The sequence below is a fragment of the Sciurus vulgaris genome (assembly GCF_902686455.1).
Source record: "Sciurus vulgaris genome assembly, chromosome: 4".
Lineage (NCBI taxonomy): Eukaryota > Metazoa > Chordata > Mammalia > Rodentia > Sciuridae > Sciurus > Sciurus vulgaris.
Genome location: NC_136464.1, coordinates 52,477,046 through 52,619,638, shown reverse-complemented (window position 1 = coordinate 52,619,638; position 142,593 = coordinate 52,477,046). Strand labels below are relative to the sequence as shown.

Sequence of the window (142,593 nt, the reverse complement as noted above, 5' to 3'; positions counted from 1 at the left end):
TTTCATTTTAAAAAGAACAGTCTGGTGGGTGGAGAATGGAATATAGTGAACCAAAGTAGAACCTGGGAGACCCCTGTGGAGGCTATTCTGGATATCCAGGCAAGAGATGCTGGCTGCCTTGGTCAAGGGTGGTAGCAGCAGGGGTCATGAGAAGGGGGTCAGATTGTAAAGGATTCTAAAGATGATAGATTATGAAGGATTAGCTGATGAATTTGACTTTGAGGGTTTGTCTGTTCAGGAATAAATGAAATAAGACAAATTACTTAACAGGCCTTACTTAGCATGTCACTCTTGTTGCTTTTTTGAAATAATTTTTTAGTTGTTGATGGACCTTTATTTTGTTGACTTATACGTGGTGCTGATAATCGAACCCAGTGCCTCACACATGCTAGGCAAGAGCTCTGACACTGAGCCGCAACTCCAGCCCCACTATTGTTGTTTTAATAAAGGTTTCCTGATTCTGACCTTCATAAGATGCCGGTGGATTGGGTTAGGAAAGCAACTCACTACATGTCTTTGGACATGGTCTCATACTGTCCCCAAGGCCAGTCTCGAGAGAGGGATGTCAGTGAGCATGGCCTCAGACCACAAGAGACACTCACTGCTACATTCAGTCAGGCTTGGATCAGGTCAAAAATCCACCGATTCTACCCATTTCTGTATGTCAAATAATGGTCGAGCACCTAGTACATCCTGGGAAGTATTCTAGAAACAGAGGGGGAAGTACCAGCAAGACATGTGATGCCATTGCACTCATCTTCTGTTTTTATTTGCACTGGGAGGTATGAAGAAAATGAGGCACTTATTTTTATCCTTCTAACTTTCCATACATGCCCCCTGTCACCTTTCTGGGAATTGAGGACACTTAATGGCTAAATAACAGGACCGTGGTCTCTTCCCAGTTAAAAGCTCAGGCTCTCTGAATCCCCTCTCTTGCTCAAGATGGATTTTGCTGTACCTTGGGGCTGACTGCAGGAGGCAATGTGGGGAAGGACCACGAAGACCTGTAGCTGCTCACCCATGTGAATGCACCATAATCTCCTTCCAGAAACCTAAATGGGTCAAGAGCAAAACCCCAACCCCACTCTCCTTTTCAGTTTTCCCTCAGTCTGTCTAGTACCCCACCTCTATTTGGGACATTATCTTAGAGAAGGGGCTCACTACCCATAGGGTTTTTTTTGCCAGCTGCTGCTTCCTCTATTTCCATCTTCTTCAACCAACCTCTGCTGTAGTTTGGATCTAAAATGTCCCCTGAAGGCCCCTGAGTTAAAAGCTTGATCCCTTGCCAATGGCACTGTTGGGAAGTTGTTGAACCTTTAAGAGGTAAGGCCGAGTTGAGGAAGTTGGGTCTTCGGGGCTGTGTCCTTGAAAAGGATATTGGTACCTGACCCCTCTCTCTCTTTGCCTCCTGACTACCATGAGATGAGAGCTTCCTCTGCCATATGCCCTTGCCATGATGCCCTGCCTCATCACTGACCCAAAAACAATTGACTGACTGACCATGGATGGAAACCTCCCAAACTGTGAGCCAACACAAACTTTTCCTCCTTTTAAGTTATCTCAGGTATTTGTTGCGTGTCCATTTTCTTTTCCTTTCTTACCAGCACATCTTCTTGGCCTCCTCCTACTTGATTTGACCTCCTTTTCTCATTTCTCTGGGATCATAATGGTGAAATGACTTCCAGGTAAGGTTGACTGATTTATAAATACTCATTTTTAGTGTATGTCTCTTGAAACATGCAGGCCATATTTATTTTAAAAAGTATTTATTGTGTCAGAAGTGGTAGTGTATGTCTGTAATGACAGCAACTTGAGAGGCAGGGCAGGAATCACAAATTCAAGGACAGCCTCAGCAACTTAGCAAGATTCTGTCTCCTAAATAAATAAATAAATTGAAAACATTTTTTTTTTTTTTCTTATCTAAAATTCAAATTGAACTGGTTGTCTTGAATTTTCTTTGCCAATCCTACTGCTGGGGAACTTGTCTATAGGGGAGAGGAATGAAAAAACATAGCCATTAAGTATTTTCAAAATATTATACCTGATAGAGAGCCTACCAACTTCTGGCCTCTTGGCTAGACACACATAGGCTGCAGAAAGAAGGAACTCCCTGGATACCGTGTTCTCAGGTCTTTAGAGGAGCCCATTGTGTGTGTTACACGTGAAGGCGGGAGTGAGACTGGGGCCAGGGGGGATGGTGAAGGAACCGACTTTGGCTTCCTGCCCTTCCTCCCCTAATCACACCAAGCACGCTTCCCTGGGATGTGGGTAGCCTCATCCTGCTGGCAAAGCAATTGCTTACCTAGGACTTTTATGAGGACATTTTTACTGAGCTGTAATTGAAAAAAAAAAAAAGCTCCAGGACATTCCAGATTTTTCTCATAAGCCTGCCTTAGGCATGTGTGTGTGTGTGTGTGTGTGTGTGTGTGTGTGCACGCACATGCACATATGTGTGCATACGTATGTGTTTGAAAGCTTCTATACTTTGGCCAGACCACACCAAGGTTTTCATGGAAAAAGTGAGGAGGTTTTTGTGTAAGGACCAGGGTAAAGATCAGCTGGGAGTCTGGAGTGCCTATAAGACCCTTTTCATTAAAGTAAATATTCTAGTAGTTGGAGAATCAGGCTTTTATGGAAGAGGGCTGCATTTGTCATTATAGCCTAATATCCTAATTTAAGTTTACAACCATATTTAAGAAATCTGTGACAGAATACAGAGTCAGTTTCTGTATGTAAAAGTGCTTGGCAAAAGTTTATAAATCATGTACATATATTTAAAAGAATGTGAAAGTAAATCCAGATGATGACCTTTTGGAAACAGGCTGATTATGATTGCCCTGTTGTGCCCTACTGCTGTTCTGAGAAGTGGCAGGAAAAGATTGCACCTATTTTGGGGTCTTTGTGACCAGCTTTCCTTCCCCCAACTCAGGACAGACAACAATAAAGATTCTCCTTCCAAGTTCTGATTGTCTTGGCAGGAATAAAAGACACTCAAGCTTTTATTGAGCATCTACTATGTGCCAGGCATTGGGCTGCTTCCTCATTGCCATTCGCACAGCAGACCTGAACAATGCAGGTAATCTTTCCTATTTTGTTTTTTTCCCCTTGTTTTATTTATTTATTTATTTACTTATTTATTTATTTTTATGTGGTGCTGAGGATCAAACCAGTGCTTCATGTGTGCTAGGCAAGCACTGTACCACTGAGCCACAACCACAGTCCAGTCTTTCCTATTTTGACCCTTAAGGAACTTGAGGTTCAAGGGAGTTAAAAATCTGTGCAGGTTCCTTCACCTGGTTAAAGGGTGGAGTTGGAATGAAAACCTGCATCCTTGTGCACCAAGGTTTCTTCTCTTCATGCTGCTTCATTCCCAACCCAGGAAGCAGCTCAGTTCTGTGGCACTGATTGTGATGGTGGTATATTGGTGAGCAGTATATAATCATCTCTTTGGCTAGAGACGTTGCCACTTCTCTGGAGGGACAAAGCTGGATGAAGAATGAGATAGGCCATCCCACGTACCCTGCGTGGTGGCCATTTGTGGAACTGAACTGAATCATCCTCTAAAAGGTGCTCATTCTTGTCATGTGGTGGGCTCTGTTTGAAGTTCAAGACGAGAATGGACAAGATTCTTTCATGGGCCAAAAGATAAACTCCTGAGGCTAGGGAGATAGCTCAGTTGATAAAGTGCTTGCTTATAAGCACAGGCCCCGGGTTCGATCCCCAGCACTGCAAAAAAAAAAAAAAAAAAAAAAAAAAAATAGACTCCCACTCAGGGACTTGAGAGATCCATTGTGAGAATCTCATTTGAGGAAAACAAAGACCGTCCCAGAGAATGTGAATGTCTGAAGATTTGATGTCTCTGGTGACCAGATTATTGTGGGTTCTCAGTTGCAGGTTGCTGCACATTCCAGGGCTCTGACTTTCAGGGGACTCAGCTCCTCCCTGCTTTGCTTCTGATATTGCCATTGTCACCACCTGACTCCCTCTGGTTGTTCACTTCTGACTTCTGCTGCCTCATGGCTCCTGCTTCCCCACTTGACTCCAAGTACCCTCCTCCATCCTGTTACCTCTGGCTCTGTCTCCCTTTCACGTTCTCCGAGGCCCTCACTGGGCCAGGATCCCCTTTCACGAAAGAGCCTCCCCACCCCACCATGGCAGCCCATTCATCAGATGACCTCACAGGCCTCTGCTTTCTGTGGGTCTGGAGACAGAACACTTAAGATCACATTCAGTGACAAGTAACGGAGACTTGGAAATAGGAACTTAAATGAGATAGCTTTTTCCCCTTTCTTATGTAAAAATGTGGCCACCTAGGCTGCCCATGACAATCAGAGAGCCCCAGCAATCCCTGCTGCAGGTGGCACCAGGAAGGCAGGACCCAAAGGACACATGGCTCTCTTGTAGAGCAGATTCTCAAGTTCCACATCAGAATTCCACTTCCATCTCAATATTCATTATGTAGTCACTTGGCCACATTTACCTGAGTCAAAGAGGAGGATAGATATTGGGATGGATATTGGGAGCTGCTGACAAAGATTCTCTCAGAGCTTGACCAAACTCTAGCCAGCTCTAGACTTTCTCCTAGGCCCAACTGTGCACTTGATTGTATAATCCAGTTTCAGCAAGGACTCTGCTATATCAGCGTGGCAAGACCTCCTTCCCAAACATGATATCTGATCACACTCAATATCCCATCAGGTTCTTCATCTTCCATCATCTCCCAGGTGATGTCTGATCACCTTACCTGTTCCAGCAAGGATCCTGTTAGGTCAGTTTAGCCAGGATCCCCCTTACTGCTGATGCTTCCTCTTAAGAACTTCCCATCCACTCACCCCCTACGCTGCTCTTTGGGTATAAATTTCCACTGCCCATGCTATATTTAGAGTTGAACTCAATCTTTCCCCCACTGCAAAATCCTCTTGCATGAGTCCTGAATAAAGTATTCTTTCTAGTTCTTTAATGACAAGTGAGCCATGGGTTAAAGACTTGGTCCCCAGAGAGGTAATAATAGGAGATGAGGGCACCTTTAGAAGGTGGGGCCTAGCCAGGCGCAGTGGTGCACGCCTGTGATCCCAGTGACTTGGGAGGCTGAGGCAGGAGGATGGAAAGTTAAAGCCAGCCTCAGCAACCAAGCAAGACCCTAAGCAACTTCATGAGATCCTATCTTAAAATACAAAAAAAGGACTGGGGAAGTGGCTCAGTGATTAAGTACCCCTGGTACAAAAAAAAAAAAGAAAAGAAAAGAAAAGGAGGAGGTGGGAGGAGAAGGAAGAGGAGAGGAGAAGAAGAAGGAGGAGGAGGAGGAGGAGGAGAAGACGAAGACAAAGAAGATGAAAGACAAGGAAGATGAGGAAGAAGAGGAAGAGGAAGAAGAGGAAGAGGAGGAGATGAGGAAGAAGAAGGGGAAGGGGAAGGAGAAGAAAATGGGGCCTCGTGAGGGTCTTAAGGTCATAGGGAGCCTGCCCTCAGGGAGATTGAGGGGCTCTGGTCCCTTCCTCTTCCTCTCTTTTGCTTTCTAGCCACGAGATAAGCGGTTTTGTTCTGCCACATGCTCCCCACCCTTGACTTCCAGCACCCTCCCCAGAGGGTAATAGAGTCACCTGATCATGGGCTGGGCCCTCTCAAACTGTTAACCAAAAGAAACCTTTTCTCTTTATAAGTTGATTATATCAGGTATGTGTTATAATAACACAGTGCACATCCTGATGCAGCCATCTATGGATAGGACAACTGGTCCAAATGGTAAAGAATTGGTGACCCTAAAAACCCTTCAGGGGGCTGGGGTTGTAGCTCAGTGGTAGAGCACTTGCCTAACCCGTGAGAGGCACTGGGTTCTATCCTGAGCACCACATAAAAATAAATAAATAAAATAAAGGTATTGTGTTCATCTACAACTAAAAAAATATTAAAAAAAACAATCCCTCAGAAATGGGCGCTGGTGTCATGGGTGCTTTGTATGGACTGTACAGAGTGCTTGTTTATATCTATGTGGCATTGTTTAAAAGAAACCAAAAGAGCCCCTTTGCTCTTTCCCCTAGTTTTACCCTTGATAGTCCTACCTACAAATGCACCATCCAGGTGACACAGTACCTTTCCCAGCACTCTTTTTAAACTGTACACCTGATCCTGGGAAAATTAACCTGTCCTCAGTTTATTATCCTTGTATTTTCTCATTTCTGCTTCGTAAGCAACCTTCCTCCCCAATTAATCCCAAAGTCAATATCACTAAACTAGAACCCCAGAAAGCTGGTCTGACAGGGTTGCAGTTGTGGGTCACGGGAGCCCCATCAAAGGCTCAGAAGGCACAAGAGCAGGGCCAGAATACTGGCACTGGTCTGTGAAAGAAGGGGATTTTCCGGAGAGAGGCAGGTGGAGGGCTGACGGAAGGCTCAGTAGCAGCTAGGGTGCAGGGAATCCAGGGAGGGGTAATGCTAGTAGCTCCAAAGGAGAGAGGACCAGCTGACCTGGCATCAGATGGGTCAGGAAGCCTGGATGAACAGGGTAATGCAGAAACCAGGAGGAATGATCCAGGCAGAACAGAGGGAGCTTAGGTGGAGGAGGATATGGGTAGCTGGTTCTGCTTGCTTGGTAGGGAGGTCAGTCCCTGGGTAGATAGGAGCAGGGTGGGATGATTCTCTTGGAGGATTCTTCAAGTTTTCCCAAGGCCTGCCTGTGGAGTCTATACTGTAGATGCCCTTCTCACCCTGGGGGGTGGGATAGAGGAGGCAGCTGTCAAAGCCATGCTGTGACCTAGAGGCCAGCAGACTCCCAGGAGTCCTTACCATGGCGAGGCAGATCTCTGAGCAAGGGTCTGTAGGCCTGGAAGGAAGGTAGGGTGGCTGAAGTTTGGGACAGAGCCAGGGGTGGGGCTGACAGGGGTAGATGTTCCCTTCTGGGCAGTCTCTCCCCTAGTCTTAGTCTGTTTTCTGTTGCTAATAACACAACACCATAGACTGAGTATGTGATAAAGAAAAGAGGTTTATTTTGGCTCATAATTCTGGTCCAAAATCAAGAGCTACATCTAGTCATGACCCTCTTGCTGGCAGAGTTCTGAGGTGTCACATCAAACACAGAGATACAGGAAGCACACATCCTTTTTCTCATCTTATAAAACCACCAGTATTGAATTATGAGGCACTGCCTAATGACTTACCTGATCCTAAAGCCCCACCTCTAAACACCATCATCAGATTTAATTTCTACTCTTTTAATACCTCATAATGGGGATTATACTCCAACATGAGTTTTGGAGGAGACAAGCCATAACCAAGTCATAGTGCCACCCTGCCCACCTCAAGGCCTTTGTCACCTATACCCTTTGGGCCCCTATCTCTTCTGATCCCCTGTGGGACTGTGAGCAGATATAGGGCCCTGTTGACACCTGTATCACTCTGTAGATGTGCAGCTTCATCTTCATGAACCTGGTGTCGGGGAGGATGGATGTGACTGCTCTGTCCTTTCGTGATTCACATCTTCCTCCAGAAGCTAATTTAGTGGTCAAAAGCCAGTGTTGCTGGTCTAAAATGGCTCTGCCCCTGTGCTGGTTATCTACTGATGCATGACAAACTAACCCAAGACATAGTGACTCAAAACAAGGGCATTTTCTTATCTCATTTATGGGTCAGTGATTCAGGCAGGCTGAGATGATGATTCATCTCTTCCACATGGTATGGCAGAGGTCTCTGTGGGGTATTAGCTGGCAGATGTGATTTAGAAGGTCCATGAAGGTGTCACTCAAATTGTCTGAGCTCAGCTGGGGCAGTTGACCAACATGTCTTCTTGTAACTGCTGCAGCATTGTGGTCTTGGGGTGATCAAACTTCTTGGTTGTGGCTGGGGGATTCCCAGAAAGAGTATCCCAAGTGACCCAGGCAGAAGTTCCAAGTTATCTTATAATCCAGCCTCTGAAGCCACAGCATGTCATTTCTGCAGCGTTTTCTTGGTACCTATGTTACCATGGCCAACTCAGAGTGAAGACTAAGGACATGTTTAAGAACAGGCTCGCTGAGTTGGTAGTGTGATTTTTGCCACTGCAAAGCTAAGAGGCCTGGAGAGAGTTTGCTTAGGCTTTTTGAATCTGAGTTTTCTTAATCTATAAAATGGGATAACTTATTACCTCTTATGGCTTATAAGTATTAAAATACATAATATTTTATTTGTATATATTTCAGTGTCTTTTGTGAAAAGCCTGCTCATGTTCACTAGTATCTATAGTTTCTTTTCTTCCTGGGTGTCATCCTAGACCATTTCCCATCCTCTTCTAAAGTTAGTTATGACCATGTGACTGAGTTATGCCCCTTGGAACTTGAGGGGAAGTGATATATCTGCTCTCTACATCCTCCATGTTTATTCTCCTGGCCCTCCATTCACCTGTGTTGGAAATGAAAAATAAAACTTTGTTGAGTTTAGGTCACTGAGGCTTTGTTTGCCAGAGCCATTAGCCTAGCCTGTTAATGCCCTGGCACATAATAAGCTCTCAATTAATGTTAGCAGCTAAACTGACCTAATCTCTCTGCACCTGTGTTCTTGTCTGTGAAAGAGTGATACTAGGACCTACTCACAGGGTTGTGAGTAGTAACAGAAATGATGGATTGTTTAACTTACTGACTTAACTTCTCTTCAACCACAGTTATTTCATCTAAATACTATAAACTGGGTCTTCATTACCTTTTTTCTTAAAGCAAAATTATCCATAATAAAGCCTCTTGCCGGTTTTAAAAGGATAACTTATGAATTTGAAGTATTTTAGGCCTGAAGCCAGTAATAATTATAGTTTTAATTCAGAAGACCAGCCTGGCCAACTTAGCAAGACCCTGTCTCAAAATAAAAATAAAAAGGACTAGGGATGTGTAGCTCAGTAAAATAGCATCCCTGGGTTCAATTCCCAGTAATACAAAAGAAAAAAAAAATACAAAAAAATTCAACAACATCTTCATTTCTATAACTCAGTATGGTCAAATCAGTATGATCAAATCAAACATTTGATCCATGTTTTTTCTAAAGAAATAAATATAGAAAAGAAAGTGTGCCTTTAAAGCACTTAGCACAGTGCCTGGCTATATAAATTATGCATCAGTAACTGTCAGGAGCCACTATGTGCTATGATTATCATCAAAGCTATCATTTTTTTAATATATATTTTTTCTTTTTTTTTTATGGTGCTGGAGATTTAACCAGGTTCTCTCACATGTTAAGCACGTGTACTACCACTGAGTTACACCCCAGCTATCATTTCTGAGAACTTACCAAATATTGTGCAAAGCACTTTCTATATTGTTAGCACTCAATCCTAACAAAAATCCTATATAGTGATTATTAATCCCGTGTTATGGTTAGGGAATTGAAATATGGAGAGATTAACTGAGGTCACATATCTGGTGAGGGGCAGAGGTAGGATTTGAACCTAGGGAGTCTGACCCAAAGTCATGTTTTTATATACCACTTCTTTCACAAGGTTGCTCTAGAGAAGAAGAGAGAGTGGCCATTGTCACAGACTTCTCCAGTGAGTGTGGCAGGAAGGAAGGCATCCATGGGAGGTGCCCACCTGGAGCTAGCATCTTTTTCTCAGAGGCTTGGGAAATGTTTGACTTTACTGCTGTTCACAAAGCCCTGAGAAGGTGAGATGCTGAAACCCAGGCCCCAGGCCCAGGATGAGGCTCTGTCCTTGCCTCTAGGCACCCCAGCCAGCAGGGGGGGATGATGATTTAGAGACTGCCTTCTGGGGTCACTATTCTGGGTCTTGCTGACGATGCATGAGCAAGAAATAGCACCAGGACTGAGCTGTCAGGTGCAGGGGAATCCGAGGGAATCGGGGTAGGGTAGGTTGGGCTGTTGAGCTGGGACTACTTTTATCTGTTCTGGAGAATTACAGGCCCCAACAACCTAAGGACATCTTAAGAATAGTTTTCCATCCCTCGAGTAGAGAGGAGCCCTGTCTGGTTGAGGCTGGACCCTATGACTCTCCTTCTGCTCTCCTCCAGCTGGGACATATATACCCTCTGGAAAAGGTGCAGAGAGCACTTGAGGCAGTCAGTACCTAGCTGGAATTGGGACTAAGTGCCACAGAGAAGTGAGCAGAAGAGCTGGATGGGCAGTACCCGTCCCGAGCCAAGGTCCCGAGGTCCTGGAGCCAGGAGGAAGCATTCCAGCCTGCCTCATTTGGCAAGCCCTTGCCAGTCCTGCCATCTTTGCCTGTACTTTTTCACTCTGGGCATTCCCCTGAGCCTGTTTGTTGCTCTGTAAAATGGAGATATACATCTCCCCCAACCAAGGCAGTACACATTTACATATGTAGATTATGTATTTCAAAGGGGTGAATAGAAGCTAAAACCTGGCCAGAGGTTGACTCACTCAGTTGGGCACCCTGACTTGGAGCTCTGTCTTATTGGGAGAAGGGAATACATTTTTCTTTACCAAATGGGTTGCTCAGGAGTGCTTCTGTCTGAAAGTTTGGTTTATTCAGAGGGGGCATCTTTTCTAAATTTGTACAAAGGAAAAGTACTTGCCCTCCAGGAATTGAATAGATAGGAGATTAGAGCAAAAGCCCCTTAGTCCCCTAGGAGAGGACAGAGTTGGCCTCACAGAACCTTGGTGAGGAGTGAGGGGAAGGATCAAAGGGGCCACACGAGTGATAAAATATGGTGGAAACAGGATGTTGGGCTGGTGAGATGCTGCAGGTAGGTAGAGCTGGGAGTAGAGGAGGTACCTTCTGGAGGCAGACCCAGTCCTGGGGCCTGTTAGGATCCACTTCCCTTCATGGCCTCTGCAGAGATGGACAAATGGCTATGACTGCTTGTCTAGGGACCCACAGAGCTGTACTTAAGTGTAGAATCATAACCAGAGGGTGTGGGAACTGTGGGGACATTGAATTTAGGAAAGGCATTAGACAATTGTCCGTGGGAGTGATAGGTGATGTGACAAGGGGTGTATGGGCATTTTGGTAACCTACAGAAGCGCTACCAAACTTAGTTCCAGGAGGGATTCCCAGAAGTGACATCCAAACAGATCTCAAGGAGAAACTGAAGTTAGCCTAGTAAAACCGGGCGAGGGTGGTGCACTTAGGTTGTGCAGCCAAGGTAAGAGAGTGAGGTGTGTTTTGGGAACTTCACTGTTTCTTATTTGCATAGTATGTATGGGAACAGAGTTTCAATGTGGTTGGAGATATGAGAAGGTCTTAGGTGATGAAGCAGCTTTATAATTTGTCAAGGTGTTTGCACTTTGGGGGTTTTAAGTGGAAAGGTGATGTGATTAGATTTTTATTTCCGTAAGATGCCTGCCTTGGAGGGGCAAGGCTGGAGCCAGAGAAACCCTGTTCATGCAGGGAGGTGCTGGAACTTAGGTAGTCACAAGGAAGATGGAGCTAAGCAGCAAATCCAGGGAGTATTTAGAAGTCCAGAATGACATCTGTCACCTACTTGGGAATAGTGGCTATGGGAACCTTTCTCTGAAATAGGAATGTAGGAAGAGATGTGGGTCTTGCTGCAGGGTGAGGGAAAGTCAGCTGAGTTGAAAGTTCAGGTGTAATAGTCAAATGTGTGTGGTCATTGGGATGCAGAGGGTTTGACTCAGGAAAGAGAATTGGGCCATATTTGTCTGGGATCAGTAGTCTAGAGATGCTCACTGAGCTCACAGGAGCAGAGGATCCCCACCCCCAGGCGATCAGAAACACCAAGGGAGACAAGAGGCAGAGGATAACATCCTGAGAAACCTTGACATTTGGGAGGTCAGTCAGAACAAGCAAGGTCTAAATAGAAGCAACCAGAGAGGAAGAAGGAAAGCCAGCCCATTTAAACCTCATAAGTATCTGAGTGTGTATCATTTATAGGTCGGAAGCTGGAGGGGGCTTTCCATACTGTCTTACTTTATTGTAGCATGAGAACTAACAAACTCAGAGCTAAATGTTTTATTCTATTATACTTCTGTCCCTCACCTAGAATTTCTGGAGTGTCTTCTTCCCAACCCCATCTTCCTCTTGTTTAATGCCTTCATTCTTTAGGTGTCTATAAGGCTAAGCAGTCCTTTTTAAAGTGGAGTGTAATTGACTTGGTTTCAAAAGATGTTATTTGTGCTCAGCAAGTATTTGGGGGATTTTGTTTTGTTTTGTTTTGTTTTGTGGTGCTGGGAATCTATCCCAGGACCTTGCATGTGCTAGACACACACTGTACCACTGAGCTGTATCACCAGCCCTAACAGCATGTTTCTATTGTTGGCTTTGGGTAGGGTGGGCCAACAGGAAGTGACACATGGAGCATGTGAACACATGGAACTTTGGTCTTGATCAGACAACCCAACCCTAGGGTGACGGTATGAGAAGAACAAGATAAGAAAGAAGTACTCTAAGCCTCAGCACTTGTACTCTGACTCCTCTGCATTGCAACCAGGGCCAATGTCACCAGCCAGTCCTCACCGGCCCTCCGCCTTCAATAAACCTTGGCATGGACTCACACTCTTTTCTTCTCTAGGCTGCCATCATGCTGAATCACAGTTAGTAAGTTCTCTGGAACCTCATGGCCCTTGCAGAGTAAGCCATTCTCTCACAAACCACCAGAAGATCTCTTGTCTTTATTATGATGAACCTTTTATTATAGAGACAGACTGAATTCTCTTTTGCATAAAGAATCTCTGATTGGGTTGGGGAATCCACCTGCTAAAGGTCACCACCCAGCTCTCCCTGCCCCTGCCTCAGCTAAGCCCCTACTGGCTGTTTACACCTCAGGGTCTCTGGAAACAGCAGAGGCTGCTATCCCCAGGTCCAGGCTTGTCAGGTTGGGCCATGCTGGATGGAGAGCCAGGGCTCTGGGCTGCTTGTCAGGTCATTAGCCGCCCCGTCTCCCGCCCTAGCCGGTTGTCCAGAACCTGGAGTTGCCGGAGGAAGCCTGAGTTGGGGCAGATATCTCGGTGGGCCTGCACCGTCTGGATGGCCTCTACCAGTGTCATGTTCTCGCAGATCATGAGGAAGGCCAGGACAAGTGTGGCAGAGCGGCTTACCCCCATGGCACAGTGGACCAGCACGCGGCCTGTGGGGAGACCCAACCCGGGTGTCAGACGCCTACCCTGTATCGCTTACCACCTTAGAAAGAAGACACCCCTGGCCATCCTTCAGCCCATCTACCCACCACAGCATCCAGGAACACTGTAAGATGGGACACCTGAGGCCCAACAAGGGAAGAAGACTGGCTCAAAGTCAAATAGCAAGTAGTGGCAGGGCTAAGGTTAGCAACTGGGATTTCTTTCTGACCCAGGGTGCTTCCTCTGACATCTTTGCAACTCAGTGGAGGTGGAGGTTACTGGACTCCTGGCGTCCCCTGAATTTGTGTCAGATTGCGGGGGAATGTCTACCCACTTCCACCCTCCACAGTTCTGCCCTCTCCCCTGCCCCTGCAGCTCTGTGCCAAAGCCTCATCTTGGAGGGGCCTTTACTAGGTCTTGTGCCTTTTGCCTAATGTCTTGTCTCTTACTGAGGTATGTGGTTATGCCAATGACCACAGCAGATTGTAGTTACGTCTGACACCGTTGGTTTCCAGAGTGCCTCTGAAAGGCACACTAAGTGGTAGCAGCTATTTGCCCCACAGTGTGGGAGGATTGTTGATGGGGATTGTGCTCTGAACTCCCCACCCATCAGTGCTACTGGAGAAATGGATAGCTTAACTCCCAACCCCACCCAACTCCTTCCCAGAAGCTCACCTCGGGGAGTGTTGAGGGCAGTTCGGATATATTGAGCAACAGGCAGAAAGTAGACACTGAGGTCAAAGAAGGGGTTGTCATCAGCCTCGATGCCATAGTACTCCAAGGGCATCCCGTGGTAGAACTTGGCACCTGTGTCCACTTGAAACTTGCCTGCAGCAACATTCACAACATGGGTGATGCCCAGCTGGATCAGCTGGCTCTTATCCCGGGCAGCATACCTGGAGTGGGGCACAAGGGGATGAATCTCACTGGGTTAGCTCTCGCTGGGTTGGAACTTGCTGTTTCCCTCCAAGAACAGAGATGTGAACTGCTGAACTGCCCTAGTGAAGGGACATCTGTAGTTGAAAATGAAGACTCCTTTTCATTCAGGGTAACTTTTCTGAAGGACAACTGGCTACACACATCAAAAACCTTAGAAATGTACATATACTTGTCCCCAGCAATTCTCCTTCTAGGGACATAATATAAGGAAGAATTCAGAATGTGCCCCCAAATATATGTAAATGGAATCTGGTGATATTTAAGATAGTGAAAAATTAGGGGAAAAAACTATTAAGAATCCTATAGTAGGATATTAAGTATGGTATAGTCCTCTCTTATCTGAGGTTTTGCTTCCCATAGTTTCATTTACTACAGTCAACCATGGTCCCAAAACATTAAATTGTCAATTCTAGAAGTAGACAATTCATAAATTTTAAATTTTGTACTGTTCTGAGTAGTGTATGAAATCTTGCAGTACCCTGCCCAGTACATGAATCATTCTTTTGTCCAGTGTATCCACACTGTATATGCTATCCACCCTCTAGTCACTAAGTAGCTGTCTAGGCTATTAGATTAACTGTCATTGTATTGTAGTACTTGTGTTCATGAAACTGTACTTTAGTTAATATAGTAACTTTTCTATCTTATTAATTGTTACTCTCTTACTATTTCTAATTTGTAAATGAAACTTTCCCTAGGTATTTATAAATAGGTAAAACAAAACAGAAGATACATAGTGTTTGATACTATCTTCAGTGTCAGATATCCACTGGGGGTCTTGGAATATATCTCCCACCACAGAAAAGAGGGACTACTGTGTATCAAAATGATGAAATACTACATAACTACTAAAATGTGGTAGATGAAGGTAAATAAAGAAAGTTGTCTACACTATATCAAGAACCTCTGAAAATACAGGGTACAAAGCAGAATGTTAACATTTAAAAAATATGTAGTATGATTTCATTTTAAAAGCTTTCTGTGTAAAGCAGATCACAAAGCCATACTATAAAGTATATAAGCATTTTTATAAGAAAGAACTGTGAAAAAGCATGTATATGTGTATGCATTTTTAAAGTCTACAAGAATTATATCTGTGTGGGAGAAGGAATACTATATTAGTCATATTGTTACAAGATGTTAATCCACATTTTCCAAATATTAAGGAAAATTTCTAAATATACATATTTGGTTCATATTTTCAAAAGTTTAAGAAACCTTTTAGAAAAAATAACTCAATTCTGTTCTCTCCTACACAACCTAGAGAAAGTCATGTGTTCTCCCAGGATTCATGTCACTTAAATATTCCTAGGATCATTGTTTTTAATTGCCAAAAAGTGGAAACAATTCAAATGTCCACATATTATAGAATATCCATTGTGTTATAATCACACAATGGAATATTGCACAGCAATAAAAAATGAATGAACTTCAGCTACTCATAACAACATAAGTGTCTTTCACAGTTTTAAGCAAATCATTGCCAACCACAAAATACGCACAATATGATTCCATTCATGTAACTTTAAAAGACAAACTCATGTTGTTTAGGTACATAGGTGGTCAAATCTTGAAAGAAAAACAAGGACATAATGATTTTGACACTTAGAGAGTGGTTATTCCCTGGGAAAGATAAAAGTTAGATGGATTCAGTAGGGGCTTCTGGGGCACAAGAAATGTCCAGTTTCTTGGCCTGGGAGATGAAACTGTTCATATGTGCTCTGTGCACTTTTCTTATGTTCTATTTCCACAGTTAAGAGTAAAATCATGTAAGAAGAAAGAAAAACGTGGAAAGAGATGGTGGGTGGCAGAGGGTGCCACCTCTGCCCCTGGAGCACTCTGGGAGAAGCTTGTTTTCCATTCGTATGTGAACCTCACACCCACTTGCCACCTCCACCGGCCATGTAGGTAGGTCTTACTCACGCATCTCCCAAGAAAAGGTTGGGCCAGACCTCGTTGATGTGGTTCAACATGGTGGCCCGACGGACCCACAGCAAGCGCTGCAGCGAGGCCAGTGTGGGTGGCTGATAGGGAGACGCCCGGACTGCCCCGTGGATCTTGGGCCTCCGGAGATCCTGCTTCTGCAGCGAGTTCATCCTGAAATAGAGTAGAACACCCCAGTGCTGGAGACAGGCTCCCCCAGGTGGATCCAGCTGACAGGGAGGTCTGTGGTGCAGTGCCAGGTGCCTTTGGGGTGCCTTTGGGGTGTTGTGGGCAGGGCCTGTGGGAAGGGTTATTTCGAATGAGGTTACTAACCAGCTCAGCTGGGCTGGGACCTAGACCCTTTTCCTCAGGCACAAGGGGCAGCAGAACTCCCTGATCACTGCTGGGGTGCTGAGCAGACCTCTCTCCTGCCCTTTTCTGAGGCTATGGGTGTTAGAAGCTTTGGCCTTTGGGCCTTCAGTTTCCCTTTTTATGACACCAGTCAGTGCCAATCCCACCCCGTAAGTGTCCTGTAAGTTTGAACCTTGTAGGGATGGAAACTCTGGAAGGCTACAGTTTTCAGAGGGCACCCAAAGTGGGTGGCTCATCTCAACCCCCTACCCCAGAACTTGCAGGGCTGGTCCCACTTCCAGGTCCTTGAGATCAGAGTCTCTCTCCAGTGTGAGAGTCAGCGCCTGTGGACTGATAATCGTTGGCATTTCCATATTGAATGAGCTGATGCCTCTTCTAAGTCTAATGCCTCCCTTATGGTATGTCCCTGTTTCTCCTAGAAGGACACCAAAGCTCAGAGTATTTTTTTTAAGTGGCACCCACAGCTATGTGGCTGATGAGCAGCAAGACCGGGGTTTCAGTCCAGGTCTGTGCACCTTCAGTTCCATCCCCAAACCTTTCAGTTGCCACCTTTGGGAATTCCAGAGTGGTCACTAACCCATGGGTCTCCTCAGAGGAGCCTGGGTGTGGCTGAGCTACACATCTGCCTGCAGGCACCGGGCTTTTCCTCCTTACCCCCATGGCTCAGGCCAGTGCAGCTCGGCAGGCCTCACCCGAGCGGGGCGGGTTGTGTCAGGAGTCAGCTGGCTCAGGGTGTCTGGGACCCTGCAGAGCTGGGGCATCAGGGGCACCAGAACCTGAGCCTGGTGCTGTGATGGGAAGGAGGGCCTTTCTTGGCCAAGTGTCCCTGATCCTCTCAACCAGTAACTAGGGAAGGTGCAAACTGGGAAGAACACCTTTTCCCTGTTGTAAGTGGTGGCAGGACCAGAGAGAGAAACAGGCACCCAGGAGGCCACTGGCTTGGCCAGGCTCACCCAGCGGGTGGCTGGAGGACATGGCGGAAGTGAAGACCCAGTTTTTCCCCTCATCTCCCACTGTGACCTCTCAGGGCAGGCTGAATGGCCTGCCACCTACCTAGGGCATGGTCTGGGACCGGGAATGGGGGACTGGGTGCAGGGGCAGGACTCAGCATGTGAGCGGAATAGGGCTGGGGTAGGTTCCGTACAGAACACAAACGCTGTGAAGCGGCTAGAATTCCAGACCTGGCCTTGGAGCCCATGGGGGTGGGGCTGAGAACAGAAGTAGGCATTGTGGACGGAAGCAGCAGTCATTCCAAGCCCCAGGCCCCCTCCCTCCGTGACATCTCTGGGAGTGAAGGCTTTTAGCCCCATTATGCCCCTGAAGATGGGAGGCCACCTGAAAGTGGTGGCAAGAGAACTTTAGAGGGAGGGAGGAGAATTGGCCAGGACTGATTCTGTGGCCCTGAGCAGGAACAATTTTTTGCTGGTGCCTGGGCCACACTTTCTCTTTCTCATGCTAAAGATCCTGGTATTGCCTGACTTCTCAGAATTCTCTGGGGTTCTGTCCTGAGCAAGAGAGAGGTCTGTGTATGAAGTAACCACAGGGCAGAGGGTAGTGTAATATGTTGGGGTGGAGGGGGTCCTAGACTCTGGAGGCATCCGACAGCAACACTAGTCTGGAGCCACCAGGTGGGGCTGCTCCAGTGCCTGGCAGGACTAGATGGAGCTTTGGGAAGCTGGCAGGAGCCTATCCAGGCCTGTTGAGTTTGGCGTGGGGTAAGGACGCCCCCCAGTGGCCAGTGGGTGCTGTGCAAGCCCAGCTGTACTAGGGAGCAGGAAGCTAGGCTGGCTGTGAAGAATTGGACCTCTTTCCTTCTGGAGTCTCCAGAGGGTCAGGGATTTAGAGGCTGCTATAGCACAACTCAGGTCTCAAACACTTAAGAGACCCCAACCTAGTTCTTGAGGATGGAGCCTGTCCTTGGACTCCTCTTGGTCAGATCTCTCCTGGCTCCTGATGCTCAGGGTATACCCACCACAGATCCACTGTCCCACTGGGGGGACAAGCCCACCTTGCCAGTCAGAGTCAGGCCAAACTGCCCATCTGACACCTCAGGCTCCCAAAGGAAGAAGAGTTTGGCTTCAGCTCCCCTTGTTTCTGTTGCCTTCAGCCCTGGATGGCAGAGGGTCCTGTCTGGTACTTCCATGTTTCCTCAGCCATAGCAGGGTGAAGCTCAGGAAGTATCCTTGTACTGCCCTGCTGCCCACCCTCTCTGCCTCCTTCTTTTCCCCAGCAGGCACAGGCTGGGTGGGACTAGCGTTCACAGGACAGGGCAGTAAGGGGCTGGGGAAAGAAGCCCCCAGGAGAGTGGCAAGTGGATGCCAGGGGTGGGCTGCTGTGGTCTCTGGGCCCATTGTGCAGCTTGGAGGAGGACAGATCTGGGTAGAATTCTCAGGTCTTCTACTTGTATCTATGTGGCCTTCTCAGAGCCATTTTCTTTCTTGAGGCAGTTGTAAGAATCCCATGAAATCATAAATGAAAAGCATCTTCCATAGGGTCTGCCTCATGGTAGATGGCCAATAAATGGTGCATCGTACTATAATTGTCATTACTATAATTACTCTTACCCATTCAGACCTAAGCTGTATCCTAGGTAGAGGGCAACTTCTCTTTGGGGGCTGAGATTTGGTCTCTATCTCTTCGTGTTTATTTATTCAGGAATAATTACCATATTTACCATTTATTAAGAAAGGGCAAACTATGTACTAGACACAACTAAGAACCTGTGTTTTCTCATTGAATCCTCATAGTGCTCTTATGAAGCAGGTAATAGTATCAGCCCCATTTTACAGATGAGAAAACCAAGGCTTTGAGGTTAAGCAATATCACACAACCAACCGATGAGGGAGTCAGGATTCAAGCCCAGGTCTTTCTGACTCTCTTATCTCCGACACACTTAGTCCCTCAACCCAGCCTCCATCCTCACCTGACACCCACAGGCCCCTGTGCCCTGGCCCCTGTTACCCGGCATGCTCAGGCCCCCCCCTAAATTGAGGGCACTCACCCACCTGAGGGGGTGTCCAGCCCAGGCTGTGGTCTTCTCTGACAGGCAGTTTGTGCTGCCAGCTTCCAGCCGCCTGTCTCTGCACATTTGATGCTGTTTCTATTTTTTGATTTGAGTTTAATTATAAAGAATGCTGTCTGCTCCCCCCTTCCAACCTCCCCCTGCCACTCCCAACTGGTCCACTAGTCTTGTGGCAGGTCAGTGCCAAGCCTAGCCAGGCACCTCCCCCAAGCCTAAGCCTAGGCCTCAGCCCTGGCCCTGCTGGGAGCACAGGCAGCTCAGCCAAGGTCTGCCTGTGTTTGTGTATATGTGCATGAGGATGACTGGGCAGGAAGGGGGAAGATCAAACCAACCATCTTAAAAGCTCCTTTCGGGGACTGGGATTTGGCTCAGTGGAAGATCACTTGCCTAGCATGTGTGAGGCCCTGGGCTTGATCCCCAGGACCACCAAGAAAAGAAGAAAAAGAAGAAGGAAAAAAAAAGGCTCCCTTGGTCTTTATGGTTAGTGTGAAGCAGGGGCAAAAAGTGGGAGCTGGAAGGATCTGTGGAGCAGGACAGAGGCTAGCCACAAGCATGGATAAGCTGGTGGTATTGCCAACATCAGTACCCAGTCCCAGCAGCCCTCAGTTGGGGGCTGGTGAAGGTGAAACTGATCCAGATTAAGCTCTGGCAGACGCAGGCTGAGGGAGGCAGTACTGGCAGTGTAAGTGGGCTACAGAACCCTGTTCTGCCTTCAGAAGCTTTATCCAAAAACTGCTCTCACCCTTTTCCATGTTCTCCCTCCCGTGAAGACTATCCCTGGCCAGTCCCACTGTCCCATGAGGTCTGGGAGATGGTCTTTAAGGTCCCTCCCAAGACTAACTGGTCAGTTAGAGACTTTGGATTTGGGCCTATTAGGAACTTCCCTTGTTATCCAGAGACCCTCATCATATACCCATACCTTAAACTCATTCCTGCTCCCGCTCCCAGAACACACACACACACACATACACACACACACACACACACACACACACACACACACACACAGTTCCTGCTGGTGTTCCCTAAGCCTGGGGAGAGCTGGGGGGAGGGTGGCTGTGGCCAAGGACTATTAGGAACACTTAGAACCCTCTTCCACTGCCCCCTCTCCAGGGAACTTGGGGTCCCTGGCCAAACAACCTCAGGGCTTGGCTGACAAGGCAGCCTACTCCCACCTGTGGGGACTGAAGACAGTGACCGAGAGGGGGTGAGGGATACAGGAGGAAGTAGATGGAGTGGCAGGCTCGAGGATGGATCCCACGCTGGGCTCTTAGCATCTTCTTGGCATCCACCTGGGCCAGAGCCTCCAGAAGCACCAGCAGGGTCAGTGCCAGAGCTGCAAAGTGGCAGAGCCTTGTGGCAGGGAGTAAGGACTGGCTCTGCGAGAGAGAGACATGCTTCATATTACAGGCTGATAAACCAAGGTCCAGGCTGGCTGGAACTTGTTAGGGCAGCGGCAAGAGTCGTCATCTAAACCTGCTCTGTCTCGAGTCCTGGGTGTAAGATCAAGTGGGTGTGGGTGAAAAGGGATGAGGTTGGCTTGGCATTCATGATTTATGGAGAGAGATGACCTCTCTGCAGCCCTGTCACCCTAAGGGGCCCAAATGCCAGAGCTACTGGGTACAGCGCACAGGCTGTGCACTTCACAACTCTAGGGGTTCCAGTAACATCATTTGATAAATGGTACCTCTATAAGTTGTGCAGTGCTGCCCTGCTCAAACAGCTCCCCCAAAACAGCTGCCTGATGAGCAAGATGCTGAAGTTAGAAGTCAGGGTTTCTAAGACTCCAAGACTGAGAAAGTGGGGTGATTGGGCATGATCAGAGATCTGCTGATCTTCCAGGTTCTTGAATCCTGTCTAAGGAGAGAGAGCAGACTGGGAACATGCCATTTCCATGGGCTCATATCCCCTTTTGTTTTCCCAGTCCACAGAGCTTCATGGCTGCACATCTGCCTTGGTGAGATTTGATGATTCCCATAGGCTTAGTCAAGGTGGGACAGGGCAGCCTGGAGCAGGTGGGAAGGCCTCACCTCTTCTACAGAATGCTTACCACCCCCAATTTTTCCTTGACTTTCTCTACCTTCTGGGGTCTGAAGAATCAAGGTCAACTGAGGCAGGGGTCCTACTGGAGGACTGCTTGCCTGGCCCCAGTGAGACCTTCAATGGGCAAGAGGACCCCTATGGGTTGGGGAGCATAGCAGGCCCCCTGTCACCATTTCCAGCCACACACAGCCCCACCAGCCAACTCTTGACATGTTCTTTGCCCTGGCCTTTGCCTGACTTCTCATTGTCATTGGCACCTGTCTTCACTATCGTATATTCCTTACCTGGCTTCTTAGCTCCGACTTGCACCCCGCAGTTGCTTGTCCAGCTGGCAGAGCTGGTGGAGGAAGCCACGGTTGGGGAAGATCCACCGGTGTTCCCTCACAGTGATCACCGCCTGACGCAGGGACAGCTGCTGGTGCAGCATGAGATAGGCCAGGACCAGTGTGGCAGAGCGGCTCACACCCACCACACAGTGCACCAGGACCTTAGCTAAGGGAGACATCCTGGTGAAAGACCCTTTTCCACCAGCCATCCCACCCAGGGCCTGGGGTGGAGACCCAAGTTCCACTCCCTACCCTGCCTCAGGGCACTCTGGAACCCTGGGCAAGTCACTCAGCCTTCATGGATCTCAGTTTCCTGATCTTTTGAATGGGTAGACAATACCTATTTTGTCTGTCCTTGGGATGCAGTCCAAATCCTTAACATGGCTTACAAGACCCTCTGAGAGCTGGCCCTTCCTGACCCTGCAGCCTCATCTCAGGATGAACCCATCTCAATCCTCATCTCTAGGAACTGGGTAAGGATCACAGTTCCTTGAAACTGTCATGGTCTCTGACCTCCAGCCTTAAGCCTGTACTATTCCTACTACCTTGAAAATGTTCCTGTTGATCTTGGTCTGACTAATTTCTACTATTCATCCATTGAGTTTCAGCTGAGACGTGATTTCCTGACCACTCGAGGTATTGCTTGAATCACAGAGCAGCTCATCACTTTTGCATGTGGCTCAGTGGACACTGTTGTAAAGGGAAGTTCCCCACCTCCCTGATCCTCTGGGCTGGCCACCCCTGTCCTGTGTTGCCACACCACTTCACATTTGCCCTCCCACATCAGTAGCACTCACAATACTTTACAATTTAGCAAGTTCCATCAGTGCAGGGGCCCTGCCTTGTTCAAGTCTGGAATCCCTGAATTTAGTTTAGTGTCTGGCACATAGAAGATAATAGCTAATAAATGAATAACAAAAGAGTGTTGAAGTGCCTTGGGCATTTAAAAAAGAGTGATATGAGCTGTAGTTTTGTTATTCCCATCACATAGATGAAGAAACTGAAGCCAGAGAGGGACACTGGCTTGCCTAGGGTCATATAGCTAGAGGCACAGCCGTCTTTCAGGATGAACACAAAGACGGAGCGCCAGCCTCTCCAGGCTTCTTTATTGTACCCTGTGCATACCCACCCCCACATTTGAAAGTACTTTAGGGCAGACATCTAGATACCAAACGGTGATTCCCCAAGGCTGAGTATTGCAGAGAAAGAATTGTTCTGCTGTTTGTGAGACCTGGATTCCAGCCCCAGGGCTCCTTTGAACTTATGGCATGGTCTTATTATTTTGGCCTCAGTTTCCCCATCTGTGAAGCAATGGGTTTAGATAAAGTGTTGGAGCACTAAATGGAGAATTTCTAAAAACTAGGGATGGGAGCAGGAGCATACTGATGATTGAAGGGAAATGGGGCATCCTCCCCATGAACCAGCAGGGTGGGATATGGCTTCTGGTCCCAAGTCCTACCCCCAGGTGTGCTGAGGGCACGGTGGATGAAGTCAGCTGCAGAAGAGAAGTAGGTGCTGATGTCAAAGTCAGGGAGGTCGTGGGCTGGCACCCCCAGGTAGGTCACACTGCTGCCGTAGAAGTCAGGGCTGCCCTGACAGTAGAGGCCCCCATGGGCGGCGTTCAGCACGTGGGTGATGCCCAACTTCCACAGCTCAAAGCGGTTATTTGCCGTGGCCCTGGGAGGGGGGAGCAGGAAGGGGGCTGGATGCTGGCTACGCTGTAGGGTCCAAGGAGGCTTTGCATGGCTCCCTGCTTTGAAGGATGAAGTCCAAAGGGAGCTAGAGCCCAGCCAGCCCCAGCTAGGGTCTGCTGTGCATGCCCCACCCCCAGAGCTTTCTGGTGGAAGAATTGGTACTGTAGACCTCTTTAGACCTCTTTGCTTCCCCAGGCAATCTGCCCCCTGGGCAGGGTGGGAAGAAAGGGACTGCTCTGGCCCTGGGGGCTTGCTGCCTCTCCCTTCTTGCCCCAGTCCTCCCACATACATCCGGTTTTTCTTGATCACTAGCTCATACCTGCCTCTAATCTGCAAAGGTCTAGAGGTGACACCTTCCCTGATTCACCCTCAGTCAGGTTTCTCCACCCACTCTATGTCCAGAGGAAGGAGGCTGGAATCAGAAAGAGGGATCTCTGTCTACCCCATGTTATACTCCAAATATTTTCCCCCAGGCTTCTGGCCACTTGTCCTGGATGTGCCAGAAGACTCCAGAACCTGTGGGAAGTTCCCATCTTGCAGGTAGACAAAATACCTGCTCCCTCTGGTGGCCAAACCTGGTCACTGCATTGTCCCAAACAGATGAGAGTCCTGGAAAAAGTCCTTGGCTTGGCATGCCAAGAACAGAACTTTCGCCCCTTATTTCCACACACATCCATATGGGGTAAAGTGCTTCTCCTTGTCTCCACCCTCACACCCCTCTGCCAGTGGCCACTCACGCATCTCCTATGAAAAGATTGGGCCAAACTTCATCCACACGGCTGCAAGAGGCCTTCCCTGCCCTCAGGAGCTCCTCTAGCTCCAGGACGCTGGGGCAAGGCGTGGCTTCGGCATCTCCCTCCAGCTGTGGGAGCAAGGCCTCAGCCATGGGCCAGCCCGCCTTCCCCTCTGCCTCTGCAATCACTCTTCTGCTTCTCCAGTGTCGCTTCTCCTTCCAGGGACTGGCAGGGACAGGTGGGACAGGAGTGACTCAGCAAGTCCCAGGGGCCTTCAGAGAGGCCTGTTTCTCCCAAGCCAGGCCCCACCCCCACACTCCTTGAGAACATGGAATAAGATATACCTCCTGCAAATCACTACCTCTGTTAACCTCAGTTTCTTCATCTGTAAAATAAGGATAATCATACCTTTTATTGTTGCAAGGGTTACATAAAAAAACAAAGGATGTGCTGTGTCTAACACATAGTAGATGCTTAGAAACATTTGTTGAATTAATAGGTTTAGAGCCCTGTATAAGTCTGATTTGGGTCTAAGTTAAAACAGGTTGGAGAGAAGGTGGTTGGCTCTAAGGATGAATAATAGAAGAAGTTTTGCAGGTCTGGGATGGGAGCTGAATGTCTGTTGGATGAGCCTCTGGATTGTGGAGCTCAGGGCAGTTTTCTGAGTTGTAGTGTCATGAAAAACATGGGGAGGAGACATGGAGGACAGCATCTAAAGGGTACCCATGGTTCACAGGAGGCTTGAACAATGGTCCTGTAATGAAGATGGCCAGTTTACTCTAAAGAGAAGGCTGAAGGAGCCTTGTATATCAAAGAAGAAGTGAACATGGCTCTAGACTTTAAGAGCCAAAGGGCCACTCATCAGACATTTTGAGAGTAGGAAGGAGATTTTTCTGCCTATCAGGGCTTTCAGCCCCAAAGGAGAAACTGAGAAAAGGTGGAGCTGGTTATGGGCAAAAAGGATGTCTTACCCTCCCTCATGTGACTTCATGGGGACCCTGAGGGCCTGGGACAGGTATGAGCTCTGTTGGGCAGGTTCCCAGCTACTTGAGTCCCGCTTGAGGGGAAAGACCATGCCAGGGAATTCCCTGGAAACAGTCTGCACTCCTGTCCACCTAGGACTTGCTCCTATCCTATTCAGAGCCAGCAAAACTGGTCTGGTTCTGTATGGGGAGGCAAGGTCAAGAAGGGGCTAGAGCTCAGGACGCAGCTGGCTTTAGATTTGCTTTCTGCCAATGCTAGGTCTGGGTTGGGAGGGGGCCTTCTCTCAGGGTAGGGTAGAATTGTAGAGTGAGAAGAATTTTGGTTGGTAGGCAGATTTAGATTAGAATACCAGTTTGGGCATAGATTTACTGTGATTTGTCAGGCAATGATATTTTTGGCCTGTGTTGTATGATCTACTTCAGCTCTACTGTAGAGCTGAAACAAGGATTAAGTGAGATATTTATCTGGTATTTGGCATAGACATTGTCAGAGAGTAAAAGGGAAGTATATGATAGCCATGATTATTGGGGGCTGACTCTTGAAAGGGATCTTGCCTCCTGCAAAGGAATCAGGATAACTTCCTCTTGGTCCCCAACCCCATTTGCCAATCCCGCTCTGTCTCCACCAGCCCCCTTCTCCCTCTTAGGCGTCGGGCATGACGCATGCGCTCTCAAGCTATCCTGCAGCGTTTTCCCTACTTTTCTCCGGCGAGCTGGAGTATCGCGTCCCTTCCGGTATTGGCCCCGCCCCTCCTCCGGTAGTGCCCCGCCTTCTGCCGGTAGTGCTCCGCCTCCCGAAGCAGTTCCGGTTCGGCTTGGAGCAGCTGCCGGAGCGGCGGTGACGGAGCCGGAGCGATGCCTGCGCGCAGCCGCCACCGCCCCCGCCTCCACTCCGGCTCCCCGCCCCGGGTTCCGCCCCCGCCGCTCGAAGTGCTCCACTCCGGCGAGGCGCGAAGGGCCCGGGACTCCGACGGCGCCTCGGACGCCGACTCGGAGGTGGGTCCGGGAAGCCCGACTCCCGTCGCGGAGGTGAGCGGGCGCTGAGGCTGAGGAGAGGGGAGACTGGGGGGCGCCTGCAGCCAAGGGTGAGTGGGGAGTCAGGGGTGGAGCTGGGGGCTTCGAGGGGCAGGGAGCCCGAGGGGCCGCGGGGAGACGGTTGAGGGGGCCAGGAGAGTCCGCTCTAGAATGGAATCTGGAGGAAATGGAGGTTGTTGAGCCGACGGCCTGAAGGGGTGACGACGCCGGAGGCTGAGGGGTCAGTAGAGGCTGAGGGGCGAGAAGGACGGGAGGACGCGGAGAGGCTAGGGCTTGGAGCTTTTGAGAGCAGAGTAGTGATGGAAGAAGGTGGAAGGGGTCCCCGGGAATGTGCACCTGGAGGAAGAGATGCGCGGGGCTTTGGTAGTGGGTAGAAGGGATGGCAGAAGCAGGCCTGGCCCGGGGTTAAACCCAGGGCGAGGGCAAGGGAACCGGCTTGGAGTGGTGGCCAATTGACCGGGGTGGGGACGGAGGTATTGGAGGGCAGGAGTTAGGTTTGACTGAAAGAGGCTGTTGGATGGAAAGTCGTCTGACCTACAGGGTTGAGAGAAGGATTGAAAAGGAGAATTGTGGTTAAGAAAGAAAAGGAGCCCTTGGGGATCTAATTTAGGGCTTTGGCATTTTACAAGTAGGTGTCTTTCAAGTCATCAAAGATCCTTAGGGCAGTGTACGGAGCATAGCGCTCTTTTGTGGACAGTGGATCCCTTTAACAGTCTGAGTGTGAGAGGCGTTATTCACTGATTTGTCTGCAGGGCTGGGGGAAGTAGTGCAGAGGAAGTGATGTTTTAAGAAAGCAGTGAAAGGGGTGATTCTGAAAATAAAGGTATCATTTGGATTTCTTTTAACCGTAATGGTGTACTTCTCTTTTTCTTTATATTTCTTAAATGAGTTTAAATACCAGGCAAGTTTAAATCCTAAAAAAGATTTAATACATTAGGTTGACATTTTAAAAATTAAACATGAAAGAGGAATTTGGGTACTTTGAATTTTACAGCCCCTCAGCGTGAGTTGGTACCATTTTCCCAGCTTGAGTTGACATATGTATTTACCACAGGGTAAAAATATGACCAATTTAAGTTCTGCGTTAAGAAGGCACATAAGACTAGAAATGAAATGATCACAGTCCCTGAGCTTACCAGATCTTCCTCTCACTGGTAACTGTAGGACTGAAATTATCTCTTAAAAATTTGAGGTTTACTTTTGACAGATTTGAAGGACTAATAGTCAAGTTCCATTTTGCAGATATATGAATAGTATTTTAATACAGTGATCTAGAAAAATTAAAAATAGAGAATTCTTGTAGTTCGCAGCTAATAGAACTGGGACAGGTGAGCACATGCTTTTTATAGAAGATGTAGTACCAAAACCATAATTGAAAAAAATCAGAAAAATGATCATTGTAAAATTTGTATTCACTTAATGAGAAATAAATTAATTTCCTTTTCTGATTATTAAATTATAACACAACTCCATGGAGTCTTAGTTTGACTTTCTCATGTAATGTTTTAAAACTTTTTATCTGGCCAGGTGTGGTGGCACATACCTGTAATCCCAGCAGCTCAGGAGGCTGAGGCAGGAGGATCACAAATTCAAAGCCAGTCTCAGCAAAAGTGAGGCACTAAGCAACTCAGTGAGACCCTGTCTCAAAATAAAATACAAAATAGGGCTGTGATGTGGTTCAGTGTCCCTGAGTTCAATCCGCAGTACCCAAACCAAATTGAACCGAACCAAACCACCAGCTTTTTATCTGATTATAGATTTTGCAAAGTTGTTGGCCTATTTGAACTTTTGATGAAGTATTTTCTACTCTAAACAAGTATTTGCCGTTTGTCATAAGATGACAATTTACTGATTGCAACAAGCTGTTAAATTAGTTTTGTATGAACTGTATGTCCTGTCTTTAAATGCTCAGTGGAACAATAATTATTTCTTCAAAGGAGAAGCTTTTAGGTTTGTTTTAACTAAGGTTGTCAAAAGATTGACTTCATATGATGATATATTGTTAGTGAAGATTGATCTACTTTTTAAATTTAAAGTTCTATAGTTTTGATCCTTTTTGTACATTTATATGAAATATAAATACAGTTCTGTATTCTGCTAAATTATCTGTGAAAGCTCTTTTGAAAGATTGTGGTATTTGTTGAATAAATAAAATGAGATAATTTCATTCTTTTAATGGATTTTAGATTATTGAAGGGAACTACATCCTTTCATATCCAGAGTAAATGTTTTACTTTTTTGCAAAGTTTTGGGGAAGGGAAACCTGGATTTTTTTCACTTCTTATGTTTTATTTGTTTGTGAGTAAGGTATTACTTGTTTTACAAATGCTGTTATCCTTAATTTTTTGCTTGCATGTGTTTTAGGAACTCTTTTGGAAGCTCGCATTTGTTTTTGTTTTTCTCTCAAGGTCTGATATAACACAGTGGGGGGTATAATATTAGGATAAGAACAGAAAGAACGGTTTGATTTCAAGTATCATTATAGTGATTCCTACTTCATGGCTTGTGCTTAACTAAAAATGAGATCATGGACAGGGTACACATGGAGAAGATCCTATACTTCTCTTGTATAAGCATCACCTGATTTTTTTTTTTTTTCTTTTTTTTTTTTCTGTGCTAGGGGTTGAATCTGGGGCCTTGAGTCATCACCAGATTTTAAGCTGAACCTTTTAGCTTTGTTTAGAGACTTTATGCCTCCATATTGAAATGATCTGTGGCTTCATTATACACTGAACCTTACTTCAGTACTGAATGTAATATGTGAGTCTATTAATAAGAAAACTTGGTCATAATAATTTCACCACAATGTTTGATAATAAAATAGTGCTTTATATACCTCAAAAGAATGTTGTTTTGGGGGGCAGTGAATTATATTGTATTTCTCTTAAATTTTATTGTGGGTTTGTGGGTTTAGCAAAGCTTATGACTTGTGGCGGAGCACTGAGCCACATCCTCAATCCTATTTTGTATTTTATTTAGAGACAGGGTCTCACAGTTGCTTAATGCCTCGCTTTTTTGCTAAGACTGGTTTTGAACTCACTATCCTCCTGCCTCAGCCTCCTGAGCTGCTGGGATTACAGGTGTTTCCTACTGCGCCTGGCCATAGTGTTATCTTGACACTTCTTCTGTTCTTTTGAAATTCTTGAAGATAAGAAATTCTAATAGGTGAGAACCATGGATTCTCCTAATTTAGGATCTTCTGGGTAAATGTGTTACTGAGTTATTGGAAATAACTGCAAATCATTTTTAGCTTGGAACTTTAAGGCTAAATGAAATTGATGTTAGTTTCATCAATGTAATATTGGCATGAAGCAGAGATTGCCATAACTATACATTAAAATTTGAATCCAAATTCAATAAATTTTCATAGTATGTAATAGAGTATGAAGTCTTGAGCCAATATCTCATTTTTTGTTATGCTGATTGGATTTTGGGATGTAGCCTATTTACTTATTGGGGATGAAACACAGGACGTTGTGGTATGCTAGGCAAATGCTTTATCACTGAGCTTCATCCCCAGTTCCCTGCGAAGCACATTTTAAAAGTAAAAATTTTATTAGTCCATGTGTCCAACCACTAGTCTGCCCAAATATTTTATACTGATTAGAGTAAGAATTAGAATGTTACACACTTACCTTTACTGGTATGCTATGTGCCAGGTCAGGAACCCTTCACTAAATTTACCACTAAATTTTGATTGTAGGTTAAAAAATTTTGTATAATCAATGAAATAAAGTGGACAGCGATGTCTTTCAGATTCTTATTCACTAAGCTCAGACTATTCTGGATATGGTACAGATATAGGTACACCCTGAAAGGTGAACTCTTAATTTAAAGGTAAGTGGGAGCCAGAAAAAAAAAAGTATGTTCTTTAATATACACAGCAATTTTTAATTAGTATATAAGAGTGCATGGTCAGGGAAGCCAAAAAATAACTCTGAGCCAGGCATGGTGCTGCAGGCCTGTAATCCCAGTGGCTGGGGAGGCTGAGGCAGGAGGATCACAAGTTCAAAGCCCGCCTCAGCAACTAAGTGAGGCCTTAAGCAACTTAGTGAGACCCTGTTTCAAAATTAAAAAGGGCTGAAGATGTGGCTTAAGCATCCCTGGGTTCAAATCCTAGTACAAAAAAAAATAAATAAATAAATAAAATAAAAACCAGTATTTCATATCTTTTATTTAGTATGTGTAGGCATATGTGAGTTAATAATTGGTTTAATTCGTATCTATTTAAGTGATGTGTTTTGAACAGTGAAAAATAATATTGTTTTCGATTTTTTTTCTCTCTCGCTCTTTTTTTTTTTTGCACTACTGGGGATTGAACCCAGGGGCACTCTACCACTGAGCTACATGTCTAGCCCTTTTCTAAAATTTTGAGACAGCGTCTCACTAAATATTGAGACTGGCCTTAAACTTGTGACTCTTCTCCCTTAATCTCTTGAGTAGCAGGGATTACAAGCATGTGTCTGTGCCTGTCTAGTTTTTATTTTCTTAAAAATTATTTTTCTTTCTGATCACCAAGTATTGCATGCTCATTGTATAAAATACAGAAATTCTAGAAATAATTAATGTAGAAAGAGCCCACCTAAGGAGTAACTATTAATAGTTTTGTATTTTCTTTATTAAAAAGCATATACATGCTACATGTGTTATTTTTAAAGAGCTTTCTCCTTTGAAAAAGTTTTTAAACTTTGTTTTGAAATGTAGATTTACAGGAAGTTGCAAAGATGGTACAGAGAGATCTCATGTGCTTTCACCCAGTTTCCTGCAATAGTTACATCTTACATAATTATAAAACAGTATCAACTCCAGGAAATTGACATTGGTACAGTGTGCTTGTATAGTTCTGTGTTATTTTATCATGCATAGATTTTGTGTAACATTTCCCCAATAAAGATACAGAACTTATATTTCATCACTACAAAGATTTCCCTGTTATTCTATTACAGTTACCCCTAGCCTCAACACACACCATGTCTAACCCCTGGCAACCACCAATCTGTATTCCATTTGTATAGTTTTGTCAATCTGAGAATGTTACATAAATGGAATCATATCATATGTGACCTTTTGAGATTAGCTTTTCCCTCCTCATCCTAATTCCTTTGAGAGTCTTCCAAGTTATTGTGTATATCAATAGTTTATCCACCCCCCCCCCATTTCAGTTTATTCATTTTTATTGCTGAGTAATAGTCCATGGTCAGAGTGCCACAGTTTGGCTATTCATATATTGTAGGATCTTTTTTTAATTTCAACTATTATAAGTAATACTGCTATGAACCTATACACTTATGTGTGTATGTAGACATAGGTTTCATTTATCTGGAGTAAATGCCCAGGAGTACAACTGCTGGGTTGAATAGTAACTCTGTTCAATTTTTAGGGGGGTAGAGTACTAGGTATTGAACCCAGAGTGCTCAACCATCCCCAGCCCTTTTTGTGTTTTATTTAGAAATGGGGTCTCACTGAATTGCTTAGAGCCTCTCTTAAGTTACTTAAGCTGGCTTTGGACTTGAGATCCTTCTGCTTTAGCCTCCTGAGCTGCTGGGATTACAGGTGTTATGGGTCGCAACTTAAGAACAGACCGATCACCAGTGAGTAGTCCAAATTTGAGAGTCTTTATTAAGCCAGCTGACTGACTGTCTCACATAATGCCCCCAAAAATGGCTATTGGGAGAACAGCCCCGACCACAGGGTTGTAGAGGTTCTTATACCAAAAATTACATTAATCATAAGTGTCTGTTGCTGTGATTCGAAATTACACATTAATATCATGAGATTATCAACAGAGGGGGAAGTGGGTCAAAATGACCCTTACCTAGGTACAAACTAAAGAATGGTTACTAACATCCACATAATCATTGTTCACATGGTACATTGTTTAGGAGCAATAGAATCAAAAGAGAGCAATTCTTTACTACATAGGAGTTGCCTTTGTATATTATTAAACATGTCACACCAAGTAACTGATAATGGGTACAGAGGTGGGGTATTCCCATGGGAGAAGCTTATTTCCTACATAACATGGAGTCTCAGAGCAAAATGGAGTCTGTTTAGTCATTTCCCTTAGAGTCTGGCCTATAACATTCTCACAGAGTCAGTTCTGTCAGCCCATCACACAAGCATGTGCCACTGCCCCTGACCTAACTTTAATTTTATAAGAAATTGTTTCATCAGCATGGCTGTTTAATTTTACATTTCCACCCACAGTATAAGAGAGGTCCAGTTTCTTTGCATCCTTAACAGCATTTTATACTGTTAGTTTATTTTAGCTGCTCCAATATGTGTGTAGTAATACCTCATCATAGTTTTTATTTGCATTTCTCTTACAGCTAGTGATGTGGGGCATCTGTTCATGTGCTTATTTGCCATTTGTATATTATCTTTGATGAACATGCCTCTTCATGACTCTCCCATTTTCTAACTGTATTTTTTATTGTTTAATTTTTAGAGTTAGTTATATATTCTAAATATGATTCCTTTCTTACAGATATGGAAGATATATTTTCCCAGTCTGTTGCTTGTCTTTGCATTTTCTCAGTTTCATAAAGTCCATTTTACTGATTATTATTATTTTTTTATTGTGCTTTTAGGTTCACATCTAGGAAGTGATCTGTGCCCTGTGTCCTAAAGGTTTTCCCTTTTTGTCTAAAAGTTCTGTAATTTTAATTCTTTTTTTAATTTTTTTTTTTTTAGTTGTCGATGGGCCTTTATTTAATTAGCTAATTTATATGTGGTGCTGAGAATTGAACCCATTGCCTCGCACACACTAGGTGAGCACTCTTCCACTGAGCCACAACACCAGTCCTGTAGTTTTAATTCTTTACATTTAAACTATAATCTGTTTTGAAATAAATTTTACTGAACATATGAGTCTTGGTAAACTTTTTTTTCTCCCCTTGGATTATGGATGTCCAGTTGCTTTAGTGCAGTTTTTTAACTGTCCACCATTAAGTTGCTTTTCATCTTTGTCAAAAATCAGTGGACCATACTGGTGTGGAGCTATTTCTAAATTCTTTATTTTGTTCCATTGATTTGTATATCTGTATCTATATTTCTATCTATCACCAATGCACAGTTTTGATTGCCATAACTATGTATCTTGAAATTCAGTAGAATGGTTTTCCCCACTTTTGTTCAGAGTTGTTTTAGCTATCTAGTTCCTTTACTTTTCCATGTGAATTTCAAGATACTCTTTTTGTCTATATCTACAAAAATACCTTGCTGGTATTTTCATAGGAATTGTGTTCAACCTTTGTATTTCTTTGAGAATTGACTTCTTTAACATATTGTATCTGCCACCTTATCAGCATGGAACATCTCTTTTTAAAAATATTTTTTAGTTGTAGATGGACATAATATCTTTATTTTATTTATTTATTTATTTTATGTGCTGAGGATTGAACCCAGTGTCTCACATGTGCAAGGCAAACATTCTACCACTGAGCTACAACCCCAGCCCCAGAACATCTGTTATGTAGATATTTTTTTATTTTATAATTTTCATTTATACAGGGCCTATGTTGTTTTGTTAGATTTTTTAAAAAAAGTGATTATAAATGGTTTTATATTTTTTGCGTCCATGTGTTCATAGCCAGTACATAAAAAAATTTGACTTTTTCTTTTTATGTTTGTAGGTTTGCAGTGCTGGGGATTGAATTTAGGGCTTTATACATGCTAGGCAAATGCTTTACCATTGAGCTGTACCCTGTACCCCCACTTTTTTTTTTTTTTTTTTTTTTGAGGGCTACAGTACTAGGGATTGAATTCAGGGCTTCTCTACAGTTAGGTAGATCTCCAGTCCTCTTTTAGTTTTTAATTTGAGACAGGTCTCGTTAAATTGTGTAGGGTGGCCTAAAATTTGCACTTCTCTTAGTCTCAGCTTCCTGAATCTCTGGGATTACAGGTATGCACTACCATGCCCAGCTCCCACAATTTTTTTTTTTTTTTTTCTTTTGAGGTATTGAACCTTGATGCATACTGCCACTGAACTGCATGCCTGGCCCTGTTTTACTTAATTAATTTATTTATTTCGAAACATGGTCTCACTAAATTGCCCAGGCTGGCCTTGAATTTGCAAATCTAGCTAATTTAGTTTCTCTGAGTGACTGGGATTATAGGCACATGCGGCCAAGCCCCACTGCACTTGATTTTTATATATTGATTTTATGTCCTTAAGACCTTTGTGAACTCACTTTCTAGTTAAGCCTTTTTTTTTTTTTTTTGTCTTTTTTGGTAGATTCTTTGGGGTTTTCTATAAAGACTATCATCATTTGCAAATAGGAATATTTTTATTTCTTCTTTCCAATATGTATACTTTTAATTTCCTTTTCTTGTTTCATCGTGCTGGCTAGAACTTCCAGTATTATGTGGACCAGCAGTGTTAAGAATAAACATCTTTGTCATATGATCTGAAGAGGAAAAATTCAGTCTTTTATCATTAAATAAATGTTAACTGTAGTTTGTTTAAGAATGGATGTTCTTTATCACAATTTCTTCTCTATTCCTAGTTTTCTGACAGTTTTCATTACAGTTGGGTGTTTATAATTTTGTCAGATGTGTTTTCTGTATCTATTTCTATGTCCTTAGGTTTTTTCTTTGTTTTCTGGTTAACATGGTAGATAACATTGTTTGATTTTCAAAGACTGAACTAGCCTTGCATCCCTGAAATAAACCCTATTTGGACATAGTGTATAATTCATTTTATACATTGCTGAATTCTGTTTGCTAATATTTTGTTAGGGGTTTTTGTAACAATATTCATGAAGGATATTGGTCCCTTATAATATGGAGTGAGGTTATCTCAAAGATCCCTTATGTTTCCGTAGACATTACCTCTGTAGTGCCAGGTAGTCAGGTTCATGTTTTCTACTATGCTGCTGGAAAGGAGAGGTATACTTCATTATTGTTCCCCTAGTGTAGGGGGCTGGATGGGAGATTGTGGATGGCCTTATTATTTCTTTCTTTCTTTTTTTTTTTTTTTTTTAATATTTTTAGTTGTAGATGGACACAATACTTTTATTTTATTTATTTATTTTTATATGGTGCTGAGGATCAAATCCAGTGCCTCACACATGTGAGGCAAGTGCTCCACCACTGAGTCCTAGCCCCGACCCTGGCCTTGTTATTTCTGAGCAGTGGTATTAGTCCTGATTCTCCACCAGGCCTGCTCTGACAGCACCTCATTGAGGAGGGGGTGGATGTGCTTCATCAGTGTTAAGTGGACAGAAAGTCCAGGTTCCCCATGTTGTTGTCCTCTGATACCGTGTTAGGTGTGGGGGGAGGCAATAACAACAGTCAGGTTCCTTTTTGACCTTTTCTGGTAAGACCCTGGTGTAGGGGGGAAAATATAGACTGGTCACAGTAGCTGACAAGGTTAAACATCTAGGCTCTTGCCAGGTGCAGTGATGTGTGCCTGTAATCCCAGATGACTCAGAAGGCTGGGGCAGGAGGATCAAAAGTTCAGAGCCAACCTGGGTGATTTAGTGAGGCCCCTAAGCAACTTAGTGACATCCTGTCTCAAAATTAAAAAAAATATATAATGACTGGGGATGTGCTCAGTGGTTAAGCACCCCCTGGGTTCAATTCCCAGTACAAAAAAAAATAAAAATTTTCAGGCCATTCCCTTTGACCCTTGCTGAGAGGATAGAAAGGGAGCCATGTTTTTTTCCTGTGGTTTTGGCTGGAATAGAGTGGTTATTGTCTAATATTGTCTAAAAGGTTTTTGTCTTGCTAGGCTGCCTTATTTCTGGTTGTTTGGGTGAGGAAAGAGGCTTTTCTTGGGGCTCTTTTTATCTGCACCTGTTGACTTTTAAAAGTTGCTGATTCTCTCCTATTCAATGTTGGATAAATGTGGCAAAATAACCAACCAACCACAAATACCTGGAGAACTCAGTACTCTGTTTTTCTTAGTTATTCCACTTTCCTCTACATATTTCAGACTCTTATGTTTCTTTTATATAGAATATCATTGGAATAGGCAGAAGTCCTGGAAGCAGTAGTCCACACATGTGTTTTTTTATTTTTAATGAACCCATCAGAAAGTTAAAAGTTCAAGTCCTATTTCTAGTGAGGGTATCTCAAAGATAACTCTCCTCTTTCTGTGCCTCTACTTCTTAGAAGTAGTTTCCATCATTCAGCCCATCACTGTTTTTCATTCTGGCTTCACCCTAATAAACTGTGTTTTACTCCTCCTGGTGATTATTCTTTCTAAAGCACACTTATTATGTCTTGCTTAGAAATCTTCTGTCCTTAATTTGACAATTAATGGTTTCTATGATGTGACCTTAATTTGTAGTTTTTTTATCCTAATACTTCCGTGTGCCTTTTGAATACTAATGGTTCTTAATTGTTTCATCATTTCCTACCTTCACTCATATAATTTTTTTTTTTTTTTTTTTTTTTTTTTTTTGGCAGTGCTGGGGATTGAACCCAGGGCCTTGTGCTTGCGAGGCAGGCACTCTACCAACTGAGCTATATCCCCAGCCCACTCATATAATTTCTAATGTACTTTTATTTCTCCGTCTTTGTCCAGTGTTTTGTCCCTTCTGTGATGCTGAGCTCAAATGTCATTTCTAAGAACTCTTTGTCAATTTAACTAACTGGAAATAACCTTTCTTTTTCCAACTCCCTTGACTCCCCATTTTTTTTAGCAAGTTATCTGAGGTACCACTGTATTCCTGTTGTTTTTAGGTTTGAGTGAGCTAGTTATGTAAAGAACTAGCAATTGGAATTTCTTTTTCCTTTTTTTCTCATGAGTCTTTAATATCCCTTTCTAGACCATCAAATGATTGAGGGCAGAATCTAGGTACTTGCTTATTGCCCAGTATAGTTCTTTTCACATACTGTGTGTATAGTGAGTGTTTAATAGATTAATAAACATAACAACTTAAGATTATATCCCCAGTACCTTAATATCTAGCACTAGTTTAAAGGAAGTGCTTTGAACTGGTGATGTAGCTCAGTGGTAGAGCATGAGCACTTGCCTAGCATATGTGAATCCCCAAGTTCAATTTCTGTCATAGGAAAAGAGCAGGAGGAGTAGAGGGTGGAAAAGAGAAGAAAAAAGGCACTTAATAAATGCAAAATTGGGACAATTTTGGTACAAAACTTGTGGTTTAAAAAGCCTCCATTATTAGGCAGTCTTGTTGTTATAATATTTATCTAATGTAACTGAACATCTTTGATGAATTTCTCTGCTGACAACTAGAAAATATTTAATATGTGTGAGATCTCTATTTCTTGCAGTAGTGCAGAAGCCCTCAGCTCCCATTAGGTTCTGTAGGTAGGTAAGAGCATGAACTTTGAAATGATATTGCCTGGGTTGAAAACTTATTTGTACTCCTTACTAGTAAAAGCTGATCTTGGGTAAGTTGCTTAACCCATTTATATCAGTTATTTCATTTATAAAACGAGGAAATTAATAGCACCTACTTTATATGGTCATTGTAAGGATTATTTGACCATAAAAGTAAAACACTTAGAAGACTTTTTAATATGTTATAAATGCCATAAGTTTTAGCTAATCTAATTGTTACCTGTGGTTATTTCTAAGAATGAAGTGAACACAGTTGAGAATTAAGGAATTTGTGAGTTACAATATACCTTCTTTTTAAGAAATAATAAGCTGGACATGGTGGCATATGCCTACAATCCCAGTTATTGAGGCAGGAGGGTTACAGTTTGAGACCACCCTCAGCAATATAGCAAGATCCTGTCTCAAAAAATAAAAAAAGAAATAGGGGCTTAGCTCAGTGGTAGAGCACTTACCTAGTATGTATGAGGCCGTGGATTCAACCTGAAGTACTATTAAAAAAAAGGAATAACATACTGTTGATATAAAATATTTTGTAACTGCACATTCTACCTACTTCCTAGTAGGCATAGATAGGATAGCTAATAATCTCAGTCACGTCCGCTTGTAGTTATCATACAAACATTAAATGAATAAATCCTCATGGGACTTTCTAGCTCAGGAAGGATTAAGTAATTCATGCCAAGGAGCAATGTATGCTTTTGTCTTCTTCCTTTGAAGGATATGATCTCCCCTTCTCCCTTAATTCTTATGTAACCTCTTTGGGTTGTATCTAGGAACCCAATTAATACAAGAACTGATTAACAAGAGAAAAGGGTTAAAGTAAGTTTTCACAAGAGAGTAAAGTCTGAAGCCACAGCAGCATAATATTTTATATTTTTTAGACAAAATGAATTTGTGAGTGACAGGACAAATAGATATCGGGATATCTAGTGGAAGAGGAGGGATATTTCACAGTTTATTTAGGCTCAACTAAACTATATTGTTTATAGATACAGGTTTAGATGATAAAGAAAAGGGATTGTTACAAAGATGGGTTAGTAGTTACTGTGGGGGAAGAAGAATGTTATTGGGATAATGGTACACACAGGGATATGGTGGACTAGTGACCTGGTGGTGGTTACAAAGTTTAAGGGAAATAAATATTTGCAAGCTTGAAATGGAATGGTTTACTCTTTTAAAAATTTTTTTATTGTTGTAGATGGGCAGAATACCTTTATTTTGTTTATTTTATGCATTGCTAAGGATCAAACCCAGTGCTTCACCCGTGCTAGGCAAGCACTCTGCCACTGAGCTACAGCCCCAGCCCTAAAGTGGAATGGTTTGCTTTTGTATCCAGTTGTTTAATACATGCATATATCTGGATTTGATATTTAATTACCTCAAATTTCTGCCAGTGAGGAGAATATATTGTTTCTATTTGCAACAGAGTCTCAACACATTTTTGTCCCATCATGCCAGATGTGGGCCACCTTATAAAAAATTAAATATGAAACATAATCTATAGTATAATTATACAATTAATAACTATAACATATTGATATTATTAATATACTAACATATAAGCTGTAGATTATGACTTCCAACCTATTTGAATGCACCTATGTCAACTTTGTTGCAATAACAGAATTAAAAACTTGGGGCTTAATGGGTTAACAAAAATTGATATTTTTGGAATACAGAAGCCTTACTTTTACTGCATTCTTCCTTTCTGTATTACAGATCACCTAAAAACACCTAGGTCGTGTTTCTAGTGTATTTTACTTCTCTTACTTGTTTATTTTTGTTTTGCTAGGCACTGAAACCAGGCCCCAGAGCTTGCTAAGCAAGTGTTCTGCCACAAGCTACATCTCTTAACCTTTTCTATTTCGGAAGATAATCATTTTATCCTATTCTGGATTTCTTTATTATTTGTTTACTTATTTTATTGTTTGTTCTATTTAGCTACAAATGACAGCAGAATGCATTTTGATTCATTGTATACAAATGGGAGTACAACTTTTTGTTTTTCTGGTTGTACATGATGTAGTGTCACACCATTCATGTAATCATAAATGTACATAGGGCAATGATGTTTGTCTCATTCCATCATCTTTCCTTCTCCCTGCCCCCTCTCCTCATTTCCCCCTACACAATCCAAAGTTCCTCCATTCTTCTTTACCCCCCCCCTCCCAGTACATATCAGCATCCACTTATCAGAGAAAATATTTGGCCTTTGGTTTTTTGGGACTTACTTATCTCACTTACCATGGTATTTTCCAATTCTATCTATTTACCTGCAAATGCCATGATTTTCTTCTTTATGACTGAGTAATATTCCATTCTGTTACATAGTCCATGGTTTCTTTATCCATTCATCTGTTGAAGGGCATCTAGGTTGGTTCCACAATCTAGCTATTGTGAATTGAACTGCTGTAAACATTGATATGACTGGTCACTGTAGTATGCTGATTTTAAGTCCTTTGGATATAGGCTAAGGAGAGGGTTAGGCTGGGTCAAATCATGGTTTCATTCCAGGTTTTCTAAGGAATCTTCATACTACTTTCCAGAGTGGCTGCACCAATTTGCAATCCCACCAACAATGTGTGAGTGTGCCTTTTTCCCCACATCTTTGCCAACCCCTGTTGCTTGTATTCCTGATAATAGCCATTCTAATTGGAGTGAGATGAAATCTTAGGGTAGTTTTGATTTGTATTTCTCTAATTACTAGAGATGTGGAACATTTTTTTCATATGTTTGTTGATCGAATGTATATCTTCTGTGAAATATCTGCTCAGTTCCTTAGCCCACTTATTGATTGGGTTCTTTGTATTTTTGGTGTTAAGTTTTTTGAGTTATTTATAGATTCTGGAGATTATTGCTCTATCTGAAGTGCATGTGGTGAAGATTTTCTCCACTCTGTAGGCTCTCTCTTCACATTATTGATTGTTTTCTTTACTGAGAAAAAGCTTTTTAGTTTGAATCCTTCCCATTTATTGATTCTTGTTTTTATTTCTTGTGCTTTGGGAGTCTTGTTAAGGAAGTCTAGTACTAAGCTGACATGATGAAGATTTGGGCCTGCTTTTTCCTTCTCTTTGTTGCAGAGTCTCTGTTCTAATTCCTAGATCCTTAATCCATTTTGAGTTGCATTTTGTGCAGGGTGAGAGGTAGGGGTTTAATTTCATTTTGCTGCATATGGACTTCCAGTTTCCCCAGCACCATTGGTTGAAGAAGCTATCTTTTCTCCATTCTATGTTTTTGGCACCTTTGTCTAATATGAGGTAACCGCTATTTATGAGGTTTTGTCTCTGTGTCTTCTATGCTGTACCATGCTGTTTTTGTTACTATTGCTCTGTAGCATAGTTGAAGGTCTGGTATTGTGATATCTCCTGCTTCAACTTCCTGCTAAGCATTGCTTTTTCTATTCTGGGTCTCTTATTTTTCCAAATGAATTTCATGATTGCTTTCTCTATTTCTGTGAGGATTTTATTGGAATTTTAATTGGAATTGCATAGAGTCTGTATAGCGCTTTTGGTAGTATGGCCATTTTGACAGTATTAATTCTGTCTATCCAAGAACACGGGAGATCTTTCCATCTTCTAAGGGTTTCTTTAATTTCTTTCTTTAGTGTTCTGTAGTTCTCATTGTAGAGGTCTTTCACCTCTTTTGTTAGATTGATTCCAAGGGTTTTTTTTTGTTTGTTTGTTTGTTTTTGAGTCTATTGTGAATGGAGTAGTTTTCCTAATTTCTCTTTCAGAGGATTCATCTCTTATGAATAGAAATGCATTAGATTTATGAGTGTTGATTTTATATCCTGCTACTTTGCTGAATTCATTTATGAGTTCTAGAAGCTTTCTGGTGGGATTTTTTAGATCCTCTAAATACAGAGTCATGTCGTGGGCAAATAGCAATAGGTTGAGTTCTCTTTTCCTATCCGTATCCCTTTAATTTCTTTGGTCTGTCTAATTGCTCTGGCTAGAGTTTCAAGGACGATGTTGAATAGAAGTGGTGAAAGAGGGCATCCCTGTCTTGTTCCAGTTTTTTGAAGGAATGCTTTCAGTTTTTCTCCATTTAGAATGATGTTGGTCTTGGACTTAGCATAGATAGCCTTTACAATGTTGAGGAATGTTCCTCCTATCCCTATTTTTTTTTTTTTAGTGTTTTGAGCATGAAGGGGTTCCATATTTTATCAAATGCTTTTTCTGCATCTATTGAAATGATTATGGTTCTCAACACTAAGTCTGTTGATGTGATGAATTACATTTACTGATTTCCAGATGTTGAACCAACCTGGCATCCCTGGCATGAACTCTACTTGATCATGGTGCACTGTCTTTTTAATATGTTTTTGTATGCGATTTGCAAGAATTTTGTTAAGAATTTTTGTATCTGTGTTATCAGGGATATTGGTCTGAAGTGTTCTTTTCTTGATGTGTTTTTGTCTGCTTTGGGTATCAGAGTGATACTAGCTTCATAGAATGAGTTTGAAAGGGTTCCCTTCTTTTCTATTGCATGGAATACTTTGAGGAGTATTGGTATTAGTTCTTCTTTGAGGGTCTTGTAGAACTCGGCTGAGAATCCATCTGGTCCCTTTCTTGGTTGGTAGGGTTTCGATGGCATCTTCTATTTCATTGCTTGAAATTGATCTGTTTAAATTGTGTATGTCCTCCTGATTCAGTTTGGGTGGAACATGTCTCTAGAAATTTGTTGCCGTCTTTGAGATTTTCTGTTTTGTTGGACTATAGATTTTCAAAATAGCTTCTAATTATGTTTTGTATTTCAGTAGTATCTGTTGTGGTATTTCCTTTTTCATCATGAATTTTAGTAATTTGAGTTTTCTCTTCTCTTCATTACATTAGTGTGGCTGAGGGTTTATCGGTTTTTGTTTATTTTTTCAAAGAACCAACTTTTTGTTTTGTCAGTTTTTTGGATTTTTTTTTTTTCAATTTCATTGATTTCAGCTCTGATTTTAATTTTTTCCTGTCTCCTACTACTGTTGGTGTTGATGTTTTCTTCTTTTTCCAGGGCTTTGAGATGTAATGTTAGGTCGTTTATTTGTTGATTTTTCATTCTTTTATTGAATGAGCTCCATGAAATGAATTTTCCTCTAAGTACTGCTTTCATATCGTCCCAGAGATTTTGATACGTTGTGTCTTTGTTCTCGTTTACCTCTAAAAATTTTTTTTATTTCCCTCTGATGTCTTCTGTTATCCATTCATCATTCATTTCATGGAGCTCGTTCAATAACATATGGTCTATTTGATATGAGGATGGGAAATCCCTGCTTTTTTACTCAGTCTGTGGGTGTGATATGTTTTTTCTGATCCTTTCACCTTCAATCTGTGCATGTCTTTTCCTATGAGATGAGTCTCTCGAAGGCAGCATATCATCGGGTCTTTTTTTAAATCCAATCTGCCAGTCTGTGTTTTTTGATTAATGAGTTTAGATCATTAACATTCAGGGTTATTATTGAGATATGATTTATATTCCCAGTCGTTTTGACTTATTTTTGGTTTTTAACTTGTTTCTCCTTTGGTTGGCTTTTCCTTTAGTGTAGTTCCTCCCTTTGCTAGTTTTCATTGTTGTTTTTCATTTCCTCCTCATGGAATATTTTGCTGAGAATGTTCTGTAGTGCAGGCTTTCTATTTGTAAATTCTTTAACATTTGTTTATCATGGAAGGTTTTTATTTCATCATCAAATCTGAAGATGAGTTTTTGCTGAATATAAGATTCTTGGTTGGCATCCATGTTCTTTCAGAGCTTGGTATATTTCAGGCCCTCCTAGCTTAGGGTCTGGACTGAGAAATCTGCTGATATCTGTATTGGTTTCCCCCTATATGTAATCTGATACTTTTCTCTCAAGGCCTTTAAAATTCTATCTTTATTTTGTATGTTGGGCATTTTCATTATAATGTGCCTTCTTGTGGATGTGTTATAATTTTGTACATTTAGTGTCCTGTAAGCCTCTTTTATTTGATTTTTCCATTTCATTCTTCAGATTTGGGAATTTTTAAGATATTTCATTGAATAGATTGTTTATTCCTTTAGTTTGTATCTCAGTGCCTTCCTTAATCCCATTAATTCTTAAATTTGCTCTTTTCATGTTATCCCATAATTCTTGGAGTTTCTGTTGAGTTAATTTGGTTTATTGTTTCCTTCATTTCAAGGATTTTTTTTTTCCAGAATCTCTCTTTATTGAAATGATCTTTTGTTGCCTATATTTGCTCTTTTAACTATTTATTGAAGTGATCTTTTGTTGCCTACATTCATTCTCTTATATCATCCTTTACTTAGCAGATCATTTTAATTATGTATGTTCTGAACTCCTTTTCTGATGCGTCTTCTACCGTGCTGTTAATGGATTCTATTAATATAGCATCTTGGTTTGTTTGGGGTACTTTGTGCTTTTTTTTTTTTTTTTTCCCCACATTGTTCATTTATCTTCCCCTCTAGAAGTGCAGTTCTGAGGTATTACAATTTCTACCCTATAGATTTATAATGTCCCTGCAGGTTTCCAATACCTTCCCTTTAAGGAGGATATCAATATTAACATCACCCAATGCAAACAATATGCAGCCTTAAACCAAATAGCCCCTATTAAGACGTTAGCAGTACTGTATTAAATGGAGATGATATGTTTGATTATTATCTACAGCATAAACAATAGGTTTGCAGTAAGGTCTACAGTTTCTAAAGTTGGACAAAGAGGACAGAGGAGGGGTGTAGGATGTAATGTTAAGGTAAGACGTGAGAATATAGAGGTACTAGATCATAGGAAGTGTGAAAGCGGAATCAAGTTGGTTGTTATCAGGAGAAAAGGGAGAAAGAGACTCCAAGGATAAGATTAAATAAGGGAAAAATGAGCAAGTTAGAAGAAGAAGAAGAAGAAGAAGAAGAAGAAGAATCATCTACAACAAAACTATAATATACTATTCAAACCTCCCAGTCTTCAACAGCCTGATGCATGAAAGGTACTTGATTTCAAAGATGATGGGAATGTGAGAGCAGGAAAGGAAAAAAGAAAAAACAAATGGGGAAAAGAAAAAGGAAAAAGAGTCTTGAAGGAAAATTAAACAAATTGGAGATTTTCTCTGTCTCCCTTCTCTTCTGATAGGCAGGTTGTCTGGAGTGTGCTGGTGACTCCACTCTCAGGATGATGACAGTTACTAAGGTGGGAGGATTAGACTTGTAGGTGGGACTCCTGGAGGCAGGGTATAGCAATTGCCAGTCCCTCTGGAAGACTGCACCCCAGGACTCTCCTTTGGGGTCACTTGTGTGAAACAGGAGCCTGGTTTAAGCCCCTTCCCTCACTTTCGGACCCAATAATTCCTGGTCTATAATATAGTCTCTAAATTGTATCTCTGCTGCCCCTGCCCTTTTGATTTCCCAATCAGGAATCTCTCTTCCCAGAAGTCTTGAGGGCTGAGCACCGGGACCTGTGCGCCTGTTGCGGAAAGCTGTTCTGTATTGGGCAAATCAGGACCAGGTGTTGAAAGCTGAGGGTCAGCCACATAGCTGCAGGCACTGGGCTGGTTGGTGCCCAGGGGATGGTTGGGAGACTGGGGATTGAGAAGCTGGAGGGCCCTGTTGATTACCAAACCAGCAGGACCAGTGCTTGGTGGAGTTGTGGATCAGGCTGATGGTGGGTCCCAACAAGTGCTCCCAGGTTGTCTCTGGTATCCTGGTGGGTGCTGGGCTGGTTGGCTGGACAAGCTGGAATCAAGATACCCTCACACCCTTTTCCCACCTTGCAAGACTCTCTTCTGCCTCTGCAGCAAGATGGTGGCTATTAGTACACCTAGCAGGAATAGCTCAGATACAACCAAACCTGAAGGGCCTTTGGTGATGAACTTTCAGGTCCTGGCTGTTATGCCTGAATAAAAGCGATCATGTCCCAAGTTGGTGACAGCAGCAGTGGCTAACCTGTTGAGGGTACCTTGATGATAAGCTTTTAGTTTCTGGCATGTGTCCCCAGATGGAAGCTACCTCAACTAAAGATGGTGGTACTGATGGTGGGAATAATCCATGATGGCAGCAGAGGAGTCCAAAGGTGTTGGTAGATGGGGAGCCCTAGCAGTGTGGTGCATCTACATGGGTCCGTGCAGATGGGTAGGCCAGCTGGTGCTGGAGTTCTGCCTGAATTTCTTCTCTTTTTTTAATTAGAGGGTTTTTTAAAATATATATTTTTAGCTGTAGGTGGACACAGTATTTTATTTTTATGTGGTGCTGAGGATCGAACCCAGTGACCCAGTGCCTCCTGTGTTCCAGGTGAATGCTCTACCACTGAGCTACAACCCCAGCCTGTAATTAGAGATTTATTTTGTTTATTTATGTTTTGTAGTTGTAGATGGACAGCATGCCTTTATTTTGTTTATTTGTTTTATATGGTGCTGAGGATTGAACCCAGTACCTCACACATGCTAGGCAAGTGCTCTGACACTGACTTACAGCCCCAGCACCCATCTTCTGGATTTCTTTAACATCAAAAGGATTAGCTAGTTCCATTTAACATCTTTTGATTTGAATTTGTCATCCAGGTAGAAAAGAAAATTTTATGGTCTAGAGATAATAAAAAATGACTTCTTTATACAGCCTTAGTTGTGTAGGTAAAGTTTAAAATAAAGCCATTCATAATTTAAGACACACCCCTTCTGAATAGTTACATGAATACTTATTATTGGAGATTTGTGTTAAGATTAGTTGTGGCACATGCCTGTAATCCCAGCAGTTTGGAAGGCTGAGGCAGGAGGATTGCAAGTTCAAAGCCAGCCTCAGCAACTTAATGAGGCTTAGTGATTAAGTGCCCTCATTCAATCCCTGGTATACTGGCCACCCCGGACAAAAATTAGTTATGATCTTGACTGTGGACATCACAGGATCGTGGTTAAGAGTTGAGGAAATAAACAGAACTCAGAAGATAGATTGCTCTACAAAAGAACTCTGCCAAGTTCAAGCCTTTCTATCCTCAGAAGAGAGATAGGGCATGGCTCTATACTAACAGAGTAAAGAGATGTGATAACAGTGTAATTCATAAATTAAATCAAATCCTACTTTGGGGAGGAAAGACATTATTGGGGACAGCTAGGGATGATGCTGTGGTTAATTTTTTTTTTACGGTGGTATTGGCTATTGGGTATTTATAGGAAGTTGTCATTATTATTATAAGATGCATGTTGAAGTATTTATAGTGAATGTCATGTCTTCATCTTAAATGATTGATCAATGTGTATATATGTGTATAAGGCAAATGTGGTAAAATGTTTAAGTTCTGAATTTTAATTCTGGCTCTGTCAATTTCAAATGGGGCCTTGGTCTTAATCACTTAAATTTTTCTGATGCTTTGTGGTCTCATTTATAAAATGAAGTTAATCGTAATATCTACCTCATTAAAACTTGTGATTATTAAATAAGATCATACAGATAAAGTCTCAGAGTGGTGTCTGAGTATTCAATAAATGTTGCTGCTACTGCTATTTTGTATTTATTTTGTTATCTGTTCCTTGGAAAACTGATGAGTGAAAAATATAAAACAGTACTAGCAGGAAAAACCCTCTAAGCAACTAGGCAGACATGAAGCAAAAATTGAGGTGTTGCTGGAGGAGGAGAAGGAGGTGAGAGGAGGGGATTAGAAGAGGGGAGAGGAATGAGGTCACATGTAAGATCACCATGCACTCTGGCTGGCCTACAGTAGATGTTCATAAATGTTAATTTCCTTCTGTTATCAATCTCTTTCCTTCCTCGTTTTATGGCTATAAAGGTATTGAGGTGCTGCAATGTTTAGTTGCCTGGAGTTAATGCTAGTGTTGAAATTAAACTCCAAGAATTTTAACAACAAACTCAGTGCTCTTTTCACCATACCACACAAATTTTCCTTGGAGCTAAAGGACAAGTTGCAAATAAAGCTACTAAATCCTACCAGGGATTTATAGATGGTAAAAGATTTACTGGATGCTTATTTTTTAGCTTTCTTACCATATTTTGAAGACTCATTTATTCATTCCTTTATTCTTATAATTATCAGAAATATGTAAGTTAGAGATAATTTGATCAATTGCTTATAATCAAAATTCTGTTTTCTGTGTTTTAGATTTTGGTATTAAACACAGACTCTAAGCCCCTAATTATTTTTAATGTATTTAAAAATTTTTAGTATTTTAATTTTTTTAGTTGTTGATGGACCTTTATTTTATTTTTAAATTTTTATGTGGTGCTATGACTCGAACCCAGTGACATGCTAGGCAAGCGTTCTACCACTGAGCCACAACCCCAACCCATCCTACCCCTTTTTAAATAAACTTTTGATACAGGAGTCAATTAATTGCCCAGACTTGTGAGCTTCCTGCTTCAGTCCCCCAGTAGCCAGGATTAAGGTGTGAGTCACTGGGTTTGATCCTCAGAACCACATAAAAATAAATAAAGATCCATCAACAACTAAAAAAAAATATATTAAAAAGGGCAAGGCATGTAGCTCAGTGGTAGGGCACTTGCCAAGCATGTGTAAGACTCTGGGTTTGATCCTGTTCTATAATATGATAATAATAATAATAATAATAATAATAATAATAATAAGTTTGATCCTATACTGCAATATAATAATAACAACAACAACAAAAATAGATGAAAAAAGGAAATTCTGATTCAGTTGCCCTTGGATGGACAATGAATACTGGCATAGATGTAAACTTTAGATTATTCTAATGTGTACCAAGATTGAGAACCATTGTATTTATAGTTTCCTTAGAGTTTAGTTGAAGAGGGGTAAAAGAGAATTGACTTTTTATCATGCACTGCTCAGGGCAGGTATGTGGGGGACAGACAGACAGACATTGATTGAAACAAATGTCAGTAAACTTTGCTGTGTGATGCAGATGTTAGTTACATTAGATTTCATAATTGGATTAGATTTTGCTTAAATTTAAGACTTCTGAAATTACTTCCTATACAAATTAACATTCTGGTTATTAAATTAGCTTCTTAAATACTTCAAAATGTAACAGTGTCTGAGATACGGTGCTTGAGCATTCTTTCTAGACAAGAGTGGCTGGAATTAGCATTCTGGTTTATCAATACTTTGTGAGTTTGCTCTTGGTCTCCCTTGGTTGGGTTTAACTCCAGGGGTCTGACAAGATCAAGATTTAAACCTGCGAGGTTGATTACCAGATTGTGATCCTGGTGAATTTACCAAATTTGTGATGCTGTGTTATCTCTTGGCATTTAGACATTCCAAATTTATTGGTATAAAACTGTCTGAAATGGGTGGGGGATGTAGCTCAGTGGTAGAGCTCTTGCCTACCATGTGCAAGGTCCAAGGCCCTGGATTCAGTTCCCAGCACTAACAAAATAAAACACTGTCTGAAAAACACTGAAGAATTTTCCATAAAGTTTTACAGTAAAAATATAAAGGAAATTTAATGATGAAAATTGTCCAGGTATACTCACAAATGAAATAACCAGCTATCTAAAAGGAAGTTTTTTGTTTGTCTTATTTTTGCTTTTTTTGTTTTTGGTACCAGAGATTGAAACTAGGAGACTTTAACCACAGAGTCAGATCCCTGACCCTTTTTATTTTTTATTTTGAGACAGGATGTCACTAAGTTCTTAGGGCCTTAGCCTCCGGAGCCCTTGGGACTACAGACCTGCACCACTACTCCCTGCACTTGTGTTGTTTTTAGTGATCCTTTTTGGAGGGGCATTGGGGAATTTAGTGGTTAAAAAGTTATTTTGGTTGTGGGTTTTTTTTGTTTGTTTGTTACTGGGATTGAACCTAGGGGTACTTTACCACTGAGCTGCATTCCCTGCCCTTTGTTTTTTATTTTGAGACAGGGTCTTGCTGAAGTTGCTGAGGATTTTACTGAGTTGCTGAGTTTGACCTGAACTTTGGATCCTCCCAAGTAGTGGAATTACAGGGGTGTGCTTCCATGCCTGACTGCATTCTTGTTTTGCATTTTCCCCTTTTCTTTAATTTGTAGTGGGGTATTTATCTACATTCTTCTTTATACTATTCAATCTACTTACTAGATCAGTCTTCTTACTGGACACTATATGAAATAGCAAGATGAAAGCTTTTGCTATATTTATTATTAATGAGATATTTTATCACTCAAGTCTTTTTCCACTGACATTAAGAGCTTGGTTGAGAAAAAAAAGTTGTATAGGTAATTGAAACAAAATATGTCATGCATTCCAAAGAATGCTATAGTACATATGTTTAATGAGCAGGGAGGAGAAAACCATATCCTACTTAGTTTCCTAGGTAATTAAGGGAAACAATATGAACTCATTTACCTAGATTTGAACCCAAATGTGGACCCTATGTGAGAACTTGAAGCCTTTAATTTTGGTACTTCACTTGCTCTGGAAGATGACAATTCAAAGGACTGAAGGCTTATATCTTGTATTCCAAAAGGATTCATTTGCAAGAGACAGAAACTTCTCTAGACTCTGGGCTGAGCTGCTAGCAATGACTTATAGAACATGATTTGAACTGGCTTATAGAGGAGTACTACCTTTGCCACAGTCAGAAAGTTGGAGACCAGCATGAAACCATTTAGTTTAAAGAACACACCATCTCAACACCAGAAAAATAAACAACCTGATAACCGTGAAAATGGGCAAAAAGGACTTGAATAGGCATTTATAAAAAAAAAATATATATATATGTATATATACACCAATGTCCAATAAAACCAATAAGCATATCAAAAGATGTTTAGCTTTACTAATCGTTAGGGGAATCAAATCAAAACCATGTGTTATGGTTTGAAAGTGAGGTGTCCCCCAAAAGCTTATGTGTGAGACAATGCAAGAAAGTTCAGAGGAGAAATTATTGGGTTATGAGAGCCTTAATCAGTGAATTAATCTCCTGATAGGGAATGACTCAATGGTAACTGAAGTGGTAGGGTATTGTAGGGCATTGGGGCTGTGGCTTTGGGGTATATGTTTGTATCTGGCAAGCGGAGACCTCTCTCGACTTTCTGATCATCATATGAGCTGCTTCCTTCTGTCACGCTCTTCCACCGTGATGTTCTGCTTTACCTCGAGCCCAGAGGAATGGATCCTGCTCTCTGTTTATTGAGACCTCTGAAACTGTGACCCCCACATAAACTTTCCCTCCTAAAATTATTATGGTCAGATCTTTTAGTCACAGCAGCGAAAAGGCTAGAACACCATGGTAACGACTTCAAACTCATTGGAATAACTGTTATTAAAGCCAACCAACTGGGGCTGGGGTTGTAGAGTGCTTTCCTAACACATGTGTGAGGCACTGGATTTGATCCTCACCACCACATAAAAAAATAAAATAAAATTAAGGTATTGTGTCCATCTACAACTAAAAACAACCAACCAACCAACCAACCAAAAAAAATAAAAATAAAAATAAAAATAAAATTAAGGTACTGTGTCCATCTACAACTAAAAACCAACCAACCAACAAACAAAAACAAACAAACAAACAAACAAACAAAAAACCCAAACCAGAAATAATTGTTGATGAGAATGTGGAGAAATTAGAACCTATTGTGCATATTGCTGGAGAAATGGGAAATGGTACAGCTGCTATGGAAAATGGTATGGTAACTCCAAAAAATGAAGGAGAATTATTGTATAAGCCAGCAGTTTCACTTTTGGGTATATATCCAAAGAAATTAAAAAAGAGATTTGAATAATTTTTTGTACTCCCAAGGTCAGAGTTGCCTTATTCACCATACCCAAAGAGTGAAAGCAACCCAAGTGTCTGTTGATAGGTGAATGGATTAACAAATGTGAAATACACATGTAAAGGAATATTTTTCAGCCTTAAATAGGAAGGAAATCTGACATGTTACATCATAGGTGAGACTTAAAGACATTACCCAGAGTGAAATAAGCCAGACACAAAAGGACAAATATTGTATGATTCTCCTTATATGAAATATCTAGAAAATGTAAATTCATAGCAAAGGGAAGTAGATTAGAGGTTACTATGTGCTTGGAGTGAGGGAAGATGGAAGTAATTGCTTAATGGGTGCAGAATTTCTGCTTGAGATGATGAAAAAGTTCCAGTGGTGGATGGTGGCGATGGTTGCACAACAGTGTAAGTGTACTTAATGGGCAGAACAGTACACTTTAAATGGCTGAAATGATAAACTATATATAGTTTATTGAACATACCCAAGAACACATCGTATCTATGTAGCAGGTGTTAGGAAGCCTGTACTGCTGTTCCACAACTGCAGCTAACTCCTACAAGAAGTTAGTGACTAAAAAATTGGAAATTATGTGCACACACAAGACCAGCATTTCCACAGTTCTCAAACTGGTCCCTACTTCACCTTTTGCTTTCCACATTTTGTGTCAGAGCTTTTGTTGGTTGGACCTAATTGACATTTAGAACCCTAGATACAAGAAAAATGTTTAGCTTTTCAGGCTCTGTAGTAAAAGGAAACAGAGTGAAGAGGATACTGAGTGCCAGTTCATCATATCTACCACAGACATTGAGTCAGTGATGGTTCATAGATGGTAAAGTTCCTTTTATTTAAGTCTGCTTTTCCAGTAGTGACCAGATTGTCATGTAGCTTGTCAGTCACAGAGATAAGGTGGGGTAAAACAACCGGGCAGAAGAGGGAATTGGTTTATTGGGAGTCATCTTTTGCAGTTATATAGACTGTGCTTATTAGTTTGTTAAGCCTATAGATACAATATTTGCAGTTTTAATGTGGTATATTCCAATTGAGATATTTATATTGTGAAGAGATTTGGATCACTTAATTGAATGCAGTGCTCATCGATTAAAGAGTAGCTACACTGATGTTAAGGAATAACAGATTTAAAGTTGTTTTGTTACAAATAATTTGAACTTTTTTTCATTTCATCAAGTGTCTCAGGAAGAACATCATAGAAAAAATACTGAATTCTTTTGCTCTTAGCCTGCTGAAAATTCTGAATAGGAGGAACTAAACTAGTTTAGAGAGAAAAGAAACAAATTTAAAATCATCGACATGCCAAAAATTGCTGTTTTTTTTTTTTTTTTTACAGTTTTCAAAAATTTTTGCCAGAGTCCTTACAAAAGATAAGGTATATTTTGTTCAACGTTGTACAGTCAACTGCTATCTATAACTTGGAATGAAGTTTAATGCCTGCTGATAGATTCTGCAGAAGTGGACCATTTTTTTCAGTGTCTTGATAATATAGTACTAACCTTTGATCCTTAAGTTCTTTCTTAGTTGCTCATGATTTTAGAATATACTTCTTTTTTATTTTTATCTCAAATTGAAATACATACCAATTAACAGTTTAGGATGGGAATGTAGCTCTGTGATGTACTTGCCTAGCATTCGTAAGTCTCTGTATTCTATCCCCAGTACCTCTCATAATCTTTTATAGAAATGAGAACAGTCTTGCCTTGTTCTTGGTATTAGAAGGAAAACATTCAGTCTTAACATTAAACATGATGTTAGCTATAGTTTTTTCAAAGATGCCCTTGATCAAGTTGATGAAATTTCCACATACGTTTGCTGGGAATTTTTAACAAGAATGAATGCTAGATTTTGCCAAATGCTTTTTTCATCTTTTGAGATGATCCTGAGATTTCTCTGATTTAACTTGTTAATATGATGAATTATTTTGATTTTCAAATGTTAAATTAACTTTGCATTCTTGGGATAAATGCCACTTGCTTATGATATATTATTCTTTTGTATATGTTGGATTTGATATGTTAAGATTAGTTTTGAATTTTTGCATCTCTGTGCATTATAGATATCAGTTTGTAGTTTTGTAATTTCTTGCCTGGTTTTGGTATCAGGATAACACTGGCTTCAGAATTAATTCAGAAATATTCCTTCTTTTTCTGGAAGGGTTTGTAAATAATTTGGTATTCTTCTTTAAATGCTTGCTGTCACTTAGCAGTGAAGCCCTCTAGGTCTGAAATTTGTTTTGTTAGAATATTTTTAATTGCATAAGCAATTCCTTTAGTAGATAGAGTTATTCTTCTTGGGTGACATTTGGTAATTTGTATCTTTCCAGGAATTCGTCGATTTCATCTAAAGTACCAAACTTACTTGCGTAAAATTCATCTGTTATCTTTGTTACTGATTTCTGCTGTCATCTATTATTTTCCTTTTACTTTGGGTTTAATTTTCTTTATCTAGATTCTGTGTTTTTTAAAAGCCAAGGCTACTGTTCTGAGACCTTTCTTCATTTTTTTTCTATATAGGTATTTAATTCTAGAAAAATTTTCCAAACACTGGTTTAGCAGCATCCTGTAAATTCTACAGTGTTGTGGTGTTTTCATTTATGTTCAGATCAAATGCTTTTCCATTTGAATTCTTCTTTGACCTGTGTGTATTACTTAGTTCCCAAATATTTGGGAAATTTTCTATACATCTTTCTGTTACTGATTTCTAATTATTTAACTTATTTTTTATTTATTTATTTTTTTTTGGTACAAGTTATTGAACCCAGTGGTGCTTAACTACCGAATCACATCCCCTGCCCATTTTTTATTTTTATTTTTTTTGAGACAGGGCCTTGCAAAGTTGCTGAGGCTGGCTTTGAACTTGTAATTCTCCTGTCTTAGCTTCTCAAGCTTCTAGGATTACAGATGTGCACCACTGTACCCAGCTTCTAATTTAATTGCGTCATGGTCACAGAACATATTTAGTATGATTTGACCTTCTTACATCTACCCCAGCTGACTTTATAGCCTGTAATATATTCTATCTTGGTCATTGTTCCTTCTGCACTTGGATGGGAGTGTATAGTAAAATGGGTAAAATGTTCTGTGAGTGTCAGTTTGCTCAATTATTTGGTAGTATTGTTCAAATCTGTGTTCTTACTGAACTTCTGTCTACTTATTGTTTCAATTATGGAAAAAAGAGAATTGACTACTAAAAGTGTGGAGTTGTCTGTTTCTCCTTGCAGTTCTACCAGCTTTACTTCACATGTTATTTAGTAGTACATATACCCTTAGGATTTCTTTGTCATCATTATAAAATGACCTTTAAAAAATTCCTAATTATAATCTTTACTCTGAAATCTACTTGTTCTAATAGCAATGTAATTACTCAGCTAATTTTATTAGTGTTAGCATGGTATTATTTTTCCCATTCTTTTCACCTCTCTACATTTTTATATTTAAATTATATTTCTCATAGACAACAGTTGCATATTTTTAGATAATCTGACACTCTCTGCCTTCTTCTTCTTTTTTTTTGGTACTGGTGGTTGAACAAGGGCACTTGACCACAGAGCTTCATCCTCAGTCATTTTAGGGCCTTGCTAAATTTCTGAGGCTGACATTGAACTTGACGATCCTTCTGCCTTGCCCTCCCAAGCAGCTGGGATTATTAGGCATATGCCACCATAGCACTGCAGTCGGATTCTCAGCCTTTTAGTTGGGGTACTTAAGGCATTTACTTTTTCTTTTTTCCTCCCCTTCTTGCTCCCACATGTAGGAATCAAACCCAGGGCCTCCTGCATGCTAGGCAAGCTAAGCTACCTCCCCAGTCCAAGACTTTTACATTTAATGTGATTATTGATATTGCTATGTTTATGTAACATCTTCTTTGTTTTTTCTTTTTGTCTTTTCTGTTTTTCCCCCATTTTGTTCTGTTTGTGCCTTCGTTTGAAAACAGTGGAATTTCCCCCCCCCCAACTTTAGCTCCCTTGTTGGCTTATTAACTGTTACTCTTTGTTTTATTTTAGTTGTTGATATTTTTCCATTTCTCCCAATTTTTGTGCTTTGGTTGACGTATTTTTTACTCTGTAATATAATCCCATATTACATTGCCTCCCCGCTTTTTGTAGTGGTGTTGGGACTTGAACCTGGGGCCTCATACGTATTAGGCAAGTGCTGTACTCCTGAACTACACCCGCAGCCCAGTAAATTATCTCTTAAAGAAATACAAACAGTAAGGAAAAAAATTACATGTTTACCTATGTAGTAACTGTTTCTAGTGTTCTTCCTCTGTGTAGAATCATATTTTTATATGGTAACATTTTTTTCTCCTTGCCTGAAGGACTTTAACATTTCTTGTAGTGCAAGCCTATTGCTGATGAAATGGGTCAGTTTTTGTGGGTCTGAAAAAGGTATTTCACCTTTATTTTTATGAAAGACGTTCACTAGGTGTTGAATTACAGATTAACCTTTATTTTTGAATGATATTTCACTGGATATAGAATTACAGGTCGACTTCTTATTTTTCCTTTTAGTGTTTTGAATATATTATTTTATGCTTGACACAGAGGCATATGCCTATAATCTAAGCAACCGGGGAGGCTAAGGAAGGAGGATTGAAAGTTCAAGGCCAGTCTCATCAACCTAGGGAGACCCTGTCTCAAAGAAAAACAACCAACCAACCAAAGATGTAACTTAGTGGTAAAGTTCCCTGACTTGAATCTATAGTACAAAAAAAAAAAGACAGTTTGAGCCAGCCTTGCAATTTAGCAAGGCTCCCAGCAATTTAGCAAGACCATGTCTCAACAACCTAAAAGGGTTGGGGATGTAGTTCAGTGATAGAACGAACATTCCAGGGTTCCATCCTTAGTAACAAAATCAAAACAAAAAAATGTATGTGTATATGTTTACACACACACATATATGTAGTTTATATATATAAAACTACACACACATGTGTAGTTTCATTGTAATCTAGCTTGTTTTGTTCCCAGTGAAAAATAATTTAAAAATTAAAGGTCAGACACCTTGACACACTCTGTAATCCCAGTGGCTCGGGAGACTGAAGCAGGAGGATCACAAGTTCAAGACCAGCCTCAGCAACTTTGAGAGGCCCTAAGCAGCTTAGCTCAGTGATTGAGTGCCTCTGGAATCAGTCCCTGGTACCCGCCTCCCCAGTTTTTTTCCATTGAACACAAGTTCATTTATTACAATCTTAATTTCATATAGATTACAGAAAGACTAGGAAAGGATTAAGACAGCAGAGGGTGGGGTTGCAGACCTGGCGGGTGGGGCGGAAAGAGTAAAGAGCTCAAGCGAACAAGGCAAAGAGCACATACAAATGCAGTCACTGTAGATGGTCAGATAAGATTATGAACCAGCCAGCTGAAGAACTTGTTCAGGGTACAGAACTATCAAAGCTCTGGAACATACTCTTCTAAGCCAAGGTCCAGACAAATGGCAGTTTCACAGTGTTAGCTTGGAATGTCAGCTTGAGACGTCAACTTGGAGCGATCGTCACAGTCAGGAGAAACTGTACTCTGCTAAAGCCCTAGGATGGAGATTTGGAGGTTTTTCACTATGGCGATTTTCTTGGGCAAGGCTCCTGATCAGATGACAGGTCAGAATGCTTCCATGTTCAGTCTCAGCGGCCCTTGAGTTAGGGGTTCCTTCATTTGGTGGTCTGGTGTGTTCAGTAAACTCACAGGTAAATGTCCGTGCATCCATGTGCTTCTGATTAATTCTGATTAGTTCACAGGTGGTCATTTTTATTGGCCCTATTAATTTATTATGGATTTATGCCTTATGGTTGTGCTAGGCAGATGGTGGTTGTTTACTTGTATAAACAAGTTGTAGTGCCATTCCACCTCAGCACTTAAACTCAGAATTGAGTAGCAGAATTGAGTATTTTTTAGTGAACTACTGCTTTACTAAATGAAGGAACACAGGTTTAGTCATAGCCTGAAAACTTCTGTTCTATACATCATGAAGTAACTCAGAGAGGTGCATAGCCTGCTCTCCATCCACACCCCCTCAATATATATAGGTAGAGATATAGATCTACTTATTTACACCAAAATTTACCATCATAACCATTTTTAAAGTGTATAGTTCATTGGAATTAAATACATTAACTTTGTATACAGCTGTTAGCACCACCTATATCCAGAATTTTTTTTTATTTTCTCAAACTGGAACTGTACCCATTAGGCAGTAACTCTCCATTCTCTCTTACCCCAGTTTCTGATAACCAAGAGAGTTCAATCAAGAGAGACAAGTGAAAGTAAGAAAAGACCATTTCACATACTGCGAAGGAATGGGAATAAGGAAGGAATAAGCCCTGTCTTCAGGTACTAAAAGAACTAGTTGATCATTATCTCCGGACAGGTTCTGTGGTGTTCTGATTGGCGCCAGGGAATCATCAATGCTTGAGTGGAGCAATTTGATTCCCTTTATGAGACAATTGTTCCTACCCTGCGGGGTTGGGAAGCATTGGTGCTTGTCATAAGGTGTAGGCCTCCAGAACCCTCTGCTCCTGGAATTGAGATAAGCTTTAAAGAACTCAGAGAGAGAACTTGTCACAGGAGCAAAATGGAGTCAGTTGGGACAATTACTGGGACCTCCTTTAAATCCCCAATTTTAAAGGGTCCCTATTAAAAGATTAGCTCTTTCACTTTTTTTTTTTTTTTTTTTGGCATGGTACTGGGGGATTGAACCCAGGTGACCTCTATCACTAAGCCACATCCCCAACCCTTTTATTTTGAGACAGGCTCTTACTAAGATCCTGCTGAGGCTGGCCTCATTCTTGTAATCCTTCTGCCTCCACCCCCTGAGTCACTGGGATCACAGGAATGCTCCACATGGCCTGGCTATATGATCAGCTCTTAATCTCATCCAGTGTATTGTTCATCATAGATAATGTAATTTCATCTGTAGAAATTCAAATTTGGTCTTTTTTTATGTGTCCCTATCTCTTAACTTTTAAAAATATAATACAGTTATCATAACTGATGATTTTCTTATCTACCTGCTTAATTCTGCTGTCTGTATTAGTTGAGTCAATTTCTGTCTTGATGTATTTTTTTCATAGTTTCGTACTTTGCATGCCTGATAATCTGTTACTGGGTGCCAGATACTGTGAATTTTACCTGTTGAATTCCGAATACTTTTATATTCCTCCTGTTAATATTCCTGAATTTGTGAAATACAGTAAAATTACTTGAAAACAATTTGACCCTTTTGATTCTTTTTAGATCTGTTAGGCTGAACTGTTGCAGTATTCTCACACAGAGACACAGGACACTGGGGCTTTCAGCTGGAAGCAGAGTTTGTTAATGTCAGCACTGGCCCAGCAGATTTGTTTCCAAAGGCTGAGTCCCAAGAGCAGCCTGGTGTTGCTTTATATACTCTGTTAGTCCATCCCCCTCTGCCCTTGCATTTAGCCCCTTTGTCTCCCCAGTATGGTAACATACATTCTGAATGGGTATTCTGTACTATAGAATTGGAACAGTTGCAACAGAGTTGTGCACATAGATACTGGCTCTGCAAAGGTGCCTTACAGTCGCGTTCTCTTTGTTCTAGGAGAACCTTTACCACAGAATCATTCTAGTTTAGTCTAGTCAACCTTTCTCAAGAGATTTGTTACCTGCCTCCCTACCTACCCCCCAGTTCTGGGGTTTGAAGCCAGGGTCATCTGCCACGGAACTGTACCTACACCTACATCCCAGCCCTTTTTATTTTTTATTTTGAGACAGGGTCTAAGTTGCTCAGGTTGTCCTTGAACTTGGAATCCTCCTGCCTCAGCCTTCTAAGTAGCTGGGATTACAGGCATGTGCCACTGTAGCCAGCTCAGCACCAATATATATATATATATTTTTTTCCCGGTACTGGGGATTGAACTCAGGGCCCTGTGCTTGCGAGGCAAGCACTCTACCAGCTGAGCTATCTCCCCAGCCCTTAGCACCAATATTTTGAGCCAAATGATCCATTGGGAGGGAAGGAGTCCTGTACATTATAGAATTTTTCTCCCACATTTTTTATTGGTGCATTATAGTTGTACATATTGATGGGATTTGTTGTTACATATTTGTACATGCACATAGTATACAATATAACAATATAATTTGGCCAATATCACTCCCCAGCATTATAGAATTTTTATCAGCATCCCTGGCCTACTCTAGATGCTAGTAGCACCGCCCCCAAGTTGTGACAATCAAAAATGTCTCTAGATATTGCTAAATATCCCTAAAGAGTGCGAATAGTATTAGTTTGCTTTAGAGTTAATTTTGCCTCACTACTATGGCAAGATCTTTCTATGTAGTGTACCCCAAACCCCATGAATCATGAGGTTTTTTCAGTCTGGTGGTTTGGGATAGGCATTTTTCTTGGCCTTGTGTGAGTTCTGGGTGGTGTTTTTCTGTCTTGGTTAGTTTCCTTCCATGCACACTTTGATCAGGAGTCAGCTCAGTATTCAAAGGAGACTCCCTGCAGATCTCTGGAGTTCTCCATCTATATGTCTTTCTCTTCTTCAGTATTCATCCTGCAAACACTGGCCACCTTGATCACCCCAGACTCAATTTTATTTCCTCAACTCAGCGGTCTGTTAGGCCTCACCTGGCTTTCTCATTCTATGCTCTTCTGGCTTGAAAGCTCTCAAGAAGTAGACTAGGGTGATAGAACCCACCTTATTGGTTTCCTGTCTCAATGGATTTATCTGATGTCCAGTGTCTTGAATCAGTCAGCCCCTGCCCCACATATTTTGTCTGTTTTTTGGTTGTTTCAGATCAGAGGGTAAATTTGGTCCTTGTTACAAAATCTTGTCCACAAGCAGAAGTCCCTTTAATTGATAATTGATTCACACCAGTATTGGTTAAAACTGAAAGCATTCACTAACCTAACTTCTTCATTTTATTGATTTGTATTAAACCTGTATCTCTCATTCTTTGTTCAAAGTCTTCTGTTTCCTGTAATTCCTGTGGCACAACATAAATATTAAATGGACAGGAAAGCTTTTTATCATCATTTAACATATCTCTTTAATGCAGGCTTCCACAAGACAAGCTACATAGTGATTTAGTGTTGGTCTCTAACTATTATGTAGTAGCATACAATTAAAGGACATGCACTGACCTGATGAAACAGAACACTGAAACGTGTCATACTTTAAGGGCATTCCCACAGCAGACTCAAAGACTTCTATGAGGCTTCTATGTATGACAACTCCTATTTTCTAGCAGCTAAAACATCAGCATCAAAGCCTGTAAGCCCATTTGCTTGATGGAGGTTGTAAAGAACTGTGAGCTAAGATAGGAAAAAACAGGAAAGAAAAAAACCTGAAAGAAAAGAATAATAATTTTGAGTAGAGTATGAGATGAAGCTGTACCAAAGAATAATGCTACAAGCATGGGAGTGACTTGGAACCCATTGGTGGTAAGCTGTTAAAGGGGAAAGGCAGCAGAATAGAAATGTAATGAATATAATGAAATCTGGCCTTGTTTTGTATGAGTGAGCTTCTTTCTCAGGTTTGCTACATCATAACTGCTGTTGATTTTGTAGCATAGGCTTGTTGCTATCTAAGGATCAAGTAATTTAGTCAAAGTATACCTAGTAGAAAAGGAGATAAGTAAGTAGGTAAACTATGTAGCTATGTATATGAACCAAAACAGCAAAATCAAAATTTTTATGAAATTTTATATATGCTGTATAATAGAATGAAATATGTATTACATATATGTAAATTCCATGTGTAAAGTGAATAAATCAGAGTTCCTTGATACTTGGGATGGAGATGCTATACTGTAGTTTAAAAGAGTTGAATGATTGTTTTTTTTTGTAATTTTGCAGTAAACTTTTTAGAAAATATGAGGTCCTTTAGATGGATGTGATATTAATTTTTTAAGACTGAAAAACTATGTAGGTTGATGAAACTAAAAATTATATTTGGAAACAAAACATGATTTAAGCATTCCAAAAACTCAGCCTAAGGAACCATAGAAGGTTTTCATAGCACAAAATGCATAAGGCAATGATAAACACTGAAATCAGGAGATAGTGTATCTGGGAAGAGAGGAAGAGAATGTTATCCACGACATTGTGAAGGACATTCATTTATCTTTCAGGATAAATTTGTATTAATGTTTAGTTTTGCTTTCTAAAGTACTGTTTTTAGTAAATTTTAATATATACAGAGAAAAGTGTAGATCGTAAGTATGTATCATGATGACTTTTCATAAAGGAGCATACCTATATAACTACTATCTGTCTAGATTAAGAAACAGAACATTTGTTTTGGAACCCCCCCCCCCCCCCCAAAAGTTGGGTTGTTGTCACATAGATTTTCATTGTGTCATTTAAAAAAAAAAAAATCTAAAGTTTCCCAATCACATTTTTAAAAATCCATCTCAGAAAGAAATAGTCAGTTTTTAGAGATCTAGAAAAACGTCAGGCTTTAGTATTTAAGAAAGTACATTTGAGAGATAATGTGTTATTTTGTTTTTCCTTTTTTTTTTTTTTTTCTTTTACCTCTACGTAGAACTTTGTCTCCCCAGTATCTGATATACTCAATAAACCTGATGTAGTCCAAGGTAACTAAAGGTTTTACAACAGGAAAATTACATAAACATCTGAATAGGATAAAAATAGTAAAATTAATAAGTGCTTTTTAAAGCATAGCACAGTATTGGCCTTTTATAGCTATAAGATGAAGTATGGGTCATCAAATTTATGAGTACATTGAAAAGACCATTTTCTTTTAAAAATTTTATCACTGAAATTCCAAAAATGTCTTATTCCATTCTAAATGAGATATTAAGACCCAAATTTATATCTTAGTTTAAAGGCTGTATATCTGGTAGAGAAATCATTTTATGTATAGTAGAGAGAGATATGTTAATTCTTTAAAGAGTTTCCTGGAATTACAGTTATCTATTTGCTTTTATGGGTTTTTTTTTTTCCCCTGTCAAGTTGGAAAGATACTTTTTCTAAGAACATGGAGATTTCAGAGATTTGATTTTTTTTTAACATATAATAAATCTTTTAGATCTTATTTTATGAAAAGTATTAAAATGAGATTTTTTTCCCATTGTTAACAGTAGTCTTTTTAAGTAAGTTATGACCCATATGCTGTGAATTGTTTGTAAAATCTTTCTCTAAAATGTTGGATCATGGGGCTTAGGATATAACTCAGTAATAGAGCACTTGCTCAGCATGGGTGAGACCCTTGGATGTATCCACAGCACTGACAGAAAACAAAAATGTTAGTTCATTAGCCTTTCTTCTGCTTTTGAGGTTATATGTATAGAATGTTAATCTATTGAAAAGTCATTTAGTATTCAATAATTTTTATTTCTTTGACAGTAGAGGCCAGTCAGGAATGTAGGTAAATGACTGTTTCTGGTATGTTTTAGTGTATTTGGTCTTTGAAGAAGTTGTTAGGATGCACTAAAGTTTTTGTTTTGTTTACCTATTTTACCTTGATAGACAGTGGAGGAAGAAATGGCAGGTCCTAATCAACTCTGTATTCGCCGTTGGACTACCAAGCATGTAGCTGTGTGGCTGAAGGATGAAGGCTTTTTTGAATATGTGGACATTTTATGCAATAAGCACCGACTTGATGGAATCACATTGTTGACATTGACCGAATATGATCTCCGGTCTCCTCCTCTGGAAATCAAAGTCCTAGGGGACATTAAAAGGTTAATGCTCTCTGTCCGAAAATTGCAGAAAATACATATTGATGTTTTAGAAGAAATGGGCTACAATAGTGACAGTCCCATGGGTTCCATGACCCCATTCATCAGTGCTCTTCAAAGTGCAGACTGGCTCTGTAATGGAGAACTTTCACATGACTGTGATGGACCCATCACTGACTTGAATTCTGATGAGTACCAGTATATGAATGGCAAAAACAAACATTCTGTTCGAAGATTGGACCCAGAGTACTGGAAGACCATACTGAGTTGTATATATGTTTTTATAGTATTCGGGTTTACATCTTTCATCATGGTTATAGTCCATGAACGAGTGCCTGACATGCAGACTTATCCACCACTCCCAGATATATTCTTAGACAGGTAAGTATTTTTTCTACACACTTAGTTTGTAGAAGGTTGCTATAGTAACAGCAATGCTAATATGTGTGTTGTGGTTGTGGTTGACATATAATTTCCGTTTGTTTTATATGGTGGTATAAAAGGATATTTTTTGAAATCACTTAGGTAAAAACCTTACCTAAATTTCAAGTTTAAACCTTTAAAATTTAAACCTAGGTTACCACTGCTTAATTTATTTTTCTGTCAATTTAATTCCTGATTTTAAAAGGGTATTCTGGAAGTACATTTGTAATAATTGGAACTTGGTTACCTTTTTTTTTTTTTTTTCTTTCTTTTTTTTAGTTGTAGATGGACACAGTACCTTTATTTTATTTATTTATTTTTATGTGGTGCTGAGGATGGAACCCGGTGCCACACATGTGCCAGGCAAGTACTTTACCACTGAGCTACATCCCCAGCCCCCCATTTTTTTCCTTAATGATGAAAAGGTTCTGCTTTTCTGAAAACACGGGCAGTCTCTTTTATGGCCAGATGAATTGGAGTTACCACAAATAGTACAAATAGATTCAATTGTAATATTGTTTTTTATTAAATATTGAATATAGAAAAAATATAGTATATGTATTGTATGAAAAATAAAAATAAACCGATAAGAACAATTTTTATATTTGTGGTTTAAAAGAAATCTTTAAAAAATTTGTAGTGCCTTGTTTATGTTTATAAAATATTTTGCCCTTGAACTTCTAAAAGTACCTGTTAGTATATGTATTTTTTTTCCCCCCTGTGGTGCTGGGGATTTGAACCCAGGGCCTTGTGCTTGCAAGACAAACACTCTACCAACTGAGCTATATCCCCAGCCCTTAGTATATGTATTTTTAAGATGATATATATTTTTTTATTTTTTTTATTTTTGATGGGTGCTTTGCCCCAGCCCTTTTTATTTTATTTTGAGATAGGGTCTCATTAAATTGCCCAGACTAATCTCAAATGGGATCCTCCTGCCTCAGCCTCCTGAGTCACTGGGGACTAGTGTACTACAACCAGCAAGGTGAAATGATTTTAAAACGTTCACATTACAATGGTGGGGTAGGGTCTGGGAGTTGAGCTCTGTGTTAGAGTGCTTGCCTGGCATGTGTGAGACCCTCAGATCAATCTCCACCACTCCAAAAAAAAAGTAACCAGGTATGGTAGCACACATGCCTATAATGCCAGTTATTTGGGAGGCTTAGACAGGAGGATTTATAAGTTGTAGGCCAGCCTGGGCAACAGAGTGAGACCCTGTCTGAAGAGTTAAAAAAGGCTGGGGATGTAGTTTAGTGGTTACTTTCCTAGCATGAATGAGCCCCTGGCTTCAATGGAGAAAACTGAAAATCAGCCTAATTTATACTGCAAATTTCTCAAAGCTATGGACACTGGAGGTGAGGAGTGATGCTAAAATAAAGAGAATTGATTGAAAACTATTTAAGAAATTGTCAGATTATTCTATCTCCTTTCCTATATAGTTTTCCCAACTATAAACAAAAATCCCTAAGAAAGAAAGTGTGTAGATACCTGGTGAAAATAGCATGTGGATATGTTGAGGAACAGCAGAAGAAAGAGGAACAAAAATTCTAAACTGGGAGTATTCTGGCATGTTTAAGAAACAAGAAGTAAGAAATGGGTAGAGCAGTTGGAGATGAAATCTGAAAGGAGATAGGAATTCAGATTGTGTAGGGATTTTTGAACAATTTAAGGAATTTAGCTTTCATTCTAAGTAAAAAGGGAAGCCATTGAGAAGTATTGAGAATAACAGAGTGCTCTAATTTGCATTTTAAAAAATTGCTCTAGTTGTTGTATTGAGAATAGCGTGGAGAAGCAAAAAATCAGTTTTTACTGAATGCACTTAGACAAAGATTATGTTGGATTGGATAAAGGTTGTAGTAAAGGAGTGGTATACAAAAGAGTCAAATCCTGTATATATTTTGGAAATAGAGTTAGTAGGATTTGTTGGTGGAATTGGATTTGAAGTATAAGAAAAAGATATCAAGGATTTTTCCAAAAATTGTGCCTGAGAATCTGAAAGGATAGATTTTCTATTTATAGAGATAGGAGGACTTTGGAAAGAGTTGACTTGTAGATAAGATTAAGTGTTCAATTTGAGGCACATTAAGTTTGAGATGTCTTTTACAAGTCAGATGTCAAGAGATGGAAATATGAACTGGAGATTGTGTGTGTGTGTGTGTGTGTGTGTGTGTGTATGCACTGAGATTAGGAAGTTAGGGTAAGTAAAGCCATGATGGTAGATAAGGTTTCTTAGGAAATGAGTCTATAAGGGAAGAAAAGAAGATAGAAGATTAGGCAGGCCCAAGAACATTCTGATGTTTAGAAATCCGATAAGTAAGGAGAAACCATTAGAGAAGACAGAAAGAAAGCATGTGCAAGGCAGAGTGACAGGTTATGTCAAATGTTCAGAGAGGTCATGTAAGATAGTAACTGACCTTTGGATTTAGTAACATCAATCATCAGTGACTATGGCAAGTTAATTGATTGTAATGGATTCAAGAGAGAATGTGAAAGATATTACAATTTGCCTGAAGGTAATTCTCCACAAATATGAAAAAAACATTACATTGTGACATTATTTGTAATAATTATAAATATTGGCAGTAATCTAAATGTTTACCCATGGAAAACTGTTGAATATATTATGGGTACATCTACACAATTAATTACTATTTAATCATAAAAAAAGAATGTAGATAATTTCTATGAAATGACGATAAGTGATTTGCAAGAAAAACTCAACAATGAACACTGAACTTATGGATGATCGTGTATAACTACCATTCCCCACCAAAAGGAACTGGACCAGAACTTCTCAGAGAAGTGACTGATTTTAACTCTGGGGAAAGGAAAGTAGAAAATAAGCCAGAAGCAGATCTTGTGCCATAAATCAAGGAAGTGTACAAACCAATGGAAACATATCAAAAGAACATTGGAACTGGTTGAAAGGGGCTCCTGTGGAACAAATTAGGATAATTAGAACATCAAAAAGAGTAATGATGGTAATGGATCATAATATATTGAGTAAGAATAATAATCTTTGAATCTACAGTAATAAACAAAAAATAGTGGGTATGATGGGAAGCCCTTCAAGAATAGTATCAGCAAACAAATGTGGTCAGCATGACTGTTTTGCCACCTCCAGTAAGGTGAAAGACCATTTGGGAGCAGTGAAGTGACATGATCTGAAAGTATCATCTTACATATTATTTAATTACAGAGGGAATTAAGTACCTCTACAATAGCAGAATCTGGCATGTCTCAGCTTAACCAAATGACCAAATGTAGCATCACTCACTAGAGAACAATCAATATTATGTGCATTGGAAGTATGTTCACAGCATCACCTATAATTTTGCTCACCACTAATTTTTTAAAAATGTAAATCTAATCATTAGGAAATAATCAGAAAGATCCAAATCATGGAACATTCTACATGATAAGTAATCTGAAATCTCTGGAAATATTAGTGTCGTCACAAACAAAAATCAGGGAATTATAAGAGAAGTTGAAGAGACATAATCAAGAACAGTACTTTAATTGGATCCTATATCAAGAAAAAATATTTCTATAAGAGCATTTTGGGATAATTAGGAAATTTTGAATTTGGACTGCATATTAAATGATGATAACTAAATCAGTGTTATAATTTCCTGGGTGTAGATTGAGTTATGAAAAGGATATGCTTGTTGTTAGAAATGCCAAAGTATTTAGGGGAAAAGTATTATAATGTCTCTAATTTCTTTTGGGAGACTTAAGTCTTCCCCAAAAGACTATGTGTGTGTGTATGTGTACATAGGTATATATAGAAATAATGAAGTAAATGTGGCAAATTTTTAATTACTATAAATAGTTGAGGGACTTAGGTGAGAAACATAAAGTGCTTATTCTTGTAACTCTTTTTCAGTAGGATCAGAATTTTTCAAAATAAAATTAGTCGAAGAAATGATGAAAGAGAATGGGAACACGGAAATTAGAGATTATCGAATCTGTCTTATAAGGGCAAATTTTCCTGTAAGAACTGCAGAGAAGTGAAGCTACAGTGTGGGAAGGAATAGGGGGAGATATGGAATCAAAAGGTGTTTTTTGTTTTGTTTTGAATAGGCTAAATTATAGCATGTTTTTTGAACTTAAATAGGAATGACCCAGTTTTGCAGGGGATGGGCAATGATGAAAAGAAGGTAAAATTTTTGGAGCCATGTCCTTGTGTAGATAATAAGGAATGGGACCTAGCACTTAGAATAAACATTTGGACTTTTAATTTATAACAGCAAGGAAGGTAGAAAATGTGAAAACAAAGGCAGAAGGCTGCTATACATGCTGATGGAGCACAGGAAGTGTGCTTTTATTTTCTGTGTACAGAAGGTGAGAATGGAGAAAAGAAATGGAGGTTTGAAGAGAAAAGCTGGAGTGTAAAATGATCCTCTACAGAACTGAAGAGTGAAGAGATTTGTTGTCATAGCAGCATTAGGTGCCTGCTTGAGGTGATTACACAGCTCTGTGGTACATGTGTGCATAGCATGACCAGTGCCCTCAGTTTGATTCCCAGAACCATCTCCTCCCACCGCCCCCCCCCCAAAACAAAACAAAACACCTACGGTGTAGGTGTATTAGACAACTAGGATTTATGAAGTTGAGTTTATGAGGAGTAATCTTTTTTTGTTTTTGGTGCTAGGGTTTGAACTCAGGGCCTTGTGCATTCAAGGCAAGCACTCTACCAACTGAGCTCTATCCACAGCCCTGTAAGGAGTAACCTTAATGACAAGTTTTAAATTACAACCATGAGTTGAAATCGCTGTGCTAGGGTAAAGGACAAAATCATAGGAAGAGAAGTAAAAATAGAAGTGAGCAAGAACACAGATTATTACTAGAATTAGAATGATAATGATCCTGAACTTCTGTAAATGACTATAACAAGGAAGAAAGGAGGGAAATGGTTTGGTAGAGCAATGAGGATTTTGAGTTGTATAGCCATCTCCACTAATGCCAAAACATTTTTTTCATCCTCGAAAGAAACTTGTACCCATTAGCAATCATATTCTTTTCCCTCCTTTCTTCAGAACCTGGCAACCATTATTTCCATTAATATGTCTGTTCTGACCATTTCATATAAATGGCACCATACAGTATGTAGCCTTTTTGTGTCTGGCTTCATTCACTTAACATGTTTTCAGGATTCATCCATATTATAGTATGCATCAATACTATTTCTTTTTATTACCCACATATTTCATTGTGTAGATAAGCCATATTTTGTTTACCCATTTATTAGTCAATGGGCTTCGGGTTTGTTTCCTTCTTTTGGCTAGTATTAATAATGCTGCTGTGAACATTGATGTACAAAATTCTATATAGACATTTTCTCAGTGCATAACAGGAATTTGAAACCAAGTTTTTATCTACAGTGTCATTCACTTATAAAGCTTCATGCTCTTAAACATTTAAGCTATTTTCATCAGAGAACAGTAGCAGGTACTGTTAGTGTTCCTCCAGTTTCCCCTCAGATCTCTTCCATTTTCCTGAGCATTAACATGCTCTCAACACCCAATAGCTGTGCCTCTTTGTTGGATGGCTGCCCTTGAGCTGCCAGCATATGCTACCTATTTGAAAAGAGAGCCAGAAATGCTTAGAAATATACATTCCTCTATTAGCTAAGTGCCTGTTGTGAGATTGGGGGTGGAGGTAGGGTGATGATGCCCAACAGGTGCTGTTTGTACAGCAGAGCTCCAGAAAAACTCACAATGCAGGAGGCATCAAAGCAGTACTGAAGGCCAGGCACAGATAACTAAATGTGAAGAATTGACTGAAAATCTAAGAAGCTTTTAGACCTGCTTTATTCTAATAGAAGACTCATGAAGTATATTCTTCAGGGTAGTTGAGTATGGATATACTGTGGACTCAAGGACACCATGAGAACAAAGATGCCATATGTTTTCATAATGTTTCCTGTGTTACATTAGCTAAAAGTTCATGTACTAATCAGTGAGGCTTCTAGCTCCTTTCTTTAAGTAGCAAAGATTTGTATCCTATCCTCATTCCCTTATCTAAGTCCTCTAAGTCCTTAGTCCAGCTCTGCGTCCTCTCAGCGAAATAACAGATTGTTGTTCTTGGAAAAACCTGCATGACAAAGAGCTAAGGTGAGTGTAGTTGGGGTAATATCCTTATTTAATCAACCAGACCTCTGTCCCATTACTTTATGGTGAAACCTACAGTTTGTCAAAGTCCAGTCTACATAATCAGAATATCTAATTATGTAGAATGTCTAATTATCTTTTTTAATACTTCACTGATCCCGCATATCACCGGGATATGCGTCTAAAGCCTGTTTTACAAAATAGGCCATATGAATGGTCAGTCAAGGATAACCAAACATTTGAGGAAAACATACCAATGCAAACAGGAAAAAGAAAATTTGGAAACACAAAGTAGGAAGCAGAAGAATACTTTAAAAAAAAAAAAAAAAAAAAGTGATAGACCACTTTCTTAACATGTGTGAAGCCCTGGATTCATTCTCTAGTATCTAGAAAGAAAGAAAGGAGGAAGGGAACAATGAAGTAAATTTAATACACAGCAGGATAATTAAAACATAGATTTTTAAGAATGCAGCAGGATAAGTGGAACACAAACCTTTTGGGGGATACTAGTGATTGGATCCAGGGGTTCTCTACCCCTGAGCTGTAGCCCCAGCCCTTTGTATTTTTTTATTTTGAGACAGGGTCACTAAGTTGCTGATGCTGGCCTTGAACTTAAGATCCTCCTGTCTCAGCCTCTAAGTAACTGGGATTATAGGCACACCTCATACCACCAAGCAGAGCTTAGATTTTAACCCATCAAGTCCCAAATAGAATGATGGGTCATAATGTTAGTGAAATTGCCCAGCTGATAGGATGAAGAGATGAAAAGTAGAAAGGGGAAGATTAATCAATTTGGCCCAACAATAAACAAATAGAGGAGTTCAGGAACAACACAGAAAATGAAAGTGAAGATAACCATGTAAGATGTCATATAAAGAAATTTCCCAAAACCAAAGGACATGAGTTTCCAGATTAAAGCAGTCTTCTGAGTGTCAAATATAAAATGAAAAATGACTCATGCCAAAGCCCATAGTAGTGAAATTTCAGAAAACTGGGTATAGATAAGAGATCATATAGGTTTCTTAAGAGAAAAAGCAAGTAGCATACAAAAATTGGAAATCCAAATAGCATCAAGCTTTTTAGCAACATTGGAAGCTAGGAAACAGTGAAACAATGCCTTTAACATTCTGTGAAAAAATAATATATGACCTAGAATTGTCAATGTAGGCAAACATCAATTGAATATCAGGCTAGACCAAGGACATTTTATTTTTCTAGACTCAGTTTATTTTACCTATCCCACACCTATTAGAATTGCTAAAATGAAAAGGAGAGAAACAAACAAACCTGAAAATAGCAATCCTGATGAGAATGCAGAACAACTCTTCCTCTCATAAATTGCTAATAGACACGGAAAAATGGTATAACTACTTTGAAAGTGGTTAGTAATTTCTCTTTTTTTGTCGGGGGTGGGGTGGTACTGTGGATTGAACTCAGTGGCATTCAACCACTGAGCCATATCCCCAACTCTTTTTTTGTATCTTATTTAGAGACAGGGTCTCACTGAGTTGCTTAGCACCTCGCTGTTGGTGAGGCTGGCTTTGAACTCACAATTCTCCTGCTTTAGCCTCACGAGTTACTGGGATTACAGAAATTGAGCAACTGGGATTACAGGAGTTGTGCCACTGCTCCTGAGGGTTGGTAATTTCTTAAGAAGTTAAACATACACAGAAGATAGGACCTAACGGTGCCATTTGTATGTATTTACCCAAGAGAAAACAAAACATGTCCCTGCCAAACCCTGTATGTAGTTATTATCAAATGCTGAAAATAACCCCAAATATTCATCAGACAGTGAGGGGATAAAGAATTGTACATGTACTAACATGGATGAATCTCAAATGTATTATGCTGAGTGAAAGTAGCCATATACAAAGGGTATCATGATAAGTACTACACGATTCATTTATGTGCCATTCTAGAAAAGGCAAGCCTTTCAGGGACATCAGTCAGGTCAGTAGTTGCCCCTGGGCTGGAGGTTGGGGGAAAGGACTGACTACAGAGGGGAGTGGGGGAGCTTTCTGGAGTGATTAGGATGAACTTAATCTGCTGGTGTTGTGGCACACTCCTATAATCCCAGCAGCTCAGGAGGCTGAGGCAGGAGCATTGTGAGTTCGGAGGCAGCCTTAGCAATTTAGCAAAGCCCTAAGCAGCTTAGTGAGACCCTATCCAAAATAAAATACAAAAAGTGCCGGGATGTGGTTCAGTGGTTAAGTGCCCCTGGATTCCATCCCCAGTACCCCCAAAGTGTTCTTAATCTTTGTTGTGGTGGAGATTACATTACTATGTTTGTTAAAATTTATTGAACTATACTGCTAAAAGTTGACTTTTCTGTGTTACCTCAGTGAGTCCTAGATTAAAAACTAGTTTGCCCTCTAGATTCTTCCAAAACATTTGAAAGATGGTCACCATCAAAAGGAGTAAATTGAGAATGGTGGACATGAAATTTAGAAACAGAAAATTTGATATAGAAAAAGGAATTCACAAGGTGAGAATTATTTTATTCTAATAAATAACTGTGCAGGAGGAGTAGAATGCAGCCATTCTAATTGGAATAAGAGGAAGAAGAACTCTAGGAGACATTTCCCTTGAGGAAAAAGAGAAATTAATAAAATAGCTGTATGCTGTGGTGCACCTCTGTAATTTTGGCATCTTAGGAGGCCAAGGCAGGATGTATCACAAGTTCAAGGCCAGCCTCAGACATTTAGAGATACCCTGTCTCAAAAAATAAAAAGGGATGAGGGTGTAACTTAGAGGTAATGTGCCCCTGGGATCAATCCCCAGTATTGCCAAATAAAAAAAGTATTTATTAGCTTTGGAGAGTTATACAAGGAATTAATTTAAAGAGTTCTTTGCTGACTCAACTATGAATATTTACAAACTCACATTACATAAAAACCAAAAACTATTTTAAACAAAATTATGAAATATTAAGAGCGTGAGAAAGAGACTGTGTGTGTTAGGAAAGTTTGTGACTAAAAGATTTAATGCCAGATGAAATAGCTAGAAGAGTGACAGTGGTTGCCTCTGGAGAGTAAGAATTAAGTTAAATAAACACCATATAAAATAAATTTTAATTTTACTCTTTTTGTTTTTGCAATACTGGAGATAGAACCCAGTGCCTTGTGTATGCTAGGCAAGTACTCTACCACTGAGCTGCATCCCCAGCTCAGATAAACACTTTTAAATACTTCAAAAAATTTGTGTGTTTATAAACATTTATTTGGATTATATGTTTAAATATTTTACAGTGATAATGGAAATAATTATTTTAAAAAAGAACAATTTCAAGTTCTGATTGTCTGGATTCTGAAGTTAACATACAAGAAGAAATCTTTCTTCTGTTCTTTTTGGGTAGTTGTGTATTCAGGTTAGCCATGCTATATGGTGGGAGAAAAAAGGGTCATTGCTTCCTCAGAGAGAGCCATAACTGGGAATCACAGACAACAAGCAGGTCCTGAGAAGTGGTTCACTTTACACTGGCACTCTCCAAATACCATTTCCTGAGAGAGGTAAAAGTTACATAAGGCAATTTTAATGTCTTTAGTAGAAAAGTAAATATCTTATTGAAAAGGATGGTATCTACTTCTCTCTAGTTCAAACAAATTTTTTTCTGTTCCAGTGTTCCTAGAATCCCATGGGCCTTTGCCATGACAGAAGTATGTGGCATGATTCTGTGCTATATTTGGCTCCTGGTTCTTCTTCTTCACAAGCACAGGTACCTCACTTACACCACTAAAAGACAAAGCGACTCTCTTGTGTTAGGTCATCAAGTCTTGTCCCTCCCTTTGCATTTCCCTGGTTAATTTCCTTCTCTGATACGTGTGATACAGTTAATAACAAGGAAAATGTCTGGGATTTAATCAACAAAAGTGTCAAACTAAATAGCACCTACATAATAATATTGTCAGTGTATTTTGCAGGAAAAGATCAGAATTGGGAATGATCAACTGTGAGTTTAGCCTTATCTTTTTTTTTTTTTTTTTTTTAAACAAATTGGAAATGTAACTCGTCCAGGGATAGTGTTTGGTTCAAATGTTTAAATGGAAGAAAGTGTTCTCTCTTTGGAGGAGGCCCATTTAAAAAATGAGTCTATTGTACATACTGTGCACATCTGTGGTTTACTAGAGATGGTATAGGAAGTTGCTAAATAGGAGAAATGCTTCTTTTGCACATTCACCAAGAAATATAAAGGGAAGAATTTTTTGGTGAAAAAAAGAAGGAATGCATAAGGTTCGAGGGAGGCTCCTTTCCTACTCTAATGGGGAAAATTACTTGATTTAAATAAAAAGAGGAAAAATTTAAAGAAATATAAAATTTGTGGTTATCTGCTGTCCATTGTCTTTGAAATGTGGGAGAGGAATAAGGGCACTTTCTTATAAGTTTCAGTCCTTTACTTGAGATAACCACAACTATGAGCTTTGCGTCCTAAGCAGCAGTTATTTCAGTGCTTTGAAGGTGAAAAGTAAGGTTGATGATTGCTATTCTTGTCACTCTTTGAGGCCACAGTGAATCTTTCTGTCCCATTTTATTCAGTTTTGCAGCGATATTTTTAATTCTGGTTTGCTTTAAACTTAAGGTGTATAAAAATGTGTACCACTGCTTTCTGGTTACCTTTGTCTCATAAGACTCCATGGATTTGAATTTATCCAGTTTTGAAAGCAAAAAAGAGTTTACCTTATAAACTCTTGGTGTAGCAAAGCATGGTAGAGGTCAGTTCAGTGCAAGTTTACTTAGTAAAAGCAGATTATTTCTTAAAATATGGTTTGGAATCATTTTGATTAGGATCATCTGAATGTTTGATAAAATGCAGATTCCTAGACTCCATTCCCAGATATGCACACCAAAGTTTGAAATATACCTAGACTTGTGTTCAAAGCTTTTTAGGAGGGAGAGAGGACTGTTTTGATTTTTTTTCTTTCTGTATTGTTTATATATATATATTTTTATGTTACTGGTGATTGAACCCAGGACCTCATGCATGCTATGCAAGCACTCCACCACTGAGCCACATCCCCAGCCCAAGAGGAGCATTTTGGAAATGTATAAAGCAAAAGTCCCTGTCCCCAAGAATCTTAGTTTGTTTGAATTTAGGACATTTAAAGAAATAATATAACAGTAAAAACGATGTCACAGTGCAGTTCATGATTAAGCAAATTATGGTTTTTCAAAATTTTTATTTCAGATATACTTAATATGAAACTTCATATTTAAATTTTTTTATAACTTAAGTTTAAGTTAGGTGAAGTTAGAATGAATGTCAGCTACTATCATTAGCCAATTTAGTATTACTAATTCACACAAAAAATCTAGAATCTTAGGTGATTAACTTTGCCTCGTGTAAGTAAATAATCTGAACAATTTGTAAGTAATGGGACTAACACTAAACTTATTAGTGTTAATTCAATTTTGTATAATTCTTACTTTTTCTTGGCCATATTTTGTCAAAATGATCCTCCTAGAATCTAATTTAGGTCAGTACTGTTCAGCATGGCAGGTACTAATAACCACATGTGGCTAATAAAATTTAAATAAATTAAAATTAAATAAAATTTAAATTAAGTTCTGCACTTACACTAGCCTCATTTCAAGTGTTCCAAAATCATGTAGGGGCTGGGGTTGTAGCTCAGGGGAAGAGCACGTGTGAAGCACTGGGTTCGTTTTTCGGCATCTCATATAAATAGTAAATAAAGGTTCATTGACAACTAAAAAGAATTTTTAAAAAGAATCATATAAATAGCATATTGGACAATGAATTTATAGAACATTTCTATCATTGCAGACACTTCTATCGGATAGTGATGCTTTAGATGTACTCTAAGATTCCTGTCTTCTTCAAAAAGATTCTAGTGGTTTTTCTGCTTGCTTTCTCTTTAGGTAAACATTTGATACCTGGGGTTTTTTGGATTGTTTTCTTCTGATCTTTCTCCCTCTTTGGTCGCTCTGTTCACAGGTCAATCCTTCTGCGAAGGCTCTGTAGTCTGATGGGCACTGTATTCTTGCTTCGCTGCTTTACCATGTTTGTGACCTCCCTCTCCGTGCCAGGACAGCACCTGCAGTGTACTGGAAAGGTAGCCTGCTACCTTCTTATCATTCTTTCTTTTTGTTCTTATTGGGTTGATGGCACTATATTTGCAATAGGGCTAAGATTTTGCTTTTACTATTAAAATGTGCTTTTTGGTATTCACAATACCTAATAATCTCCTAAAAATAATTCGGTAAAAATCTTAAGCTAGAGTCTCCCTCCCTTTATTTCTATCCATTGATACTAATTCCATGCTCTAGAGCTATAGGAAAAAAGGTTTCTTTGAATTATCTTTTTTCCCCAACTTTGCCTTTTCTATCTTCTTAGCATCTTATGCTCTGGTTCCTTCATTGTCCTCATCACTCCTTTTAAAAAAAATATTGCAGTTTTACTATATCCCATTTAAAATATAGTACTCAGTTAGTAGAGTGCTTGCTTCCTTGCTCAGGGCCCTGGGTTCAATCCCCAGCACCACATACACAAAAAAAAAAAAAAAAAAAAAGGACTCTAAACTCTTTCTGAGATACACAAATAATGGTAAATTTGTTATTTTTTGTTTGCATTTTGTAGCATATTGGTTTTGGTGTACTATAGATACATTATCTCTTCTGGTTAAACAGAGAGCAGAAATTATGCTGATGGGAACAAAAAAGGGTTGTGAGTATGTTGACAAAATGTTTAGAAGTACTTGGAAATCACTTGTCCTTGATATACATAATTTGTTAAATTTGGACAAACGAACTTATTATTCTACTTTTCTAAACCTTCATGCCTTAGTTCTGTGCTCCCAAATATTCAAATGTACATATTGACATCTTTGTTGTTATTTTAGTGTTGTTTGTAAAACAAAATTAGGTGTCAGTTCCTGTACTGTATTAAAAAAATAGCTGACGTGCCAACTAGGGAAGATTAAGCAGCCAAAGGAGATCAAGAGCTAAAAATAATATCATTGAGCTGAAGGGTAACAAACTTTCTCTAGGTTTTAGAAATGCTTACACTGAACAGTAAGAGACTGGGGGGTGAGGACTGGTTGATATGACTTAATAGTTGACATAAAGGAAATACCTTGTTTATTTCTAAGGTAAAAGCTGGGAGATTCTGTGGTTTTTTCAAAAAGGAAGAGTAAATTTTTCTAATTACAAAGTTACATAAGCTTTTTGTAAAAATTCAAATTGTATCGATATGTAAGCACAAAAAGTGAAACCTCACATAAATCCCCATTTTTTTCACCCCAACCCACAAGTAATACTGTTAACAGTTGTATATACAGCTGCACAGACCATTTTTTAAAAATTTATTTTTATTGTAAACAAATGGGATACATATTGTTTCTGTTTGTACATGGAGTAACAGCATACCATTTGCATATTCATAAATTTACATAGAGTAATGATGTTTGATTCATTCCATTATTTTTTCCTTCCCCCCCACCCCTCCCACCTCTCTTTTCCCTCTATATAGTCCCTCCTTCCTCCATTCTTGTCCCACTCCCACCCCCCATTAAGTGTCATCATCCGCTTATCAGTGAGATCATTCCCTTTTGGATTTTTGAGATTGGCTTATCTCACTTAACATGATATTCTCCCATTTCATCCATTTGCCTGCAGATGCCATAATTTTATTATTCTTTATAGCTGAGTAATATTCCATTGTATATATATACCACAGTTTCTTTATCCATTCATCAATTGAAGGGCATCTAGGTTGGTTCCATAGTCTGGCTATTGTGAATTGAGCCGCTGTGAACATTGATGTGGCTGTATCTCTGTAGTATGCTGATTTTAAGTCCTTTGGGTATAGGCCGAGGAGTGGGATAACTGGGTCAAATGGTAGGTCCATTCCAAGTTTTCTAAGGAATCTCCACACTGCTTTCCAGAGTGGCTGCACTAATTTGCAGTCCCACCAGCAATGTATGAGTGTACCTTTTTCCCCACAACCTCTCCAACACCTATTGTTGCTTGTGTTCTTGATAATCGCCATTCTAATTGGGGTGAGATAGAATCTTAGTGTAGTTTTGATTTGCATTTCTCTTATTACTAAAGATGTTGAACATTTTTTCATATGTTTGTTGATTGCTTGTACATCTTCTGTGAAGTGTCTATTCATTTCCTTAGCCCATTTGTTGATTGGGTTATTTGTATTCTTAGTGTAGAGTTTTTTGAGTTCTTTATATATTCTGGAAATTAGTGCTCTATCTGAAGTATGAGAGGCAAAGATATTCTCCCACTCTGTAGGCTCTCTCTTCGCATTGCTGATAGTTTCCTTTGCTGAGAGAAAGCTATTTAGTTTGAATCTATCCCAGTTATTGATTCTTGCTTTTATTTCTTGTGCTATGGAAGTTTTGTGTTAAGTAAGTCTGATCCTAAGCCAACAAGGTGAAGATTTGGACCTACTTTTTCTTCTATAAGATGCAGGGTCTCTGGTCTGCACAGACCATTTTTAAGCAGAGTTCTTACATAGTCACAAGAGTTTATATAGATGGATACTTTAGTTTTTTGGTACTGAGGATTGAACCAAGGATGCTTTACCACTGAGCTACATTCCCAGTTCTTTTATTTACCATTTTTTTTTATTTCGAGACAGGGTCTTGCTATGTTGACAAGGCTGGCTTTGAGCTTGTGATTTTTTGCCTCAGCCTCTCAAGGCATTGGGTTTACAGGTGTATACCACCATGCTGGCTTTAGCTTATTTTTTATTTAATATTATGTTACTTTTTCTGAAGAAATATGTACAGTTATTCACCTTTGTAATAGCTGCCCGGTATTCCATTATATGAATCACCTTAAGATAAATTATTAAACGCAGAATTGTGGAATTAAAGAACTTACACATTAAAAATTGTGATAATTTGATTTTCTTTCTAAAGAATGACATTGAGGATTCATTTATATTTACTTTTGGTTTTCAGATATATTAACAATATCAGGAGGCTGAAGCAGGAGGATCACAAGTTCATAGCCAGTGTGGGTGATTTAGCAAGACTGTCGCAAAATAGAAAGGGCCAGGGGTTTAACTAATTTGCTCATTTTTTAGTTTGATTACTAGTTTTTTGTTAAACTTTTTATTTCTTTATATATAGATTAATAGCTGGAAAATATTTCCTCCCATTCTGTAGATGGTTTCTTTACTCTGTGAATTTGTTACTTTAACTGAACAGAAGCTTATTTGCTTAATGTAGCTTTGTCATTTTTTGCCTTTGTTTCCTGTACTTTTAGAGTCATATTCAGAAAATCATTGCTAATGCAAGTACCTTAAAGTATTTTCCCTTTTTCCTCTAGTAGTTTCAGAATTTCAGGTCTTAAATTAAGGTGTTTAGTTGATTTTTGTGCATGGTGCAAGATAGGGTTCAAGCTTCCTATTACGCACATAGATGCTTAGTTTAAAACACCATTTCTTGAAGAGGCTGACCTTTCTCCAGTGCATATTTCTGGCATCTTTTTTGAGAAGTAGTTGCTGGTAGATGTGTGAATTTATTTCTGAGTTCTCTATTCTGTTCCATTGGCCTCTGTGTGTCTGTGTTTGTGCCAATACTATGATATTTTTATTATTGTGGCTCTGTAGTAATTTCTTGAAATCAGTTGTTATGATGTGTCCAGTTTGCTGCTTCTGCTCAAGATTGCGTTGGCTTTTTGGGGTCTGTTTTGCCTCCATATAAATTTTAGTATTGTTTCCATTCTGTAAAGACTGTCATTGGTATTTTAGTGGGAATTGCATTGAATCTGTACATCATTTTGTATAGTGTGGACATCTTATCAGTATTCTTCCCATCCAAGAACATGAGAGGACTTCCCACTTTTTTTCTTTTAAGTTGTAGGTGGACACAATACCTTTATGTTATTTATTTATTTGTTTTTATGTAGGGGCTGAGGCTCAAACCCAGTGCCTCATATGTGCTAGGCAAGCGCTCTACCACTGAGCCACAATCCCAGCCCAACTTTCCACTTTTAATGTTTTCATTTTCTTTCTTAGTGTTTTGTAATTTTCATTGTAGAAGTCATTCACATTCTTAGTTAAGTTTATTCCTAAGTATTTTGTTTGTTTACTCATTGTGGCTGTTGTGAATGGAATTGCTTTCATGATTTTCCTCGCAAATTCATTATTGTTGTATAGAAAAGCTGCTGATTTTTGTATGTTGGTTTTGTATCCTGCTACTTTTCCTGAATTTATCAGTTCTAATAATCTTTTGCAGAATCTACATATAGAATCATACCTGCTAAACAGGGATAATTAGACTTACTCCTTGTTTATTTACTTTTTCTTTCTTAATTGCCCTACAATTTCTAGTTCTATGCTGAATAAGAGCAGTGAGAATGGACATCTGAAATGCTTTCAATTTTTTCTCATTCAGTATTTTGTTGGCTGTGGGTTTATTATGATCCTCCTTTGCCTAATTTTTTTTATCCTTTATAATGAAGGCATGTTGAATTTTATCATATGTGGTTTCTGCATCTATTGGGATGATCACCTGACATTTATCCTTCATTTTATTTATGTAATATATTACGTTTATTGATTTGCATATGTTGAACCATCCTTGCATTCCTAGAATAAAACTAAAACAGTCTTGGTTATTTTTATGATCTTTTTGATGTGCTGTTAAATTCAATTTGCATGTATTTTGTTGAGGTTTTCTGCGTCTATGTTCATGAGGAACATTGGTCTACTCTGGTGCGTGTGTCCTTCTTAAGTTTTGGTACCTCAGAATGAGTTTGAGAGAGTACTACCTTTCAATTCTATGGAATAGTTAACATTAGTGTCAGCTCCTCCTTCAGGGTTTTATAAAATTCATCAGTGAAGCCATCCAGTTTCTTTGTGAAGAGACTTTTTTTTTTTTAACTGATTCAGTCTCGTTTTTGTTACTGATTTATTCAGGTTTTTTCTATTTTCTTAGTTCAGTTTTGACAGATCTTATATAAGTCCAGAAATTTGTCCATTTCTTCTAGATTTCCTGATCTCTTAGTATATAGTTTCTCAAAATAATTCCTAATGGTCTTTTGAATTTCTGTAGTATAAGTCATAATGTCTCTTTTTTAATCTCTAATTTTATTTTGTTTAGATCTCCTTTCTCAGTCTAGTTAAAGATTTGTCAATTTTGTATAAATTTTCAAAGAACCAATTTGGTGTCATTCTTTTATACTCATTTTTTTTTCCTACTTTGATCTTCTAATTTGGGGTTTATCTTTTTTTTTTAGGATCTTAAGATACACCATTAGGTTGTTCACTTTAAATCTTCCTTCCTTTTTTTTTTTTTTTTTTTTTTAAATATGGGCATTCATTGCTATAAACATTCTTATAGTACTATTCTGAAGGATAGCCTTGCTGGGTATAGTAATCTTGGTTAATAGTAAAGTTATTTTCTTTCAGGACTTCAAATACATCATTCCATGTCCTCTTGGCGATTAGGATTTCTGCTGAGAAATCTCTTAGTCCAATGGAGTTACCTTTAAAAGTGACTTCATACTTTTCTGTTGTAGGTATTAAAATTATTTGTCCTGTTTGTCAATTGGACTATAATATGTCATGGTAAAGATCTTTTCTGATCATGTATATTTGGGGTTCTGTACGCTTCCTATACCTGTGTCCAAGTCTATCCCAAGATTAGGAAGTGTCTGCTTTTATTTCATTGAATGGGTTTTCTATTCTCTAACCTTTATTTCTTCTCCTTCGAAAATGCTGATGATGCAGATATTTGATGTTTTAAAGATCTTGTATCCTCTTTTTTTCTTTCACATCTTTTTATTTCTCTCTGAATGTGGTATTTCAAAAGATCTGTCTTCAAGCTTCAATATTCTTTCTCTGCTTAATCTAGTCTATTATTGAGGTTTTCAACTGAATTATTTTATCTGACCTATGGAGCTTTTCATTTCCAAGATTACTGATTGGTTCTTTTTCAAAATCTCTGTCTAGGCTGAATTTCTCATTCATTTCATGCATTGCCTTCTTACTGTCATTTAACTATCATTCTCTTGAATCTCATTTAACTTTTTAATAAATCATTCTTTTGAAATTTATCAAGAATTTCATTCACTTTGATATCAGGAGGTGTCATATTACCTTGTTTATAAATATTTCTTGGATTCCTATGTTGAGGTTTGTACATCTGGTAAAATGTATATATTCTACTGTTTTTATGGGATAACCTTGTTAATAAGCAACTTTCTCCTAAAGGAGAATCTTGGAGTATCAGTTTGTTATGCAGTTTTGAATTTTCTTTCTAGGTTATAGTGTAATCTCCCTGTATTTTTTTTTTTTTATTTAGTTAATTTGTTTGTTTATTTTGAACTGTGATTAGTGCATTTAGGCACAGCACTTACATATCAGAGTTGAGAGAACCACTGTCTCTGCTGATCATTCAAGAGGTAGAGACACTAGCAGTTTAGACAGGTATGGTGTAGGTAGCAGAGTATGTGAGGTATAATTTCCTATGTAATTTCTGGGTAGAAGCCACTTTCAGGTGATAGGGATTTCCTCAGGCACTGGTAAAGTTGTTTCTGTTACTCAGAAGGGCCTCCGGTACTGGCTGCTCCAGCAGTAATGAGGGACCTGTAGCACTTGTCCTCTGGTCAGGCCCTGGTACAGGTCCAGGTGCTTCACATGGAGAAGTGGGGGCAAGAATCATAGCACCCCACCAGTGGAACTCCCACCCAGTCTTTTCAGCAGTGCATGAGTAGGCAAAGTATGGGGGTGACCAATACAGGAAATCTGCATAGGGGCAGATCCAGAAAGAAAAGTTGTGTTAGTCCTCTCTGCTACTACTCTGGCCATACCAGCCCAGGAACTGGACCTCAGAGACCCCCCTGTAGAGAAGTTGTAATTGTTTCTTTTCCCTCTGAAGTTTTGATAATTTCAATTTTTGAGAAATAAACAGTTAATTAACAGGAGAAAAGACATTTACTATTGTACAGAAATTCAGGAATATACATAAAGTATGAGACTTGGCCAGATGGTTGAAGTTTAAATCTTGCGTTACACAAAGGATTAGGGATTTAGGATTTCCAGAGGGGGTCAGATAGCAACACAACCCATGGGAGGTTCAGGAGAAGAATTACGTAGCCATCAAAAACTGTCTTATGATGTAGACAAAGTTTCCTAGGAACAGCTCTCAAAAACTGCCTGTGGTAATCTTTTTCTGGGCCAGGTGTCAGACCCCTTCAATCTCTTCTTCCTATGCGAAGATCTTTCCTAAGCAGATATGGATATCTTAGAGAAAGCCTCTATTTGCATCTGTGACTTACTTCAGTAATATAAATAGATATAAATTTCTTTTACTACAGGACAGATTTTCAGAACTCTTTCTTCCTGCAGTTCTCTGAATAATGCCAAAGAAGTATATTTGGGGTGAGATATTTTTCTCTCCCACAAAGCTTGTTACATGGATAAGAGAGGTAGCTGAGGAATTTAATTGTGGGACAGCCACCGAAGAGGAGGATAGATTTGTGTGCATAGGGCTGCAACATGTGCTACTGAAATAAGTTAGATGCCATTCCTCCATAATATGGACAGCCCGTTTTCTGTCTTTAATGACTGTTTTCCATTGTCAGTTACTTATATATTGATATATCTATTCAAATCTGTCCTAAATACTGTTAATTGCTTTGAATTATAATATAGCCTACTTATTGACCTGTATTATTTGCAGTAATCATTAAAAATTGAAAGGGAGATTTCTTTATTTTTTATTTGTTCCATAAAGCATTTTAATTAATTGACTGAAATTTTGTTCCCAGAAATAGGTGTTTGTTTTTTTTTTTTTTTTTGTTTTGTTTTTGTTTTTTTTTTTTTTTTGCAGTGCAGGGGATCGAACCCAGGGCCTTGTGCTTGCAAGGCAAGCACTCTACCAACTGAGCTATCTCCCCAGCCCAGGGTATTTATTTTTTAAAGTTAGGATCACTTAATGCAAATTTCTAGTCAGAGCATCCTGTTCATTTTGCTCTGTTGTGTTTTAATTTTTACATTTTTAGAAGAATGTATGAGACCGTTATGCTGGCAAAGCTTGAGTAATTAATTGGTAATTGCTTTCTTTTGACTGGCATCACTTGTTCCTTGTCTTTGAGACATTTTCCTAGAGATCACCACCTTTTCCTCTGTCTTCTCTCTCTTCTCTCTTTTCTCCTCTTCCCACCCCCCACCTTCTTTGTGTGTGTTTGGGGGGATATTGGCAAATAAAACCAGGCGTGTTCTACCACTGAACTTCATCCCTATCCCTTTTTATTTTTTAAGATGGGCTCTCTAAGTTGCTGAGGCTGGTGTCAAACTTGTGATTCTCCTGCCTCAGCCTTTCACGTTGCTATGATTACAGTCATATATCACTGTACCTCATATAAAACCTTTAGATGAGGTTTTACTTTCTTAGGAGTAACATCTCTATTCATCAGAGGTCTTAGAGTTACTAAATCATGTGTATTTGTTGAGTATCTTACTGTTCTTTTCGCCAATAATAAATTTCTCTCCTCTTTTCCTTAACTGAGGCAGAAAGCAAAAGTGTATAATCAGTGGGTGAGCTTTCTAATGAGATTGTGACATCTAATGAAATTGTTTCTTTTGGTCATTAGCCATAGTAGACTCTGTCACTCAAAATGGATTGCTTTTTAAAGTTTAGGTGTGGGAGTTGGAGTTGGTTTTGACTTCTGAAAACAGGAAATTCAAAATGGCTATGATGTAGTAGGGACACAATGATTTATTATCTCTCAGAAGGCTGAAAGTAGGTACTCCAGGCCTGGAATAATAACTTCATAGAGTTATTTAAAACCTATGATTCTTCTATCTTTCTACTTAACTGTCCTAACCCTTGGCTTGCATTTTCAAAGCTACTTTGTGGTCCAACATGGCTGCTGACTCTTCAGGTATCTTGTCTGAGTTGTAGGCTAGAAGGAGGAAAGGTGAAATGGTAAAAAAGATTTCTTTGAGCTCTCATCTCTTTCCTTTATAAATACCCTTCCCAGTAATCCTTTATACTTCTGCTTATATCTTATTGTATACAACTTATATGTCCAATACCCATCTTGAAGGAAGACTGAAAAATACATTGTTCTGGCTAAGTTCATGGCCACATCAGTTATATTTGAGTTTCTGTTGCTGCTGAAGAAGGGGAGAATGGATATTGAATGGTAGCCTTTGATCTCTGCTGTAGCTTATTTTCTTTTTGGGGGTGGGTGGGTACTGGAGATTGAACTTAGGGCATCTCACATGCTGAGCAATTGCCTTACCACTGAGCTACATCCCCAGCCCTGTAACCTATTCCTTAAGGCAAGAATAACCAAGCAAATACTACTGTGATATAGCATTGAAAGTTTGGAGATCAAGCTTGGTGCAACATGATGGCTTACTCTTTTAATTCTACTTAGTCGAGAAGCTGAGGCAGTATGATTGCACGTTTAAGTTCAGCTTCAGTCACTTAGCAAGACTTTGTCTCAGAATAAAAAATAAAAGGCTGACTGGGTGTGGTGGAAAAAATACATCTATAATCCCATTAACTTGGGAGGCTGAACCAGGAGGATTTTGAGTTCAAAGCCAGCTTCAGCAACAGCAAAGTGCTAAGCAACTCAGTGAGACCCTGTCTCTAAATAAAATACAAAATAGGGCTGGGGATGTGGCTCAGTGGTTGAGTGCCCCTGAATTCAATCCCCAGCACCTCCCAAAAATAAAAAATAAATAAAAGGTTGAGATATAGCTTAGTGTTAGACTATCCCTGGTTTCAATCACAGTGGGGGAAAAAATTGGGAGGGCTCTGGGAGGAATAAAAAGCTGGCACGGTAATACATGACTGTAATCCCAGCTAAGGAAGCTGAGACTGAAATATGAGCCTAGCCTAAGCAATATACTAAGACCCCCATCTCAAAATGAAAAAAGAAAAACACCTTGGAGATGTTTTTGTGTTATAGCAACCTTTCTTTATAAAGGAACTGCTGTAAAGGACTTTGAATTACAGTGATTACACTTAATTACCAAAATTTTTCTAAGTACAGTCAAACTTTGACTAAAATTCTTGAGGTCTATCTGGAATTAATTGTACTGGGGCCCTGTTGCTTTTGCTTGGTTCTTATTTCAAAGTTATTCCTCACTTCAGTGTTTTGGTGGGAATGGATGTTGGGAAGCTCTTCCCTTCTTAAGTATTTGGAGCACTAACTCATAGTTTTCTTTGTAGATATATGGCAGTGTATGGGAAAAATTACACCGCGCTTTTGCAATTTGGAGTGGATTTGGTATGACTCTGACTGGCGTTCACACTTGTGGAGATTACATGTTCAGTGGCCACACAGTCGTCCTAACCATGCTGAATTTCTTTGTCACTGAATGTAAGTATCTATTTAGTGCTTCCGTGCATGTTAGACCAGCTGTACAAGGGGCTATCTAAAGTCCTTTGACTTGTAAAGTCCTTTGAAGAAGGAGCGAAGCAGCCTCACCTAAGAAATGTGTGACTAAAAGCGTTGGAGAGAATGCTTTTTAAAAATGATCTTTCTGTCCTTTTCCTAGATACACCAAGAAGCTGGAATTTCTTGCACACTTTATCCTGGGTTCTCAACCTCTTTGGAATCTTCTTCATCTTGGCTGCCCATGAACATTATTCCATTGATGTGTTTATTGCATTTTATATCACAACAAGACTCTTTTTGTACTATCATACTCTGGCCAATACCAGAGCATATCAGCAGAGTAGGAGAGCAAGAATTTGGTTTCCCATGTTTTCTTTTTTTGAATGCAACGTTAATGGCACAGTACCTAATGAATATTGTTGGCCATTTTCAAAACCAGCAATAATGAAAAGACTAATTGGATGAAGACTGTATCTTTGTAATGAGTTTGTGATTAAATTTACAGTAGTTGTTGAAAATGAATAACTTTGCTTTCTTCTTCTAGGTTGTTCCTGGATGTGTTACATTTTGGCTTATACGTTGATAGGGTTTCCTGCTCTAAGCAAGGCTGTGATTATAAATAACAAGAAAAAAACAGGAGTTCTTACCTACCTATTTGAACAGAAAGATTAAATAGAGTTTTCTGCCCCTTTACTTTAGAGAGACTCAGTGTTTGATTGGAGTCAGTCTGTTACGCTTACCTGTTGAGTATTTGCTTATTGAACAGAAGCGAATCAACTTAGGTAATTAACTAGTTGAAGGATTTTTATTGATTTCTGGTAGGACTCTAGTCAAGAAATAATATATTGCTGGGGAGATAGCTCAGTTTGTATAGTGCTTGCCTTACAAGCACAAGGCCCTGGGTTTGATCCCCAGCACCACAAAAAAAAAAAAAAAAAAAAAAAAAAGATCAAGAAATAATATTTTTAAGCTTCTTTTTACCTTGTAAAGAAAAATACTACCAAGTAAGCAATATTCGTTCTTTGAATTAATTCGTTTGTTAGGCTGGAAAGTGATTTGTTTTACTGACAAATCTTTTTTTGCCTTCTGAATTATAATTAAGAAAAGTACACTGAGTTATACCAGCATACCAGAAACAAGAGGAAAATGAAAGGGGGCTGTACCTGAGGTGACAGAGTACTGATGTATATGTCATTGGCCTTCTTATTAATGCAGAAATAGGGCTCTATTTTTCACCAAAGATTCAACAAAAGATGCAATTTCTGTTTTGTTCTGAGGATTTAATATGAACATCATTGAGTATTCATTAGGGAGAAATGGTTGCATTCATAAATATAAATACAACGTAATTTTAATGGTATGGGTATCTGGAATAACTTTGTGCTGTGTTGGATGACAGCCCAATTTAATGCTTTTTAAATGATATTATTCAGTAAGCCAAATAGGAGTGTTTTATCAGATGTTAAAGTTCTTATGTCAGTAAATAGGGAAGTATGCATGCAAAAAAAATTTTTTTTGAAAAGAAATTTATAACAGGTTGTAGGTATAGTGTTAACCTTAATTTCTCATTTTTGGCCCTCAGAAGTAAATAGTCTGAGACATATTTGGATATAAAAAAACTTTGTTGTTTCTTATTTTTTAAAATAATTGTGTATATATATTCTTTCTATGTAGTCTTAATTTGGCAGTGAGGAAATGATATAACTTAGCTGCTGTTTACAACACTAAAAAGTTAGTACCTTAAGTAATTTCACCTCTGTGATAACATTTGTCACTTTATTTTTAATGATTTTATATAGTAGTTATGACAGTAGCATGGTGTAGAAGTGGAAATTGAGCCCCAACTGAGGAACTTAGTCACTTAGAATATTAATTGTATAGTTTTTACATTCCATTTTAAAACAAGGAGCTAGAAAAGGTGCTAACATACTGAAGTCTAAAATTAGGCCATAGCAAAAGCCTGCCACTTCCTTATCTAAGTGAAATATTTTATTTTTGCACTTTGAGTCATAGTCCCACCCTGTATAAGCTACAGAAGAGTCTGAATGAATTGGATAGGGAAAAAAATGCATGAACAAGTTTCAGCCAGTTCTAAATAACCCCAGTTTGAGTCTCTTTTAAACATTGTTTCTCATTTGAGAAATGACACATCAACTGAAGTTTTATTATGCTTTTAAATCTTGCACTTCAGAATCTTATAATATCTTCAATTATTGATTCTGTTACATGGTAGGAACAAAAATGCCACTGTAGTAGAGCACTTGCATGTGTGGGACCCTGGGTTTGATCCCCAGTGCATGGTTGGGGGGGAAAGTATAACCTGTTAAAGGAAAGATGATTATTGAAATTATTTGACCCTTGATGTTAAAAGATATGTAACTGACATTTTTTTCTAAATGACAAAACAGGACTGAATTTAACAAGGGGAGGAACTGACGTTAGCTTTTTGGAAAATGTTTCAAAAAAGTCTGTGGCAATATTAATTTTAAAATGTTGAATAGCTTATTAATGACAAATGTCCTAACATTAGTCTTCTTTCCTTCATATGGATTCTATTGTAGAACAAAATAGAAAAATAGATGCAACTAATTTGCAGAGCTATTGACCTTGAGAGTACCTAACAACAGACTGCCGTGACGATTGTAAAATAACATTTCAGCCTTGTGATTACTCCTATCTGTTTTGAGAAGAAGGTAAGCTAGATTTATAATTTATTGTTTTAACTGTTACAAGGCAGTGTTTACATAAATTAATCACTTCCAAGTCTCTGGAAAACTTTGAGACAAAATTATTTTCAGTTTTACTGAAACACAAACTACATATTTTAGTTGTTTTTTGCTTTGTCCAGAAATTTCCAGGTTTTTGTCTTTGTACTTTTTTCTTGTCAAAATCTTAACTAGTGAAAATGGAATTCATGTTTACAATTTGGGTATGAATATGGTTGGATGGAGAAGCTACATGCCTTAGGCTTACCTTATGTTTTGATTTTGTACTTGGTTCCACAGTTGCAGACTTGTGAGAGACTTTTATCTTTAAGAGAATAGTAGAGAAGGAACCAAAGGGTTTTGGCTTTGGGGGATTGAAAACTGGAGGTTTCATGTCAAAAGTTCTTGATGCATTTTCTACATTCTTGGGTACAATGTTGCCCTCTTCTCTTTCCTCCCTTCCCTTCTCTACCCTTCCTTTTCTTTCTTTCCATTATTTCCTTTCTTTTTTAAAAGACCAAGCAGGGTAGTGTACTGAAAGGTAACTGAAAATGATAGGGAGTCAGAGGTTTTGAAAGAAGGCAAGCTTATGGTTAATCAGATAATTTGGATGGAAGCCTGTTTTGGCTATGCTGCAGGATTCTCCACATGACTATCCTCTCCATAGTTCTCTCAGTCCAGAATTGCCAGGACAAAAATTCAACATCTACATGCTGGGTATGTTTATTTCTATCCTAAATCTGAAAGCAATAAGCTAAGCCTTAGAACCAGTCAATTAAATAAGTGTGGGTTATTCCCCACCTAAAACCCCTGGCACGGAGAACTACTGATAGCATTACCTCTAACTCTGTTAGTGGTAATCTGCCCTATTCTATACCTGCCTGTTAAGACTAAGAATTTCAAAAATCCTATAATTTGTACAGAGGAAACAGAGGAGCAAATCCTGTTACAGCTAATAAGAATCTGTTTGGGGAATATCTCTTTAGAAAGTGTTACTCATACCTTCACCAAGTCATACAACACTAACCTGCTTTGATGTATTCAATAGAAGGCAGTTTCATCATTAATTTAAAGGATTCTAGATCCAAAATGCTTAAGAATGTTCACCATATTCTTTTAAAATTCTCTGATTTAGTATGTTTATTCTTTGAGAGGCTTTTTGTAGACTGACATTATCCTGTACTAAAAGTAATTATACTAGTCATTTCTCAGTTCTTTAAGGTATTCAGGCATTTGAGACAAGAAAGCTGTATTTTAGAATGCTTTCTTAAGCAGTATTGGTTTCATTTAAACAGTTTGAAAGCCAACAAAGCAAGTCAGTTTTAATGCCAGCTTTACTGGCAGATTAAACAATTGGTATTTGTAAAAAGTTATAATGCCAGCTTTACTGGCAGATTAAACAATTGGTATTTGTAAAAAGTTAGCTTGAATTACTCCATAACATAGCAGGGAATTGTAAAGTAACATCAGTGGTCAGAATGCTTCAAGGGGACCAGTGAAAGTGGAAAGTGGTGGAGGTGGTTTTTGTTGTTTGTTTCCTCTCTGTTTTTGAGTGGCTTTGAATGACTAAAATTAATGTGGAAGTTTTGGTGGCCCTCTTACCTCTTACCCAATCAAATGCCTGTAATTTCAAATAACTAATATATATTACTTTGTGTCAAGTTCAATACAAATATCTATGAAGGAAGTCTAGTCTATAAGCCATTATTTCAGCTACCAATAAGTTGGCTTTTAGAATCATTCTACTCTGAATTAACCAAAGGACTTTTTATTCACTATACTTCATGTCTCAAAGTAAGGAAGTTTGTACTTGATAAAACAGTAGAAAGAGCACTGTCAATTTTCAAGTCTGTTTCAATCTGAACTGCTGGGTTGTGGCAAGAACTGAACATGCCAAGCGATATTGTCAGGTAGTAATGTCATCTTAAAATGACTAATTTTAATAATTTTTCATTTGGAGAATCTGAATTATTATGAAGTATTTCTGATATGGATCAAAAGAAGTGAACTGGTACTCAGTGGGTAAAGCAATGTTAGCCTGGACTAAAGTGGGTATGTTTAGGTTTGAGAATTCTACCTAAGTCTCCCTGTCCACAGAGAAACTAGTATTACTTGAAGATGTGAAAGTTCCTGTGGTAGCCATACCTTGAAGCACAGTATTGTACATAAGTAAATATCTTGATTCTAAATTAAAACCAGATTTAACTAATATATATTATTTTATATCTTTGTTGTATTAAAATGTTTGAAAATACTAAAAATAAAACATTTGAAAGTTGGATTGCAGTTTCTTATTTAAAGGTCTTTGCATTATTATTGCAGCATGTCTTTTTTATACAGTGAATTTTAAGTTTCACAAATAATTGAGCTTTGCAACTTGAAATCAGTAGTAGTGAATCTCTGGCATTTACTTATTCTTCATTTTTCCTTTCCCCTTTCTTTTCTGTAAACTGGTAAAGAAAAGTGATCTTTCTACATTATTATAATAAATTATGGATTAAGAAATTGAAGGCTCAGATGTAGCTTAGTGATAGAGCATTTGCCAAACATTTGCCTTTCATTCATAAGGACCTTCCAACACCACAAAAGGGGTGTGAGTGTGTAAATAACTGCTTATTCCCAAACACTTAAAAGTTGTTGTTTTTTGTTTGTTTTTTTAGTACTGAGATAGAACCCAGGGCCTTGTACCTACTAAGGAAGTGCTCTACCACTGGGCTTCATCCCCAGCCCCTAGAATTGTTTGTCTGTTTGGTTGGTTTTACTTATAGACTATATAGGAAGATGCCATCATTCTGTCAGATGAGCTTTGGGGGTAATGATGAACAGAAGGGAAGAGGAAAGGGTGATTAAGGGTGGCCCAATAGCCTATAACTATAGAATAGTTGGAACATTAAGAACTGTCACAGAGTGCAGGACCATGTAAGTTTAATCCATGACTGAACCTGTCTTTTTGATTACTGCTAATAGTAGCCTCAGTAGTGATAGCCCCAGCTGGTCTTCGTTGGGAACTGAGGAAAAAATAGTCCAAAACAGACCTAGAGGCACCTTGGTGAATGGAAAATGTACTGTCTTTAGACTCTGAGGACCTGGGTATGAGTTATACCTCTGCTACTAAGTCGGGTTTTTCCACTACTTTTAACCACATGCATTAAGTAGGGAGGGGGGAAGCCTACCTAAAAGGTTGTATTAAGGGCCAGATTGTTAAAGTACTGTAGCCTTGCTAGCTAGTATTTAATACGTAACTGCTGAAATGTTATTTTAATTTAGGTCGATAAAATGAGGCCATGTCCCAGAGAGTTACTAAACTAGCTAGATGATGTCATAAAAAGATAATGAATTTTTTTTTTTTTTTTTTTTTTTTTTTTTTTGGTGCTGGGGATCAAACCCAGGGCCTTATGCTTACAAGGCAAGCACTCTGCCGACTGAACTATCTCCCCAGTCCAAAGATAATGAATAATATTCTTTAGTGGGATAGATCAGTAGTTTTATGGGTTTTTAAAAATTATTTTTAGGTTTTAAAAGAGATTTAAGTTTTTTGTTTTTCTTATTTTTTTATTTTTATTTATTTATTTTTGTATAGATCAGTAGTTTTAAGACTCTGTGACTGAACATTTTTAGGGGGTAGAGGAAAATGATTCACTTGTATCATTTTCATTCAGAGATGGTGATTTACATTTTTGCTTTCCTAGACCACCTCTTTGAAAAAAGGTTGATATAGGAGAAGGAAATGTTTGGAACCACTGAGGCAATAGATAAAATTACCGTCTTCATCTACTAGTAGTTTGGGGAAGAAAGTAAAGACTTCTTGAAAACTGCGGGAAAGGGGAAGTGTGTCCAAGAAAAATTCACTAAGGATGTGAAATTTTAACTGAACCTTCCTTCAGGAATAAACCAAGGATGAGATCAAAGACTTAGAGGGCTCTGATTACAATGGGAAAAAAAAGTATGTATATTAGGGAGTATTGACAGGGTTTGTGTGTTTTGAGTCACTGTGTTTACAAGGAATGCACCACAATGCCTGGCCCTGCATTAGTATTTTAAAAATAGTAATATAATAAGCAAATCGTTGAATGATGACAATGTTATTGGTGTGCAAATCTTTCTGGAGGACTAACTAAACTGCAGGCCGTCATTTATTATCTTAATAGCCCTGTACTGGGGATAGACTCCAGGAGCACTTTACCACTGTGCTACGTTTCCAGCCCTGCCCCCCCACCCCTTTTTTTTTTAACTTTTTATTTTGAGACAGGATCTTGCTAAGTTGTTTTTGTTTAGGGCCTAACTTGTTGAGTCTGGCCTTAAACTTGCAATCCTGCTGCCTCAGCCCCCTAAATCACTGGGATTCAAGAAGATACAGTGTCTAGCTATAGGGAAGTTTTAAACTTACATTTTTCCTTCTGAAGTTCCAATATTTAGTCTCTGAAATGAACTGACAATATACAGATTAACAGAAATAGCATGCCAATTTATTAATGTGCATAAGCATCAAAGTCATGTACACAGTATGAGACTCAAAGAGGAGGAAGATCATGAACTAAACAAAGGGATAAGGGCTTGGGCTGCTTGGGGAAAGAGAGGTGGTTGAGCAGTGGAAGGTTGTGAGAGGAGGAGTAAGAGGTACACAGCAAACAAGGGTTATCTTGTTAGGCATATGAATTTTCTTCGGTAACTACCACCTGTGGTAAACTGTCTTTCCTGAGAAGAACCTGTCCTAGGCTCCTGCCGTAGGCTGGGAGAAAAGCCTCTGCGGCATAGGCTGTTTCTTGATGACACGTGTACATTTCTTTTTCCGAAAATGAGAGGGGACAAACAGGGAACATTGAGGTTAAAGGGGTAATTCTATAAACTCTGCCCACTGTGCTGACCCCACATGGTTTCATCTTTGAAAAGCAATTTACCTATAGCCCCTTGTGGCTTAAGTGGACAGGATACGTTACATATTCAGCAACAACCTCTTGTCTGCAGGAGAAATGCATGCCTACAATAATGCTGATAAGAGGAACACAAATTACCCTGAAGGGGGGACTTGTGTGATCCTTACACAGACCAGATCCCTGAACTCAGGGAAATAAGGATAATTCCTCCTTACCATAAAATCTCTAAGAGCAGGTTCCATTTAGAACTGGTCAGTATGGGGCAAAGTGACCTAGAGTGGTTATGGTAACTGGAACTTAAAAGTTTGATATCATTCTGCTGACAGTCAAAAGTCAAGAGGTGGACCTGGTAAAGACTTTCTGGAAACTTCCTGGGGACACCAGTAAAACTAGAAGTCAGGAGAGGGATGTGGGATGCCATCCCTCTCTTATCTGAGAGGACCCACTCTCTTCCTTGAGGGTGTCCCCTTTCCCTTCTCTTCTAATAAACTCATGCCTTTTAACTCCGAAATCCTTCTGACTTGATCACAAGAATCAGGGTTTGAGCAGGGAACCTATTTTCTGCCTCAGTTTCCCAGAAGACCCTAGCCCTGTAACAAAAGGATAGATTTCAGAGCCATTCCTGTGTCTGTGGAGGTCTTCAGTTTTTCTGGATAACCAACTCAAAATATGCCAAAGACACATGTTTAGGGTGGGATATTGTAAGATGTTAAGAACTAGGAAAGGAAGATAATTTAACAGGTGGAGGAGTGTTTCTCCCATTTTGTTAGTAGCACATTTTTTTTAACTTGGCCATTTCTTACTTTTGGAAAGTAGCTCTTCTGATCATTGTATTCCCCCAAGCACCTATACAAAGCTAAGTCCTGTCTAATCCTGGGGAGATCAGGGGGATTTAGTTACTCACTCTGTTTAAAAGAGTGGCACATCTCTATAATCCCAGCAAGGTGGTGGTTAAGTGTACCTGGACTCAATCCCCAGTACCCCCCTCAACACAAAATAAATAAAAAATAAAGTTCTGTGAAGGGTAATATTAATACTTGTCTGCCTGCCAGCAGCTCTTATTGGCCCTGCCATCATCTAGCAGATACAAGGACCTAAATTTACCTGTCCTGAAGGGAAGACTCCACTGCAGATGTGTAGGACCTGAGAGGTGGAAGATTTTTTTTTTTTTTTTTTTTTTTTTTTTTTTTATTAAGCAGGTTTTATTTAAAGGTAAAGACTTCTCCCGGCAGGAAGAAGGGGGCCATGGCTGATGTTCTGAAGTCCCAAGAAGTGAGCGCACCCTACATCTTTTATAGGTTAAAGTCTCTTGTTCTCCAGTTATCCTCCCACCTTATCTCTCCCTTCCTGCCTACCTGGCTAGGCCTGGTTTTGCATTGAGAAGCGATGGGCAGGGGGAGGGCCAAGTTGATTCAGCCAGGCAAGGGCCCAGGGGGCATTAATTAGCAGCTCCATGCTTGCAGTCCTTGATAAAGGCAGGTAAATTTGGTAATCAATGGGCTCTGGAGATCCTAGACATTTCATTCTTCAAGGAACAATCTCCAGCTTCCAGAGGCAGATGGCTTCATGGCTTCATTTCCTCGATTTGACCCGATCCCCTATTTCTACACTAGCTACCTGTCCTTAATTCTGGCTTCATTCCCCCCTTTTGCTTTAGGAACTCCTAACTGCTTTAAGGAAAAGAAAGGGGGTGCCGATCATTCTGGCGAAAGGGGGCAGTGAGGGGCAAGCAGTTTGGAGTTCCCCTTTAAAAATTGGGTCAATTGAGGGGTCCAAGGTAGAAGTCTGGTTGGGGAAGAGCAGATTGTAAAGTCATCTGGGGGGTGGGTGCTTCTTGGCATAAATCTCGGTGGAACCTCCAAATCTGATACTGCCGTTTACCGGTGACGAGTTCTGCTCCTTCTGATGTTGAAGATTGAACACTAGAGAAGCACGCCAAGGCAAGCATATTAAGCAGGTTTTATTTAAAGGTAATAATACAGACTTCTCCTGGCAGGAAGAAAGGGGCCGTGGCTGATGTTCTAAAGTCCCCGGAAGATGTTTCGAAGCAATATTTATTCAACATTTATTAAGTGCCTGTTTTATGCCAGGCATTATGTAAGCATTGGTGCTTTAGTGGTAAACAAAACCAAGTCCCTACTTCCAGAAATCTTAATTTCTAGGCAAAATACAAATGTATGAGAAAGAACCAGGTAGGGTGGCTCACACCTGTAATGCCAGTGACTTGGAAGGCCAAGGCAATAGAACTGCAAGTTTGAGGCCAGCCCTCAGCAACTTAGTGAGATCCTGACTCAGAATAAGAAATAAAAAGGGCTAGAAGCCAGGCCCGGTAAACCCAGTGACTGGGGAGGCTGAGGCAGGAGGATCGCAAGTTCAAATCTAGCCTCAGCAGTTTAGTGAGGCACTAAGCAACTCAGTGAGATCCTGTGTTAAGATAAAACACAAAAAGGGCTGGAGATGTGGCTTAGTGGTTAAGTGCCCCTGAGGTCAATCCCCGGTACCAAAAAAAAAAAAAAAAAAAAGGGTAGGGGGCTGGAGATGTAGATCAGTTGTAGAGTGCCTCTGTGTTCAGTCCCTAAGTACTGTTAAGAAAAAGAAAAACAAAGCATCCTTTGTACTAAATTCATATAAGTAAAACAAATCTAAGTTAAAAACAGAAGAGAAAAAAGTCAAATATCATTGCTAAGTGACCCAACAAGAAGACAATCAGTGCCTATTCTTTGTAAAGATTTCACATTAGCTTGTATATTTCTGGAGGCCACTGTAGTAAGTCAAGAGAGAAAGAAGGAACTCTTAGCAAATGCAAAGTGGACAACAAGATAGAGTTGAAAAATATTTAGGAGATGCTCAAAATGAAAGGACTTGGTAAATTTCTTTTAATATTATATACAAAAGAGGGGTAAATTAATAATGATGGTGAGGCTTCCCAGTTGTAACCATTAAAATGGTCCACACAAAGAGGTCACAGACACACTGCACCAAGAAAGAGAGGGAAAAAAAAAGTATCCCCGACCGCTGTCAACTAGTAACTGACCTAGGTGTGGTGATACTCTCCTACTGGACATAAATAAGTTTATAGTTTATCAGTGTCAGCTGGGGGGTGCTGGGATTGTGGCTCATTGGTAGAACACTTGCCTAGCATGTGTGAGGCACTGGGTTTGATCCTCAGCATCACATAAAATAAAGGTCCATCAGCAATGAAAAAAAAATTTTTAAAAATCAGCTGAGGGCTCAGCATGACTGTGATGGTTCATCTTAACTCATAAATGTGCAACAGCAATAGATACCAAGAAATGATAAAAATAACCATGCTCCCCCATTAACATGAATAACTACTATTTTGTTCCTTCATGAAAATTAAGATACTTAATTGCCCTAGCTTTCTGAAAGCACCCAAACCAGAATAGCACCCCACTGCCTTCCTTTTTTGAACCCTCAAGATCACATCACACAATCTCAAATCTATACTAGCTTCTCCTGATGCTTTCAGTTATTGAGGTTTTCCCCTCTTGTTTTTGCTGCAAGAAGCGCAATTTTAAAACTAACTTTGTTTGACTAAGGTGTGCCCTGGTGATCTTTGCCTGGTAAGTGTTGACTTTTTAGGTAGTCAGTAGTGCCATAAACAAAACATAGATGCGTAAGTAAAAGTAGGTAAAAGAATAGAAAATAAGAAGGATCACCTGCCACCTGGTATAACACAGAAGTAAAGCCTGCTGCAGAGGTGACATTTAAGCACAGGCCTGAAGAAGTGGTAGGTAGATGGGGGTTTAGAGAGAGCAAGTACACTAGACTGGCTAAGGCTTGGACACACCTGAACATAAGTTCCTTAAATAACAAAATGCTTAAATTGTTTTTTGAAAGTACCCCCAAAATCTACTCATGGACAGTTTGAAAACACCTTCTCAAGAACGGACATGTGGTTGGGCTGGGATTGTGGCTCAGTGGTAGAGCACTTGCCTAGCATGTGTGAGGCACTGGGTTGATCCTTAGCACCAAATAAATATAAATAAAATGATATTTGTCCATCTACAACTAAAAATATTTTTTAAAAAAATGGACATGTGGAACAGGGGCTGTAACTCAGTGGCAGAACACTTACTAGTATGTGTGAAGCACTGGGTTTGATCCTTAGCATCACATAAAAACTAAAGGCATTCTGTCCCTCTACAACTACAAAAAATTAGTTTTTTACAAATGGACATGTGCAGAGAAGCCAGCTCTACCTTGTTGATTATTTTTAACATCATGAACTCAAAATCTCTGGCACAAAATACGTTATCTCCCCCCTACCCAAGCTTCCAAAATATGTGAATTGTGAAGAGATGTGATGGCATCTCCATCTGTGCAAAAGAACCTAAAAACTCCCCCTTGATATCCAGTGAACAAACAACTTCTCTCCCCATTCCTATAAATTCTCTTGCTGCCAGATGATTGGGGAGGCAGATTTGAGCATTTGCACCATCTTCCTTGCTGTTTACTTCGTAGGAAAGCTCTTTGCAAAAACAAGTGCCATGATACTGACTTCTGTGGGCATTGGTCAGCAAGCCCTTGCTTGGTGTCACAGCCTTGGCATGTTCTACAGTTAACAGCAAACAATGGGAAGAGTGATGGGAAATGAACTTAAGAAGCTAGGGCTGCAATCATATAAGCCTTGAATATTGGTAAAGACTTTAGTTTTGCTTCAAGTGCCATGAGAAGCCATTAGAGGATTTGTGAAGGGGAGTGACTCACATCTTTATCCCACATCTCATTATAACCCAAAGTGATACTACACTTAGGCAGAAGCAGAGAAGACTTCCCTACCCAGCTGCTTCTGGGTAGGGTAATGCCTGGTCCTGGAACCTGTTATCCATGATTGGTCCATCAGGCTTCTCCAGGTCCTTTGTTAGAAGGCTTAAAGTGAAGGGTGCACAAGGAAATAGCAGCTACAGCAGAGTTGAAATAAAATGCAATGTTAAGAGATGAAATACTGCTGTGAAATGAGGCAGCAGTGGATGTAACAGGAAGCAGTTTTTTAACTCCTCAAAAATATTTCACAGGCTGGTGAACTTGAGAAACTTGTTTCTCATTCAGAGGTCAGCCTTTGCAGGTGAGCACCAGCAGAGGGTGCTGCAAACCTCCAGCAGCCCATGTATCTTTGTCACTTAGGCACAAAATGAAATATAACGTTACTGTTTCAAACAAGCATAAGGTGAACATCAAAATCACCCGACTTGTTAGAACATAGGTAAGACCCTACCTCAACAGTTTGATTCATTAGAGGGAGGAATTTTTCATTCTTACGGGTTCTCAGGTGATGCTGAAGCACCCACTCAGATTGGTTCTACATCAATTGGAATTACCTGAAGCACCTTTCAACACACCCGTATCTTGAGGCACTGGAACCCCTATAGCATATCAGAAATATGTGGAGTGAGAATGCAGGTTTCTCAAAGCTTCCTCTAATTTCCTTTTCCTTCCTCGTAGGCAGTTGTGCAAGTATTCTTAAGTTGTACAAATGATTACTGCAAGTATTTTGCTTAGTTTTTCGTTCTCTCATCTTTTAATTTTGGTTCCCACTTGTACAGGTTTAGTATATAAGAATACATTTGAGCCAGGCACTGTGGTGCACATCTGTAATCCCAGCAACTTGGGATGCTGAGGTAAGAGGATTGCAAGTTTGAGGCCAGCTTCAACAATTTAGTGAGGCCGTAAGCAACTATCTCAAAATAAAAAATTAAAAGTGCTAGGATATAGCTCATTGATAGAGTGCCCCTGGAATTCAATCCCCAGTGCTAAAAAATAAAAAATAAACATTTGATTTCTGGATGCTAACCTTTTATTTCATGGCATTGCCAAATTCTTATCCATTAGTTGTAGTTCTTTTGTAGATTTTTTAGGATTTTTTTTCCATAGTTACAGACAATCATATCATCTGCAAATAGGAACTGTTTGGTCCTTCCCCCATTCCATCTTGAACTCTTGTTTCTTTGATGGCCAGAACTAGACTAACTGACACTATTATGTCACAGTATTCAGGAGAAAATAATACACCAATTCACAGAGCAATTGGACAGTATTCTGAAACCAGCAAAAGACTACTAAGGACACTTAGAAGAAAAACATTAGGATATAGGCATTGACCTGAGAGCAGAGAGACCCAGACTTGATGAGGTGATTTGTTCTTTTTTTAGAGCTAGGGAGGAGACTCTACCCTCCCTACAGTGGAGGCATTAGGCTTCAGCCTTTAGCTTTCCATTATGAGGACAGTACTGCACTTCAAGCCAGGAGCTCCTGAGCATGTCAAGCATCAGGCTTGTGGCCACTCAGGGGATGAGCCTCCTGTTTGTACAGCTTCATCCTTCCTCTGCTACATTCCCAGTCTGTTATGGTGTCCCCCAGAAGCTCATGTAAGAAGACATGACATTGTAAGAAGGTGCAAAGAAGAAATAATTGGGTTACAAGAGCCTTAACCCAATCAGTGAATTAATCAATTGATGGGATTAACAGATAACTGAAGGCAGGTGGGGTGTGACTGGAGGAGGGTGGGGCATTGGGGGTGTGGCTTTGAGTATATATTTTTTTACCTGGCTAGCGGTGTCCCTCTCTCTGCTTTCTAATCATCATGTGAGCTGCTTTCCTCTGCCATAGTCTTCTGCCATGATGATCTACCTCACTTTGAGCCCTGAGGAATGAACCCAGTCTTCTGTGAACTAAGACCTCTGAAACCATGAGCCCTCAAAGTTTTCTTCTGCAATTGTTCTGGTCAGATCTTTTAGTCATAGTAGTGAAAAGGCTGATAAGACAAAGTTTCACTAAATTGCCCAGGCTGGTCTCAGATTTATAATCCTCTTGCCTCAGCCTCCCAAGTTGCTGGGATTATAGCGAATTAAACATCAGGCTCGCCTCAAAATACTCCCTCTATCGTGAAGTCGAAGACCATTCTTCAACCATTGGTGGTTTGCTCTGGCAGAAGCTATCTTATATGACTCATAAAGTCAAGAGGTCTTGCTTTCATTTTCACCCTCTTGGAGCCAGGATGAAACATGTTGAGAAGAGAGAGGCCAGACAAGCCTAGTTCTGATGCAGCCTCAGGAATAAGCCCAGTGGGGGTCAGAAGAACCTTCCAGTTGATGCTCAGCACCAGTCATCATACATTGTCATTTTAAGCCATTTAATTTTGGTGTGGTTAAGTGGCATCAGATAATGGATAGAGCTTTTTATTCCTAAAACTGATTCTCATTGGTCTCCTGTACCTTGCAAGACCAGATTCCAGTTCATTAATAGGTCAGTGTGTTTTCCAGTTTTCTTGGCTGCTCTCTAGTTCCACACTGTCCTGAACTCTTGTTTGTTTTTTCCTGCCTTCATCCATACTTGATAATTATTGGTATGGGGAATTGAATTCAGAGGTGCTCTACTGCTGAACTATATCCCAAAGTCCTTTTTATTTTTTATTTTGAGGCAAAGCTTCACTAAATTGCCCAGGCTGACCTCAAACTTGTCATCCTCCTGCTTAAATGTCCCAAGTTGCTGTGATTACAGGCATGTGCCACAAGGCCCATCCCTAGACACTGTATCCTTCCTTTTTTTTTTTGGAGTGGGGAGTTACCCAGGATTAAACCCAGGGGTGCAGGGCACTTTACCACTGAGCTACATCTGCAAATTATTGAGACCCTGTCTCAAAAAATAAAAATGACTGGGGATCTTGCTCAGTGGTTAGTGCCTGTAGTTTCAATCTCTGGTACCAAAATAAAAATAAAATACTGAGATATAAACAAGAGTAAACATTTCAGGAAGTAACCTTAAACACATGACAAATAACCTTTTCTACATAAACAATGGATGGACTAAATTAGAAAATACTTTCATCTGTTCATTAAAACAGATTTCTCTTAAGACAAACTAAAGAGCAATTTATTAGCATAGTTCCTCTAGATTCCTGAAGAAAATAAACTGAATTTCTTTTAATATACTTATGATTCAGTCAAACCAGCTAGACCTAGTCATTCTGAATTAACTATACTTGAAATTCTTGGCATTGCAGAGAGCAGTGATTCATTCAAAAGGTGTGTCTTTGCAGTGTGTCTCATAAAGTTGCTGGAAACTAAGAGAAAACTGATGCTGTTTTGAAGGCAGTGAGGGAGGTATCCCTGTACACTTTGGCCTCCACATGGGAACCTCATGAACTTGGTGGATTTCTACTTGTAGGGAGCTGTGGCAGCAGCCCTGACTCTACAGGCACCGACTGTTCCTAATCTTCCCCACAAAAAACAGTAACAAAAGCCCATATCTATATACTTATCCATACACATAGAACTTTCCTGTAGCATACAGGCCTTAATGAAGAAAAGCAAAAACAGGTTCCCTTAGAACAGGATGGTGGTTACCTTTTGTGAGGAGGTGGGGGAGACCTGGCTATACAGGAACCCTTTCACCTACCCAGAGAGCCCCTTAGTGGTAGACTGTGCCCCCAACAAGGCCTTAGGCATTTCCTCCAGCTGTGACTTTTCTCCCTTTTTGTGTATATGTGTGTGCGGGGGAGGTGCAGCTACTAGGGATTGAACCCAGGGCTTCTGAGCTATACTCTCAGCCCCACTTTTTTACTCTGATAACATTTCCTGGAGCTGTAATGAGACTTTGGGAATAAACTTCCCTCCCATCAGAGAGCCATGTTGGGCTACTGGGACAGGTTGAAACCTTTCTTTGAACCTCACCAGAGGCTAAAACACAGCTGGGAACACAGAAAACAGGAATTTCAGTTCCTTTGCAGCTTCCTTCTGCAAAGACCCTCACGATAGGTTACTTTGGGAGCCACCACTGTTGAGCTGGGTTTCCTCTACCAAGTCAGACTCTGTAGGAAAACCGTAAAACCAAGGTGGCCTTTCACCCTGAACTAAACAAAAAGGCAATACTAAGAGCTAGGCAAGACAATCTGGGTTCTGGATGTCCTGGTTATGTCTCTTCATTGACACCTTTCTGTCACCAGCCTTTGTAATTTCCTTCCTTTGGTTTCTTGCTACTTTTTCCTAGCTGTGTTGAGCTGAGGCTTTCATGGTTAAAACAGCCCTTCTAGGTTGTGTTTAACAGTGTTTAAATAGATCCACCTCTGCAAAGAGTCCTGGAGCACATCTGTGGTCTTCCCAAACCAGTATTAAGCAGTTATGTCCCAAATATGGTTCTTTCATACATGTGTATGTTAAATACTTAATATAGAATATAAATGTTTTATGCAAATTGCATATTTATATATTTTGTATATAGTAGTTCTTCAGTATCTGTGAGGGCTTGGTTCCAGGGCAGCTCCCTATACCAAAATTTGCAGATACTCAAGTCCTTTATATATGTGGCATAGTCCTTGCATATAACCTGTGCACTTCCTTTCTTATGCAGTAAGTGATCTCTAGATTACTTATAGTACAATATAAATATATTAGGTATTATGCAATATAATATCTAATGCAATATAAATGCTATGAAAATAGCTGTTGTACTGCATTGTTTAGGGGAGTGACAAGAAAAATATCTGTCCATGTTCAGTCAGGTGCAGTTTTCTTTTTTAATATGTTATGTGGTCATTTGAATCCATGGATGCAGAACTGGCAGATTCAAAGGGCCAATTGTGTTTACATATCCCTGAGTCATTGGCTGACTCGACCTGCTTCTCCTGATTGGCTCTTCTGCCCCCCTTCTCTGAGATGCCTCTTTCCTTCTGCAAATGGCCATTGTGTTCCCCCATACAGATTAACAGCAGTGAATAAGGCCTAGATCTCAGCACTTCAGTGGAGTTAGAGAAGATGAGGAAAACACTCTTAAGAGTTTATACAAATGCCATAAAAGTGATCGAAGGTTCTAGGAGGAGCTGAATCTGAAAAGACTGTATAAACACACCCAGATACTAGTGTATCTAGTGCAGGTCCTCTGAGCAACAGATACCAACATGGAATTAGATGTACAAGAGATGCATGGACGGATATACTTGCAAAGGAGAAGAGGGAGAAACTTCAGATTGCGATCCAGGACTGGAAGAAGAAACAGGAAGAATCTCAGATGGCAGTACAATTCTAAGAAAAGTGAATCTGAACACAGGGACATCTTCAAGCCAAAGCTGCCTGTTAAAAAGCCGCACATTTTATGGGGATGAGCATCTCTGGCATACTTATTCATCTGCTTGGAGCAGCCCAAGTGGCTTGAGTGCGTCCAGAGGATCAGCAGCTGGAATAGGAGGCCTTCTGTGCCTCCCCACAGCAGATCTGAACAGTGTATTTTCATGGTTGTCCTCAGACCTGGAGGATCTGGTCACATGTCATGGGTAGCTATGCTGGGAATGATATTTAAGATAGCATACTTTCTTTGGAATGCTAGCCTCTCGAGATCCCTTTTGAGAAATCTGGAGCCATACTGCATTCTCTCAGAGATACATCACACACAATAGTGGGGCTGTGGGAAGTTCTACCTGAAGAAATCTTGGTTTAATCTGACAGTTACCCAGTCTGATCAGAGTTCTTTCGGGTATGTAATTTATATTAACATCTTTGTAATTGGTATTCAGCCAAGCTGTGCTGGCTTAGAAAGTAAGGCCGTGGAATGGAGGACCTGAACCTATATTTAATCTGATGCATGGACTGATCATGGAGACGTTCGGAAGAGGGGAGTCATGCAGTCCTCTGGCGGTGATGTTTAGTGGGGATGGGAGTCCCCAGTCTTCACAGCCATAACCAACCCCGGGATTGCCTCCAGTCTCTATACAAAAGGATGTGAACCATTTCAGCTATAAATTGCTTCTCCAACCAGAACTCCAGGAGAATTCAAATTGATGGGAAGCATGACATTCAGTATCAAAATGACCAACCTCCCACAGCCAAAAATAATGACCCATTGTCCTTCTGGCTTCCTCATCAGTTTCCCTCTAAACTGAGTGTCCAAGAGGCTAGCAGCCAAATTGTCCTTGTGACTTCCCAGGCCTTAGAACTCTCCCTCACCCTCCTCCTCCTGTCTCCCACACCAGCCCCAGAGATACAGGGCAGCCACACAGTAGACGCAGGCAACCGTAGGATGTGAATCATGAGACATTCTTGGCAGTGACCCAGTGACTTTTAGGGGAGAAGCCATCTCCCCTCTTCCTCATTTACCTTCATTGTAGAGGCTTTGGACCCACCACAAATTTGAAAGGAAAATTTTTTGAAGGAAACACTCTTTCATGAAATGCAAACCTGATAGGGATGGTCCAAAGCAGTCAACTCTGTTCCTTAAATATTAACCTTGATGGGTAAGGCCTTTACAATAGGAGGCAGTGTGAGTGCTGGTTAAAAGTATGTGCCCCGGACTCAGAGCTGGGCTTAAATTCTCTCTCCACCACTTAAAGAACTAGCTGCTGGGCACGGTGGTGCAGGCCTGTGATCCCAGCAGCTTGAGAGGCTAAAACAGGAGAATTGTAAGTTCAAAACCAGCCTTAGTAGTTTATCCAGACCCTCAGCAACCTAGCAAGATCCTGCCTCAAAGTAAAATATAAAAAGAGCTGAGGTTGTGGCTCAAAGGTTAAGTACACCTGGGTTCAATCCCTGGTTAAACCCCTCAAAAAAAAAAAAAAAAAAAAAAAAAAAAACCCATCCTGGGTCAGGTACTTTACCATGTTTTCCATAGATAAGGTTGTTATAATTAAATGAAGCACATGAAATATTTGGAGCAATGATGCCTTGTATGTGTTAGCCATGATTATTTTGATGGTGTTTATTATTCTCTCCAGTCTCATTCTTAGATATTGGGGAGGGGGGGGTAGGATACAGTTGAGTAAGAAACAGTTTCCAGTTGAGTGCAGTGGCACATGCTTTCATCCCAGTTATCCATAGCTAAGGGAGGAAAATTTCAAGTTTGAGGCCAGACTCAGTGATTTAATGAGACCCTATCTCAAAATAAAAAATAAAAGGCTAGAGATGTAGCTCAGTGGTAGAACACCCCTGGGTTCAATCCCCAGTACTGCAAAAGATGAAAACAAAAACCCAGGAATGGATTGATGAATGGATAGATGGATAGATATGGAATAAAGAAAGGAAGTATAGCAAAATGGTAATTGTAAAGTCTAGGTAGTAGACATATGGATGGATATTCAGTACAGTCATCCCAAATGTCCCTGGGGGATTGGTCCCAGGACCCCTTGAGGATAAAATCCGCAGTTGCTCAAGTTGCTTCTATAAAATTGCACATTATTTTCACATCCTCCTGTAAACTTTTAAGCCATCTCTAGATGACTTAGAATGCCTAAAACAATAAAAATGCATGTAAATAATTGTTACACTGTATTGTGCAGGGGAATAATGGCAAAAAATCTGCATATGTTCAATAAAGATGCAGTTTTTCCAAATATTTTTAATCTGTGGATGATAAAATCCATGGAAACAAACTGTGGATTTGAAGGACCTTGTGTATATAGTTTTGTCCCCAATTATATGTTTGAACATTTTCATAATATAACTTAGGAAAATATATAACAAATTTCATAAAGTTCAGAGAAAGTAAAATGAATTGGGGCTGGTAAGTCAGAAAAACAAGTGTGCTGAGGGTGGGGGATGTAACTCAGTGGCAGGGCATGTGCTTAATATGCTCTAGGTCCTGGGTTGAGAGGATTTAACTCCAAACACAGGGGATAGGGAGACATTCTAGGTGAAAAGAGCAGCAAGCAGCTGGCAGTAACAAAAAGCAAAACAAAAAACAAAAACAAATCAAACTTGTGATTTGGGACTAGTTTGTGACCTGAATTGGCACAGGCAGCAGGTGGAAAACATGACTGGTGTAAGTCTGGATCATGGCCAATTTTCATTTCAGGGACTCTATCCTGTGGGTAAGTAGGAGCCACTAAAGACTGTTGAGCTGGAGTCTTTCCCCCACCACTTTGAGCTAAGCTTTCCCATAGAAAATACTGATCTTTTCTAAGGAACAAAACAGTGTTTCACCAGTATTCTAAGTGGAACTCCGAGACCACAGATTGCTGACTAGAGGATGAGTAGCAAAGTCCTTTTACTTCAGTCTTCACATTGATCCCAGAACTGTTGTCAGTTGGGAGAAGCCGTGTGAAGCTTGTACTTCATTTGTGTCCTATTAAGTTGTACCTCCACTATCTGCTTTAATCCTCACATTTTATATTAAATACTAATCAGAGGGGCTAGGACTGTAGCTCCACGGCAGAGTGCTTGCCTAGCATGTGTGAGGCAATGGGTTTGATCCCTAGCACCACATAAGAATAAAGGCATGCCGTCTACCTACAACTACAAAAAAAAAAAAATTTTTTTTTTAAATACTAATCAGTGGAATCTATCCTGTGTGTGCTCTGGAAAGTTGAAAAATGCTCCTCTTTTTCTCCAGTCACTGCTGAAATTTGATAGTCTAGATCAGTAATGTTCATGCTTTAGTATGCCTAAAAATGGCAGCTTCAGATTGTATGCTCCAAACAACCTAGGCACACTGATTTTTTATGCCATATATATATATATGTATAGAAATTGTGGGGGGGTTGGGGGTCAAAAATGGGGCTTTGCACATGGCAGGCAAGTTCTCTACTATTGAGCTGCATCTCCCCTACCCCCATTATGTACAATATAAAGGGCTTTCCACAGGTACTGGCTTGACTTTTGAGCTCAATAAATCCTAGAATACCCCTCATCTCTGGCATGGGTCCTAACTCCCCAAATACAAACCCTTCTGCTCATCTGTGCTATCCCTAACTTTCAACCCCTGTCTTGTCTCTGTTCCCTTTTTTCTGGTTTGGACCAACGCTGCCCTTCCTGCTGCCCCAGTCCACTGTGCTCTAGAGCCCTGATCTGTTATAAAAACAAACCACACCAAGTCCTCAGCTTCACCACTGAATACTCTCACTCTCCTCACATTTCCCAGGGATACTGGGCCTAGGGAAGACTGCTCGTTTTTCCATCCTGTCCATGTTCTAGGGCTGGTTGGGGATGGGAAGGGCAGTTGCTTTCTTCATGCCTCCACCCTCCTACTAGATCACCACCTTTGTCATTTATGCCATCAGTTCTACCATCCATTACATGTTATAATTCTTCTTCTTTGATTAAAAAAAATACATGGTTCTGGGGATCAAACCTAGGGCCTCACACATCAGACAAATGCTCTTTCACTCAGCTACACCCCCAGGCCTGTTGTCATCCTTTATGACCAACTTCCTGGCCACTTTTCTGTTTCCTGAGGACTTTGGCATGACTGGGAGTTGTCCTCTTCACTTCTTGCCTAGAAACACCCTGGTGACTTTGACATCTCTTGCCTGTCCCATCATCATATGTTGAATGTGCATGGGGCATACAGTACCAACATCCTAGCCTCTCCCTGGTCCTGACCAGCTCAACTACAGTTAACTTCATTTCCACTCCACACTTCCATGTGTACTCACTCCAATAATGTCCCACTGCTAAGTCATATATCCCTACTTGCCATAGTCTAATCATATCCTGAACTTGTTTTTTCTCTCATCTCACAACATTTCAATCACAGAAAGATTTCCAAGTCCCTGGTCCTTGTATTGCCCTGGAACCTAAGCAAAAGAGGCCCATTAGCCAGTCTTGGTGGTACACACCAGTAATCCCAGCAACTCAGGAGGCTGAAGCAGGAGGATTGCAAGTTCAAAGCCAGCCTCAGCAACTTAAGAGAGGCACCAAACAACTCAGTGAGACCCTATCTCTAAATAAAATAAAAAGAAGGGCTGGGGATGTGGCTGAGAGGTTAAGTGCCCCTGTGTTCAATACCCGGTACCAAAAAAATAAAAATAATAAAAAAGGCCTCCACCCTGACTCCATTAGAGGACACAACTCTAATCCTCTGGTTGCACTCATTCCTAGGAGTGAGGACACTTTAGGCCAAGGGAACATGCTCACAGGGACCCATGTCCACCTTCTCCACATCTGAACCAAATTCTGTATACAGGAGACATCAGAATTCCCATTTGAACAGTTCATAGCCTTCTTCAGGGATTTGCATGGATTTTCCTCCCAGGATGAACTTAATTACTAGTAACCCATCCCTAACCCATGGGGTGGTCAAGGAGTTGACTATGTGCTGGGTGTGGAGCTGTACACCTGTGACCCCAGTGACTCGGGAGGCTGCAGCAGGAAGATGACAAGTTTGACCCTTCCTGGGCAATGTAGTGAGATCCTGTCTCCAAATAAAAAAATGGCTGGGGTTATAGCTCAGTGGTAGAGTGCCCCAGGTTCCATCCTCAGTAACAAAAAACAAGTATGAGTTGTAAGCGTAATGGAGCTTGGATGTGTGGGCTGGAGTGGCCCCCTCCCAGTGTGGAACAGAGCTAGAGAATGTGTGCTTAGGGACGGTTCTTCCCAGGTGACTCCTCTGGCATAGGCAGCAGTGCAACTTAAGAGAGCCAGCCTCAGCAACTTAAGAGAGGCTAATAAAGGAGCCTCCAAATTTTGCCTGACTGGATTTCAGAATTGCTGTGGACCTGTGACTCCTGTGTACCTCCTGTTTGAAATGGTGTGTCTTTCTTTATTTTTGTCCCTGGGGATTGAACCCAGGAGGGCTCTACCACTGAGCTACAGCCCTAGTCCTTTTTTATTTTCAGACAGGGTTTCCCTAAATTGATGAGGCTGACCTGAAACTTGGGATACTCTTGCGTCAGCCTCTAGAGTCGCTGGGATTACAGGTGTGCACCACATCTCCTGGACAGGTGTCTTTAGCTGTGCCTTTCTCACCATTGTGTGTCAGATGCCTGTGGAGGTGGGGGTATAGCAGAAGGCTTTTTTCTTTAGTTTGAAGGAACAATACTGTAGAAGCTTAGAGGTTTGGGGGAGTTGTAAGGGAGTTGAAAGGTACTAAGTGTATTTTGCATATAAGAGGAATGGAAATAAATATAGCTATGATCTAAGCATGGACTGTTGGTATTTAAAATATACCCACAAGTTCTTTTAACACTCTGTGCAAAAGATGGAGTTTAATTCCCCTCTTCTCTCTTTTTTGGGGGCAGTAATGGGGATTGAATCCAGGGGTGCTTTAGCACTGAGCTACATCCCCAGCCCTTTTACTTCTGTTTATTATTCATTTATTTTAAATTTATTTTTTGCAGTACTGGGGATTAAACTCAGAGCACACTACCATCCTCATCCTTTTTTTTTTTTTTTTTTTAATTTTGAAATAGGATCTTGCTAAGTTTTCAAGGTTGGCCTGAACTTGTAACTCTCCCAAGTTGCAGGTATTATAGGACTGCATCACCATGCCCAGCTAGAGACAGTTCTCCATGGTGTTTCTACATGTCTGACAGCTCTCATCTCAGACTATCTGCCCAAATATGTTTGAGTAGTAACTAGCCTTGGAAGTAAGGTAGTGGCTCCCTCTGATATAGAAGACAGATTTTATTTCCTGAGCAGCATAATGATGTTTCTTTCTGGGGTAAGTGTGCAGGTTTGTTAGTAATTTCTTAGAAGATGGTGTTTCCTAAGCTCAGTGTTCCTCAGCTGTTAAAACAAATGTGAGGTGTTCAAAGCATCTACCTTAGCTTTTCTGCATCACCCTGTGGGACATAGAAGACAAGGGGAACTGAAGCAAACATGAAGTTTATGTCTGCTGTGCCACAATATACTCCTTTTGTCTTTGACCAACAAGTCTCATGTCTTGAAAGCATCCAGACACAGTGGCTCATGCCTGTAATCCCAGCAGCTCTGGAGAGTGACGCAGGAGGATCACAAATTTACAACCAGCTTGGGCAATTTAGTGAGCCCCTGTCTCAAAATAAAAAATAAATATGACTGGGGATGCAATTTGGGGGCAAAATGCCCCTGAATTCAATCCCCTTTATGGAGTGTGTGTGGGGGACATTCTCTGACCTTGTCTGATAGATCATAAGAATTCCCATTTCAGAAGGGGTCCTTTCTTTCCCTGTGCCTGGAGGAAGAAATGCTGCATAGGGAGGCCACTAAGAATGAACAGGCATACTGCTGAGTTCCCCACCTCAGTCTATTACCTATTAGTATTAGATCATACTCTTTTTGTCTAATCATATTTCCTCACAGCTGTCCATGCATTGAACGTAAGCATAAAAATGGATAATTCATCTAAGGTCTTTGGGGTCTTAATCTGAAGACTCTTTTGTCATATAAAACCATGGTCAAATATAAAATATAAAATAATAATAATATAAATATAATATAAATAATATATAATAATATAATATAAAAAATAAAATATAATTTTATTATATTTTTTTTTAGCCTATCTTGTGTGTAGTGGTATCAGCTATAAGCTTTTTTTTTTTTTTTTTTTGGTATTGGGTCTTGAACCCTGGGGCCCTTTACCACTGAGCTACATCCTCAGCCCCTTTTTAAAATTTTTTATTTTGAGACAGGGTCTCACCAAGTTGCTTGTGCTAGCCTTGAACTTGAGATCCTCCTGCTTCATTCTCCAGAGATGCTGGTGTTTCAGGTGTGTGCCACCCTGCTCAGCCTTTATTTTGAGCAGGAAGGGGATCACCCCCTTTTCTGCTCCTACAATTACTTTTTCAGCCACAGATCTTCTTCCTCAAACATTATATACTGCCCTCATTGTTTAGGTTTGGAGAGGCGAAGCCTCAGATCTGTGTCAAAGAAAGTGAAGTTTTCCAGGGTTGAAAATTGCTATTGAGGGCTGGGGTTGTGGTTCGGTGGTAGAGCAGTTGCCTAGCACTTGTGAGGCACTGGGTTCAATCCTCAGTACCACATAAAAATAAATAGAAAAATGCTGTTGTGTCCATCTACAACTAAAAATATATTTTTTAAAAAATTGCTATTGATAATTCACAATGTGAAAGGTAATGGAGGCGACTAATTTAGCAGAGACTGGGCTTTTCTAGTAGGTGGTGGTGTGGGGCAGTTGGGATGGAGATGCCAGTCTTGGCCATTAGCCTTGTAATAGCATCAGACACACCTAAAGCATATTAGTTTCCTTTGAAACCAGGCTGACTGAACACCAACTTGTCTGAGCTTGAATGAGGAATGAATTCAGGCTTCTGGAGCTTGATCTCTTAGAAGCAAAGGCATTTCCCTCCTTCTAACCTTTTACAGTATGAGTAAACCCAGCCTTGACTAGGCAAGACTGCTGGCTGGGTTTGCTCATGGAAGGCAAATTAGTAGGCTGCGGCTTTAATTTGCGTTTTGGATTGTGGAGGTCCCTGTAGCCATCCTTCCTGGTTTTGAAAGAGAGTAGAACCTTGACAGCATTTGAACAGACACTTTCAGAGATAAAGGAAATGGGCAGCGTGGGGGTGATTTGCTCAGACTGCTGCTATACAGCTGAAAGGCTATTGAAGGATCACTTCATCTCATTTAACCTTGTCGTTTTGTAGATGAGGAAACTGAGGTCTACGGGCTAAAGTGGTGAGGTAGGTAACTGATTCGAAGTTCCAATTCACCCCATTTCTATCTCATATAGACTGCTCATTTCTTTTTCTCTTGGCTAACTCTTCCTGCACCCCAGAGAACTTGGGTGCAGCGTTCTAGCCCTGTCAGCATGATTCCTATATTTTTTTCCAGGCTTCTCTCCCTCAGGAGGATGGGCCCTGAAGTAGGCTTGTCTCCCTACCACAGCTTGTGCAGCAGTCTCACGCCTGAGTGGGGTAGAGGCCACAGAAGAGCGACCCTGAGGCATGAGCGGGGAGAATGGGCGGGGCAGCCTGAGACGTGCTCAAGTGTGTTCAGGGAGAGGCAGTCCCAGAAAGCCATCAGGCACAATTTAGCCCAACGTCGCAATGATACTATGATGGGCGAGGACAGGAAGGGCGCAGGAGCAGGGTGGCGCCCCTGTGCCCTGCTCGCTCCTCTCTCGGACTAGAGAGACAGGTGGTAACGCCCTGCGGATTACTTCCAGGAGCCCCTTTCGTGGAACTGCTCCTCTAGAAGACCAGAACTGAGAGGGCGTTGGGCAGATGTACGTGACCCCGTGGTGCGCGTCGACGACCTGCCCTGCCCGTGACGCGCTCGCGCGCGGCCTCCGCCCCATCCCCCGCCCGCGCGTTCGCTAATGCGCTGCTTCCGCCGTTCCCCGCCCCTTCGGCTCTGGGGCTGTCCTGGTCGCTGCCTGATCCAAGGCCCGGCGGCTTCCACTCTCCCGGCCCCCGCCGTCGGACCGAGGCAGCCCATCTCGGAGGCAGGGGTGCCCGTGGTCCACGTGGCCACTCCAGAGCAGGTTGGAATGGGCAGAGGGCGGCGCTGCATAGACAGGCGCTGCAGACAGCCCGCGGGGCAGCGGCGGGGTCCTGGCTGGGGGAGGACTGGGTTGCGGCGGGCGGAACGGTGTCTCCTTCACTTCGCCCTCCAGCCGCAGCAGCTGCAGCCCCATCCTAGCGAGCCGAGCGGCCTTAGCTGCGAGCCAAGCGGCAGCAGCGCCCCTCAGGAGACCTCCAGGTACCGCCGCTCCCGCCTCACTCCAGCCCTGAGGCCTAGGCGGCCAACCAGGGGCCCGAGCCGGACTCGGGGTCGGCCCTGGCTCCTAAGATGGCCGCGCTGCCCCGCGGCCCCTCGCCCCTCTCTCCGACACTCCCTTTGGGCTCTTTGACCCGCCTCTGATCCCCGCTGACCGCACTTCTTGCCCCTTCCGCAGATCACCTCTTCCTGCGGCCTCGCCATGGCGACCTACGGACAGAGCTGCGTGCGGCGTAAGTAGAGCAGGGATCTCTGTGGGATGGGGCGGTGGTGTCCCGGAGTCCAAACTGCGGATCAGAAAGTCGCATCTTGTTCCCCCACCCTGCTCTCATCTCTCCAAGAATTTGAATAGCCGGTCCCTTTCGGTGACCACTGGGTCGTTTGATCACTTCCTCTGCGGAGAAAGGGCTGGGCTGCTGGATCTCGGATAGCGTGCCCGGGGCGTTAGTCTGTGACTGCATTCATCTTCAGCTTTTGGACGTGTCTTAGGCAAATTCGAAAGCAAAAAGTTATTTATTGTTGGATTTCATCCTTGTAAGGTTAGATCAGTCACTTTTCTAGCGGAAGTAGTTATCCGCCTTGTGAGAGCACAAGGTCATTACATGTGCTCCTAAGGGCGTGGACGTGCTTTGTAGAATGAATGAGCTGGTGTACGAGCTCAGATTGCTTGCCCTTAAGTTTCACTTCATTGGCTGAAAACTTGAGAGTCATGTTAATATGTTTAAAGTGCCATTTGATATTTAGTTGATGTAGACACTGGAGTAGCTGTAGTTTTTTCTAAGTCCCAATATTTAAATTCTCAGAATATTAAGTTGTTTTCTTTCCACTTTTGAGTGTTGGTTTTGACCTTAGGGAGGTTACTAAAGGGGAAAGGGCCTAGGGTTAAGTTTTGGTTTCTTATTTACTTAAATCAGCCCATCTCAGTGAATTTTGGCAGGTGTGTGTATGTGTGTTTGTGTGTGTGTGTGTGTACACTTGGTTCTTTGGTCTTATGACATGAGGCTCTAAGCACTGTAAATTTAAGAATAAAAGGTCTGTTTTTCTATTTTGGAAGAACTTTACCAAATTTATATAACCACATGTTTATCCATTTTAGAAATAGGCTTTTGTTGACCATATTTTCTTAATGGATCATTATAGTATAGTTTTAGTGTAGTCACTGGTGGTATCAGAACAAATTTAACAAATTGGACTGCTTGAATTTAAAAGCAGCAGCAGATCATAGTTTAGTTTTTCTTCAGAAGGTGAGAGAACAGGAACATTTAACATTGGAATGTTTCTTCTTACCAGCAATGTGTATTCCTCCATCATATGCTGACCTTGGCAAAGCTGCTAGAGATATCTTCAACAAAGGATTTGGTAAGAATGATTTTCTTCTTTAATTTTAATTTCAGGTCAAAAGTGAAATTGTGTGCTTAGATTACGTAGGGAAATTAATTTTTTCAAACAGTAAATATCTTGCTGCACTAGTTACTCTATTAGTTATGCTTTAGAATAAACTTCTGTTGAAATAGATGTTATAGCCAGGCACATGCCTATAATCTCAGCTGCTCTGGAGGTTGAGGCAGAAGGATGGCAACTTTGAGGCAGCCTGAGCAGCTTAGCAAGATCCTATTTCAAAATCAGATAAAAGGGACTGAAGATGTAGCTCAGTGCTCTGGGGTCTGAGTTCAGTGTCTATACTGCCAATAAAAAGAAAGAAAAAGTAGCTTGTGCTTTTTTCCCCCCCCCAGCTTAGGCCTTGGCTGACTAGAGTTATGATATATTGCTGTTTCACTTTGTGGTTATGGCTTGAAACATACCTTTCAAAGGGTTATGAGCTTTTTCAAGTAAATTTGAGTTTTCTTGAAGATTCTGTTCCATACACTCCCATCTTTCTTTAGATTATTGGAGATCCCCTTCAAGATATATATCCTGAATGTCTGTGTAATGATAAGCTATTCTGTGATTTAAGTTGAACTGATTTTCTAATATAATACTTAGGTTTAAAGTGGTTTTGAAACTTTTTTGGGGGGATTGATGGACCACATATAAACCAGTACACTAGACAAAGCAGCATAAAGATGTTCTATCCTTTACCAAGTTAGTGTATGTGAAGCTGATTTTTAAAATTTTGTTTAACTGGGTGCGGTGGTGCACACCTGTAATCTCAGAGACTTGGGAGGCTGAGTTAGGAGGATCGCTTTCAGACCTAGTCTCAGCAACAGCAAGGTGCTGAGCAACTCAGTGAGACCCTGTGTCTAAATAAAATACAAAAAAAGAGCTGGGGATATGGTTCAGTGATTTCAATCCCTGGTACCCCCCAAAAAAAAAAAAATTTTTTTTTTTGTTTAAATATTGTGTATTAATACATTTTTATAATCCCCCCTCCAGGGAATATGTGAAATCTTAAAAAAAAAAAAAAAAAAAAAAAAAAAGTATTGTCAACATAAGGTATACATCTTTTATACAAAAGAATCATTTTTATCATCTTTTGCTCTCTGCTTTTTGAAGGCTTTGGGTTGGTGAAACTGGATGTGAAAACAAAGTCATGCAGTGGCGTGGTGAGTGTGAGCTATGTAACAAGTTCTGACGAACCTTTATAATTTTTCAATCTGTAACATAGTCATAACTGAAAGATGTCTACCTGTTTTATAGAAGAGGCAGAGGTTAATTTTGTTTTAAGAAATTTGCATATGACCTGATTTATTTTGGTTTGGAATAGATTTCCAACTTTCATGTCTTTTGCCATTTGACTATGTATGCACAAGGAACTGGGGAAAGACTGGTCATATGGGACTGTTTACTCAGGCAGATTGTACAAGCTTGAAGGCAGGAAACCTGTTAGACTTTTTTGTAACCTTTTCTCTTAATGCCTATAAGAGTTCTGGGTTTAAAAATACTCAGTGACTTATTAATTTGAGTACACTGATAATTTATATAATGATCATATTCTAGCAGTCCTGCATGGACATTTCCACATGTATTTTGTGAACTTACAGAGTTCTGATTTGAGTGTTTTTTTTTTTTTTTTTTAAATGGTATTGGGAATCAAACCCAGAACCTTGCATGTGCTAGGCAAGCGCTCTATTACTGAGCTGAAGTCCTAGCCCTGATTTGAATATTTTAAAGAGATTAATATTTTGGTAGTTGAAGGGTGATCCTTCCTAACAAACTTATACAAAAGGTAAAGTAAAATTCAATTTTGTGTAAATTTTTTTTTTCTTACAGTATAAAATTTTTTGTTTGGTAATTATTTTGGAGGAAGATGTAATATATACATGTTAGAATATTCTTGATTATTTTGATAAATTCTTATTATACATATAAGTGATATTTATTAAAGAAGTGGTATTTATTAAAGATAATCCTGTTGTGGTTTTTCTGTTATGCCCAGACTTGTTTTTGAGTTTCTGGGGTTGTTATATCTGTCACTTGGTTTCTTTGATCTTCAAGGAAGTCTGGGTATTTAGTTATGGTTGGGTGACTTACTTGGTCAAGTTAATAGGTATAGAGCAGTGATTTGGTGGTTTGATTTTTGTTTACTACTGGTCTACACGTACAGCCTGGTGTTTGGTTTGGTTTGCTTTGGTTTTTGGTGGCTGTGTGTTCCTATTCATAAACTATCAAGGCCCTTTAAAAACACTTGCTGTATATTTGTTGAAACACAAAAGGCCTTCTTAATAAAGTAGGAAATTCAATCCTTGTGTTTTAAAAGCTTTTTTTCTAGTCAGAGAGAGAAGCTATAACCAGGGAATAATCAGAGAATCATATCAAGTAGACTGCTTAACAAAGATCTTTATTGGAGAGGACTTACTGTGGATAGGGTTAGGAAGTGATACGGAAGTAGGTTTAAGATCATAAAAGATGTATAGGAACTGAATTAGAGTGTGATTTTATTTACACTTAATGTATATAATTTAACAATCTTGGTAGAGATGCTTGCTGTAATGTGCACCTTGCCCCAATCAAGACAAGCCTTGCCCCAAGTTGCCCCTAGCAGGCCAACTAAGGCCTGCTTTCTCATTTGAACTGTAGAGATGTTCAGACAATTCCAAAATGTAGAGACAAAAATGTGTAGTGATGGAGTGAAGGGTAAAAGCTCAACTATTGGTGTCATCTGGCTCAAGTTTTTTCCCATGAGGTGATATTGATATTGTATCTTGAGGATTCCTTGGCATGTTTATAGGCTGATTTTTGATCTTTGCACTAATGAGTTCCAGGGGTGGGGCCTCTAGAGTCATTAATCATTGTCCCTCAGGTTTAAAAATTTGCTATTCATACTCACTCCCCATCAAACTGTCTACTGGATGAATATGTTTCACACATGTTGTTTTCATAATGTTTTCCTTTTGTGTAGAGTACATGAAAATGTGCAAAGCCTTCAGTAGCAGTTCAGTTTAATCCTCCAGAGGTAGACTTTGATTACGTTTGAGGAAGCAGACCCCAAAAAGTAAACTGGTTCTCAAGAGTTATTTATTTAACCCCGAACTGAACACTAGGACTCCTAAGTTTGTATCAAATATTTTTTCCTAATATAAGCCAGTGCATTTTAGTATGAGATTGAGTACCAAGCTTTGATTTGAAATTCCTGTTAATGAAAACATAATTTCAGGAAATTGTGTATAAGACCTAGAGATTTGGATTTGTTTAACTACAGAGCAATAGTTTTATAAATATTCTGTTTTTGTAAGTGAAGGATGACTGCTCTTCCCCCATTGGTATTGTAGGTATTTCCTAACTTGCTGATGTCACATTTCTGATCAGTTCTTCTTCTTCTTCTATTATTATTATTATTATTATTATTATTATTATTATTATTATTATTATTTTATTATCATCATCATCATCATTTCAAATCAATCTTCTTTAGACTTGGCTTGTGGCCAGAGTATAGAGGCATTATTGATAGGAAAAATTGTGGATCAAAACCCTCACAGGGCATTTTAATATTTTATCTTGGAAGATTTCAATTGCCTGCCTTTTTATACTGGGCTCTCTAAGATTATTAGATACTTAGATTATCTACAGCAAATTTTAAATTTCAGGTAAGTCCTTCATATCATCCTGTTGTTTTCATTTGGCAGGTGATCAGGGATTGGCAAATTACCTATGTTTGCTACAAATACAAGACTAAATGTACTTCAGATTGATCCCTGTTAGATAATTTCTTTGATATTTATTATACATAATGTAGTATATGCAATATGTATAATATAGATCATCTGTAGAGTAAATCTGTAAACCTCCCCCACTTTTTTAATGAGAATGTGTAAGGAGGTTGGAAAGGCATGAAATCTGGTGAAGACTATCAGAAAAACAGAATGATTATCAAAAGAATTTTTAAAACTACTTTGTTGATGACATGGACTGCTGCTATTGAGTGCTTTTCCCTTTAAGAATTTTCAGGAAGCATTTCATAATAAATAGAATCTCAGTTGCTATAAACTCCAATTTCAGTGATGGGATCTGTGCTATTTTATTCAGTAACACGAAGATTGGAGACAGTGCCAAAACAGACATTTTTTTTTTCCCCATCGATTTTGAATCTCAAAATTGCCTTAGCTGAACTTTCTTTAAAAGGTGCACATTTTGTGGTTCCCTTGAGAATTAACTACAGGTTGACTTGTGATTGGTTGGGAATATAAAGTTTAATTAGATAAGGTGGCAGTTATTTACAGGCTAATTTGTCACTTTTAGTATATGCTTAGGGCGTAGCACGGTGTGAAGAGCTGAGTGTTGTCTAAGGTTGGCAGTGGATTCTTCCAGGCTTGTGAGAAGGTTCATAAAGTTTTTTATTGTCTTGTTAGGAATTCTCAACATCTGGTTCATCTAATACAGACACTGGTAAAGTTACTGGGACCTTGGAGACCAAATATAAATGGTGTGAGTATGGTCTGACTTTCACAGAAAAATGGAACACTGATAACACTCTGGGAACAGAAATCGCAATTGAAGACCAGGTAACATGTTGGAAATGTGCTGTCGTATTAATTTTTGTTTTTGTATTACAAAAAGGAAATAAAGCTGAATGTAAATTCTGTTTCTTCCAAAATAGATTTGCCAAGGTTTGAAGCTGACATTTGATACTACCTTTTCACCAAATACAGGGTAAGCATGGACATTTTTATCTGCATTAAATTTGAAAAGCATTCCACTTGTCAATTTAGGAAAGTTGTGCATTTGTTGACATTTAGCTAAATCATCTTGTTGTGGCTAACCTCTATTTCTGTTTTTGGAATACTGCGGTTGCTATCATTGGCTTGCTTCCAGATATTTGCCTCTTCATTGTGGCATGAACTTGGGTAATTAACTTGTTTCTATGGGGCTTTCATGACTGATTGTCAGCTCCGAAAAGCAGTCTTCTTTTGGTGGTGGGAGTTCAGTTACTCCATGTGTCCTTGTCTTTAGTTCATTGAACTGTTTTTAACCCTGTTATCATGTTGTTACTTCCTTTCCAGTCATACTGCAGTTTATTTAAATCTGTTGTTTCCTCTCTAAGCAGAATTTATGTGTGTAAATTTTTCCTACTGGCATTAGTTTTAAGACAGTTTTTTTTCTTATTTTCTAGAAAGAAAAGTGGTAAAATCAAGTCTTCTTACAAGAGGGAGTGTATAAACCTTGGTTGTGATGTTGACTTTGATTTTGCTGGGCCTGCAATCCATGGTTCAGCTGTCTTTGGTTATGAGGGCTGGCTTGCTGGGTACCAGATGACCTTTGACAGTGCCAAATCAAAGCTGACAAGGAATAACTTTGCAGTGGGCTACAGGACTGGGGACTTTCAGCTACACACTAACGTGTAAGTATTTCTTTTGTAGGGTATTGTGATACAGGCCCTCACAGGATGGTATTTGATGTTTCCCATCATCTTATTAATCTAGTTTCACCCTAAGGGGGTTTCTTTTTTTTTTTTTTTTTGTATTTTATTTAGAGCCAGGGTCTCATTGAATTGCTTAGGGCCTCAGCCTCCCAAGCCGCTGGGATTATAGGTGTGCATCATTGCACCCAGCAAGGGTTTCTCTTAACGAAATTATACTGACTTCTTCTAGGGTGACCCCCAGAAGCATAAGATAAAAAATGTTAGTCATACTTGGATGCCGAGAGAGTAAATGTTCATTTCACAAGAGACTTGGTATGCTATCCATCTATATATCTCCCTATATTTTTTGGTACTGGGGATTGAACCCAGGGGTGCTTTACCACTGAACTATATCCCATCCACCCCTTTAAAAGGAAAAAAAAAAAAAAAACAACTTTTGAGACAGGGTGTCACTAAATTACTGAGGCTGACCTTGAATTTGTAGTCTTTCTGCCTTAGCCTCCCAAGTTACTAGGATTATAGATGTGATTACCATTCCTGGTGATATGTTTATATTTTGGGAAGAATCATCAGACATGGCTAGACTGCTGCAGTGCATTCATTTAATTTAATCACAAATGATATGGGAGTGCAATTTGTTAGAAATGCCTAAAACGTATGTATAGATACATGGAAAGATACATCTGTGGTTAGATAGATACATGGAAAGAACTTATTTTTTTTCCATTATGGAAACAGTGTATTGGTAAATAACAGAGAAGCACAAAGAAGGAAACCATTTCTCATAATCCTACAAGCTAGTTATAAAATCTTTATTAATGTTTTGGTGTTTCATCTTTTTATATGTTTGTATATATACATAAATAAAATATATTCAGAAGGCTGTTTCAGAATCCTTTCCCCTTATTTGGTACATTTTGATAATATGCATTTCGATAATAATAACTATGCATTTTAAAGCATGATTTTTCATGATGTGGTGTGGTAGTTTTGTTGGGTAAATGTACCATGATTTATTGTACCCATCCCTGAATTGGAGATATGGATTAGGAAAAGACTTTGTTTATTTTTTATTTAATATTTTATTTATTTATTTATTTTTTTTGTGGTTCTGGGGATTAAACCCAGGGCCTCGCACATGCTAGGCAAGTGCTCCACCAGTGAGCTACATCACTAACCCTAGTAATGGTTTTTGTTTAATTGTCCTACAATATCAGCCTGTGCCTTAGAAATTATTACATTGTCTATTATTTCAGATTTACTAATTTAAGATATCTTATAGCAATGATGGGACAGAATTTGGAGGATCCATTTATCAGAAAGTATGTGAAGATCTTGACACTTCAGTAAACCTTGCTTGGACATCAGGTACCAACAGCACTCGTTTTGGCATTGCAGCTAAGTATCAGTTGGATCCCACTGCTTCCATTTCTGTGAGTACTTTTGTGGTCTTAAAATGGGGTTTTGGATTGTGGGAATCAGTCTTTGAGTATATTGAATTGTGTGGAAAATTTGAATTGCAGTGCAAACAATCCCCAGTTTACATGTTGATTGGGATTAGAATTTGGAATGCTGATCTTTTTATGGAAACAGTGTTAGTGGTTTGATTTCTAGGCCACGTCACACAAGTTTGTTTAACCTCAAAAGCTACTGAACTCATGTTAATAACCCCAAGCCCCAAGCTTTTGGTAACCAGTGTTTTGGGCCTTGAGCAGTTCTTATTTGTGTTGGGAGACAATGGTACTTTTTGGTTTTGGCAGTATTGGGGATTGAATTTAGGGGTACTCTGCTACTAGGATATACCCCGCAACCCTTTTGAGACAAGGTCTCACTAAGTTGCTGAGGCTGGCCTCAAACTTGAAATCCTCCTGTTTTGTCTTCCTAAGTTGCTGAAATTACAGGATTGCACCCCTGTGCTCAACTGGAATAATAGCATTATTTCTTTAACTTTATCTTTTTTATGATTTTTGAAGTATCTTGAGATTAGATCTGGAAGGTCATTGGTACACATACCATTTTGCAGCTTTAGAAACTGAAGCTTGACAAGGGACAGGACATAAAACTGTCATTGGGGGGTGGAGTGGAAAGGGGAGCAGGCCAGGAATGGACCAGGTCTTGATTTCAGTCCTGTCTAGGATGTGCAGCATGTTTTACTTTGCCCAAGACCTTTCCCTAAAAGTCCTGCATCTTGAGGACTCCCTCCCTGTCTTCAAAGGGGCAAGGTGGGATAGTTGACCCCTAGCCCTGTCCTTTTCTGCTGTTTATGCCTTCAGTGCATAGTGGTTTAAGGTAGAAGAGAGTGCCCTGTGAAGGTGTAGAGGGGTTGGCTTCAATTTCAGGCAGATTAGCAGCTGTTCCTGTGTGGCAGTTGCTTATAGGTCAAGAACTGCCTGTACTGTATGTACTGGGAATGAAAGAAAGTTAAGCCATCCATGAAAGTTATTTCTGTTACATAAAGTGTTCTTCATTCCTAAGGACAGTATGTTTTAATAATTTACGCAGTTAAGTTTTAGGCCTGTTCTTGTTTTATCTTAGCCCTGTTGTGATCAGAGAGAATGAGAAGCTTTCCCATTGGGAAAGCTATGATTCACTAATTTTTCCGTTTCTTTCTTGCCTTTTTTTTTTTTTTTTTTAAAGATCTTTATGGTTATACATAGTAGTTGGATTTATCACGACAAACAGACATAGATGGAAATCAGTTTCAGTTCATGATTACTCTTTTCCCTCCCACTTCACTGTTCCTAATTGCCCTATAGCAATAAAAACTTCAGGATTCACACAGTGCACTATTCTCTGTTACTTACATTACTGTTCTCTTCAAATGTATGATTCTGGCACCATCATGGATTGAATGCCAACAGAAGCATTGTTCAGCTCTTAGTGGTTCATGGCATAAAAGGGGAAGAAAGCTTGGGATCTGTGTGTCATCGAGTAACTGCTGGGAATTAGTTCAGAAACTTATCTAGCATTTCACACCTAAGGAAAGCTGCTGTCACTGCAATCTAGCAGCACCTTGAAGCATTGCTTAATCCTCCTGTCATTGTTTGATGGTTGATTCCTACTTTTAAATAATAGGAACTTTATTACTTGTTTGAGGCTCTTAATTTATTGGGCAGAAGAAGGTCATTAGTGAGGGTATGTCTTCCTTAGATAACTCACATGGTCACTGGTGGCCCATGAAGACTTAGTTATAGTGTTGTAATTATAAGTGCTAGGTGATCACTTCAACTTGTACAGTTAAATCATTTCATTCTCATATTGTGTTTCAGTGTTACACATTGTAAGCATATAGTCAGCAAAACATTCCAAATATGTTTTACTCACAGGTTGTTTATCACCTTTATGCCATATTCAGAATGCTGAAGAGCAAATTTACCTAGCCAGGCACAGTCCGGTACCTGGCAATCAGGGCAAGGTGTTCCCATTTATAGCCATAAGCCAATGATGTGGGTTGATATGGTTAATGAAAATAGAGAATGGAGCTAGAAGGAGCTTCTCCTTTCCTTATCTCTCTAGGGTTCCTGCCAGCCCTTGAAAGTCTGTGACAAAATCCTAAAACGTTAGAATTCTACAAGAAAGGCAGGGTCTTGAATTGATAAAAGATGCCTCTCAGGCACAGATTAGTTAAACACAGCTAGAACCCAGTAGTTTAGAGAGAAGTGTGAGAATGTGAAGTAATATATTCTGATTCAGTGGAGGAAGTACCTCTATTTGGAGGTTTTAGAAAGAGTCCTGAAGGTAGTAATGTGTGTAAGTCAAAAATTTAAACTTTATACGCTGCATGTCAGCTGGTGTGTGTCACTTCTGGTGAGCCTGGTGGGCTTCATTGACCACATGTTTGCCTGCTTTTGTGCTTAGACTAGACTAAACAGGATGGTATATATGAGAGTAATTAGGCTCTTACACTGTATGGACAATTTGGGGTCTGTGGACACATCCTAATAGATGTCAAGAGTATTCTTGGACTCAACTCATAATTTGATTTGAGTTGAGTGCACAAGAATTAAGTGGATCTGGATTTTGTTTGGTTCAGTACACAGTATTAAATTTTCTATCTCATGTATGAATTAAGTTGATCTCTTTGTAACTGCATGATAAACATACAGGAGTTTGTCTTTCTGTGTAAAATTTTTTCTTAGTTATTTTTGAATTTTATTTTAGGCAAAGGTCAACAACTCTAGTTTAATTGGAGTGGGCTACACTCAGACTCTAAGGCCTGGTAAGTATTCTTTTTTTTTTTTTTTAGATGTTGATAGACCTTTATTTTATTCATTTGTTTATATGTGGTGCTGAGAATCGAACCCAGGGCCTCACACATGCTAGGCAGGCACTCTACCACTGAGCCGCAATCCCAGCTCCAAATATTCTTGATAAAGCAGGATTTTTCATCAGTATTTTACTTTTAAATAATTATTATTTTTGGTACAGGGGGTTAAACCTATAGGTCAGGTGCTTTACCACTGAGTTATATCCCCAGCACCCTCTATCCTTCCACTCCCCTTTTTTCTGACAAAGTCTTGCTAAGTTACTGAGGGTCTTACTAAATTGCTGAAGCAGGCGTTAAACTTGGTGATCCTTTTTCTCCTGAGTTGCTGAGATTACCGGTGTGTGCCACCATATCCAATTTGATAGTATTTTAAAAGTTAATTTTCATTTCTCAGCTTTCTAATTTGCAGATCTTTCAAGCATATAGAAGATTATTCCTTTGCTCCTCAGAATAACGTTCTGCATAACCACAATACTTTTGTTACAAATAAGACAGCAGTGACTCATTATTTAATATGCATTCCCTGTTCAGTTTTGTCACTTGTACCTGAGATGTAGTAATTTTTATTTTGTCAAAGTTCATTCATTGCTTTGGCTGTCTCTGTAGTCTTGTTTACATAGAATTTCGTACCTTGCTGTTTTTTATAGCAACACTTCTATGACTTGAGCATGCACTTGATTGACTTGGAAGGGTTCTTCAAATACAGTCTGATCCAATAGGTCTGGGATGGGGAGTTCTGTATTTCCAACCTGTTGCTGATATTTACCACTTTCATCATAAATTTTATCCCTTTTTTGGCGTATGCTTTTAAAGTGTTTTGCAGACATGTAGATGCACAACCCTGTCGTGTGTGCCTAAGAGTAAGACATTTTTCTTCGTAACTATAATACCATCATATCTAAGACTATTTTACCTAAGAGGGAAACTATGTTCAGGTTTCCCCACTTGTCCCCACATGTCTCGTTTATCTTTTCTGGGGTCCTCTTATGATTTGGTCTCTCCAGTATATTTTGGTCTGGGTAGTATGAGCATTATTATATTTTCTAGAACACTTTGAACTTGTTACTAACGTTTTATGTTCTGTGACTTGATACCTTATCCCATGATGGTGCATTACTAACCTAATCCAACTCTCAGTATCTGGATGCTTCCAAACGCCCTCTGGTGGCTGGAACTAGTAGGTCAGCTGCAGGCTGAGGAAGTTTTACAACCAGGCTCTGTGTGGTGATTAGAAGTGAACTTTTGCGCACCCCTCATAATGATTTGCTTTGTTTACAGGTGTGAAGCTTACGCTGTCAGCTCTGGTAGACGGGAAGAGCATTAATGCTGGAGGCCACAAACTTGGGCTTGCCCTGGAATTGGAGGCTTAATCCAGCTGAAAGAAACCTCTGGGAATGGATATCAGAAGATTTGGCCTTAATATATTTCCATTGTGACCAGCAGGCTTCCCCCCCCCCCCCCCCCCCCAAGAAGGTGATCAAAACAAGGATGATCTGAACAAGAGCTGTATTTTAAATATTTAGACAGTTACTTGTTAGCAGGTTTCTAGTTGAATTGGTTATCTAGTTACCAATGCTGCAGTCATGCAGTCACCTATACATTATTTAAATGTATTTAACTGTTAAATGCGCTACACACCAATAATGAAATAGACCTTTATGAAAACTGTGCAATTGTGTGCATGTTTGTTTTTATGTTCCCTTTAACATTGAATATTGCCATTGAATCAGATGGATCAGTGGATGTTTTAAGATGAGGGTAAAGATTTTTTTTGTTAAATTCAACCATCATTAGAATTACTTTTGGTATCCCAGAACATTACAAATTATGAATAAAACAAGTATACATAATTCATGGCTCCAAGTATTTGCAGTTAAAAATTTGCCAGCTAGGATCAAATCTCCCTGGTATCTAGCCAATACTTTATTTTTCTGGTGAGCATTTTGCTCTTAACTCTGTGCCACAAGTCCTCTGTGCCTCTAGAATTAATTCCAGGAACTTTTTGAGACTACAATAAAATAAGAGGTTACACACAGTCACACTCATTAGTTTTTGAGTTTGTGCAGAATTACATTGGCTCATTGTTAACGCCAGGAGTGGTGGGAGAGAGTAAGCGATGAAGACAGGAAAATGTAGGGGTGGTGCTGAAAGGTTATACACATACACCCCAGTGCCTCTGTAAGCTATTGCTGCAGAAAATCAACTTGGGCTGACCCTGGAATTGGAGGCTTAATCCAGCCGAAAGAAACCTCTGGGAACCAGAAGACTTGACCTAAATTTGCCATTGTGACCAGCAGGGTTTTTTCTCCCACAAGAAGGTGATCAAGGATGACCTAAACAACTGTATTTTAAATATTTAGACAATTACTTGTCCGCTGGTTTCTAGTGGAATTGGTTATCTAGCAAGCAGTGCTGCAGCCCTAAATCAGTGGGTTGGGAAGTGGAGTATCCATAACCTTAACCGCTGAGAGAGAGGAAGCATATGGGCCCTAGTGGGAAGGAGTGATGACTGGAAAGCTGGGTTGAACTGTGAGATAAGGGCAATCCCCTTGGCCTTCATCCGGGCATGAATAGTTGATGTTAAGGGGTGATTATGGTTGGAAAAGTCAAAAGAACAAGTTTTGTGATGAGAGGTGACAGTTTGAAGGATTAAAAAGGTAAGAGAAGGGGAAATTTGTTGAACACATCTAAATACAAAACCTAAAAGTTCTGTGTGTAGTTTGAGAGAACATAAGAAAATGGAGTACTTTGGGACTCATTCAAGAAATGATAATATACTAAAAACTTGCAGGTTGAGCAGAATCTGATAGTAGAATTAAAGCAAGCTCTCCATATGGAGGGGGGACAAGAGACCTCTTCTGGTTTGTTTGGTTTAGATAGAAGGTGTCTCTCAAAAGCTTGTGTGTGAGACAATGCAGGAAAGTTTAGAGGTGAAATGATTGGGATTAACTGGTAACTGACAGCAGGTAGGGTGTAGCTGGAGAAGGTGGGTCTGGGGGCATGCCTTTGGTGCTTATATTTTGTTGTGAGGAGAGCAGTTTGCTTCCTGGTGTGATGCTCCCAGATGCTTTCTTCTACATACTTTAGCCATGATGTTCTGCCAAACCTCAGGCCCCAAAGAATGGAGTCAGCCATCAATGGACTAAGACCTCTGAAACCATGAAGCCCAAATAAACTTCTCCTCTAATTGTTCTTGTCAGGTCTTTTGGTCACAACAGTGAAAAAGCTGACTGAAATAGATCCCACTTGTTTGTGCTAAGGAATTGACTGGAGTGGCCCAAGTAAATCAGGATGGACTCTCCAAAAGGCTGTCTCCCCAGACACATCTCTTAGAGGCGTGGGAACAGGTTGCAGGTTGGAACTTGAGTTAGACTTATTGCTAGGTAAGAAAATGAAGAGGAATCCATGCATGCTACATATGAAAACAACACAGGAGACAACCGAGACTGCAGGGAGGAAATCTGGCTAGGGGTCCTGCTGCTCCCTGAAATCTAAATGACCTGCTACTCCTCAGCTAATCATTGGGCTTTCTGTCGCATTCAGAGTTCATCTGGTTCACTCATCTGGACTGCAGTGCACACAGGTTTGACTTTCAGTCACCTGTGTGCATCCTAATCAGCTTTTATGAGTAGAGAAGAGGGTAGGTGTAATATCTAGGGCCCTGAGGTTTGTGCAGAATGCACGGTAAATCCCTGGAGCTGTGGGATTATGCAAATCTCCAGCTGTAGGTTCCTGCAGCTCCTGTAACTGCTTCCTGCAATCTTCACTGTGGTTCCACCAACAGGTCTTATCAGGTGGCAGCAAAGCTATTGTTTTCCAGGCTGATAACCACTTTTGCCTGAGGTCTTGAGGTTAGTGGAAAGAACCTGACTTTCATTTGTCTTGGAGATAAGATCTTCCTGTGGATTGGGGATATTTGAATGAAAGAAGCAAAGAATCTAGCTTGAAGCTAGCTGCCTAAAGCCTAACTGCCTTTTCACCTCACCTTTAAACTAGCTTGCTGGAAAACCTCAAGTTCTCTGTCCTCTGGGAAATGTGTTTAAAATTGTCCTACTGAAGGTCTGCTACCCACAGGCCTGTTTGCTTCACGTTTTGGACAGCAGTCCCCTCATCTTCAGGACTTAAGGGGAACATTAAGATATATACTCAAGCCAACCTTGAGGTTCTCAGGTCTAGCCCAGGTGACAAGTTCTCAGAGGTGATGGTCACTGACCAGGGCTTCCACCGTAGAGGTAAGGTGGGGAAGCTGATATTTCGGTGAAAATGTGGGCAGATGGCCAGCAGACCTGGCATAATTTAGGAGTACCTTTGGCAGTGCTGGTCCCCTGCAAGTTCTCTTTCTCACATTGTCAGTTCCCAGATGAGGTCTCCCCACCAGTCCCAGCTGCACTGGGACAGGAATTTCACCTGTCCTTGAGGGAGACGGGAAGGGGACGAAGAGAGGATGTACTCTGCGTATTTTGCGTCTAACTCTCAGACCCTGTGAGGGGGAGGCAAGCTTGAGTGACTGGGGCCTCTGGTCACCACATGGGGCTGAGACATCAAGGCTCCCTTTCACTGAAGAAGCTACTTGTGTTAAAACTCCCCACCTCCATTCAGTGCCATACAGGGAGGAAACTCAGGACATTATGTCCAACCCCACTTTATTACAGGATTTAAAGCTGAGGGTCAGGTTCCCAGGTTCCCTCCCATGAGCTCACTAGCTAGAGGCCAGCCTTAGATCTTGAAGGCCAAGGTGAGGCCGTCGCCCAAGGGCAGGAGGCTGATGTAAACCCTGGCGTCCCTTCGGATGCGCTCATTTAGGTTTCTCACACGCTCAGCCTCGGTGTCCCCTTGCTGAGGGTGTAGCACCGCTCCATGCCAAAGTACCTGTGGAGGGGCGGAGCCAACCAGACCGTGGAGGCGGGACCTCGGGGAGGTGATGGAGCAGGGGGTGGGGAGACCCAGGAATCCAGTGGGGGAAAGCCTGGGTCTCTGCCAGAGGGTAGCGAGAGGGGGCTTTGGGACACAGGCAGGAGCCATGGGCAGAGGCAGGGACCCAGCCTGGAGTGGGTGTTTTCTTTTTGCCCCGGCCTAGCCCTTACTCTAGGGATGGCGAGCACGCCTCCAGGGCGCAGCAGCTGCAGACATCGCTCGTAGTAGGCTGCGCAGTTCTCTTTGTCCGCGTCCACCACGGCCACGTCGAAGGTGCTGGCCTCGCCCGCCTCCAGGAGCTCGTCTTTTAGGAAAGAGAGGGCACATGGCACCTGAGTCTGCGGTCCGGGTGGCCGGAAGTCCCTGCCCAAGCCGGGTCAGGCGTGATAGGGCTGGGCCCGGCCATTCAGGATCACCGCCCCTGTCCCCTGCATGTGGCCAAATACCATGAGGCCGGGTGAAGGGAGGGGGCGTCAGTGCCCTCGGCCCGCTGGGCAGACCTGGCTACTAGCTCTCACACGGTGGCCCCATTTGGGAAATGGAGCCAAGGCCTTTCCTGCTCCGGGGCTCACCCAGGGTCTCCAGGGCCGGCTTCAGCCACAGGTCGATTTTGTGCTCCATCTCGGCCTGCGGAAGGAGCGAGGTCAGATCCAGCATGCTCCCGTGCCCGCAGCTGACGCGGCTTCAGGTGTGTGGGACACTCACCTGCCTCCACAGGGGCCTCCCCAGCTCCGGGGGCCCTGCGTCCACTTCGCAGGTCACCACGCGCCCGGCAGGGGGCAGCGCCAGGGCCAGCGCCAGGGCAGAGTAGCCCGTGAAAGTGCCTGGGGATGTGGACATGGACGAGTTCAGGGTAGGGGACAGCGCGGTGACGTCGGCCCCCAGTGATCGGAGTCTCGCGTCCCTACCCAGGTCCAGTGCCTTCTTGGCCTTGATGAGTCGCGCCAGGTTGGCCAGAAGCTGGGCCTGCTCACAGGTCATCATAGAATCTCCCCGCGGCTGCTCCAGAGTCAACTGTGTTTGGAGAAAGAGTGACACCATTTCTGCCGCTCGCCCACCCTCGCCGGTTTCCGATGCACACCCCCCGACCCCAGCGGGGCGCAGCAGTGGGCGTGGCCCAGAGGGAAGGGGTCCCTAGGGAAAGTCCACTGCATTGGGCGGAGGAACCCGGAAGCCCAGAGAGGGCCACCGCCCAGCCCAAGGTCACAGAGCCACGTGGTACCCACCAAGCCCGAGATGGATGCCCTTTCCAGTACCCGGCCCTACTGACCAGCCGCAGGCTCCGTAGCGCCGGGTGCTCCCTCAGGGAGCGGCTCAGCAGATACTGCCAGAGGGGACTGTCTTCTGGGGGAAGTAGGCGCTGCTGTCGCCGGAATCGCCACGGGGGCCACCGTCTCCCTGCCAGGGAGAGGGTGGATCAGGGCTTGGGGCTCTGGGACACCAGTGGTCAACCTGAGCCTTGTGCACGGAATCGTGAGCTTTGCTCCTCGCCTTTGCTCCGGGTGCGTCCGTCCGCTCGCCCGCCCACTGGGGCTATGCAGGGGCTGCACAACCGGACCCAGCTCACCCAGGAAGAGGCCAGCCGGACCCCGCTCACCCAGGAAGAGGCCAGTGGCGAAAGCGGCACCCAGAGCGGCCGAGCCTAGAGCCAGCGTGGCGGGCAAAGAGAGCCGGGGTACAGGCTGGGTCATGGCGCGGGTGGGAGACGACGACAGATCACGTGCGCTGGAGCCACTGAGGCCAGACTTGGACGCGCGGGCAGGCTGGCTCCACCTTGTCCCGCCCTGCTCTGCCCGCGGAGTCGTGGCCTCGGGCACCATCTGGCGGCCACATAGCCGTACTACAAGCTCTGCTCAAGCGGGGCTGGCACCATCTGGTGGCCGCAAGTGGAACTGCTCCGGGACCGGGAGTAGGACTTGCATCAAGGGTCTGAGGTACCGGTTTTGGTGGTTCAGACGCCTTGCTTTGGGAGCACAGCTCTAACACCCTACTCGTTCTGCCTTCTTCTCGCCATCACCTCTGTTGAGGCTGTAGGGTATAAGTCGATGTGTGTGTGTGGAGTGCAAGTGTAACTAGAGTTTAATAAATACAGGTGATACAAATAAGTAGCCCCAGAAAGAAACAGGATTGTGGTGGGGTGAGATGCTGGGAGTCCTCCCGGACTCCTGGACGGCGGGGGTTGGGGAGTGCTCAGGAGCCCTGGGGTGGACCTGGCTAATTGAGTGCTGAGACAATATCCTTAGTGGCTGGAATCCTGCCCTTGGGTACCACACATGAGTGTGTGATCTTGGACCTGTCAATTTCTTGAGTCAGTTTCCTTTTTGTAAAATGACAACCACAATCTTATTATAAAAGACGCCAGATTCCAAAGCCTGACACACAGTAGATGCTCAATAAATGGTAGCCCCTGTTATGATGAGTGGAGCAAACACATTTTGGGGAGGTAGTGACTGAACGGTACACGAGGCCCCCTTGCTGGGTTGTTCCGCCAGAACAATATCCACTGACCACAATATCCACTGTGGGCCACCCTCTGGGAAGGTGAAAGACACAGTACTGGTTTGCATTTTTCTTGTTTTGAGTGCTGGGGATTGAACCCAGTGCTCCCTCACACCTCTCACATGTTAGGCAAGTGCTCTGCCACTGAACTAAATGCTGGAGAGAGTTGCTCAGTTGTCTCGTTGTCCTCACACTTGGCGATCCTGCCTCAGCCTCCCCAGTAGCTGGGAATTACAAGCATGAACCACCACGCATGGTTTGTATTCTTAGTGACGCTGGAATTGAGACAACAGGACTGTCAGAATTGGTAGGCAACCCAAGTTTCACTATGTCCTCTTCTGTAAGAGTTATTAATGGTCCCGACCTCCCCGGGAGTTCAGTCATTAAGAAAATCCAAGTGAAGGACTTGCACAGGGCCTGGCACTTAGCGACATATGGTACATTTTAAAAGGCGTCAAAGTCCGAAGGGCAGAAGGCCATCCTGCAGCTGCTCTGGAGAGGCCCCTGGGGTGACTGCTCTTGAAGCCCACTGAGGGTTTCCCCTCACCTGACCAGGTATTGAGTTCCATCTGGGGCTAATGGATGGGTTGGGTGGTGGGTGTCCGTGAGAGGGCAGGTTGGCTGAGGCCGAAGGTCAGAAACTTGTACAGCAGATTGATTGGAGCTGTGGGAATCCTGGGCCTAGCAGAGTCTCAGACTCATCAGGAGGCCAAGGTTTGCGAGGGAGGCCTGGGAGCCCAGAGCATGACCTCCAATGAGAAACGGGGTGGGTCTGACTCTTTGACCAATCAATGGCTGCCCCCAGACTCGGGGTTGGGCCGCGGGAGGAGCTTGCTCTCCCAGGGTGTTGGGAGAGCCTGTAGCCACCTGCCTCCAGGCCTGTGGGTCTGCTCCAAAAATAAGCTCCTTTTGTTCTCTACCCATTGACCCTGCTTGACCCTAGCCCCCCCAAAATAATAATAAAAGTAATTTTAATTTTTTTGATATAATTTAAATTATTATTATTATTATTTTTTGTACAGGGAATTGAACCCAGGGTCGCTGTACCACTGAGCTACATCCCCAGGACTTTGTATTTTTTATTTCGAGACAAGGTCTCTAAATGGCCGAGGGACTCAATAGATTGCCGAGTCTGGTCTCCAGCTGCGATTCTCCTGCCTCAGCCTCCGGAGTCGCTGGGATTACCAGTGTGGGCCACCACACCCAGCTTGCGGGTGTTCCTTTGACCTTACTATGAATCTCCTTTCCCAGGTGGGGACCGCTGCTTCTGTTCACTCCTTCCCTCAGGCCTCGGCGTGCGGCAGGTGCTAAATAAATGCCGTCTGAATGGCGACCTGGTGATGCCCGCTGCCCCTTGTTGCCAGAGCTGGCAGCAATGAAAATAGCAACAGGGGCTCTTCGCCGAGGGCCTGCTGGGTACTGGGCGCAATGCACGCATCGTCTTCGGGTGGCAGGGATATCATTCCCATTTTCCAGAGGAGGAATGGAGAGCTTAGAGACTGGTGGTCTCTCTAAGTCATTCCCCAGATTCTGTCTTGCTCTCTAAGCTTGGGTCCAAGGCACCTCAAGCCCCTTTTGCCCTGGGACACAGTGGGCACAGGCTTCCCTGGCTTCTCTGGGGCTTCTCTGCCTGGCCAGCTGCCACATTCCGTGCGCTCAGCTGGGGCCCTCTCCGCCCTGTCTGAGCGTCTGGGTGGCTTGCAGGCCCCCAGCTCACACCAGAACCTTCCTCCCGGAGCCTGGCTTCAGGCCGGAGCTGTGGAGGTTGGGGGAGCAGGAGGGGAGTGGAGGCATGTCACCATATATCCCCGTCAGATTAAAAAACTAATTTGAAAAGATTAATGTATTCCATTCTTGTTACGCTGGCTCTGATACCTCTGGGCCTGCGGCCGCTCTGCCTCCTGATTATTGAATTTTTATGGCCTGGTAATTAATTGCAGATTCCCTGTTTTGTTCTATTTCTTTTTCTCTGACATTTTAATTTCAACAAAAAGCAGTGGTCTCCATGCAGGTTCTCTCCAGAGATCCTAATGGTCTATAAAACAGAATGACTTATAGACGTGGTACCCACTTCAGTTGGCGAGCGATTGTTTGAAACCTTGCTGATCACGCAAAATTTAATTTTTCCACCTCCCTCCTGTCTTTGCTCCTCATTTCTTGTCTTCTCCGTGGCTGCACCAGCCTCTCGGCTCACCATGAAGTCAAAGTGTCACCTCCGGATCCGTCACAGGGCCCTTTCCTAGGAGGCTGGGGCTGACGATCAAGTGGGTTTGATGCTTCCCCTTGGCAGGATCCTGGTGGTGTGCAGGGAGACCGGCTTTCCCACAGGGCCGTGTGGATGTGGGCAGTGGCCCCAGGAGAGGGCAGCATCCTTTCTACATATCTCACTTGCCCTTTTGGCTAAATGCTGCTGCCCTATTAGGCACCAATGAACTGGCAGGCTCACCAGGGCAAAGAAAATAGGTGTTAATACACACCCATGCACCCACACCAGGCTGCAGACGGCCAGCTCAGACCCAGGAGACTGATGCAGGTAGACATTCGGATATTCTCAGCCAAACAAGGTCACTGGGAACAGCTGTCCACAAAGCACAGGTCTCTGAGAGAGAGCCCTGTGCTTCCAGACTAACACCCCAAGTTCTTCTAGCCATGCTAACATCAGGCTGGGTCCCCTGCTTTAGGGCCTTCAAGGACTGGGCAGGGCAGGGGCAGAAGGGTAAGGTCACAGAATCAAGTTGCACCTAAGGGATTGGAACTCAAATGTCCCCAGAGCCAGGCAGGTGAGGCCAGCGAGGACAGGTGGACGGGCTGTGGGGACTGCTGCTCCCAAGCCCATGTTCCATCAGAAGATGCTGCAGCCACTTAACGTCAGACTAATACAAGTGGGAAGATGGACCCAGTGTGGCCAGAGCTTCTGGTTCTTCAGGAGAGGTCAGAAGTCTGGTGTTTGATGTGAAACCTAACACTTTTAAACCTTGGGTAGACTTTCAGGTTTTTACAATCACCATGGCAGCCAAATAGTATCCATCTTTGAGCGTCTGTCCTGGCTCATAGGGCAGCAGTTTTCTCTCACCTGAGATCAGAGAAGCTAGGACGTGAAGAGGAGGCCCTCAGGGCCATGCCCTCAGCGGCCAGCTGACCTTCCCCGTTCTGCCCCAGTAACTCGCTTCCTACCTGAGGGCCCTTCAGACCCCTTCCCACATTCAGTGAGGTTTGCCCATCACCTTGGGGCTGCCTCCAGGGCTTGCTGGCTTTAGATCTCTTCACAGAGAAGTTTGCGGCCTGACATCTCAGCATTTCTGGGTGGGATCTGCCAGGTTGCACAGGGAGAACGGCACCTTTTAACCTAGGACTCTAAGGACTCCAAGGGTTCCTGGAGCCAAATTGCCAACTCAAGCAGGTGGGCTGGGAGATAGACCATGATTCAGGGACTTCCATGTTCCTCAGATGCGCTGGGGAGGATGAGAGCCATAGCCTGGTCCCACCTCTCTGTGCTTAGATACTGAGGAGTGGGCACTGGAAGTTCCTCTGGTACCTCAGTTTCCTCATTTGGAGAGCCAAAGGGGAAAACAAGAGCATGGACTCTGGAGGCAGGTGGATTTGGTTTCAAACATTGGTTTCACCATTCACTTTGTTCTCAGTGAGCTCAGAGTTTCTCAACTAAATAATGGGGATTGTTAGGGTTTGGATCTTAAATGTCTACAAACGTCCTTGTGTTGAAGACTTGGGTGCCTGGTCTATGGTGCTTTTAGGAGATGGTGGCACTTTAAGAGGTGGGGCCTAATGGAAGGAAGTTTAGGTCATTGGGAGTGTGGCCTTGAAGGGGATATTGAGAATTCAGCTCTTTCCCTCTTTGCTTCCCAGCTGCCATGATGAAGAGTCTTCCTCTGCCACAGGCTCCTGCTGCCATGATGTACTTGACAACCACAAGACCAAAGCCACTGGGCCAAGTGACCATGGTCTGGAACCTCTGAAACTGTGACCCATAATACATCTTTCCTCTCCCCTGTTTTTTTGAGACCAGGTCTTAGAAAGTTGCCCAGGCTGGCTCAAACTCCTGATCTTCCTGTCTCAGCCTCCTGAGTAGCTGGGATTAGAGGTGGTGCCACCATGCCCAGCTCCTCCTTTTCAGCTGACATTCTCAGGTATCTTGTCATGGTGATGGAAATCTCACTAACACAGGGGTGTTACTTCTGTCTTAGTGGTTTTATTGTTTTTATTTTGTGGTGCTGGGGATTGAACCCAGGGCCTTGCGCATGCTAGGCAAGTGCTCTGCCACCGAGCCACACCCCAGTCCTCTTAGTTTTCTATGGCTGCGTAATGAATCACCACAAACCTAACGCTTTAAAACAACACCCACATGTTACCTCACACTCGTGTAGGCCAGAATTTTGGCCAAGCTGGATCCTCTGCAAAGGCATTCCCCAGGTTCAAGTTGAGGCATTGGCCAGGGCTGCAGTTCTTGGGGTCCGGGGTCCTCTTCCAAGCTCACTGGCTGTCGACAGAGTTCTGAGCCTTCCCATCAAACCCCTCCATCTTCAAGGCTAGCAAAGGCACCTTGAGTTTTTTGGGCACCTTAAATTACTCTGCCTTCCTCTTTGGCTTTTAAGGGTTCATGTGATTACCTCGGGCCCACCAGGATAATCTATTTTAAGGTGAATTGTTTAGTAACCTTAGTTAATCTGCAAAGTGTCCTTTGCCATGTAAGTTACCAACCAAGGACTGATGCTGATGTCAGAGAACATAGGGCCAAACTCCTGCTGGCCAGCCTCCAGCCTCCTGGGAGGGTTATAAGGTTTAAAATACCCCAACTGACCCTCTCCACCCCACTTGAGACCATGGCATTGGATAGATACTTAAACACATGATTCCCTGCACTGGGGGACTTGGTGGGGCTGTTCCTCAGGGCAACTCTCTCAAGGAGCTAACATTGTGTCCCTTTTCCAGATGTGCAAACTGGAATTTCACATGTCAGAAAACAGCAGTAGCAGCGCTCAATGTGACCCCATGTCTGTCTCAGCTTCACATCCAGTCTTGCCTTCTACCACTGGGTCCTAGTCCAGGGCTCCTGCGTCCTTTTCTAATTAACTTTGTTATTATTAATTTTTTGGTACTGGGGATCAAACCCAGGGGTGCTCTACCACTGAGCCACATCCCTGGCCCTTTTCATTTTTTATTTTGAGACAGGGGCTCTCTAAGTTACTTAGGGCCTCTCTAGGTTGCTGAGGCTGGCCTCAAACTTGGCGGTCCTCCCACCCAGCCTCACGAGTCACTGGGATCACAGATGTGTGTCACCATGTCCAGTCATTTCCTTCTGTCGGGAGGCTCACCAGGTACCAGAATTTTCATGGGATGCAATTTTGCTGACTGAAGTTGAGTCCTGGCACTCGGACTCAACTGGGGAGCCCCCTGCAGGTGAGATACATGGTCTTTCTTGTTTCCCGGGGCTGCCAGGTCACCGCCACTCCTGTGTGTCTTTGCTTCTGCTGGGTGCTTTGGCTGATCTAATGGCCAAGGCCTCAGGGGACTCTTTTGAGAACCGGCCAGGTGGTTTCCCTGCAGCTCTTCTCCACATTGAGCTGCTGGCCCACATGGTGAGTCTCCCCTCCCCACAAGGAAGATCAACACTTCCCAGACTCCTTTACAGGCACATGACCTGGCTCCTGCCAATCAGATGCCCTGCACCAGCAAGTGTGGACAGTGTGAGTTCGCAGGGGGGGAGGGGGGGCGGGGGGGGGGATGCTCTGGCAGCCTCTGTGACAGTGGCGTGGCGGGCCCCCACCCTGGGGTGGTGGTTACTGTGTTTCAGAACAGTCCTGTGGTGTGCCTGGGTGGGGTTCCTCCCAGAGCCTGCTGTTTGCAGCGGAGCAGAATTAGCTATTTGCAACACAGTGAACTCCACTGTTTGCAATAAAGTGGAATAGAGTGGAATCTGCTGTTTGCCACAAGATGGCTTCTGTGGTTTACAACTAAGAGCCCTGCCTGAGCACTGTCCTGTGACACCGATTCCTGGACTTCTAGCCAACAACATTAATGTCTGCCTCGGAGCCCGCCCTCCACCTGCCTTGACAATGACTGAAGCCTCATACTGTTCAGGCAGCAACACGCCTACATCCAGGGGGTGAACTGTGATTAGTCGCAGGCCATCATAACCATCCCTGTCCTTTTCTCAAGATATCTGCTTTCTCACTATCCCTTGTTGCTTAGAGGTGGCCATGTGGCTCATTTCTGGCCACAGATAAAGGAAGTACTTCCCAGGACACTTTCCTTTCTGATAACAAGAAACTCCCTTTCCCTGCTTAGTCTCCTCTTACCTTGAATGCGGTTTTGCAAAAATGAAATGTTTAAAGTCACAGCAGCCATTTTGTGGCCATGAGGCAACAAGACTAAGGGTCAAAAAACAAAAAGTGAGGGCAGTAAGAGGAAGGATGGAGTGTTGGTCCTTGAAGACATCATTGAGCCCTAAACCAAAACCATCAACCAACTACCTCCAGGCTCCTCATTATAGGAGAAGATGGAGCCCTTTGTGTTTAAGCAGCAATTTATTATTATTATTATTATTATTATTATTTCTATTTGTTTAGGTAAGGCTCAAAGCAGTCTGAATTGATACAGAGCACCAAACACTGTGGCCTGTGCCCCCGGGGGCGATTTGGTGTTGTTGCTGGGTAACCCTGTTTGTGTTTCCTTCAGGCTGGAGTGACAGGTTGCACACTGAACTTGGAGCTTTGCCCACGGGGGAGGGAGCAGCTCCTTCCCTTGGGGTGTGGGTTTTTTCATGAACGATGCCCCATCCCACAGGGCCACCCTCACTGGCAGTCCAAATGCCAGTGCTGGACACCCCGCTCTCACCTTTCTGCAGACCGGGGACGCCTCACCGATCCTTCCCGATCCCCCTTGAGCTAGGAGCCACCCCCACGTGAGGATCGGATTTAGAAGTGACGCAGCCAAGGTCTCACAGCCTGGAAGTGGGGATTGGCCGCAGCTCCCTGTGACCTGAAGTGGGGAATTCCCATTTCAGGGAGAGTCCCTCTATCTGCCTCAGGGCCAGGGGCACAGGAGCTTTGGGACAATGGATGACCAGATGGGGTGGGGGCTTCTGTGCAGTGAGCTGGGAATGGGGCTCGGGCAGCCCGTGTCCTCCTGGGCCTATCGGCCAGGGTCCTGCTTCCAAAGTCACCATTGACTCTCTTGCCCCGAGGGTTAGCGGGATGGGTCTGCTGAAGCTGTGGGTCCAGATCTTTCTGCAACCATGGGCTGCCTGGGGATGCTCTCAGTGGACAGTCCCTGCCTGCGTTGGTCTGCTGGGGTCCCATGGGCCACGCCCCAAGTGCGGAGGTGAGGATGTGCAGACCACCTCCTCGTGGGGAGCTGGCAGGGCCACGTGGTAAAGACGTGGGGAGAGCGAAGGGTCAGGACCAGTGTCCGATCTAATAGGACCCGAGTCTCTTCAGTGTCCCTGCTCAGGAGGGTTGGGGGGACACCTGCCTCCCACCGACTGTGGTGAAGAAGCAAATATCTCCCACATCTGTTTCTCAGAGGAAGAGCCTGAAGTTCAGGTAGTCAGAATGGCCTGGGCCTGCAGGGCAGACCTCCTGTCCCCTCACCCCACCGCCACCCTGGGCCCAGAGCACCTGCCCCAGGGAAGCGTAGACCCCAGCTCCCTCAGTGGCACTTCCTGTCCCCCTTCCTTCCCTGCTGGCCCCACACTCAGTATGCACCCGTTCCCCCAGGGAGGCAGGGAGGCAGGGAGGCAGGGAGGCAAGTGCCTCAGCCCTGCACTGCAGGATCCCAGCTCCATTTCTCAGCTCTGGCGGCCCCTGAGCTGGCCTGGGGACAGGTGTGCATGCTTTGCTCAGTATTTTGCCTTCAGGAGCCAGCACTAACCAAGCAGAAGCTGCACCAAGACTTTGGATTGGATTTCAGGGACAATGTGCTTGCAGGGACCCGCTTTGCTGTCCGGCATATGGCCTGGTCCCTCCCCTAGGCTGAGTCATGTACCCTGACCCCAGTCCCCACTACTCCCTGTTGCCTCCAACCAACAAACTTCACTGTTTCCCACCCTGGCCTTCTGGCTGCTGGCTAATGAGCTGGAAACTCCGATCTGATTCACGCCCCAGAGGCCCAGAGAGGGGCAGTCGCTGCCCAGGATCCACAGCAAGTCAGGAGCCTTTGTTTCTCTTTCTCTCTTCCCAAGACCCTCACCCGGCTCTCAGAGCAGTTCCTTTTTTTTAGAATCCAACCTGGGAGCCCAGTCTCTACCTCCCACCCTTGCTGGCTCAGGATGGGGTCTTTTCCCCAGAGAAAGCTGCTCACATCCTGGCTGAAGCTCAGAATGTTCCTGACCTTGCTGCCCAAGAGCAGCCAACCTGAGGGAAAATCCAGGCTCAGAGGAAACCGTGGGCAGCACAGGGGGTGGTCAGGTTCCTAGCTGTTCAGGGCGTCCTGCCAGGTATGAGAAAACAGGATAACAGCCGCTAACAGTTATATGACACTTAGCTGTGTCAGTCACTTCTTATGGCTTCATTAACTCAGTTAATCCTCACATCAACCCTGTACAAGGAGAGGTACTGTTTTTATCCCTGTTGTCTACATGGGAAAGCTGAAGTATCTTCCGGGTTGCTTAGAGATTCAGCAACTTGTCCCAAATTGCACAGCCTATAAATGACAGAGTAGGGATTTAAACCTAGGTCCCCTGGTTTCAGGGCTTAAAGTTATTAAACACTGTACTATTCTGAAGGAAATTGTCCTCATGCGAATTCTCTTCATTGAGCAAGATAGCTGCTTGAGCTCCGACCATTACAATCTTACTCCAGTTTTCAGGGAAAAGGACAGGACAAAACAGAACTCACTCCCTTCCCTTCAGGCAACTGAAATATTTCCTGAGAGTTCCCACAGATATGCCTACTTGCATTCTTTTGACCAGCACCTGATCACGTGGTCACACTAGCCAATAGTCTTTATTCTAGCGATTATGTGTCAATGAAAAATCAGTACCATCATTAAAGTTAAAAGGGAGAATGTTTATTGGGAGCATTTGGCATCGTGGCTACATTTTACACATGAAGAAACAGGCCCAGAGAGGCGAACACCCTACTGGAGGTCACAAAGCCAGGAGGAGGCTGAGCTTAGATCTTCTGTTTGTGGGCCCTATTGAGCAGGTGGGGCCCCAAAGCACACTCTGCAAGTTCCCCAGGGGTTGAGAGGACTATGCCTCTTTATATAACCCCATTCCCACCCCTGGGAACACCCTGGGCCCAGGCCCTGCCGGATAGACTCTCCTTATGCCTTCCAGATCTGGCAGCCTCTCTGGGCCCAGATCCGTCATCCTGGCACCAACCCTGCCTGGGGCCTGACTCCATCCATCCCACTAATGCCTGCATTGACTGCGCTCGGGCACATTCCTGGGGCGGCCTCAAGAGCGCTGAATAATTCAGGCCTGTGTAATGGGATAATGAATTTACTGACAACCCAGTGTGGTCTTGGTACTTACATTTCAAGAAATACTGACTCCCTGGGCCTGCTCGTCAGGCAGTGGGGACGTAGGCATGCCAAGAAACTGTTGCCTCGCCCTCCCTTGAGCTTCAGGCCTGCTGAGTGGAGACTGCACTTCAGTCTCCCTGGGGAAGTGGGAAGCGGGGCAGCGGGGGGGTTTGGTTGGAACTTCGGGGTGGGGTGGAAGTGGAATCCCAGGAGCATGGACAGGCAGGGCTGGGAGGAGATCTAGCCCCGCAATGGTCCTGCAGGCCCATTTTGTGAACAGGGTAACTGAGGAGGCAGAGAACAGGCCTATGCCCCTGGAAACTGTGATCTGTCCTGCAAATGCCAGGGGTGAACTCTGAGGCTCTGGGGAGGAGAGCTGCTAATGTCCCCTCTATGGTGCAGGCTCACCCAACCCCCAGAGGGTTGCTGCTTATGGCTCACAGCTGTCCTTTCCTGGAGCCCTGGGGTCAGTCAAACAAGAGCCCCCCCCCCCAATTGGACAGCCAACATACGCCTCTCCACTGGGCAGAACTTGGCTGATAACAGACTCACATGGTGACACAAAAGGCAACCCTAGGCCTCAGGTGGTACTAACTGTGATGCTATTCATGTTCCAGAACTGCCATCCCCCATGGGCTCAGGTTGGGGCTTCACTCTAGTGGAGAGTGGGCTGCTGGGTGGGCTGCCCGGAAAGCAGATGCGGTGTGGCAGGTCCGCAGCTGCCGACGCAGCGCTCTGCCCAGGTGAACCCGCCGGGTGTCGGCTGGCCGTGGCAGGCAGCAGGCGGGCGCTGTGTTTGCCCTGCTGTCTGGCTCTCCCTCGGGCCTCGGGCTGCCTACGACCTCTTGGGGCTCCTTCCTGGGCGAATGGGCGCAGGACACGCCTGCGGGGAAAGGCAAGGAGGCGTGACTGCACTCCAGCTGTCAGTCTGCCATCCTAGCCAGCCATTGGTCCACCTGTCAGCTTGTGCTCGGCAATCATTGGCTTAATCCGTAGCCCGCTAATTTTTAACTGCTCAGTGATTGGCCAGACCGCCTCAGCCCGGGAAATTCAACTACTTAAGTGAAGCTCCCGCCATGCGCGCTCTCTTCTCTCTTAAGGGCTGACGCTGTTCCTCCGCCTAATAAAATCTCCTGTGTGAGTTCCCGTCAGGAGTGGTTTGTCTGGGCGCCCTTTCACTTTTCAGAGAGGACATCCCGACATCTGGCCTAGCTTCCCTGCTTCGACTGCCGCCTTCCCGATCCTCTCCGGTAAGGCATCGGAATAGCAGCTCTGCCTCTGAAGCCCACCTGCATTTCCTGCTCTGCATTCTCCCCCTTTGTGTGCCCCCCGAATCTAAAAGGGGCCCAGAGCATACCGTCCTTGGCCGTGGTCTAACTCTGTGCGACCATCTGTGTGGCTGGGGTGAGAAGGGGCTCTCTTAGGGTCCCTTCAAGCTCCAGTGTGACCTGCGGTGCCAGAAAGCTTCATGCACGTGGATGCTGACCATCGGGGCATCCGTCACTTTTTTACTGAATCACCTGGAAATACCCAACCAGGGGCACAGGGACCTCTGGCATCTTGTCCTTATCAAGAGTGAGGCAAGGTGGGGACCAAGAGAAGCTTTCAAAGGACAATTCAGAGGACACAACCTGGGTTGGTAGGGAGACAGTGACCACTCCAGATCCTGAGACCAAGTCCCCAAGCCTCTGGGGAAGTAGCCCTGCTGACACCTTGATTTTGAACTCTGGCCCCTCTCTGAGAGGACTCCAGTCAGCCAGCCCCAGACTAGTGGGAAAAGCAGGGTCGTAAAGGTCTTAGACTAAGGATAAAAGGAAGGGCCTCTGTCAGGTACAGAAGACATCTGAGTTTCCCCTCCACCACCTCTGGGTGGTCAACAGAGCCCAGGATGGACCTTCAGCTTGGGCAACATCTGGGCAGAGTGTGGATTATCTGACTCCAGGGCCTGGCACAGAGCTGCCCTCAGTTGAATTCCTGGCCCCTGGCTCCATCACACCTGGGGCTGGTGGTGCACAGAAGGGGCAGTTTCCCGCCATCAGCTGGGAGGCTAGGGGCCAGGGCAGCTCCTGTCCCTG

At 41.5% G+C, this 142,593-nt stretch overlaps 4 protein-coding genes across 29 annotated transcripts; 2 read left to right on the top strand and 2 right to left on the bottom strand.

Moving 5' to 3' along the window:
- Positions 1 to 12,583: 12,583 nt before the first annotated feature.
- Positions 12,584 to 24,298, bottom strand: LOC306659351 (dual specificity protein phosphatase 13B). Of its 10 annotated transcripts, none has more exons than XM_079136789.1 (6): positions 21,591 to 21,716; positions 20,439 to 20,642; positions 19,247 to 19,341; positions 15,870 to 16,043; positions 13,683 to 13,903; positions 12,584 to 13,015 (listed from the first exon to the last, which is right to left on the bottom strand). In XM_079136789.1, the coding sequence occupies exons 2-6, from the start codon at positions 20,538 to 20,540 to the stop codon at positions 12,807 to 12,809; spliced, it is 801 nt and encodes a 266-aa protein (XP_078992915.1). In that variant the 5' UTR covers positions 20,541 to 20,642; positions 21,591 to 21,716; the 3' UTR covers positions 12,584 to 12,806. The 10 variants fall into 10 exon arrangements, with proteins under 10 accessions (XP_078992915.1, XP_078992917.1, XP_078992916.1 ...); XM_079136791.1 differs by lacking the exon at positions 21,591 to 21,716 and adding an exon at positions 20,951 to 21,106; XM_079136790.1 differs by lacking the exons at positions 19,247 to 19,341; positions 20,439 to 20,642; positions 21,591 to 21,716 and adding an exon at positions 24,064 to 24,283.
- A 1,549-nt stretch (positions 24,299 to 25,847) lies between these two features.
- SAMD8 (sterile alpha motif domain containing 8) lies at positions 25,848 to 86,552 on the top strand. Of its 4 annotated transcripts, none has more exons than XM_079135947.1 (6): positions 25,848 to 26,039; positions 62,507 to 63,099; positions 72,877 to 72,972; positions 75,208 to 75,325; positions 85,424 to 85,574; positions 85,753 to 86,552. In XM_079135947.1, the coding sequence occupies exons 1-6, from the start codon at positions 25,899 to 25,901 to the stop codon at positions 86,055 to 86,057; spliced, it is 1,404 nt and encodes a 467-aa protein (XP_078992073.1). In that variant the 5' UTR covers positions 25,848 to 25,898; the 3' UTR covers positions 86,058 to 86,552. The 4 variants fall into 4 exon arrangements, with proteins under 4 accessions (XP_078992073.1, XP_078992072.1, XP_078992074.1 ...); XM_079135946.1 differs by having other exon boundaries at positions 25,848 to 26,072; XM_079135949.1 differs by having other exon boundaries at positions 25,892 to 26,128.
- Positions 86,553 to 111,171: 24,619 nt separating this feature from the next.
- On the top strand, positions 111,172 to 125,657 carry VDAC2 (voltage dependent anion channel 2). 7 transcript variants are annotated; one of them, XM_079135959.1, is made up of 11 exons: positions 112,141 to 112,320; positions 112,735 to 112,789; positions 113,847 to 113,915; positions 115,050 to 115,099; positions 118,346 to 118,498; positions 118,594 to 118,646; positions 119,107 to 119,334; positions 120,638 to 120,788; positions 123,517 to 123,574; positions 123,913 to 123,959; positions 124,901 to 125,657. In XM_079135959.1, the coding sequence occupies exons 1-11, from the start codon at positions 112,156 to 112,158 to the stop codon at positions 124,904 to 124,906; spliced, it is 1,035 nt and encodes a 344-aa protein (XP_078992085.1). In that variant the 5' UTR covers positions 112,141 to 112,155; the 3' UTR covers positions 124,907 to 125,657. The 7 variants fall into 7 exon arrangements, 3 of the variants coding, with proteins under 3 accessions (XP_078992085.1, XP_078992084.1, XP_078992086.1); XM_079135958.1 differs by lacking the exon at positions 123,913 to 123,959; XR_013763132.1 differs by lacking the exons at positions 112,141 to 112,320; positions 123,913 to 123,959 and adding an exon at positions 111,172 to 111,517 and having other exon boundaries at positions 120,638 to 123,574; positions 124,901 to 125,080.
- Positions 125,658 to 126,360: 703 nt separating this feature from the next.
- On the bottom strand, positions 126,361 to 130,688 carry COMTD1 (catechol-O-methyltransferase domain containing 1). Of its 8 annotated transcripts, none has more exons than XM_079135956.1 (7): positions 130,104 to 130,656; positions 129,807 to 129,934; positions 129,445 to 129,550; positions 129,242 to 129,360; positions 129,109 to 129,163; positions 128,707 to 128,840; positions 126,361 to 128,491 (listed from the first exon to the last, which is right to left on the bottom strand). In XM_079135956.1, the coding sequence occupies exons 1-7, from the start codon at positions 130,354 to 130,356 to the stop codon at positions 128,339 to 128,341; spliced, it is 948 nt and encodes a 315-aa protein (XP_078992082.1). In that variant the 5' UTR covers positions 130,357 to 130,656; the 3' UTR covers positions 126,361 to 128,338. The 8 variants fall into 8 exon arrangements, 7 of the variants coding, with proteins under 7 accessions (XP_078992082.1, XP_078992083.1, XP_078992079.1 ...); XM_079135957.1 differs by having other exon boundaries at positions 130,134 to 130,648; XM_079135953.1 differs by having other exon boundaries at positions 126,361 to 128,840; positions 130,104 to 130,678.
- Positions 130,689 to 142,593: the final 11,905 nt, after the last annotated feature.

Excerpts from the sequence above, each read along its gene's own strand:
- LOC306659351 (XM_079136798.1), bottom strand. The coding sequence starts at position 17,248 with ATGAGGGGAAAAACTGGGTCTTCACTTCCGCCATGTCCTCCAGCCACC. Across the intron at positions 16,044-16,895 it reads CACTGGCCTGAGCCATGGGG|GATGAACTCGCTGCAGAAGC; the intron begins GTAAGGAGGAAA and ends ACTCTATTTCAG. Across the intron at positions 13,016-13,682 it reads TGCCCTCAACACTCCCCGAG|GCCGCGTGCTGGTCCACTGT; the intron begins GTGAGCTTCTGG and ends GTCTCCCCACAG.
- SAMD8 (XM_079135946.1), top strand. The coding sequence starts at position 25,899 with ATGCCTGCGCGCAGCCGCCACCGCCCCCGCCTCCACTCCGGCTCCCCG. Across the intron at positions 72,973-75,207 it reads CTTCTTCTTCACAAGCACAG|GTCAATCCTTCTGCGAAGGC; the intron begins GTACCTCACTTA and ends CTCTGTTCACAG. Across the intron at positions 75,326-85,423 it reads ACCTGCAGTGTACTGGAAAG|ATATATGGCAGTGTATGGGA; the intron begins GTAGCCTGCTAC and ends TTTTCTTTGTAG.
- VDAC2 (XM_079135958.1), top strand. The coding sequence starts at position 112,156 with ATGCGCTGCTTCCGCCGTTCCCCGCCCCTTCGGCTCTGGGGCTGTCCT. Across the intron at positions 112,790-113,846 it reads CGGACAGAGCTGCGTGCGGC|CAATGTGTATTCCTCCATCA; the intron begins GTAAGTAGAGCA and ends TCTTCTTACCAG. Across the intron at positions 118,647-119,106 it reads ACCTTTTCACCAAATACAGG|AAAGAAAAGTGGTAAAATCA; the intron begins GTAAGCATGGAC and ends CTTATTTTCTAG.
- COMTD1 (XM_079135951.1), bottom strand. The coding sequence starts at position 130,356 with ATGGTGCCCGAGGCCACGACTCCGCGGGCAGAGCAGGGCGGGACAAGG. Across the intron at positions 129,164-129,241 it reads GGAGGCCCCTGTGGAGGCAG|GCCGAGATGGAGCACAAAAT; the intron begins GTGAGTGTCCCA and ends CTCCTTCCGCAG. Across the intron at positions 128,841-129,108 it reads GCCGGCCCTGGAGACCCTGG|ACGAGCTCCTGGAGGCGGGC; the intron begins GTGAGCCCCGGA and ends CTTTCCTAAAAG.